We start from the raw sequence: 144,179 nt of genomic DNA, 5'->3' as shown, positions 1-144,179 counted from the left end.
CCCTCAGGTTAAGTCACCGACAATCACAACCTATGGTTATCTGGGACTATGGCAACTTAACTTACTTACAAGTCAAAATACTTAATAGCCGTAAAGTGCCTCAGGATGTCTTGAGATCACAGTAAGGTACTGTATAAACACAAGTCTTAGCACAATTGGTGGATAAACATCAACAAGAACTGGTTTGAATGGCGTCTATTGTATATCTATGCAATTACTCCTGATCATGTAATATGGAGTTTGTGGTGGGAGTGAACTATCCTGCAGAAGTGGCTTGATATCAGCTCATTTATACACAAATGAGTGGGACAGTCAGTGTGACAATGTAGGTGTACAAAAATATCACTCTGCATGCCCTGCGTTTAGCAAGATCACCAATTTACTTTCCCATGTGAAAGTTTTGTATCCGATGGTTTTGATCTTCAGCTGTCACAGGGCTCTCTGGACATCTATAAAGAGGCAACGGAGACTGACCGTAATTTACCTGAACGTTGACCAGAATGACAAGGCAGTTCCTGGTATAGTGAACGCTCCAGAGAAATGTATTTTAATCTTTCAAATGGCACCCTGCAGCATCGTAAAGCCGAAAGTAGAGGAAGCTGACAGCTGTGAGTTGTTACAGAGTTTCAGAAGTTGACGAAACAAGCTGGACTACTCCTGAGAAAAGCAAATTAGTGGAGTTTGTATGGAAGATTGATGCCGGAAGTTTCCTTCAATCTTGGGCAGTTACAAGAAGCAAAAAGCTCATTACGGCAGAGAGCCTGATGTTTGAGGCTTTGATGAGGTTTTTTTCCTGCAGGTTGCTGCTCGATATCAATGTTTGAGTGCTGTGCACTCACTGAAATGCTGCTTTAACTTAAGCAGAAGTGGATCCAGAACAATGTTGGAAATACACGCGCAGGAATTGGCTACTTCAGCCTGCCCTGCCGTTCAATAAGATCGGGTCCGAAGCTTCACATCAACTCCACTTTCTTGCCTCATCCCAATATTCTTTTTTCTATTCATCCATGGGCCATGGCCCCCTTCAGGCCCCACCTCTTCAGACCTCACCCCCACAGGCCCCACCCCCAGCACTGCTCAGTGGACGGTGCTATAATAAATCCATGGAGGCTAAAGTCCCGTCACCAAGTTACTTTATTTACACCATACATCTGTACACAGTCAGCTCTCCAGTTGCTCCCTGCTGACTGCAGGCTGGGAGTCTGACACGCCTGCTTTAAATAAGGTAAGAAGTTTAACAACACCAGGTTAAAGTCCAACAGATTTATTTGGTAGCAAAAGCCACACAAGCTTTCGGAGCTCTAAGCCCCTTCTTCAGGTGAGTGGGAATTCTGTTCACAAACAGAGCATATAAAGACACAGACTCAATTTACATGAATAATGGTTGGAATGCGAATACTTACAACTAATCAAGTCTTTAAGAAACAAAACAATGTGAGTGGAGAGAGCATCAAGACAGGAGCAGGAGGCTCCCTGATTTAACCACCGATTAAGACTAATCAGGTAGTTCATACTCTGGCAAGCCAACCTCATTAGCCTGGCTGAATTCATCACAAGTGCCAAGGTACCTGCTGGGCATTGCCCGTGGCAGGTTCCCTGTGTTGGGATTAGCGAATCATGCAAAAGTCTAGATTTCAGCGGGACCCGAAAATCCTGCCGGCTGCCAATGGCTCACCACAACTGCTGCCGGAAAACCCACCGTGGGATGTCCGGAAAATCCCGGCCTGTATTTCTGTCTATTCTCTCTTTGTCTTTTGAATGCTTTTGTCTCTTTTCCTTGCCTTTGAGTTCCTTCGTTTTGTTTCCCTGCTTTTCTCTTTCTCTTTTTTTCCCCTTCTGCCCTTACCCTCCAGTCACTCCTCCACTCAGTTCCACTGGCGGTTTTGCAGTTTTCTTCTTTCCTCTCTAACTGCGCCATTGCAAAAGGATTGGCAGGCCTGTCGCTTGGGAAAAGGTCACTGTGCAACAACAGTGAGCAATGCTGTGGCCTGACATTGCAAACATCGAAAAATGAGCCCAGAACACGTCTTACCCCACCTTTGATCTGCAAGGGCTTCAGGAGCACTGCCATCATTGTTATTATTCAGCCATTGTCTGAACCTCTGTGACTCTCTTGTACACTTCTTCAGTCATCAAGTCTGTTGGTGACCCCACTATTTCCCAAACCTCTATGAGTTTAATATGGTACTTAATTCCAGACTGACCACCTTTACACTGGATTACAGAGAATGTGCAGCACAGAAACAGGCCTTTTGACCCAACCAGTCCACTTTACATAGAACATAGAACAGTACAGCACAGAACAGGCCCTTCGGCCCACGATGTTGTGCCGAGCTTTATCTGAAACCAAGATCAAGCTATCCCACTCCCTATCATCCTGGTGTGCTCCATGTGTCTATCCAATAACCGCTTAAATGTTCCTAGAGCGTCTGACTCCACTATCACTGCAGGCAGTCCATTCCACACCCCAACCAGTCTCCGCGTAAAGAACCTACCTCTGATATCCTTCCTATATCTCCCACCATGAACCCTATAGTTATGCCCCCTTGTAATAGCTCCATCCACCGGAGGAAATAGTCTTTGAACGTTCATTCTATCTATCCCCTTCATCATTTTATAAACCTCTATTAAGTCTCCCCTCAGCCTCGTCCGCTCCAGAGAGAACAGCCCTAGCTCCCTCAACCTTTCCTCATAAGACCTACCCTCCAAACCAGGCAGCATCCTGGTAAATCTCTTCTGCACTCTTTCCAGTGCTTCCACATCCTTCTTATAGTGAGGTGACCAGAACTGCACACAATATTCCAAATGTGATCTCACCAAGGTCCTGTACAGTTGCAGCATAACCCCACGGCTCTTAAACTCCAACCCCCTGTTAATAAAAGCTAACACACTATAGGCCTTCTTCACAGCTCTATCCACTTGAGTGACAAACTTTAGAGATCTGTGGATATGGACCCCAAGATCTCTCTGTTCCTCCACAGTCTTCAGAACCCTACCTTTGACCCTGTAATCCCCGTTTATGCCCCGTTTGAACCTCCTACTATCTCCCTTCATCTAAATCTATCATTGTAACCCTCTATTCCCTTCTCCCTCATTTGCTTCCCCTTAAATGCCTTCATACTGTTCCCTTCAACTGCTCCATAAAGTTAAATTTTGTTTATTAGTGTCACAAGTAGGCTTACATTAACACTGCAATGAAGTCACTGTGAAAATCCCCGAGTCGCCACACTCCAGCGCCTGTTCGGGTACACTGGGGGAGAATTTAGCATGGCCAATGCACCTAACCAGCACATCTTTCAGATTGTGGGAGGGAACCAGAGCACCCGGAGGAAACCCACGCAGACACGGGGAGAATGTGCAAACTCCACACAGACAGTAATCCAAGAGGGAATCGAACCTGGTCCCTGGTGCTGTGAGACAACAGTGCTAACCACTGTGCCACCATGCTGCCCATGTGACAGTGAGTACTACACTCTAAGCCTTCTCTGCATAAACAGCTTTCTTTCACATTCCCTATCTCAGTCCTTGCTAACTACTTTATATCAATGTTCCCTAGTTTTGCTCTTCTACATATATGGAAACACTCTGACCAGATTTTCATTCTTGAGGTAGGTAGCAGGAGAATGTGCCGGAACAAGCGGGACCTTCATTGCCACACGGTTTGGGGGCTGGTGGTGTGGGTTGGGATGGGGGGGGGGGGGGGGGGGGGTGGTGGGGGTGGTGCAGTGACACTGTTGGGTGCGGTTTGGAGTCTGGCCAGCTGAACCGAGAAAAGGTTTGGAGGCAGACACAGGAACTGCCAGGTGCAGAGGTGGCCTGTTTAAAAGGCTCAACTCAGTGCCGAGGGAGTTTTTCTCAGTTAAAATGAAAACACAAAGGCCTCCAGCCCTCACATCCCCTCACCCCTCACCATGCTCCCCAGACCTCATGCATGCTCCGTGCATGCCTCCCTAATAGCACCCCCAGTGTGTTTCAGGAATTTGACCAAGCGTCACTGAAGGGACAGTCACATAGTTCGAAGTCAGGGTGGTGAGCTTCCAGGTGGTGGCGATCCCAGGTATCTGCTGCCCTTGTCCTTCTAGACGGTACTGGTCGTGGGTTGGAAGATGCTGTCAGAGGCGCCTTGGTGAGTTGCTGCAGTGCATCTTGTAAATGGTACACACTGCTGCTACTGTGCATTGATGGTGGAGAGAGTGGATGTAAATGTGGACAGGATTTGGGGAATCAAGAGATGAGTTACTCAGCGAAGAATTCCCAGCCTCTGACCTGCTCGTGTAACCATGATACTTATATGGTTAGCTCAGTTTAGTTTCTGGTCGATGGTAACTTCCAAAATGTGGATAATGGGAGAGTCAGCATTGGTAATGTTATTGAATGTCAAGAGGCGATGGTTAGATTCTCTCTTGTTGGAGAGCATCATTGCCGGGCATTTGTGTGGCATGAGGAGGCATGGTTAGTAAGTTTACAGATAACACAAAGATTAGTGGCATACTGGACAGTGAAGAAAGTTATCTAGGGTTGCAATGGGATCTTGATTGGGCCAGTGGGCTGATGAATGGCAGATGGAGTTTAATTTAGATGAGGTGATACATTTTGGTAGATCAAACCAGGACAGGACTTACTCAGTTAATGGTAGGACATTGGGGAGAGTTATAGAACAAAGAGATCTAGGGGTACAGGTTCATAGCTCCTTGAACGTTGAGTCACGGGTGGACCAGGTGGTAAAGAAGGCATTCAGCATGCTTGGTTTCATTGGTCAGAACATTGAATACAGGAGTTGGACATCTTGTTGAAGTTGTACAAGACATTGGTAAGACCACATTTGGAATACTGTGTACACTTCTGGTCGTCCTATTATAGAAATTATATTACTAAACTAGAAAGAGTGCAGAACAGATTTACTAGGACGCTACTGGGACTTAATGGTATGAGTTATAAGGAGAGGCTGGATAGACTGGGACTTTTCTCCCTGGAGCGTAGGAGGCTGAGGGGTGATCTTATAGAGGTCTATGAAATAATGAGGAGCATAGATAAGGTAGATAGTCAACATATTCTCCCAAAGGTAGGGGAGTCTAAAACTAGAGGCCAGAGGTTTACGGTGACAGGGGAAAGATACAAGATGGTCCAGAGGGCAGTTTATTCACACAGAGGGTGGTGAGTGTCTGGAATGAGCTGCCAGAGGTAGTAGTAGAGCTGGGTACAATTTTGTCTTTTAATAAGCATTTAGACAGTTACATGAGTAGGATGGGTATAGAGGGATATGGGCCAAACATGGGCAGTTGAGACTAGCTTAATGACAAAAACTGGCCGACATGGACAAGTTGGGCCGAAGGGCCTGTTTCCATGCTGTAAACCTCTAAGACTCTATGACTCTCTGAATATAACTTGCCACTTAGCAGCCCAAGCCTGAATATTATCCAGATCTAGCTGCATTTGGATACAGACTGCTTCAGTGCATGAAGAGTTGCAAATGGTGCTGAACATTTTGCAATCATCAGAGAACATCCCCACTTCTGACTTTATGATGGAGAGAAGGTGATTGATGAAGCAGCTGAAGATGGTTGGGCCTGGGGCACAATGTTGAGGAATCCCTGCAGTGATGTCCTGGAGCTGAGATGACCGACCTCCAACCATCACAACCGTCTTCCTCTGTGCCGGGTATGACTCCAACCAGTGAAGAGTTTTCACCCTGATTCCCACTGACCCATTTCCCAATATGGGTGGCACGGTGGTGCAGTGGTTAGCACTGCTGCCTCCCAGCGCCAGGGACCTGGGTTCAATTCCAGCCTTGGCTCACTGTCTGTATGGCACTTGCACGTTCTCTCTGTGTCTGTGTGGGTTTCCTCTGGGTGCTCTGGTTTCCTCCCGCACTCCAAAGATGCGCGGGTTAGGTGGATTGGCCATGCTAAATTGCCCCTTAGTGTCAGGGGGAATAACAGAGTAAATACATGGGTTGAAGGGGATAGGGCTTGGGTGGGATTGTTGTCAGTGCAGCCTTGATGGGCTGAATGGCCTCCTTCTGCACTATAGGGATTCTATGATTCTATGACTCCAGTTTGGCTAGGGCTCCTTGATGCCATACTCCATCAAATGCTACCTTGCTGTTAAGGGCAGTCACTCACACCTCATCTCTTGGGTTCAACTCTTTTGTCCACCTTTATCCAATTTTCCCTCTCTAAATGCGATGCCCTGCAATGTTTGATTCTCAGTTCTGACTTACCTGTGACCATGTGTGAGTAATCACTACTATCTCCCGTTTCTTGACATCTATTCTTTTCTCCATATCACCTGTTTTAATGTGGACACTGTGTGTAGTTGCTGGAAGGGCAGTTAGCTCATTTTTAATAACATTTCCTCTCCAATTTATAAGCATCTCTTTACATTTCTGTTCTTGAACTCTCTTTATTTCCCAGCAGTTTATCTTCTCCCTCAGTTTAGTCTGCCTAAGTTCTCCTTTCTTCATTTATATTTAAACTTGTCTTGTTTCTCATTGATTATTACCTCGAGGGTAATAATCTCGGATTTATTGCCTGAGCCAAGTGCAGATTGGCATAGGAGCAACCTGATCATGAGAATTAACTTGCGGTTAAAGATCTGGTTAAAGGGTGGCACGGTAGCACAGTGGTTAGCACTGCTGCTTCACAGCTCCAGGGACCTGGGTTCGATTCCCGGCTTGGGTCACTGTCTGTGTGGAGTTTGCACATTCTCCTCGTGTCTGCGTGGGTTTCCTCCGGGTGCTCTGGTTTCCTCCCACAGTCCAAAGATGTGCGGGTTAGGTTGATTGGCCATGCTAAAATTGCCCTTAGTGTCCTGGGATGCGTAGGTTAGAGGGATTAGTGGGTAAATATGTAGGGATATGGGGGTAGGGCCTGGGTGGGATTGTGGTCGGTGCAGACTCGATGGGCCGAATGGCCTCTTTCTGTACTGTAGGGTTTCTATGGTGTGGGAAAGGCCTCCTTCTGCATTGTAGGGATTCTTTCTTGGATAAAGCCTTTGTCACCTCCCTATTTAGCCATTCCATTAGGACGTTAATCTCATCCAGGTTCAGGTGGAACCTGGTCCATTGGTACAGCTCCTTCTTGTCCAAGGTGCTGGGCAGGATTTTCTGGCCGCACTCACCCCAAAACCGGAAAATTCCGCCCAAGGTCAATGGACTATTGCACGGTCTGCCCCTGCCTGCTACGATAGCCAGGCAGGCTGAGTGGGAAAATTCCCCCCTGGTGTCAGTGTTACACAAAAGAGAACTCCCCTTTCCCACTCCAGATCTTTAACCACAAGTTAACTCTCATGATCAGGTTGCTCCTATGCCAATCTGCACTTGGCTCAGGCAATAAATCCTGAGATTATTACCCTCGAGGTCCTGATTTTTAATTTACTTCCCAACTCCTGACATTCCCTCAGGTTCAAGATAAAGTGGAATAAATTATAGAATCCCTACAGTACAGAAGGAGGCCATTTGGCCCATCTAGTCTGTACCAATCACAATCCCACCCAGGCCCTATTCCCGTAACCCCATGCATTTATCCTGCTAATCCCCGACACTAGGGTCAATTTACCATGGCCAATCAACCTAACCAACACGTCTTTGGACTGTGGGAGGAAACGGGAACGCACCACACAGACAGTGGGGACAGTGTGCAAACTCCACACGGATAGTGACCCAAGGCCGGAATTGAACCTGGGACCCTGGCGCTGTGAGGCAGCAGTGCTAACCACTGTGCCACTGTGCCACCGTGCCGTCCTAAGTGCTGGTAATATTTTTTACTTAAGAAACATTTTTACTGAGTCATAGGGTCTAAAATGATGAATACATAGGAAATCAATGTAATAGTCGATTTAGAAATTAGATGGATGTTCTTAGAGCTTCTGTGTCTCAAAATTTCCCAATTCACCACTGATCAGAGTTGACATTTCACCCTTTGAATCTATGCTGCCACTTTGTTACCATGACAACTTGTTTAGTCCAAGACCACATCCATTCTCTATTATCTTTGGCACCTTCCCCAAAATCAGCCTCCATATGAAACATCTTGAACAATTGTTTATTTATTACCCTTTGGGGAAGTGCTGGCCACATTCCCAACACCCTTAATCTTCCTGAAGAATTTTCCTTTCTCCCCACATTGGAGCATTAAGAGTGAACAGAGAACAAAATAGTCATTGTGGAAAGGGGTTGCAGGACTGTAGACTCCATCATCACATCAATTGGAGAATTAATTGACTTCAATGTAGAGGAAAATTGGGGTTGAATGTATAAAGGGAGAGTGATCTGCAACTTACCTGTTTTACACTTAACGCTCAAAATCAACACTAACCCCAGGGTACTTAAATAGGGTGAGATACTGACTGGGAGAGTAAGGGGCAATGGGAGTGAAAGAGTTTGAAAAATATATATTCATTCACAGACCGGAACATGTAGGAGCAGAATTAAGCCATTTGGCCCATCAAATCTGCTTTGCCATTCAGTGAGATCATGACTGATCTGACTCAATAATCCTCAACTCCACTTTCCCACCTTATCCCCATAACCTCGATTCCTTTACTGATTAAAAATGTCTATCTCAGCCTTGACATACTTAACGACCCAATCTCTACAGCCCTCTGTGGTAAAGAATTCCACAGATTCACTACCCTCTGAGAGAAAAAAGTCCTCCTCATCTCTGTCTTCAATGGGCAACCCCTTACTCTGAGATTATGCCCTCTGGTCCTAGACTCTCTCACAAGGGGAAACAACCTTTCAGCATCTGTCCTGTCAAGCCCTCTGGGAATCCCATAATTCAATAAGGGCGGCACACTAGCACAGTGGTTAGCACTGCTGCCTCACAGTGCCAGGGACACGGGTTTGATTCCTGGCTTGGGTCACTGTCTGTGTGGAGTTTGCACTTTCTCCCCGTGTCTGCATGGGTTTCCTCCGGGTGCTCCAATTTCCTCCCACAAAGATGTGCGGGTTAGGTTGATTGGCCATAGTAAATTGACCCTAGTGTCAGGGGGATTAGCAGGGTAAATGTGTGGGGTTACGGAAATCGGGCCTGGGTGGGTTTGTTGTTGGTACAGACTCAATGGGCCAAATGGCCTCCTGTACTGTTGGGATTCTTTGATTCTAAGGTCAGCTCTCATTCTTCTCAACTCCAATGAGTACAGCCCCAATCTACTCAGCCTCTCCTCATAAGAAAATCCCTCCATACCCAGGATCAACCGAGTGAACCTTCTCTGGACTGCACCACCGGCAAGGCCAACATGTATGACCCATCTCTTAATTGATTCTGAGGAGGGGGTGGTGAACCACCTTCCTGAACCACTGCAGCCCATTTGGTCTCGGTGCACCCACTGTTGGGGAGGGTGTTTGAGGATATTGTCCCAGCGATGATGAAGGAAGGACAATATAGTTCCGTCTCTGGGGAAAACTGAGCCAGGAGAAGGATTTTGGAGCTGAGAAGTGGATTGAGAAGTGGATTGATTGTGACATATGCATGAATATTGAAGTGTGGAGCTGGAAATACAATAAAATGCCCCAGTTCTGGTTCAGCTTTAACCAGCTCCATGTATTATAAACTCTTGTTACTTTCATTAATTTAGGCTCCAGCACCTTTCACTTATGATGAACACGATTTGCTTCAATAATTTTTAATGCTTTCCACATCCTGATTGGTCTGTCTTTGAAATTGGAGTGTAATGAATATAATTCAATCACGGCATTTCCACAAAAATACCCGGAAATATCCAGCTTCTCCAGCTGTGTCACTCTGACTGTACATTGTTACCCATAGTTACATAGCCCAGCAACCTGAGTCTAAGCTCCTCACACCTCAGTTTTAACCCCATCTCCCACACCACAATGGTGACACCTTACAGCAACATGAAAGGGATCATTGTCACACTTTGCATCCTCAGTGCAGATCCTTATTAATCAAGGCACATTCGAGCAGAAGGATCTCATAGCCAATAGGCTTTCACCCCCATTCATTTAAATTAACAAAAATAACTTGCCTTTTCTTGGCCTCCAGGACGTCCCAAAGCCAAGGAGATACATTCTGAGGTGGAGATAAAGCATTCACCTCTTACTGACTGCCCCTTCCCACTCTCATCACAACCCGACCCTTGTACCTTTCTCCTCTACAAGAACTGCAACTTTGCCAGGTGAAGTCGCGGGACAGGGTGTGAAAAGTGGGGAGAAGAGACTGATGGTGAAAAGCCACTGCCCTCGCTGTCAAACTTACAGCTACCAGCTCAGCTACTGACACCGCACAGACTTTAGAGGGTAACTTGGACACCGGGCACGAGTGATCTGCAGCCTGGGCAGAGAACGATATTGGTGCCGATATCGGCTCGCCAGAGGGCAAGGACAATCAAGTCAGAAAAGCACTTTGATGGAACGGCATACAGAAGGAGGCTGGTGGGTATGCACAGAAACTCTTGGTGCACTGATAAATCTATCAGAAATCTTGTAAACTCTGGTGTTAAGACACATGGATGAGCCTGGCACCAAATTTCCACACAGTTTTACACAGAGCATGAAGCCTGACCTTGATGGTGTAGGAATGGCGACCAACCTTATTCCCACATGTGTAGACCTTAATGTCGTGTCTGATGGCCCATGATGCATTGTCTGATGTCCCATGATGCAGTGTCTGATGTCCCATGATGCATTGTCTGATGTCCCATAATGCAATGAGCCATGTCTCAGCTTTCATTGCAACACAAGTAGAATCCAGGCAATGATTGAGTGAGACAGCGAAAGCTCAGACTGAAGTTGTACAAGCTCCGATTGTTGCCTAGCCCAGGCTGCTGTCTCATGGCTGTGGAAACCTGCGTCAAAGGGTTCTGCAGACCATTTCAGCAGTTCCACAATCCATCTTCTAACTCGTTATTAGAGTCACTGAGGCCCTGCACCAGGGGAGAGGCTGTGGTTCTGTGAAGCGGCTTTTCTCTCTCAGGACGACAGCATTTGTCCTCCTAGCTACCTCACCCCACCAGTACACTTGCTGTTGCCTGTTTTCCCAGCAGCCCAGGCTGCTGCCTCTGCTGTCGAGCAGCTGCAGTCTGAAACTGGGCCCTCAAATCCCGGAGCTGGCCCTGCACGACCATCTACAGTCTCCCTAGTCAAAGTCATCAGTGAGGCTACAGTCAGTGAGCAGCACGGTGGCACAGTGGTTAGCACTGCTGCCTCACAGCTCCAGGGACCCGAGTTCAATTCCGGCCTCGGGTGACTGTCTGTGTGGAGTTTGCACGTTCTCCCCGTGTCTGCGTGGGTTTCCTCCGGGTGCACCGGTTTCCTCCCACACTCCAAAGACGTGCGGGTTAGGTTCATTGGCCATGCTAAAATTGACCCTAGCATCAGGGGGATTGGTAGGGAAAATTTGTGGGGTTAGGGGAATAGGCCAGGGTGGGATGTGGTCGGTACAGACTCAATGGGCCAAATGGCCTCCTTCTGTACTGCAGGGATTCTATGAGTGGGGAATGAGGGTAGGAGCATGAGGACAGTCAAAAGTACCTGAAAGAAAGGCAAAAAAGAATACTGAAAGGTAATGACTTGAATTTTGTATGGTTTGATTGATTAATTTGATTTGACTTATTCTGGCATTGTGGCCAAGAGGACAGTGTGTTAATCAGTGCCAGAGGGAAGGTGCAGTGTGGAGCTACTGGTGACTGGGAACTCGCCTTGTGTCCACCAGTACCACATTTGGATGAACCAATCACAAACAGCCCCGGTAAAGAGGGCTCTGTTGGTTGCCGCCTCTTCCAGCTGTTCACTATACGCCTGGTTGAAAGGGCTGTTCTCTGACTGATGGTGAGTTTGTGAAGGATAAAACAGGCAAGCAATGAGACGTGCTCTGAGAGTATTACTGGGCTCCCCGAGAGCAGTTTCGCCAGCGGACATGTTGCTGAAGCATCCCAGCGGTCTGTCCGATGACTTTTGTGTGGCGCCGGGATTGTCACTATATTCATGTTGCTCCCATGTTGGGTGGGTTGCGCACCTGAGTCATAATCCAAGTGGAGCATGGATAGCTCTTGTCACCCAGTAACCACCCCCAGTTGGACATGATGGCTCAACGGCTCAGGGTAGGGCAGACAGCACCGAATGAATGAGGCATTGATCTGCACAATGCATAGGGTACAGTTATTTACCAACAAGACATTGAGGGAGTGAAACCCCTTTCGGTTGGGGTACATTACAGAATTTAGATGTGGCACCTGCAAAATGCGGAGACCTGCAACCCTTGCTGTATCTATTTCCCACTGTCAAACCCCCTGTTAAAAATCAATCAGCATTAAACTGAAAGTATTTGCTGATCTCCTTAAATAAAGCTGGCTGAGGGGGAGTGAGGGTGGTGGGGTGGTGGTGGTGGTGGGGGGGGGGGGGGGTAGTCTCCTCTCTGCTGCTGAACGTGTGTGGTTGAAGATGGCACGCCATAATCAAATTAGTGTTACATGATTTCCTGACTTATGTGACAATACTGTTCCTTTAAGAAATGTATTTTAATCTTGTTTCTCTGCAGGATGTTTCTAGCAGTCCCTCAGATTTTATCAGAGCCATTTTGTCTATAACTGGTGTCCTCTATTGTTACTGAAGCAGTATAATGGATGCAATGTTTGTTTTAATCTGGACTAATGCAGTGTTCTGTTGTTTTAGTGTTCCCCTGGGAATGCAGAATAGAGCTTGATTGGGATGATTGGCAGGTCAGGTCAGGTGACTGGGGACAGAGAGCTTTCACAGAGAATTCCAGCTTAGTTGCTGTTTTCAGATGTTGTTTGGAGTCGAGAGAGAGCAGTGTCTCTGGAGTTGGAGATTCTGCTGTCTGAGTGTTCCTGTTTTGGAACCTGCAGAGAATGTGAGGTGTTACAAAGCTGGAAATCTAGTATCACGTGGGCATACTTGTTTTGGTGCTAACTAATTCTGAAGAAGGGTGTATGTTTATGGGGTATTGCTTTAAAATTGGAACAACAGAGATAGCTAGCTGTTAAGAATTACGCTGTGTCATGTATAAGTATTCTAATTAGAACATAGAACATAGAACAGTACAGCACAGAACAGGCCCTTCGGCCCACGATGTTGTGCCGAGCTTTATCTGAAACCAAGATCAAGCTATCCCACTCCCTATCATCCTGGTGTGCTCCATGTGCCTATCCAATAACTGCTTAAATGTTACTAAAGTGTCTGACTCCACTATCACTGCAGGCGGTCCATTCCACACCCCAACCACTCTGCATAAAGAACCTACCTCTGATATCCTTCCTGTATCTCCCACTACGAACCCTATAGTTATGCCCCCTTGTAATAGCTCCATCCACCCGAGGAAATAGTCTTTGAACGTTCACTCTATCTATCCCCTTCATCATTTTATAAACCTCTATTAAGTCTCCCCTCAGCCTCCTCCGCTCCAGAGAGAACAGCCCTAGCTCCCTCAACCTTTCCTCATAAGACCTATCCTCCAAACCAGGCAGCATCCTGGTAAATCCCCTCTGCACTCTTTCCAGCGCTTCCACATCCTTCTTATAGTAAAGTAGGTAAATTGGTAAATGTTATGCTAATTCTTTTAGTTATATTCTAACTGTGTTCTTCAACGAACTTTGTTTGATAAAAGCTTCCTAGTGGGTCACTTGAATCCTGGAGTGAAACACCTTATGCTCACCAATGCCAAAATCAAATGTAAAGCTTAGGGTCTAGGCTAACTTCACAAAACACCTTGGAGTTTCTGGCCTGAGTCTTAACACTCACACTCCCAGTATACACGTTAATGACTGACAAAACATGGCGTCTGACCTGAGCCACACCAGGAGAGCGTGTGCATGGTGTGATCACCATATTGGACCCAAAGTCGCACTCATAGCTCCATAAATATGGGCGCAATGAAACCAGTGTAACACCAAAATAGTAACAACTGGACTTCAAACTCAGAGTTTGAAAATCTCTTCAGTAAAATTGATTGATTGATTCACACATGGTTATAGGATAGGGAGAAGGCATGTTGATCCTTTTAGCCTTTGATCTAACCCGCTTCACTACGATGTCTTCCAGCCTTGTTTTCCTTGATCAAATCTCAGGAAAAGTTGAGTCATGCAGATTGGGCAAATCTTGGAATGTTGCCTGGGTAGGAAATTGGATTTTGGGATGGTCTGTTGGAGTGAGATGGCATCAGTCTCCTGTTTTGGATAGATGTGCCAAATTGTCTCCTTTATCTGTATCTACTTTGTGATCTTGCGATGATTGCAGGAGAAAAGATTGGAAGAGTGTGGCAGTGCCTGGGTTAATTAACTGCAGTGTTCGTTGGTTGATTAAATCACTGGGTTGATTAGAGAGACATCGGCGGGAATTTTACCACCCCACCAGCCACGGGAATCGGAGCGGGCAAAGGGCGGATAATGGGAAGGTCCGTTAACCTCGGGCAGGATTTTATGGTTTCAAGACGAACGAGGCAGTAAAATCCTGCCCTTTCTGTCTGAAGCTGGTCAGAGAGCTTGGTGTAAAGGGTTAACATCAGGCGTACATGATGCTAATGTCACGTCACATGAGTGAGTAATAGAGGTCTGGAGGGAGGAGATGTTCTGACCTTGTAAAGAGCTTCCAATATTTATTCAGTAGATGTAAATAAAAGAGTAATGGTTTCCACAAACTACAGTCATGGGCAGCTTACTTTGGGATGGCAGACAAGCCCCAAAGAAACCCAACTGGACCCCAAAGACAGGACTTGGGGTTGACAATTCGGTGGCATTGAGAGGTTCTTGATTCTCCAATGTTAAATGTTCTGCTGCTATGAGGAGGGGTTCTGTATCATCGCTTTGAATGATTTGATTGATCTGGCTGCTTAAGTGGTTGGTCCCGCTTCCCCTCACGGACTCACAGCCGGAATTCTCCGACCTCACCCGCAACTGAGATTCTCCAGTCCTGCTGCACTGAATGGAATTTTGGTTGAGTGCCAAATTCTCCATTCTCACTGGCAGTGGTGACGGGGCATCTGATATCGGAGAATCCCGGCCCATATGTATTTCCCCCCACCACCGCGACACCCCTCCCCACCCCCTGAATCTCCGCACTGAGGGATAGAAGACGGATTGCCTAATTGAAGACCAGTCTACGGGATGGAGCTACTCCCCTCGACATCAAACCTCCAGCACCGTCTGAGGGACAGTGTCGGGAAATCAAGCTCTCAGACTTCAGACACATGCCAGCGAGGCGGTGCATGCAGCAGTCTGCCACTCTTTAACAAAACATCCATCATTCGGCTGAGCAGAAAAAAATTAATCACGTCTTAACAGCAAGACAGCTGCCGGGGTAGCACAGTTTGAAATTAAAAATGACTCAGACTCCATTTGATTCAATGTCCTCTTGTCGACACGAGATTTAATTCAGCATTTTGGAAGTAATGTTTTGTTCAGCAATTAGTGTTTTAATCACTATTCACTTGAGGGAACTGAACTGTGCGTAATTACCATGTGAAAGTCTGGTCCATTAATATGATGGGACTGATTCCAGCTGCAGGTGAATATGATTCTGATAGGAAGAGGTAAGTCTCCCCAGTCACTATCAGAACCCCTTTAAAATATAATGAAGGGAGTCATTTTGACTTTGCAATGAGCGATGCCGAACCATGTTACATCTCTCCCTGTTGACTTCAAATGCAATAAATAGGGGAGATTAAAACAGGTTATTGACTCATGAACGATTAATAGCCAGTCTTTGCACAAAGTCAAAATCACCTCCACGACAAAAAAAAAGGCTTGTGTATCTCAACAGACTGCCTCTCATACTTTATCTGTTTTGAAATAACCTTGTTGGAGCCAATGGCCCTTTACAAGGAACAATGTTCGCCTGGTGATGCTGCAGGCCCGCTCAGCCCCGTGGTGACGGGCAGGTTGTGTTCCTGGATGGCTGTGTGTGAACGGCCAGCCGCATTGAAGAAGGTCAAAATCAATTCATGGTGCATCGCGTGGGCCTGGATGAAGTGTTGGACCCTTTAAATTGAGGGCGTGGGTGGGCGGCATGGTGGCACATGGTGGCACATGGTGGCACTGCTGCCTCACAGCACCAGGGACCCGGGTTCGATTCCAGCCACACTGTCTGTGTGGAGTTTGCACGTTTTCCCCGTGCCTGCATGGGTTTGCTCCGGGTGCTCCGGTTTCCTCCCACAGTCTAAAAATGTACAGGTTAGGTTGATTGGCCATGTTAGATTGCCCCTTAGTGCCAGGGGGACTCGCAGGATAAATACGAGGATAGGGCCTGGGTGGGATTGTTGTCAGTGCAGGCTCGATGGGCTGAATGGCCTCCTTCTGCACTGTAGGGATTCTATGGTTCTATTCTATGAAATATTCAAATACATTTCTGCATTTATCAGGAATTTTGAGTTCACTGCGGATGCATTTTTTCTGTAGTTATCCAGCCCTTCAGGTTTATTTTTCTCTTAATGAAGTTAAGATGATCAGTGGCTGTTATGAAATTAGCTCTGAGCAATATGCACAAAGCCAGAGGAATTATCATCTCATTACCCTCTGCAATAAATCGTCTGTGCGTGTGAGGATAGTTTAAAAGATAAAGGGTGAGACTTCTCTCGAGTTGATGTGCGTTAAGAGCACCTGAAACGATGAGGTTTTTTAACATATCACTTCTTCTTCAGTTGCCTGCCCTGAAGGCAGGTTGAACCCACAGTGCTGTGGCTTTCCCTACAGGCACAGCAAGGAGATAAGTCCCAAATCCACCCTCATGGCACCAATCTGATCCTCACCGGCCGTCCAGCCAACTGGCAATGGAGTCTGAAATGTTGAGGCAGCATACATGTTGTAGCTTGGAGCTATGGATGGTCATGGCAGAGGTTCCAATTTCTTTCCATTATGTGACTGACCCAGAATCTCTCCCACTCTTACTGGCTGCCTACTCTATGTTGGGAAGATTTTACAGGTTGATACCGGTTTGGTTACATTACGAACACACCTTCCGTTATATATTTGGAGAGACGTTGGCCAGAATCTTATCACCGTTCACGCCAGCGGGATTTTCCCATCCCGCTGCAGGGAACATAGATCTGGCTGGCCTCCAAATTCTCCGACCTCGCTGTAGCAGGAGCGTGGGTGGCACGGTGGCACAGTGGTTAGCACTGCTGTCTCACAGCGCCAGGGACCCGGGTTCGATTCCCAGCTTGGGTCACTGTCTGTGCGGATTCTGCATGTTCTCCCCGTGTCTGTGTGGGTTTCCTCCGGGTACTCTGGTTTCCTCCCACAGTCTGAAAGACGTGTTGGTTAGGTGCATTGGCCATGCTAATTTCTCCCTCAGTGTACCCGAACAGGCGCAGGAGTGTGGCGACTAGGGGATTTTCACAGTAACTTCATTGCAGTGTTAATGTAAGCCTACTTGTGACACTAATAAATAAATTAAATAATGGCGTGAACGGCCAGTAAGATCGTGCCCGTTGTGTTGGTGTGCTGTCACTTTAAGAATCTAGTCATGTGTTTAGATTGTGACATCATCAGCTGCTTCACAGGCTTTTAGTCAGTCTAGTCGTAGCCTTTGTTCGGTGACACCATTCCAGACAAAGCAGCCGCTTGATTGGCACCACATCCACAAACATCCACTCCCTCCACCACCGACTCTCAGTAGCAGCAGTGTGTACTATCTACAAGATGCACTGCAGCAATTCACCAAAGATCCTTAGACAGCACCTTCTAAACCCACAGCCACTTCCATCTAGAAGGACAAGGGCAGCAGATACATGGGAACACCACCACCTGCAAGTTCCTCTCCAAGCCACTCACCATCCTGACTTGGAAATATATCACTGTTCCTTTGCAGTCACTGGGGCAAAATCCCAGAATTCCCTCCCTAACGGCATTGTGGGTCAACCCACAGCACATGGACTGCAGCGATTCCAGAAGGCAGCTCACCACCACCTTCTCAAGGGCAACTGGGAATGGGCAATAAATGCTGGCCAACCAGCGACACCCATGTCCCACGAATGAATAAAAAAAGCAACTTCTCAATAAAGCTGCCTTGTTGACTGCAACAAATCCATGAGCTGTGACTCCATTTTCTTTTATCCTCACAAGTGCAACATATACAACACTTTCCTTGGCCATTAAATCCTGGAGAGGGGTTTGAACTTCGACCTCCTGGCTCTGAGGCAGGGACAGGGCCACAAGGCCTCCTTTACTGATCTTTCTTTCATAAGAACATAAGAACATAAGAAATAGGAGCAGGAGTAGGCCATCTAGCCCCTCGAGCCTGCCCCGCCATTCAATAAGATCATGGCTGATCTGACGTGGATCAGTACCACTTACCCGCCTGATCCCCATAACCCTTAATTCCCTTACCACTCAGGAATCCATCCATCCGCGCTTTAAACATATTCAGTGAGGTAGCCTCCACCACCTCAGTGGGCAGAGAATTCCAGAGATTCACCACCCTCTGGGAGAAGAAGTTCCTCCTCAACTCTGTCTTAAACCGACCCCCCTTTATTTTGAGGCTGTGTCCTCTAGTTTTAACTTCCTTACTAAGTGGAAAGAATCTCTCCGCCTCCACCCTATCCAGCCCCCGCATTATCTTATAAGTCTCCATAAGATCCCCCCTCATCCTTCTAAACTCCAACGAGTACAAACCCAATCTCCTCAGCCTCTCCTCATAATCCAAACCCCTCATCTCCGGTATCAACCTGGTGAACCTTCTCTGCACTCCCTCCAATGCCAATATATCCTTCCTCATATAAGGGGACCAATACTGCACACAGTATTCCAGCTGCGGCCTCACCAATGCCCTGTACAGGTGCATCAAGACATCCCTGCTTTTATATTCTATCCCCTTCGCAATATAGGCCAACATCCCATTTGCCTTCATGATCACCTGTTGTACCTGCAGACTGGGCTTTTGCGTCTCATGCACAAGGACCCCCAGGTCCCTTTGCACGGTAGCATGTTTTAATTTGTTTCCATTGAGATAGTAATCCCATTTGTTATTATTTCCTCCAAAGTGTATAACCTCGCATTTCTCAACGTTATACTCCATTTGCCATATCCTCGCCCACTCACTCAGCCTGTCCAAATCTCTCTGCAGATCTTCTCCGTCCTCTCACCTCCAGTGAGATAGTCAACCTGTTCCTTTGAAAAACCATTATGGCAATGCAAGAGATAGCAACCCAAACCAAATCAAACACAGAGAGTGGAATCTTCCCATCCCGCCTGCCACAGGAATCGTAGTGGGCGGTGGGGGTGGGGGGGGGGGGGGGGGGGGGGGATATGCAAATGTCCGTTGACCTTGGACAGGATTTTCCAGTTTTGGGGTGAGCGTGGCCGGAAAATCCCACCCAGAGAGTCAGGTCTCCCTCTCGCTATCCAGCAAAACTTCAAGGGAACAGGACTTGTGCTCATCCCCGACTTGTGTCCACAAACCAGGCTGATCTCCTGGGATCAGTAACAGAGTAAGAAGTCTCACAACACCAGGTTAAAGTCCAACAGGTTTATTTGGTAGCAAATACCATAAGCTTTCGGAGCGCTGCTCCTTCGTCAGATGGAGTGGAAATGTGCTCTCAAACAGGGCACAGACACAAAATCAAGTTACAGAATACTGATTAGAATGCGAATCCCTAAAGCCAGCCAGGTCTTAAAGGTACAGACAATGTGGGTGGAGGGAGCATTAAACACAGGTTAAAGAGATGTGTATTGTCTCCAGACAGAACAGCTAGGGAGATTCTGCAAGCCCAGGAGGCAAGCTGTGGGGGTTACTGATAATGTGACATAAATCCAACATCCCGATTTACCTTTAAGATCTGGCTGGCTTTAGGGATTCACATTCTAATCAGTATTCTGTAACTTGATTTTGTGTCTCTGTGCCCTGTTTGAGAGCACATTTCCACTCCATCTGACGAAGGAGCAGCGCTCCGAAAGCTAATGGTATTTGCTACCAAATAAACCTGTTGGACTTTAACCTGGTGTTGTGAGACTTCTTACTGTGTTTACCCCAGTCCAACACCGGCATCTCCACATCATCAGTAACAGAACCAGAACCTTTGCATGTTTCTGATGTAATTTGCCAAGAAGAAACAAGGAAACAGCTGCTGAAATTTAAAAAAGGCAGAGGTGAGGCCTACCGAGTTAAAGGAGGTCCAGGAAAGACCAATGGAATTCGAAACAAAGAGAATGGCCCTGAAATTGGGTTTGTAGATGCGTTTTCCTCAGAATTAAATAGGGACAAGGGAAGTCCCAAAAGCAGGAATTCGGACAGCTGGAGAGTCACTTACGAGGGCCAAAGACATGCCAACAGAAATGAAAGAGATCCATGAAAGGCTTGTTAAGGTTAAAATGGAAAAGAATCCTAGAATCTCTATAGTGCAGAAAGAGGCCATTTGGCCCATCAAGCCTGCACTGACAACAATCCCACACAGGCTCTACCCCGTAACCCCATGTATTTACCCTGCTAATCCCCCTGACACTAGGGAGCAATTTAGCATGGCCAATCAACTTAACCTGCACATCTTTGGACTGTGGGAGGAAGCTAGAGCACCCGGAGGAAACCCACGCAGACACGGGGAGAACGTGCAAACTCCACACGAACAGTGACCCGAGGCTACAATTGAACCAGGGTCCCTGGCACTGTGAGGCAGCACTACTAACCACTGTGCCACCCAAAGAGAAATAGGCCAGTAAAGAGTGAATGGACATCTTGATGGCAGATTTAAACAGGGGCAAGAGGAATTTCCAAACAGAAACACAGATAACGAGGGAGCCACCTCACAGAGTTGAAGAGCCACAAGGGAGTAAGGCTGGAGCTGAATATCCACTAGGGAGCAGTATTGTTTCCAGGGGACCATGGAACAGCTTAAGAGGACACCTGCTCCCAAGACAAAGGAGGGAGCCAATGGGCCATTTACCCAATAGCTTCATGGCAGATTTAAATGGGGAGCAGGGATGTCCCCAAATAGACCAAGAGGGAGGGTGATGCCCTTCTAGTTGAAAAGCAACAAGGGAGTAAAGTCCCCCATTGTAACTACTTTATAATGTTTGCATCTCTCTAACTTCCCTGCAGATTTGTTCTTCTACTTCCTTCTCACCGCTTGGCAGCCTATAGGTTACACCGAACAATGCAATTGCACCCTTTTTGTTCCTTAGCTCTGGTCAAATTGGTTCTGTCCTTGAACCCTCTGGGACACTCTCTTTCTCCAGCACTGCAATGCTCTCCATAACCAATACAACCCCTCCCTCCTTCTTTGCTTCCTTTCCTATCCTTCCTGAATACCTTGTACCCAGGAACATTTAACACCTAATCCTGCCCTTCCATGAGTCAGGTCTCTGTTGTCACATTGCAATCTGTGCCTGCAACTCCCCAATCTTATTTACTATAGTTGTGTATTCACATACATGCACAGTAACCCTGATTTAGACATTGTTACTTTCTCCTTCACTCTGACTTCACCTATTAACTTACTATTGTCTATACTGGAGCTATCTCTCCCAGTATTTTGTGCATCCTGGTTATTCCTCTCCAATACTCTCTCTTGGTTCTTACACCCCTGCTGAGTTAAAGCCCTTCCCACCACACTAGCAAAACACAGTCCCAGCTCTGTTCAGGTGCAACCCGTCCGGCCTGTACAGGTGCCATCACCCCTAGAGCCAGACTCAGTCTCCCAGGAATCTAAAGCCCTCCTTCCTGCAACATCTTTCCAGCCGTGCGTTCATCTGCCTTAGCCTCTTATTTCTGTACTCACCTGAACAGGGCACTGGGAACAATCCGGAGATGACTACATTAAGGTGCTGTTTATTAATTTTCTACCTAGCTCCCTAAATTCTGATTGGAGAACCAAAACCACTTTTTCTAAATTTTATTTATTTGTCACAAGTAGACTTACACTAACACTGCAATGCAGTTACTGTGAAAACCCGCTAGTCGCCATACTCCAGCGCCTGTTCGAGTACACTGAGAGAGAATTTAGCATGGACAACACACCTAACCAGCACATTTTTCAGATTGTGGGGGGAAACCGAACGCAGACACGGGGAGAACATACAGACTCTGCAGGGAGAGTGGCCCAAGCGGGGAATCGAACCCAGGTCCCTGGTGCTGTGAGGCAGCAGTGCTAACCACTGTGCCACCCCACTTATATCATGGGTACAATGTTGACTTTGACCTCTGACTGTTCACCTTCCCCAGGAGAAAGTCCTGCAGCCACCTTGTGACATCCTTCGTTCTGGAATTAGGGAGGTAACACATCCTGGAGTCACGTCTACGATGCATGTTTTAAAAAAAAATTATTTACAGGAGTGGGCATCGCTGGCCAGACCGGCATTTATTGTCCATCCCTAGCTGCCCTTGAGAAGGTGATGGTGAGCTGCCTTCTTGACTTGTTGCAGTCCACGTGGTGTAGGGACACCCACAGTGCTGTTAGGAAGGAAGTTCCAGGATTTTGACCCTCTGACGGTGAAGAAACAGCAATATATTTCCCAATCAGTGAGTGACTTGGAAGGGAACTTCCAGGTGGTAGTGTTCTCATGTGTCTGCTGTCCTTGTCCTTGCAAATGGTAATAGTCCTGGGTTTGGAAGGTGCTGTCCAAGGAACCTTGGTGAGTTTGAGCAGCGTATCTTTTAGATGGTACACACTGCTGCCACAGTTCGTTGGTAGCGGAAGGAGTGAATCTTTGTGGAAGGGGTTCTTTGTCCTGGATGGTGTCGAGCTTCTTGAGTGTTGTTGGAGTTGCACTCATCCAGGCAAGTGGAGAGCATTCCATCCCACTCCTGACTTGTGCCTTGTGGATGGTGGACAGGCTTTGGGAAGTCAGGAGGTGAGTTTCTTGCCACAGGATCACTAGTCTCTGACCTGCTCTTGTATCCAAAGAGCAGCATAGTCCAGTTAGTCCAGTTCAGTTTCTGGCTAAGGGTGACCCCCAGGATGTTGCTAGTGGAGGATTCAGTGATGGCAATGCCATTGAATGTTAAGGGTGATAGTTAGATTCTTTCTTGTTGGAGATAGTTGTTGCCTGGCACTTGTGTGGCACAAATGTTAATTGCCACTTGTCAGCCCAAGCCTGGACATTGTGCAGGTCATTCTGCATTTGGACATGGATTGCCTCGGTATCTGAGGAGTCACTAATGGTGCAGAATATTGTGTAATGGTCAGTGAATTTCCTCACTCCTGCTGGAAGGAAGGTCATTGGTGAAGCAGCTGAAGATGGTTGGGCTTTGGTTACTATCCTGAGGGACTCCTGCCGAGATGTCCTGGATCTGAGATGACTAACATCGAACAACCACAACCATATTCCTTTCTGGCAGAAATGACTCCAACCCACAGAGAGTTTTCCCCCAGTTTTGCTAGGAACTCAGTCAAATGCTACCTTGATGCCAGGGACTGTCACTCTCACCTCACCCCTGGAATTCAGCTCTTTTGTCCATGTTTGAACCCATGTTGTGATGAGATCTGGAGCCCAAACTGTGTGACCATGACCAGGTTATTGTTGAGTAAGTGCCACTTGATAGCGCTGTTGATGACCCCTTCCATCACTTTACTGATGATTGAGAGTAGACTGATGGGGTGGTAAATGGCCAGGTTGGATTTGGCCTGATTTTTATGTACAGGACACAACGGGGACAATTTTCAAATTGCCGGTAGATGGAACAGTTTGTCTAGAGAAGCGGCAAGTTCCGGAGCACAGGTCTTCAGTGCTATTGCCAAAATATTGTCAGGGCCAATTCCGTTACAGTGGTGGGTTTCCTCTGGGTGCTCCGGTTTCCTCCTATAGTCCAAATATGCGCAGGTTAGGTGGATTGGCCATGCTAAATTGCCCTTTAGTGTCATGGGGACTAGCTAGGGTAAATGCATGGGGTTATGGGGATATGGCATGGGTGGGATTGTGGTCGATGCAGACTCGACGGGTCGAATGGCCTCCATCTGCACTGTAGGATTCTATGATTTTATGATTCTATGATCCAGTATCTTCAGTCATTTCTTTACATCATGCGGAGTGAATCGAATTAGCTGAAGATTGGCATCTGTGATGCTTGGGACCTTCAGAGGAGGCCAAGATGGATCATCCACTCGGCCCTTCTGGCTGAAGATTGTTGCCAATCAGCCTTATCTTTTGCACGATGTGCTGGGCTCCTCCATCATTGAGGATGGGGATATTGGTGAAGCCTCCTCCTCCAATTAGCATTCATGGCTGGCTGTGGCAGGACTACAGAGTTTAGATCTGATCAGTTGGTTGTGGGATCACTTAGCTCTATTACCTGCTGCTTGTGCTGTTTGGCACACAAGTGGTCCTGTGTCTTAGCTTCACCAGGTTGACACCTCATTTTTAGGTATGCCTGGTGTTGTACATGGCTTGCCCTCCTGCACTCTCCATTGAGCCATCATTGATCTCCTGGCTTGGTGGTAATGGTAGAGTGGGGGATATGCCGGGCCATGGGGTTACAGATCGTGCTGGAGTACAATTCTGCTGCTGCTAATGGCCCGTAATGCCTCATGGATGTCCAGTTTTGAGTTGCTAGATATGTTCAAAATCTATCCCTTTTAGCAGTGTGGTAGTGCCACACAACAAGATGAAGGGTATCCTCAGTGTGAAGATGGAACTTTGCCTCCACAAGAACAGTGTGGTGGTCACTCCTACTGATACTGTCCTGGACAGATGCATCTGTGGCAGGCAGGTTGGTGAGGATGAGGTCAAGTATGTTTTTCCTTCTTGTTGGTTCCCTCACCACCTGCCGGAGTCCCAGTGTAGCAGTTATGTCCTTTAGGACTCGGCCAACTTAGTCTGTGGTGGTACTACCGGGCCACTCTTGGTGATGGACAGTGGAGTCCCCAGCCAGAGTATATTCACCACCCTTGCCACCCTCAGTGCTCTCTCCAAATGGTGTTCAACATGGAGGAGTACTGATTCATCAACTGAGAGGGGACGGTATAAGGTAATCATTAGAACATTTCCTTACCTACATTTGACCTGATGCCATGAGACTTCATGGGCTCCAGAGTCAATGTTGAGGGCTCCCAGGGAAACTACCTCCCAACTGCATACCACTGTGCCACCACTTTTTGTGGGTCTGTCCTTCTGGTGGGATAGGACATACCCAGAGATGGTGATGGTTGTGTCCAGGACATTATCTATAAGGTACAGTTCCGTGAGTAAGACTATGTCAGGCTGTGTGTGGGACAGCTCTCCCAATTTTGGCACAAACCTCCAGATGTTAGTGAGGAGAACTCAGCAGGGTCAACAGGCTGGCTCTGCTGTGACCGGATACAAAAGGTTTGTCAATTTAAGATTCAGCGTACCTTTGCTGGACAGATCCCTATGATGAGTCACTGCGCAAAAACACATTTACACGACAACTACTATTGACATTTGAAGGTGTGAAAAGACTTTGCACTCACCTTTCAGCTCGTTTCCAAACCCTCAGCAGGATTGCCACTTTCCCTGAACTGTCAAACCAGGCGTGCTTTTCATGACCTTTCACAGCTCCACACAAGGGAGGAGATGGCCCAGTGGTGTTATCGCTAGACTATTAATCCAGAAACTCAGCTAATGTTCTGGGGACCCGGGTTCGAATCCCGCCACAGCAGATGGGGGAATTTGAATTCAATTAAAAATATATGGAATTAGGAATCTACTGATGACCATGAAACCATTGACGATTGTCGGAAAAACACATCTGGTTCAATAATGTCCTTTAGGGAAGGAAATCTGCCATCCTTGCCTGGTCTGGCTTACATGTGACTCCAGAGCCACAGCAATGTGGTTGACTCTCAACTGCCCTCGGAACGAGGGCAACTGGGGATGGGCAATAAATGCTGGCCAGCCGGCGATACCCATATCCCATGAATGAATATGGAAAACACCAGATGAAAATGGAAGGATGTCTGATTTTCAGATACTGTCCCACAAACAACCATCACCATCCCTGGGTATGTCCTATCCCACCAGAAGGACAGACCCACAAGAAGTGGCAGCACAGTGGCATGCAGTTGGGAGGTAGTTTCCCTGGGAGTTCTCAACATTGACTCTGGACCCCATGAAGTCTGCTGGCATCAGGTCAAATGTGGGCAAGGAAATGTTCTAATGGTTACCATGTACCATCCCCCCTCGGCTGATTTAATTTAAAATGGGGAATGTGACCTCAGCAGGGACGGGCGTTCATTTTGTACATTAGGCATTCCTGATTCACAAAAAGGCTGGGGGAAAATGGCGTGGGGTCAGGAATTCAGAGGAGAATCGGATCTCCTCCAAAATAAAAATTGAAGTGTGGCAATTGTGCATTGAAACAAGCCTCCTAACCCAAATGAGAACTGCCCCCATTCTCGGCCCCACTCCAGTATCTGTCATTATTTGCTTCGTGTTGGCAATTGTTTGTTTTCTCTTCCCATCGCAGGAAAGTTTTTCGATTCATTAATGAAATGCAATACTCCTAAAACTTATCTACTGGAACATTCCAGGAGAAACAAACACTGCAGGAATGATGAGCTACAACGTGACAACCCATTTCTGAATGTCTGTGATTTATGCAGAATGTAGTCTTTGAATATGAGACAATGCGCAAACCTAATTACCTTTATGAAAAGAACACGGAATCATTTCTCTTCTATATTTTTCGATTTATCTGCTTATTATTCAATTGCTGTGCTTTCTCCAGACTTCTCCAACACCTTAACAATTGCCTTTTTGCATTCTGTAACAGTTCCCTGATATATTCCAGATTTTAACATTCCCCAGTCTGATTTCTTGCTGTTTGTTGCTTTTCGATTATAACGACCTTTTAGGCAAAACGTCCATATTTCCATTTAATGTTCAGCCAGGTTACTTGGTGGGTCGCTCTCTTGATTCTGCCTCAGCAGGTTGTGAGTTCAAAACCCAGTTCGGAGACTCGTACATAATCTAGGCTGATACTCCAGTGCAGTACTGGGGGGAGTGCTGCATGGTTGGTGGCATTGCCTTTTGATTGAGATGTCAAATCGAGGCCCTGTCTGCCCACTCAGGTGGGCATTCAAGGTCTCTATTCTGAAGAAGAGGAGATCGTCATTTAGCAGTGTAGAACTTGTGTATTGCTAAAAGGAGGCATGTCGAAGTTTTTCCTCCTGCCTTCATCAGGACAGATCGCACAATTGTTCCAATTGTAACGGGGGAACAACAATTTATACTGCATGAGAACAGAGTGCTGACTGGCTGGCAAGTGGAGTCTGGTTGGTGGAGGTGCTGCCATGGAGAATGCAGCATGGAACAGTTAACTGCCAAGCTTTGTTCAAATTCAAGTCAGGTCAACTCTGATTGGTCAAGACATTTCCATGGGGAATGAATCAGGGAATGGTCATCCCCCAAACTTTTGTTTAGTTGAAAAAAAGGTGGAATTCATTGACTTAGTCCTTCTGTCTGCAAAGGACAGGGCCCCGTGTGCGAATATATGCAGTTTCTGGCATGTGAAATTGAGCCACACTGCAAGAACAACTGGCAGTCTTAATTGGAAAATTTTTGTGGGCTAACCTGATGAGTGCAAGATGAAAAGCTTTGGTAGCATCTTTCTGTTTGCATTAACACCCAAGAGAAGGAGAGATCGCCCTGATGTATAGGCTAATATTTAACCACATTACTAAATACAGATTATCAGGTCATTGCCACACCATTGTTTATTGCCTCACCATTGATCTTTCTATGTACAACCTGGCTAGTGTAGTTCCTATGTTACATCAAAGCCTATAATTTAAAAGTACTTAACGATTTGGGAAGAGATTTTGGAGCTTCTGAGGTTGTGAACATCGCTATATAAATGCACATCCTTCTTCTCAGGATGTGAAGTTAAGCAGAATATTGGCTCAAGACATTTCGGACTAACTTTGTTTGTTTTCTTTCTGCACCAATCCAGGCCCCAATGCTCCGGAAGACATTGGGTGGGATTTTCCGGCCGAGCTCGCCCCAAGGCTGGAAAGTCCCACCTGAGGTCAACAGACCTTTGCGTGATCTGTGTCCCGTTTTCTGCAATCCCCGTGGAGGGTGGGACGGGAAAACTCCACCCATTGACTCTTTGCTGAAGGAGGGTTGCATTGTGATAGCCCCCTATCGATACTCATCACCCAAGTGGGTGTTCTTCATGTGTGAATATCATACTGTGCTTTGGAAGAAGGCACCACAGCCAGGCTTCATCCCCTTCTGAGCTGGGGCGTTGCAAGGAGGGGTTGCTGGATCACGATCAGTCGTGGGAACCCTGGATGATTTTGCCTGTGGAAATGGTTTTACCCAATGCTAAAGAACACACTTCAGGACATTAGAGGTAAATACAGTGAAATCATTCGATTCCATAAATTAGGACCAGTGAAAACCTGGAAATGGGATTCTTGGGATTGTGGGAATAGGGATGAGATTGACAGAGTGAACCTCTGATCTCCGTACACACCATCACCTCGACTAAGATCAACTAACCAAGTGCGGACATCTGCTGGCACGTGGCCTCCACCTGCATCCTCCACCAGCATCGAGTCATTCACCTCAGTGGGTGCACAGTCTAGATTAGTTTCAGGGTCACTATCTGGTGAGCACAAACATGGGTCCACAGCTGATGGAGAAAGTGGCAGCTGAGTTCTCTGACACTCAGGGGGGCTAGCTGCTGGAGACTAGGCCCCTGTTCAGTCCCAGGCAGATGACAAGCCTCTGGGCTTGGCCATCAGAAACATGTTAGAGATATAGAGACAGGCAGGGGAACATCTGGCAGAGATGCCAGATGCCACATGCAGGCTAGACTGAAGGCTGCAGGCTGTCTACTATCATGGCTCTGGCATGTGAGCACTGGGCTGCTTCCATGGAACAGGTGGCAGCTATCTAGGGAGATCCGAGTCCAGCAGAACACGCAGTGCCTGCCGGATGTACACTCAGACTTGTACTCTGTCACTCCAACTATGAGTGAAGTGCAGCAATGGCGGAGTGAGAGGGGGAAACCTCCAGGTTTTTGTTTCTATTCGTTCATGGGATTGGGCATCGTTGGCTGGGCCAGCATTTATTGCACATTCCTCATTGAACTAAGTGGTTTCCTAGGACATTTTAGAGTCAACCACATTGCTGTGGTTCTGGGGTCACATGTAGGCCAGACCAGGTAAGGACGGCAGATTTCCTTCCCTAAAGGAACCAGTGAACTAGATGGATTTTTCTGACAATTGACAATGGCTTCATGGTCATCGTTAGACTTTTAATTTCAGATTTTATTGAATTTAAATCTGCCATGGTGGGATTTGAACCCAGTTCCCCAGAGAATTACCCAGGGTCTCTGGATTGCTTCCCCTCAGTTGTCAATGTCAGGATTGCAGCCAGGCACACTGATAGGAAAAGAAAGATAATGATAGTTTGAAGGCACGCAGGTGGCTCAGGTATCCAAACATTGTGTCGGCTTTTGGCAACTGTAAATATATCTTGTTCACTTGTTCTGTTTGGAAGTGTCCTGGATTCTCATCTTGCTGCTTGTTCCTTCAATGGTCATGGGCAGGTAGGGCATGGAACTTGGTCCCCCATCAGGGTCTGATAATGTCCTCCCATCGAGTCAATTTGCCCACATTATCAACAATGCGATCACTGAATATTGCAACATGCTTAAGCACTGGCCATTTTCGGTTTTGCAATCTGGCCACGCATCATGCAACCCACGTTCAGAGCTCACCAGGTTTGGAGCTCTGAAAATGATGTCTACACAGAATGTACAGCAAAGTCATTGCATCTCCTGCTGCTATTAGCCTGCTGTGAGATGTGGGTGAATGCAAAGAATCCCCAAGGGGAGGTTAACAGGCTTTGTGAGCGGCAAGGAACACTATAGATGCAGTTTGGGGGTTAAAAGCATGAAGCTCTCCAATGTGGGCTTAACAATAGAAAACTAGAGGCTTCCCTAGGTATTAGGAGAATGGTGGGATGAGCACATCCAATCATTCCTGTGTGTCTTTGTTGAGTTGTCACATTGAGCTAATGGGTGAAGGTTGCAATGAGGAGGCAGTGGGCAAGTTGGCCTTGACTGCAAGATGTACGAAGTGTAGGATTAAAGCAGTGTGCGTGAAGCTGAATGAGGCCTTTGTGAGAGCTCAGGTGGTGAATTATTTGACCTGCTCGCCTCCTTATCCAGGGTACGAATAGACATTGAATAGAGCGATCGCACCTCATTGAAGGACCAGGTGTGTCATCCCATCAGGGGAGAATGAACAGAGTGAGCCTTTGTGCTGGACTGTGCGTAGAACTGTGAGACTATCAATGCTATCTATGTGAAGCAACAAGAGCCCTTTCAGAGCACTGCAGGGTCCATGCAGCAGAGATGTTTAACTTGGCTTGCTGTCCAGAAAGACACAACAGTCTGGCAATGATACTTAGGCCACCCAGGACTGAGATTTGTGGGACTCTCTGTGATTGGAGGATTGTGGGTGGTTGGTCCTCCACATCCCATCGTTCAGTCGAGGCACTGAGTGGGCGGGCTCCAAACATCCTTCAAAACTTTTTGTGATGATAACGATGGCAAAGATGCGCAGGTTAGGTGGATTCACCATGCTAAATTGCCCCTTTGTGTTCAAAGATGTGTAGTTTAGGGGGATTAGCTATGGCAAACTGTCCCTAAGTGTGTCCAAAGATGTACAAGTTAGGTTGATTAGCCATGGTAAATGGGCTATGGACATAGGGCGGAGAGGTGGGCCTGGTTCAGATGCTTTTCCGGATCCTACCCGATGCAGACCCGATGGGCTGAATGGCCTCCCTCTGCACTTTGGGGATTCTATGATTCTATGTCAAGAGTTAAGGAGTGACTGTGGGCGAGTGGTGATTGGGGACCAGTAACAACAACTTCCCTGATCAAGCAGCAATCTTGAGGGGCCGAATGGTCTACTCGTGCTGTGCTTCCCTGTGCACCTTTGTTTCTGGTTCCATCTGAAAGATCTCTCGGCCAGGTTTACCCTTCCATTTGGGAGCAGGTGTGCAGGTGATATGAGTGAATCCCTGCTGGTGTAAGATTTCATGTTGCGTTCGATGTGCCATGCACACAGACTCTGCGAGCGCAAAGGAAACATCTCATTTCTATTTACAGATGCCTGATGTGGTGGAGGGCTGTGCAAGTTCTCTGTGTGCATTTGGTGCAAGGGCTCTGAATATCAACACTGGTTGGTGCATGCAAAGGATCACACCACGAGCGGCTCTGAGGTTAAGGAGTTCAATTTAATTCAGCTATCATAAATCAAGGTTATGAGGGCAAATCATAGAATCCCTACAGTGCAGAAGGAGGCCATTCAATCCATCGGGTTTGCACCGACCACAATCCCACCTAGACCCTATCTCCATAATCCCACGTATTTACCCAAGCTAGTGCCCCTGACACGAAGGAGCAGTTAGGCATGGCCAATCCACCTAACCCGCACATCTTTGGACTGTGGGAGGAAACCCACGCAGACACGGGGAGAACGTGCAAACTCCGCACAGACAGTGACCCAAGCCGGGATTCGAACCCGGGTCCCTGGCGCTGTGAGGCAGCAGTGCTAACCACTGTGCCGCCAAAGTATGATGTGGGTTACAAGAAAGGAGATACAGCTTTCCAGTCAGCAGAGAGGAACAAAATGATAAAGGAAAAGTTAATAAAAGAGAAGTATCAACAGCAGCTTACTCTGCCTGGAATCTGTCTGACATTAGATTGTTACAGCCCCGCCTCCCATATCCGAGCCTTCATAAAAGCCTCTGAATATGCTCTGCAACACCCCTGACAATCATCATCACCCCCCCCCCTTCCTCAACCTCATCGTTGGAGGAAACATCTCAGTCCTCTATGTTTCCCTCTGTCCAAAGATGTGCAGGTTACGTGGATTGGCCATGTTAAATTGGCCCTTAGTTTAAGTTTATTAAGTTTATTTTCATGAGTGTCATAAATAGGCTTACATTAACACTGCAATGAAGCTCCTGTGAAAATCCCCTAGTCGCCTAACTCGGCGCCTGTTCGGGTACACTGAGGGAGAATTTAGCATGACCAATGCACCTAAACAGCACATCTTTCAGACTGTGCGAGGAAACTGGGGCACCCGGAGCCAACTCATGCAAACACGGGGAGACCGTGCAAACTCCACACAGACGGTGACCTGAGCCGGGAATTGAACCCAGGTCCCTAGCACTGTGAGGCAGCAGTGCTAACCACTGTGCCACCTTGTCCCAAGACGTGTAGGTTAGGGGGATTAGCGGGGTGAATATGTGGAGTTACGGGGATAGGGCCTGGGTGGGATGCTCTGTCAGAGGGTAGGTGCAGGCTCGATTGGCCGAATGGTGTCCTTCTGCACTGTCAGGATTCTGTAAAATGTACCTCACTTCCCCTTTGTTGCATGAGTTTGTATAGGACCCAGCAGATAATGTTAATATGGAACACTCTCTGTGTGAAATATTGGAGTGCCCCAAGATCCAAAAGATCCGAACCCCATCTTTAGGCCTATCGCCTGCTCAGTGGTGGTCCTAGTGGTGGCATGTGTGGCATCATACCTCTACTTGGCAACACTCTGTGGATACCGACCATGCATCATCAGTCCTGGGATGGCAGGTCTGTCACATGAGGAGAGACTAAGTCGGATAATATTCACTAGAGTTTAGAAGAGTGAAAGGGGATCTCATAGAAACTTATAAAATTCGAACAGGGTTAGACAGGGTAGATTCAAACAGAATGTTCCTAATGGTGGGGGAGTCCAGAACTAGGGGTCATAGTTTGAGGATAAAGGGTAAACCTTTTAGAACTGAGGTGAGGAGAAATTTCTTCACCCAGAGAGAAGTGAATGTGTGGAATTCATTACCACAGAAAGTAGTTGAGGCCACAATGTTTTGTGATTTTAAGAAGAAATTAGATATAGTTCTTGGGGCTAAAGGGATATGGGAGGAAAGGGGGATCAGGATATTGAATTTGATGATCAGCCATGATCAAAATGAATGGCGGAGCAGGCTCGAAGGGCTGAATGGACTACTCCTGCTTCTAGTTTCTATATTTCTATGTATCAATCAGGTCTTCTAGGGGCATCCCTTGTCCTGGAGGAGCCAACTCTCCTCCTGGCCCTGGGCTAACCTGTACATAGGAACATAGGAATTAGGAGCAGAAGTAGGCAAATTCAACCCTTCGAACCCGCTCCGCCATTCAATCAGATCATGGTTGATCTCATCCTGGTCTCAAAACCACCTTCCCACCTGTTCCCCATATCCGTTCAACCCATTTTAAAATCAGAAATGTATCTATCTCCTTCTTGAAACCATTTAATGATTCAGGCTCCACCGCGCTATGGGGCAGTGAGTTCCACAAATTCACCACCCTCTATGAGAAGTGGTTCCTCCTCATCTCAGTTCCTCCTCATCTGAATGAGATGATGTAGAAAGGCAGCATTGCCTGGAGCCTGCACCACTTAGGCCCCAGTGGATCTGTGAATGAATTGCAGTGAGCCATCTAGTGAGTGTATTCTTTATAGATTGTCCTCCATCATTGAGCCTCGAAGCTCTGAGCTTTGACAAGACATAGCATCTCCACCCGACTCCCAGGTGAGAGACATCCTAGAGGACTACAGCTGAGTGTTCCTCCTGTTCAGATATGACAGCTTGGAGACATTGTGTATTGACCAGGGTGATGACAGCCGTGTGCGATAACTCTCCATCAGACGCTCTTCAGCTTGCTCACATTACCCTCGAGACTCAGCATGGGTAGCACGGTGGCACAATGGTTAGCGCTGCTGCCTCACAGCACCAGGGATCTGGGTTCGATTCCGGCCTTGGGTCACTGTCTGTGTGGAGTCTCCCCGTGTCTGCGTGGGTTTCCTCCAGGTGTCCCGGTTTCCTCCCACAGTCCAAAGGTGTGAGGGTTAGGTTGATTGGCCATGCTAGATTGACCCTAGTATCAGGAGGATTAACAAGGTAAATATGTGGGGTCATGAGGATTGGGCCAGATTGTTGCCAGTTCAGGCTCAATGGGCCGAATGGACACCATCAGCACTGTAGGGGTTTTATGATTCTGTGGAGAGACTGTTGCCTTGGCATCATAGAAAGATTTACCGCAGAAGCAAGCCCTTGTCAACCATGACCATTTAACTGGGAGGATGGAGATTTGGAGTTGGGATCTTGCTGCCATTTCCCACCCTTGCCACTCAGGGGTATGCACCTCCCTCCCCCGCCCCCCCTCCCTCCCTCCCTCCCTCCCTCCCTCCCTCCCTCCCTCCCTCCCTCCATCCCTCCCTCCCTCCCTCCCTCCCTCCATCCCTCCCTCCCTCGGCTACACAATTGAAGTCAGTCAGTACATATTGTACAGCTGCTCTCGACCTTGGGTCTATACAGTGCATCGTGGGCCAAAGGGCATAGAAATGTCATAGTTTTGCTCTGGCCATGGGGCTGGGTGGAAGGGCAGAGCTTGTCATTGGGGGTATGAGGCCATGGAGGTGTGAGTGGGGGGCATAGTTTGACACAGGGGGCTTGAATGGCCAGAGGGTTTGAGTGGAAAGGCAGGACATGGCAGAGCAGGAAATGAAAAGGCGTAGGGGTGGATGGGAGTTTGTGGTGGCATTGGGCGTGGGGAGTGCGTGGGGGGCGGGTGGCAGGAGGGGGGGTGAGGTGGGAGGATCTTGTGTCACAATGTGATTTGGGACAAAGTCCCACAGCACCGAGGCTCTAAAGAGTCCCCTTCCGTACCTTGTGTCTGCCTGCAAATTTAATCTCGAGTCGGTTGGCCCTCAGTCCACTCTTCCCTATCCCCCCCTTCCCCTCCCTCAATGAAGGTGCCGCCTTTGCCAGCGCTTTCTCCTGAGGCAAGCAAGCTGAGACGGGAATTATCCCGACTCCTGCTCCCTGCCCAGAGGATGAACAGTCAGGTCAATGTTTTGAGCAGAGGAGATCAGGGCTAGGATCTGACAAGACCTGAAGATCCGGCTGGAGAGAGAGGCTGGAAAATCCCACCTGAGAACCTTCAAGCAGAGAGGTTCAAACTGGGTTGCCATTAAGATAGAGGCTGGAGATGAAGATTTGAACAAATTAGAATTGTAATGAGAGAATTGATGGCACGCACTAATGCCTGGGGCATTGACTGATTATTAAACGAACATGACAAACTGTATTTTAACAGCTCCCTGAATGCTTCCTTCATCTCATGTATCTCTGCCACATGTTTTACATAATGCATTAAGTAGCCGGCAAACACATTTTAAAAACCCATTTTGAGTTGCTGTGATTTTTATCACAGTGCCATCCTTGGGGATTTTCACTGATGTGAAGCAAAAATAAAGCAAATGTTCCATTGTTAATGCCTCAGTAATCATATGCTTAACTTCTACTCCAGAATCAGCATCATTCATAGAATCCTACAGTACAGAAGGAGGTCTTTCGGCCCATCGAGCCTGCACCGGCAACAAGCCCACCCTACCCCTGTAACCCCATGTATTTACCCTGCTAGTCCCCCTGACACTAAGGGGCAATTTAGCATGGCCAATCAACCAAACCCACACATCTTTGGGCTGTGGGAGGAAACCGGAGCACCCGGAGGAAACCCACGCAGACACGGGGAGAATGTGCAAACTCTGCACGGACAGTCCCCCGAGGCTATAATTGAACCCGGGTCCTGGCCTGTGAGGCAGCGGTGCTAACAACTGTGCCACCCCAAAGAGCAAAGAACAAAAACAGCGCAGGAACAGGCCCTTTGGCCCACCAAGCCTGCACTGATTCCCAATCCTTACTTGGACCGACTACTCTTTGCCTATATGTGGTTACTATCCCTATGTTCGCCTCCCGTTCGTGTGTATATCAAGATACGCTTTGCATGTTGCTAACGTGCGTGCTTCCACTATCTCCACTGGCAGTGAGTTTCAGGCATCCACCACCCTCTGTGTGAAAAACTTTTCCCGCACATCTCCCCTAATCCTATCACCTCTCACCTTAAACCTGTGCCCTCTTGTCGTTAGCCCTTCCACCCTGAAAAAAAGCCTCTGACTATCCACCCTATCTATGCCTCTCATAATTTTGTAGCTCTTTATTAGGTCACCCCCTCAGCCTCTATCTTTCCAGTGAAAACAATCTGAGTTTATCCAACCTCTCCTGTCACAGAATCAGAGAGTCCTACAGTGCAGAAGAGGCCCTTTGGCCCATCGAGTCTGCACCCAATCATGAAAGGCCCTGACCTGCCCACCTAATCCCACTTGCCAGCACTTGGGCCATAGACTTGGACGTTATGGCGTGTCATCCAGGTACTATTTAAAGGATTAGGGTTAGGGTTAGGCATCCCGCTTCCGCCACTCTCCCTCCCTCCAAACCAGTTAACATCCTGGTAAATCTTCTTTGCACTGTTGCTAAAGTATCCACGTCCTTCTGGTTATGTGGTGGCCAGAACTGCACACAATATTCCAAATGTGGCCACACAAAAGTTTTATACCGCTATAATATAACTTGCCAACTTTTATACTTGATGCCCTGGCTGATGATGGCAATTATGCGTTATCCATCTCTGTTGCCACTTTCAGGAATCTGTGGATCTGTACACCTCTGTATGTCAATGCTTCTAAGGGTTCTGCCATTTACTGTATAATTCACACCTGAATTTGATCTTCCAAAATGCATCACCTCACATTTGTCTGGATTAAACTCCATCTGCTATTTCCCAGCCCAAGTTTCCAATCTATCTATATCCTGCTGTATCCTTTGACAATCCTCGTCACTATCTGTAATGCAGCCAATTTTTGTGTCAGCCGCAAACTTACTAATCAGATCACTTACATTTTCCTCCAGATCATTTATATATACAAACAACAGAGGTCTCAGTACTGATCCCTGTTGAACACCACTAGTTACTGATCTCCATTCTGAAAAACACCCTTCCACTGCAACTCTGTTTTCCATAACCAAGCCAGTTCTCTATCAACCTAGCCAGTACAACCTGGATCCCATGAGATTTTACTTTTTGTACCAGCCTGCCATGAGGAACCTTGTCAAACTTAGTAAATTCCATTTAGACAACATCCACTGCCTTTCCCTCCATCATTCATTCTTGTCACTGCCTCAAAAAACTCAATCAAGTTGGTGAGACATGACCTTCCCATACAAAACCATGCTGCCTGGATTTGCTCAGATTTGGAAGCGAATGCACTTGTAAATACAAGTGCATTCGCTTCCAAATCTGAGCAAATCCAGTCTCCCAGAATCTTCTCCAAAAGCTTCCCCATCACTGAAGTCAGGCTCACTGGCCTATAATTTCCTGGATTATCCCTGCTTTCTTTCTTAAACAAGGGAACAACATTGGCCATTCTCCAGTCCTCTGGAACCTCACCTGTAGCCAAAATAGGATGTGAAGTTATCTGTTAAAGCCTCAGCTAACTTCTCCTTTGCCTCCCACAGTATCCTGGGATAAATTCCATCTGGCCCTGGGGACTTGTCTACCTTCATGCATTCTAAGACACCCAAAACTTCCTCCTTCGTTATACTGGGCTGCAGGGAAAAGCCTGGGAACTACAGGCCAGTGAGCCTCACATCTGTGGTGGGTAAGTTGTTGGAAGGTATTTTGAGAGACAGAATCTACAGGCATTTAGAGACGCAAGGACTGATTAGGGACAGTCAGCATGGCTTTGTGAGTGGAAAATCATGTCTCACAAATTTGATTGAGTTTTTTGAAGGTGTAACCAAGAAGGTAGAAGAGGGCTGCGCAGTTGATGTTGTCTACATGGACTTTAGCAAGGCCTTTGACAAGGTACCGCATAGTAGGTTGTTGCATCAGGTTAAATCTCACGGGATCCAAGGTGAGGTATCTAAATGGATACAAAATTGGCTTCTTGACAGAAGCCAGAGGGTGATTGTAGAGAGTTGTTTTTCAAACTGGAAGCCTGTGACCAGCGGTGTGCCTCAGGGATCAGTGCTGTGTCCACTGTTATTTGTCATTTATATTAATGATTTAGATGAGAATATAGGGGGCATGGTTAGTAAGTTTGCAGATGACACCAAGATTGATGGCATAGTGGACAGTGAAGAAGGTTATTTCAGGTTGCAACGGGATCTTGATCAATTGGCCCAGTGGGCTGACGAATGGCAGATGGAGTTTAATTTAGACAAATGCGAGGTGATGCATTTTGGTAGATTGAACCAGGGCAGGACTTACTCAGTTAATGGTAGGGCGCTGGGGAGAGTTACAGAACAAAGAGATCTGGGAGTACATGTTCATAGCTCCTTGAAAGTGGAGTCACAGGTGGACAGAGTGGTGAAGAAGGCATTCGGCATGCTTGGTTTCATCGGTCAGAACATTGAATACAGGAATTGGAACATCTTGTTGAAGTTGTACAAGGCATTGGTAAGGCCACACTTGGAATACTGTGTGCAATTCTGGTCACCCTATTATCGAAAGGATATTATTAAACTAGAAAGAGTGCAGAAAAGATTTACTAGGATGCTACCGGGACTTGATGGTTACATGGGTATAATGGGTATAGAAGGATATGGGCCAAATGTGGGCAATTGGGATTAGCTTAGGGGTTTAAAAAAAAAGGGGCGGCATGGAGCAGTTGGGCCAAAGGGCCTGTTTCCATGCTGTAAACCTCTATGACTCTACTGACCTGCCTGAGAGTATTCACACACCTTTCCCTAACTTCAACATTCCCCATGTCCCTCTCTTTGGTGAATACGATACAAAGTACACAGTAAGGATCTCACCCACTTCCTCTGGCTCCACGCATAACCTCCCTCCTTTATCCTTGAGTGGACCTACTTTTTCCTTAGCTACCCACTTACTCCTAACATATGCATAAAATCCCTTGGGATTCTCCTTAACCCTGTGGCCAAGGGCATTTCATGGCCCCTTTTAGCCCTCCCAATTCCCTGGTTGAACGCTTTCCGACTCTCTCGATATTCTTCAAGAGCTTTGTTTGTTTTTAGTTGCCTAGACCTTGCATATGTTCCTTTTTTGACTAAGGTGACAATTTCCCATGTCATCCAGGGTTCCCGAATCTTACCATTTCTGTTCTTCATTTTCACAGGAACATACTCTAATCAACTGCTCTTTAAAATTCTCCCATATGTCGGATGTGGATTTACCTTTAAACAGCCGCTCCCAATCTCCAATTCTTGCCCAATTTGGTTGTAGTTGACCTTCCCCCAATTTTACACCTTCACCCGAGGACTATTCTTGTCTTCATCCATAAGTATCCGAAAGCTTATTAACAGAATTATAGTCACTATTCTCAAAATGCTCCCCCACTGAAACTTTGATCACCTGGCCAGGGTCATTCCCCAATGCCAAGTCCAGTATGGCCCCCTCTCTTGTTGGACTATCTACATACTATTTCAAAAAACCCTCCTGGACATACCTAACAAATTGTTCCCCATCCAAACTCCCGACACTAAGGGAGTCCCAGTAAATAGGGGGAAGTTAAAATCACCCACCACAACAACCGTGTTATTTTCACATCTTTCCAGAATCTGACACATATCTGTTTCTCTATTTCCTGCTGGCAGCTGAGAGGTCAGTTGCACAATCCCAGCATTGTGATTGTCCCCTTCCTGTTCCTGAGCTCTACCCATAATGCCTCGCTGCAAGATCCCTCCAAGGTGTCCTCCTTCAACATAGCTAACCAGCAATGCAACTCCCCCACCTCTTTAGCTTCCTCCTCTGTCTCTTCCAAAACATAAATACCCCAGAACGTTAAGCAAGGGGGTGAAAGGTTATTGGGGATAGGTGGAATGCAGATTTCAGGTGACTATCAGATCAGCCATGATCGTATGAAACTGAGGAGCAGGCTCGAAGGGCTGAATGGCCTACTCCTGGTCCTTGTTTGAATGCGAGATACTGGGCAGGATTTTCCAACCTCGCTCGTGCTAAAACCGTAAAATCCCGCCTGAGGTCAACAGACCTTTCCGTGGTCCGTCCCTCGCCCGCTCCGATTCCCGTGGTGGGCGGGATGGTAAAACTCTAGCTATAGACCCAGCTGATGCACCATCAATTCACGAGGACCCCAGTGAGTGAGTGAAATACAACAGACTTTTAATCACAAAGAACTGGAACACACCCTTGTAGTCAGCCTGGCCCAGACTGAGGCAGAGGGGAGGAACCGTCACCTTTATACCTCGATCAGGTGGAAAGGGAGGAGTCTCGGGCCAGGCGCAGCAGGGGTGTGTCCAGGCATATAATACGTAGTTACAGTGGGTCACCACACCAGCTGGGATCTTGTCCTGCATATCTTCCAGTTCAACTCTGCTTTGTATACTTTCCTGGAGAACTGCTTCATTTATCTTTGCGTATTTCATTGCACTGCTGAGGCAGGCAATCGTCTTGCAGTTTATGTGGATATTGCCTCCCTCTGTCTGGGCTCTTTTGTTGCCCTTTCTCGATTGGCACCTTCAGGTTCACCCGCCCAAGCTGCAGATTCGCTCCAGCTGTTGTTCTCATCGACATCTGGAACTCGAGATCTTCCTTCTTGCCAATGCATCATTTGTTAATTAGACTGTTGATGGGATTGGAATATTTACTGCAGCTATCTTCCCTGCATTTACCCGCAGCCTCTGCCTGCCTTTCCTTTGTCCTATTTTTCTCTGTAGCCAGTAATTTCGCTTGCAGCCTGACTTTGCTTTACTTCAGCAGCTCTTTTGATTTGTACTTCTCCGAGTGCCTTCCTGAGCTGCCCCACTTGCAGCATTAGTTTGTTTTCCTTTGTTAGAATCATAGAATCCGTACAGTGCAGAAGGAGACCATTCGGCCCCTTGAACCTGCACTGACAACAATCCCACTCTATCCCTGTAACCCCACATATTTACCCTGCTAATCCCCCTGACACTAAGAGGCAATTTAGTGTGGCCAATCCATCAAACCCGCACATCTTTGGACTGTGGGTGGAAACTGGAGCACCCGGAGGAAACCCACACAGACACGGGGAGAACGTGCAAATTCCACACAGGCAGTGACCCAAGGTCCGAATTGAACCTGGGTCGCTGGCGCTGTGAGGCGACAGTGCTAACCACTGTACCACCGTGCCACCCATTCGTTCCAGCAGATTTGTTTTTGCAGATTTGATGTTCCTGGATTCTCAGTGACCATTCAAAGTTCAGGCACGTGTCTGACCTGGAAGCACATGGACTTGCATGAGAGGTCATCAGGCGTGTATTCTGTCCGTTGTCACACACCCACGCAATATTTTGGTGGGTGGGCACATGCAAAAGTTGAAACGATGCCCGCAGACAATCAAGAAGCCATTTAAAATGATTTAATTGCCAATTGATCGGAATTCTACCATGCCCATCTGTCATTACGGTCGACGGGCTGATTGGACAGGCAGCATTTATGTTTAAACTGCAACCTTGGTGGGGTGAAAGGTCAGGGCTCAAATAAAATGAACAAACATGTCTGGGGCTGAGGTCTGTGTATTATTATGCTGTGATGTGGCGATGCCGGCGTTGGACTGGGGTAAACACAGTAAGAAGCCTCACAACACCAGGTTAAAGTCCAACAGGTTTATTTGGTAGCAAAAGCCACTAGTTTTTGGAGCGCTGCTCCTTCGTCAAGTGAGTGGGAGTTCTGTTCACAAACAGGGCATATAAAGACACAAACTCAATTTACAAAATAATGGTTGGAATGCGAGTCTTTACAGGTAATCAAGTCTTAAAGGTACAGACAATGTGAGTGGAGAGAGGGTTAAACACAGGTTAAAGAGATGTGTATTGTCTCCGGCCAGGACAGTTAGTGAGATTTTGCAAGACCAGCAACTCGGCCAACATTGTCTACCTGACACGCTGCAGGAAAGGATGTCCCGAGGCATGGTACATTGGGGAGACCATGCAGACGCTACGACAACGGATGAATGAATACCGCTCGACAATCACGCTCGACAAGCGTGTTCTCTTCCTGTTGGGGAACACTTCAGCGGTCACGGGCATTCGGCCTCTGATCTTCGGGTAAGCGTTCTCCAAGGTGGCCTTCATGACACACGACAACGCAGAGTCGCTGGGCAGAGACTGATAGCCAAGTTCCGCACACATGAGGACGGCCTCAACCCGGATCTTGGGTTCATGTCACACTATCTGTAATCCCCACGACTTGCCTGGGCTTGCAAAATCTCACTAACTGTCCTGTCTGGAGACAAATAAACCTGTTGGACTTTAACCTGGTGTTGTGAGACTTCTTTCGTATTATTATGCTGGCCAGACACTTGTGGCATTTTTTCTCTGTTGATATTTATTTTTCATAGGTCAGAGGCTCCCTGAGACAGCTCCACAGTGGCTGTGTCCCTGAGGGGGCACATTGGAAGAGTTGGCCTGCACCCTCAGTGCTCTCAGTGCCCACTCTCATCCCACCCTCCCGGGCAGTGTTCAGCCTTCCACAGCTCACGTTCATCAGTGGCTGGCCAGAAACTGACCAGCCAGTCCAGTGTGGAATTGTGCCCTGGGGTCACTGCATATGGGAGCACATTTCACGCCCACTTCTGGACCTGCCAGGTGTGCATGCCCAGTGGGCAAATAATTCAAGGCAGAGTCTTCTCTGCTCCTTTTGCAGGATTTACAAATCTATTTTTATCTACGCCTATGCATCCTGCTTCATGTATAAAGACAGCAATCTTTACCAGTGTGTTCTCAGTGAGAGGGCTGATGCGCGATTAAATCACTCGGGAGGCTGGATCGTACCCGGGGAAATAAAGGCTTTTATTAGTAACAAGAATGGAGCATACTATATAACAATACAATCCCAGACTAAAGGGTCACCCGGCAGTGCAGTGACCTTTATACTCCTACTAGTAGGCGGAGCCTACCGGAGTGTACCACAGAACAATACCAACAGGTAGAACACCCCAACCCTAACCCCAACAGTGACAACAGTAACATATGTACAAGTACCCATAGTGCTAACCATCTATGGTTCAGTACCCATAGTGGTAACTATCTATGGTCCACCACAAGGGCTTTAGTGACTTGCTCTCAAGGTGTCTGCCTCCAGAAGCAGCCTCACGGCATAGCCACCTGACTAGGGAAAGCCAGAGGTGTTAATAAGGCTGATTGCATTTCAAAACTCAAACAAACCCTGGGCAGAACTTTCCCGTCCCGCCCACCACGGGAATTGTAACGGGGCGAGTCACGGACCTCTGTTGACCTCAGGTGGGATTTTCCAGTCTTGGGGCGAGCGGCTGGCCGGAAAATTCCGACCTTGTGTTTATGCAGCAATTGAATAGAATGGAGCCCACATTATGCTCCATAACCTTTTAAACTTATGTGAGGAAACCTGACACAGGTCCTCCTCATATGTCTGACTTCTCGTTGCCTGCGGTATTGGAGGCAGTCCGACAGCTTTTTAATTTCTTCAGCCAGGTTTTGTATTTCTCATTTTCCCTCCCACTATTATCCAACTAAAATAGGTAGCCACTGTGAGGATCGCAATGGCATTTCTTTAATTGCTTTAAAATCAATGTCTCCAACTCGTTTACCGAGCTAATGTCAATTTCTTTGGCACTGAATTCCCTCCGGGCCCTGAACCGTCTCAGTAATGAGAAGGTTTCTCACCACTGCTAATTTAAGCTGCGCTCTGGGATTTCAACTCCCTTGCTGTTCTCCGAGATCAGACCAGTCAACATTGAAGATTCCCCCTGTCAGTAATGGTGCGACCGTGTCTCCACAGGATTCAAACCTGTTATTTTTAGCAACAGTGGAGGGAGCTGAGTCCAAGGTACAGTTTTGTGATGGATAATTATCGCTATTTGCAGCCACTGGATCCGTCAGATACCCAGATTCTTCCCAGAATTTTAACCCATGTTTCGAAAGGTTGCAGTCTACAATTCTGGCTTGCTTTTGCTTCTCACTAATGAAGATAATTTTTTCTGATGGCTGAAGATATTTATAGGCACATTTTTTTGGAATATCAATAAGTTAAACAAATATAATTATGTGGATAAATTCACTAATGTTCTTACCATAGGAATTCCAGGATTGTGCCAGTATATTACGGATTACATACTGTTATTCCACTTTTTCATAAAATCCAAAGCCTTGCTGTCGCCATCAAGAGGGTGCAATTATCAAGCAGCCATACAATTGCCACAGTGCAAAAAGAGGCCATTCAGCCCATCGAGTCTGCACTGACTCTCCAAAAGACGCTCCTACTCAGGCCCTCCCTTTTGCCCTATCTTCATAACCCCACATATTTATCATGGCCTACCCACCTAACCTACACATCTTGGGGCACTAAGGGGCAATTTAGCATGGCCAATCCACCAAACCTGCACATCTTTGGACTGTGGGAGGAAACTGGAGCACCCGGAGGAAACCCACGCAGACACGGGGAGAACATGCAGACTCCGCATAAACAATCACCCAAGGCCGGAATTGAACCTGGCGCTGTGAGGCAGCAGTGCTAACCACTGTGCCACCGTGCCACCTAGCTTTAAAGGTGAAAAGCATCACAAATATTTTGGGAATGTGTTGGGAAAAATAAATACTGATCCAAAGGAGGGGAGGTTTAAGAAAACTAAACAGAGCCCTGCTGAAGGAGGTGAACTTGGAGAGTGGGGAGTTAGGAAGAGGTAGAAAGAGTTTGGAGAGGGAGTTCCAGAGGGTGGGTTGTCGGTAGCTGAAGGTATGGCCACCAATGGTAGGACGAAAGAAGAGGATGGGATGCGGGGAGCAGGAGCTGGAGACCAGAGCGGTCAGGGAATGGCAAGTTCAGGGGTGGAGAAATTACCTGACAGTGGGTATTGAGGTAGGAGCATTTGGAGTGTTTTAAAGACTAGATCAAGATTTTTAAAAATTGAAGCATTTGCCAAACAGGATCAGCAGAAGTTGGTTCAAAGAGGCAGTTGGGAATTTTAAAAAAATGTTCATGTTGGGTAGAAATCACAGAATCATTATGGTGCAGGAGGAGGCCATTCAACCCATTCATTGGGCGGGATTTTACGGGACTGTTAATTTTGTCCCGGATTGAGGTGAATTTTCTGAGGCGTAGCAGTCACTGTCAGATTGTCACTCCCCTCCTGTTCACTTACCTTGAAGCAGAGCTCTACATTTCTCACCTGGACCTCCGAGCAGGACTTCCTGGGAAATCTGCAGTGTAGAGTCCTCCTTTGTAATGCAGGAGCATTGGGGGAAACCAAGACATGTCCCCTTTTTATGGCACTAGATGCATAAACTGGTAAAATTAAATGACCCAGCCACTTTGACAAGGTACAAAGAGAAGGTAAGTGTGACAGATGAGGGGTTAGAGTGGGTCAAAAGGTGTTCACGGGTGGAGGGGTAATCAAGACTTGGAGGCATAGTCAGGGGGTTGGGGAGTCCTGGCACAACCTCAGACTAAAGGGACGATCCTTTAAAACAGAGATGAGGAGGAGTTTCTTCAGCCAGAGAGTGGTGAATCTGTGGAACTCTTTGCCGCAGAAGGCTGTGGAGGCCAGGTCATTGAGTGTTTTTAAGACAGAGATAGATAGGTTCTTGATTGATAAGGGGGTCAGGGGTTATGGGGAAAAAGCAGGAGAATGGGGGTGAGAAAAAAAATCAGCCATGATTGAATGGCGGAGCAGACTCGATGGGCCGAGTGGTCTAATTCTGCTCTTTTATCTTATGGTCTTATGGGATAGTCGGCGGGTTGGGGAAGGTCCGGGGTCAGGTGAGGTAGTTGGGGCGAAGTTAGGTGGTTGAGAGTTTGATCAGGAGGGTGGGGGAGGGGTGGTCATTGGGTGGTCCGGTGGGGTGTTGGGAAGGTTAGTTGTATAGTTACTGGGAAGTTAGAACTGATTTTAATCCTTTTTTTCCTGAGTAACTATTCTGGTGAAATGCAATCATCCAAAGTCTCCAACAGCTTTGGAAGGTTCCAGAGACAATTCCTGTGGACCAACTCCTGCTGAGCCCCCACATTGAGATTTCCAAGTGGTCACCCAGGGGTTTGACTATTCAGCAACAGAAAGACCTGGGTCATTGTTTCTAGAATTTTCCCCTGGAGCCAAGTTAAACAGATCGGCCTGTAATTTCTGGGCTTACTTCACAGCTCTTTTTTGAACGAGGGTGTAATATTTGCAGTTCTCCATTCCTCTGGCACCACACCTGAGTCTAACTAAGGACTGAAAAATCATGGCCAGTGTCTCTGCAACATCCACTCTCATTTCCCTCACTTTTTCTCTCACTTCCCTGCTGCTGTCAGACTTTTGAATGGATTTACTTTGCATTAAGTTGAACTTTCTCTACACCCTAGCTATGACTGTAACACTACATTCTGCAGTCTCTCGTTTCCTTCTCTATGAACGGTATGTTCTGTCTATATAGCGCGCAAGAAACAATACTTTTCACTGTATGTTAATATATGTGACAATAATAAATCAAATCAAATCAAATCAATCTCCTTGGATGCAGCTCATCTGGTCCTGGTACATTACCAACAGACGGCCTATCTAATAACCTCTCCTTATCAATTTTAAATGCTTCAAGTGTCTGAATTACCTCATCATTCATGGGTAGCAACTTCTTCCGCAGTAAAGACAGGTGATAAGTATTAGTTTAATACCTCAGTTATACTCCATGTGTAAATTCCCAGTCCCTAATCCTCCTTTTACCACCCTTTCACTACTTGTTCGTCCATTAAAGACTTTGGTATTTACTTTTATAGAAACATAGAATCCCTATAGTGCAGAAAGAGGCCATTTGGCCCATCAAATTTGCATTAACAACAATCCCACTCAGGCCCTACCTCGTAACACCACATATGTACCCTGCTAATCTTCCTGACACAAGGGGTCAATTTAGCATGGCCAATCCACCTAACCTGCACATCTTTGGACTGTGGGAGGAAACCGGAGCATCCAGAGGAAACCCACGCAGACACTGGGATAATGTGCAGATTCCACACAAACAGTGACCTGAGGCTGGAATTGAACCTGGGTCCCTGGCGCTCTGAGGCAGCAGTGCTAACTACTGTGCCACCGTGCTATTCCAATGTTAGCTGGCCGTCACTTTTCATCCTCCCTCCTTGCTTGTCTTCCCTTTTACCTCCCCTCTGAACATTCTATATTCAGCCCATTTCGCAACTGTATTTGCTACCTCTCTTTCTCTTCTCTACCTTATTTCTATCTCTTTTGCCATCCCATGAGCTCTGGATTTGCTTGCCTTTATTTCCATTATGAGGGAATATACCTTGACTGTTCCCAAACTATTTGTTCTTTGAAGGTAACCCATTGTTCAGCTCCCATTTCCCATTTGACTCCAATTGATTCGGCCCATTTCCATTCTTATCCCATCAAAGTTAGCTTTTCCCCAGTTAATTATTCTTTCTTTGCTCTTTTCCATAGTCAGCCTAAACTTTATGATACAATGATTGCTGTCTGCTAAATGTTCTCCTTCTGATACTTGATCCAATTTGCCCACATTTTTCCCAAAATCCAGGTCTAGCAATGCCTCCGTTCTCAATGAACTGTTCCACTGCTGTGGAACATTTCCGTGAACATACTCTCGGAACTCTTGGCCCTCTCTTGCCATTAACTACTGCTATTCCAGTCCATATTTGGACAATTAAAGACCTCTGTTATAACCAATTTATCACTTTTGCACCTCTCTATAATTTCCTTGCATGTTTGTTCTTTTACATTCTTCCCACTAGTTGGTGACCTATTCACTACACTGAATAATGCTCCTTTTCTGTTCCTTAGTTCTAAATTGATTCTGTCCTTGACTCCTCTGGGACATCCTCTTTCAGTAAGAAGTTTAACAACACCAGGTTAAAGTCCAACAGGACTCCTTAATCAATACCTCCCCCATTCTTCCTTTTCAATCTGTTCTGAACACCTTGTATTCAGGAATATTTACCACCCGGTCCTGCCTTTCTTTGAGCCAGATCTCTGTTATAGCCACAATATCATATTTCCTCATGACAATCTGCGCCTGTAACTCACCAATCTTATTAACCACACTCTGTGTATCCACATACATGAATAGTACCTAGATTTAGGCGTTATCACTTGTCCCTTACTCTGATGCCAACTGTTAACTTACTATTCACTGTTTGGTGTCATCTCTCCCAGTATAGTGTTCACCTTGGTATTCTTCTCTGATATTATCTCCTGGTTCCCACACTCCTGCCAAGTTGATTTAAACCCTCCGCATTAGGACGAGTTAAACTCCCGACTAGGAACAGACCCAGCATTATATCGATGCAACCTGTCCACCTTCTGACCTGTATAGGTCTCAGCTCCCCACAGAGCCATACCCAATGCACTAAGAATCTAAAGCCCTCCTTTCTGTACCATCTTTTCAGCCACACATTCAACGACTTTGTCCTACTATTTTTGATTTGATTGGATTTAGTATTGTCACATGTATTGGGATACGGTGAAAAGTATTGTTTCCTGCGCTACACAGACAAAGAATACTGTTCATAGGGTCCAAAGGAGAGAAGGAAATGCAGAATATAGTGTTACAGTAATAGCTAGGGTGTAGAGAAAGATCAACTTGTAGGACCATTCAAAAGTCTGATGGCAGCAGGGAAGAAGCTGATCTTGAGTCGGTTGGTACGTGACCTCAGACTTTTGTATCTTATTCCCGACGGAAGAAGGTGGAAGAGAGAATGTTCGGGGTGCGTGGGGTCCTTGATCAAGCTGCTTTGCATAGGCAGCGGGAAGTGTAGACAGTGTCAATGGATCAGAGGTTGGTTTGCGAGATGGATTGGGCTACATTCATGACCCTTTGTAGTTTCTTGCGGTTTTGGACAGAGCAGGAGCCATACCAAGCAGAAAGGATGCTTTCTAAGGTGCATCTGTAAAAGTTGGTGTGAGTCATAGTGGATATGCTGTATTTCTTTAGCTTCTTGAGAAAGTAAAGGCGTTGATGGGCTTTCTTAACGATAGCGTTGGAATGGAGGGACCAGGACAGGTTTTAGGTGATCTGGACACCTAGAAACCTGAAGCTCATTTACACTCAATTACACATTGTACAAAGAGTTCTTCAGAAATTGCATATTTTGAGGTTCTGCTTGCTAACTTCCACTATAGCTCTCTAAATCCTGCCTGCAGGCCACATCCCCCTTCCTGCCTGGAATAGAACTTCCTTAAAAATGGAAGATAAAACTCACTAGCTACTCACTTGTTATTAATATTTATAATGTTTGTTAAACTCTTGGTTGTTTAGATTCAGTCCCTAAGCAGCAATATCCAGTGGCCATTATTTTCTTTGTTTCAAACTCGGGGACTCTGACATAGAAACATAGAAAACAGCAGCAGGAAGAGGCCACTCGGCCCTGTGGAAATGTTATCAAACTTCACTGGACACCAAACGACTTTGGCAGATGCTCAGACAAGTGAGCGGAGACTTGGTCAAAGAGGCAGGTCTTCAAGGAGGAAGGAGTGATAAAGAGTCTGGGAGCTTGAGCGTGGGTATTCCAGAGCTCAGGGCCCAGGCAGCTGAAAGCATGGTCACCAATGCAGGGATGATGGAAATCTGGGATGTGGAAAAGGCCAGAATTAGAGGGATACAGATACAGATTTTGGAGGATTGTAAAGGATGGACAAGATTACAGAGATAGGGAGGGGTGAGGTTATGGAGAGACCTGGAAGCAGGGAAGAGAATTTCAAAATTGACATGTGGGCAAGTTCTTCCTCTGTCTGTATGGGTTTCCTCCGGGTGTTCCGGTTTCCTCCCACAATCCAAATGTATAGGTTAGGTGGATTGGCCATGCTAACTTGCCCTTTAGTGTCCAAAGATACATAGGTTAGGTGGATTAGCCATGGTAAAAAGTACAGGGTTACAGGGATAGTGTGAGGGAGTAGGGTTGGGCCTAGGTAAGATGGTCTTTCGGAGAGTTGGTGCAGACTCAATGTCAGGCCAAATGGCTTCCTTCTGCACTGTAGGGATTCTATGATTCACAATGTTATCCTACTAGGAACCAATGTAATTCAGCAAGAACATGATACATGTACTGACAGGGAATGCAATGTTGCAGCTCCACTCCTTTGAACATGTTTTTCCAGTGGGAGTTTAGCATTGTAGAATTAAAGAACAAAGAAAAGTACAGCACAGGAACAGGCTCTTCGGCTCAACTTGTCCATGCCACCCAGTTTTTACCACTAAGCTAGTCCCAATTGCTCGCATTTGGCCCATATCCCTCTATACCCATCTTACCCACGTAACTATCTAAATGCTTTTCAAAAGACAAAATTGTTCCCGCCTCTACTACTGCCTCCGGCAGCTCATTCCAGAAACTCACCACCCTCTGAGTGAAAATAATTGCCCCTCTGGACACTTTTGTATCTCTCCCTCCTCACCTTAAACCTATGCCCTCTAGTTTTAGACTCCCTGACCTTTGGGAAAAAGTCTATCTACCTTATCTATGCCCCTCATTATTTTATAGACCTCTATAAGATCATCTCTAAGACACCTAAGCTCCAGGGAAAAAAGTCCCAGTCTATCCAGCCTCTCCTTATAACTCAAACCATCAAGTCCCGGCAGCTTTCTAGTAAATCTTTTCTGCACTCTTTCCAGTTTGATAATATCCTTTCTATAATAGGATGCCCAGAACTGTGCACAATATTCCAAGTATGGCTTTACTAATGTCTTGTACAACTTCAACAAGACGTCCCAACTCCTGTATTCAATATCCTGTTGTATCCTCTAACAATCAGCAACTCCACCAATCTTCGTGTCATCTGCAAACTTACCAATCAGACCCCTCACATTTTCTTCTAGATCGTTTATATATATCACAAACACAGAGGTCCCAGCATTGATCCCTGTGGAACACCACTATCTACAGATCTCCATTCTGAAAAACACCCTTCCATTGCTACTCTCTGTTTTCCATGACCAGGCCAGTTCTGTATTCATCGAGCCAGCCCACCCCTAATCTAGCCAGCCCACCCCGAATCCAGCCAGCCCACCCCGAATCTAGCCAGCCCACCCCGAATCCAGCCAGCCCACCCCGAATCCAGCCAGCCCACCCCGAATCTAGCCAGCCACCCTGAAACTTTCACTTTAAATTTCACTCTAAGTCTTGAAGTGAATCAGGAAGTGAAATGTATGTTATTATGTAAATGTATCTTCATTACAAAATTATTTCCAGTGATCGTCTAAAATACACACTTCTCTAAACTATCTCAAGTATTCAATAAACTGCATCGAAACATAGAACAAAATGTACTTGAGATTAATTGAATGAATTAGTTTGTCATAAATGGGATCTGGTTACAATAGGAACCAGACAAACTAATCTCCATCATTTGTATATCATTATACTTACTTGTGCATTGAATGTTGATGAGTTCTCTTGAAATTATCTGGGGCTAGATTTTTAGTTTAATTCTTTCTTCATTGCTGGCTCAGATACTCTTTATCCTAACACTGTACTCACAGGCTTGAATCCCAGGTCTTCTGAACTTTCCAGATGAGGTTGAGAGGTGTTCAGTCAGTCTTCAGGAATCTTTTGTGAAGTCTCAGCGAAAGTTGCTATTGGCCGAAAGTACATCGTCAGTACCATTGGGGGGTTAATGAATGGCACCAGCTACAATGTCAAATCAAGTTCGACCCTTCCATTGTCTGCAATCGGTAACTGCACTTCATAAGAAGCACTTTGGAGTGAGGAGATATTACCATTGGCCTAGATGCCCATGGGAACATAGGAACGCTCCCACAGTCTGAAAGACGTGCTGGTTAGGTGCATTGGCCATGCTAGATTCTCCCTCAGTGTACCCAAACAGGCACTGGAGTGTGACAACTAGGAGATCTTCACAATAATGTCATTGCAATGTTAATGTGAACCTACTTGTGACACTAATAAATAAACTTTAAACTAGGAATTAGGAGCAGGAGTAGGCAATTCAGCCCTTCGAGCCCGCTCTGCCATTTAATACGATCATAGAACATAGAAACATAGAAAAAAATACAGCACAACCAGGCCCTTCGGCCCACAAGTCATGTCCCTACCTCCCTAGGCTTATATATAGGCCTACCTATAACCCTCAATCCTATTAAGTTCCATGTACTCATCCAGAAGTCTCTTAAAAGACCCTATCGAGTTTGCCTCCACCACCACTGACGGCAGCCGATTCCACTCACCCACCACCCTCTGAGTGAAAAACTTACCCCTGACATCTCCTCTGTACCTACTCCCCAGCACCTTAAACCTGTGTCCTCTCGTAGCAGCCATTTCAGCCCTGGGAAAAAGACTCCGAGATTCCACCCGATCTATACCTCTCAACATCTTGTACACCTCTATCAGGTCACCTCTCAACCTTCGTCTCTCCAAGGAGAAAAGACCGAGCTCCCTCAACCTATCCTCATAAGGCATGCCAACCAATCCAGGCAACATCCTTGTAAATCTTCTCTGCACCCTTTCAATCATTTCCACATCCTTCCTGTAATGAGGCGACCAGAACTGAGCACAGATCATGGCTGATCTTATCCTGGTCTCAACTCCACTTTGCTGCCTGCTCCCTATAATCCTCTATCCCATTTTTCAGCAGAAACATATCTATCTCTTTCTCGAAACTGGTGATTGATTCTGTGTCCACTGCACTCTGGGACAGCGAGTGCCACAGATTCACAACCCTCCGAGAGAAATCGTTTCCCCTCACTTCAGTTTTGAACTCCCTCCTCTCACTCTGTGGCCGGAATTTTACCGGCACGCCCGCCCCAGAATCGGGGCAGGCGAGGCTCGCAGAACGGAATTCTCCGTTGGCCTCGGGCGGGATGTTACAAGCCTCGCCTGAACGAGGTCATAAAACACCAACCTATATCTATGACCTCTTGCTCTAGATGGTCCCACAAGGGGGAACATCTGTTCAACATCCACCTCACCAATCGCATTTTATACACCTCTATCAGATCCCCCCCTCATTCTTCTGAACTCCAGCGAGTTCAAGCCCGAGCTACTCAATATATGGGCCAGGGGAGGGAAAATAACCAAATTTCCTGCACTTGCCAACTATAGGTCATTTGATGTGTCATCACTTTTGAAGTCACAGAACCAATTAGCACGCAGCAAGGCCCCACAAATCAGCGTCATTATTATGACCAGACCATTTGTACTTAATGATGTTGGTTAAGGGGTAACCATTAGTTTAGCCACCAAGGAGAACTCTGCAGCTCTTTTTCAAAATGGAATATTATACATCCACCTGAATCATAGAATCCCTACAGTGCAAAAGGAGGCTATTCTGCCCATCAAGCCTGCACCGACTCTCTGACAGAGTATATTACCCAAGGCCTCTCCCCCATCCTAACCCAACACCATTTCCATGGCTAATCCATCGAACTTACAAACCTTTGGACTGCGTGGGGGAAACCGGAGCACCTGGAGGAAACCCACGCAGGCACGGAGAGAACATGCAAACTCCACACAGACAGTCACCGGAGGCCAGAATTGAACCTGGGACTGTGGTGCTGTGAGGCAGCAGTGCTAACCACCTGAAGAAGGGGCTTAGAGCTCCGAAAGCTTGTGTGGCTTTTGCTACCAAATAAACCTGTTGGACTTTAACCTGGTGTTGTTAAACTTCTTACCGAGAGAGCAGACAGGGCCTTATATCAAAATCTATAACGCTAATCCTCTATTTCTGTCCTCCCAGTCAGAATTGCTCCAACACTGGTGGTTGTACCTTCAGTTGCCTTGGCCTTAAGTTCTGGAATTCCCTTGCTAGACCTCTCCACCTTTCTACATCAAATTCCTCCACTTTTTAAAACCTACCTTTTTAACCAACTTTTTGATCGAATTGGCCAAATATCTCTTTATGTGGCTTGATGTCATGCTTTGCTTTGTAAGGCTTCCGTGAAGTGCCTTGGGAAGGTTTCATTATAAGGTGCTCTATAAATCGAAGTTGTTGCTGCCATATCATCCCAAGAATGAAAAGCTTGACGTATGAAGAGCGTTTGAGGACCCTGGGTTTGTACTCGATGGAATTTAGAAGGATGAGGGAGGATCTCATTGAAACTTACAGAATACTGAGAGGCCTGGATAGAGTGGACGTGGGGAAGATGTTTCCATCAGTCGGAGAGACTCGGATCCGAGGGCACAGCCTCAGAGTAAAGGGAAGAACCGAGATGAGGAGGAATTTCTTCAGCCAGAGGGTGGTGAATCTGTGGAATTGATTGCCGCAGAAATGCTGTGGAGGTCAAGTCATTAAGTGTATTTAAGACAGAGATAGATAGGTTCTTGATTGGTCAGGAGATCAAAGTTATGGGGAAAAGGCAGGAGAATGGGGTTGAGAAACTTATCAGCCATGATTGAATGGCAGAGCAGATTCAATGGGCTGAATGGCCCAATTCTGCTCCTATATCTTATGGTCTTATGATCACCCAAAGGACAATGTCGGGCTCCCTCGGCACAGCAATGCAGTGTCGATATAGATAATGTGCTCCAAGTGTCTGGGGTGGAACTTGTACTCACAACCCTCTGATTCACAAGGGTGCAACACCTCTGGAATTGAATCCTGGGGAGCGTTACTGCCTCCAGGGGAGGGGAGCACAGAATGACACAAAAGAAAATGCTCCATCAACACCAGGGAACACCATCTGGACGGGAAGATTGCATTGACTAGTCTTGTTCCAACTGCAACATCAACCGAATCTCATAACATCGCTGCCGTTTTGTTAGCAAATAGAAGTCATTAAATTATTAAATGCTGCAACTTCATTGCTAGTCCAAGAAAATTAGGCGAAAAGATTAATTAGTGACAGAGGAGTTGCTCCTGAGACCCAATGTGATTGCAATTAATGTGACATGTTTGGAAGGAATGAGGAGCGACAAGGAAGCTTAAGGAGATTAAGGAGAAGACTTTGCTCTGTGACTGCAAAGATCTTGATGAGGGACAGTGAGATGAAAGACCAACTCTCAATCATTTTTACAACGTGTAAAGCTGAAGGGAAAAAGGCAGGCTGGCCTGAAAGATTCAAAGTAGTCTCAAAAGTATGTTTAATATGCTAATTGATGTTAAACATTGAAGCTTCAATCGATTCAATTCAAAATCGTAGAATAATCCAGTGAACATAATACAAGAAATAGAAGCAGGAGGAGACCACTCGGCCCATCAAGCCCGTTCCGCCATTTGTTATAATCATGACTGATCATAGAATCCCTCCAGAAGAGACCATTCAGCCCATGGAGTTTGCACCAAGTATCTTACCTAGAGTATCTGGAGAAGATGACAGAGTATCTTACCCAGACACTCTCCCCACCCTATCCCTAATCCTGGGCTTCAACTCCATTTTCCTGCCTGTTCCCCATTTCCCTTAATTCCCCAAGAGAACAAAATCTGTTTGTTCCAGCTTTAAATGTATTCAGGATGGAGAATTCACAACCAAAAGACAAAATACTGGAAAATCTCAGCAGGTCTGGCAGCATCTGTAAGGAGAGAAGAGAGCTGATGTTTTGAGTCCAGATGACCCTGTGTCATAGCTGATTCCAGCATCCACAATAATTTGCTTTTATTATGATGGAGAATCCACAACCCTCTGGGGAGGAGAATTCCAAAGATTCCCAACCCTTTGTGTGAAGGAATTCCTCCTGGTCCTAATCCTAAATGATTGGCCCCTTTTCCTCACACTGTGCACTGTGCCCATCCTCGTGTTTTAGATTTCCCGGAGCAATGGAAACAATCTCTCAGGGTCTGAGAATACCGCAGAAGCTGGAAATCTGAAACACAAGCAGGAAGTGTTGGAGATACTCAGCTAGTCTGGTAGCAACTGTGGAGAGGGAAACAGAGGGAGTGATCTGTAGCCCACTCTTGCCAACTGCCGGAATGGTGGCGGGGCCTCAAGGTTCGGCCAAACCCCAGACATTGCGGATCTTGCCGGCGAGATCAGAGGTGAGCTGGCAAGGTGGGTGCAAAACTGGCTCGGTCAAAGAAGACAGAGGGTAACAGGGAAGGGTACGTTTCTGAGTGGACACCTGTGACAAGTGGCGTTCCTCAGGGATCAGTGCTGGGACCTTTGCTGTTTGTAATATATATAAATGATTTGGAGGAAAATGTAACTGGTTTGATTTGTAAGTCTGCGGATGACACAAAGGTTGACGGATTTGCAGATAGCAATGAGGACCATCAGAGGATACAGCAGGATATAGATCAGTTGGAGACTTGGGTGGAGAGGTGGCAGATGGAATTTAATCCGGACAAATGTGAGGTAATGCATTTTAGAAGGTCTAATACAAATAGAAAATATACAGTAAATGGCAGAACCCTTAAGAGTATTGATAGGCAAAGAGACCTGGGTGTACAGGTACACAGGTCACTGAAAGTGGCAATGCAGGTGGAGAAGGTAGTCAAGAAGGCATACTTGCCTTCATCGGCCAGGGCATTGAGTTTAAAAATTGGCAAGTTATGTTGCAGCTTTATAGATCCTTAGTTAGGCCACATTTGGAATATAGTGTTCAATTCTGGTCGCCACACTACCAGAAGGATGTGGAGGCTTTGGAGAGGGTACAGAAAAGATTTACCAGGATGTTGCCTGGTATGGAGGGCGTTAGCTATGAGGAGAGGTTGGAGAAACTTGGTTTGTTCTCACTGGAACGACGGAGGTTGAGGGGAGACCTGATAGAAGTCTACAAGATTATGAGGGGTATGAACAGAGTGGATAGTCAGAAGCTTTTTCCCAGGGTGGAAGAGTCAATTACCAGGGGGCACAGGTTTAAGGTGCGACGGGCAAGGTTTAAAGGAGATGTACGAGGCAGATTCTTTACACAGAGGGTGGTGGAACTTGTTGCCGGGGGAGGTAGTGGAAGCAGATACGATAATTACTTTTAAGGGACATCTTGACAAGTATATGAATAGGATGGAAATAGAGGGATATGGTCCCCGGAAGGGTAAGGGGTTTTAGTTAAGTCGGGCAGCATGGTCGGTGCAGGCTTGGAGGGCCAAAGGGCCTGTTCCTGTGCTGTAATTTTCTTTGTTCTTTGTTCCGATTTTCACTGCCCCTCGCTGGTGACGTGGACAGGTTCATGCCCACAGCGGGTATGAACCTGATTTAAATCTATTTCAATGCATTTGCATGTCACTAATCCTCCACCCCACCCCCATCACCGTATATTGACCACACTGTTGTATATTCAAACTGTGCTGACGTGACATCACATCAGCGCGATTGACAACAGGTTCACCCAGGCATGAACTTGTCTTGGGGATCACACCACCCCCCCGGGGTGTAAAGGTGAGCATAGCCCCCTGGGGGTGAGGGACATGGCGAGGCAATGGCCTGACAATGCCCCTGGCACTGCCCCTTGGCACAGGTTGGCACTGCCATGTTGACACCCATGCCAGGGGCAGTGCAGTGGGGCAGAGCCTCATGAGTGAGTGGGGGGAAATCATTCATTGGTGGAGGTGACCAGGAGCGGATGTGGGAGCGGGGAATGCTGGCGATGGCCGTTTGAGGTGTTGGGGGTGGGGGGGGGGGGGGGGGGGGGGGAGGGGAGGGTGAGGTGGGTGCGGGCATTAACTATTGGTTTGGGGTTTGGGGGGGAAAGTGTCTGGTTTTCGGAGGGAGGTGGGTGCCAGCTCCGATTGGGGTGGGGTGGGGGGGGGGGGGGGGGCGGTTGGGGGGGGGGGGGGGTGAATGCAGGCTCCAATTGCGGAGGAGGGGACATGAATACTGGCTCCGATCAGGGAGTGGGGTGGAGGTGGGGGAGCCCTGAGACCTCTGTTGTGGGATGGGGAGAGGTCATTGTGTGGTCTGAACACACAGTGAGCTCCCCCTATCACCCCCGTCCCTCCCCCCATCCCCCGCCGAATTTGAAGATGTGAACCGCGCCCACCTGTTTTTGTCTGGCAGAGCGTGGTAAGATCTGGCGAGAAATATGTCATTTTTCTCACCGGAACCAACACGCTGCCAATTTGTGGTAAGCTTGTGCCCACAGTTAACCTTCGAGTGAACATTCCACAGCTGTGTGTGCGGAGTATTTCCAGTTTCTGAGTTTGTGTGTGTGTTGTGCAGGACCCACGATGCAAGTAAATCTGAAGGCAGTTTGTGAGGTCAGTGGGCAGACTATGGAAATGTTGACTGGTGAGGGAAGGTATTGAATCAACTGCAACAATCTTGCTCCAGTTGGATGAAAATTGGTACAAAAGAGATGGTTAAAGACAAATAGGTTTCATTCCCAGAAAGATTCTAAACGATCAGAGTTCCTATTTATTTATAATTGTTGAAGGCATCGTCATGCAGAGGGGGGGGGGGGCAGCTCGACATGTTGGCAAAGCCCGGCTGCACTGGAATTGGGGTGCCGCGCTTAAAGGGCATCCCAATCACAGCAAAATAACCTATTCCCCCACCCCACCATGGAGGACCCAGAGGCTCCCCCCAGCCCCTGCCCCCTGATCACAGCCAGCATTCCTCCCCGATCAAAGCCTGCATTCAACCCCCATCCACAGCAGTCAGTGCCAGTAATCCCCCCACCCCCTCGCCATCTCCCCCCAAACATCCATCCCTTCCACTGCACAGGTTGGCATTGCCCGGCTGACAGTGCCAAGGAGCAAGCGGCATTGTCAGGCCATTGTCTGGCCACATCCCTCACCCCCGGAGGCTATACTCACCTTTACACCCCTGGGGGTGTTTTCCCACGACAGGTTCACATCTGGGCGAAGCTGTTGTGAACGATGCCGCCGTGACGTCACGTTGGTGCACTTTAAATACATGGCCAGGGGCGGGGGGGTGGGGGCGGGGGCGGGGGGGTGGGGGGAGGGGGGAGAGGGGTGGGGGGGGTGGGGGGTGGGGGGAGGGTTAAGATCTGTAAATGCATTGCAATGTATACAAATCAGGTTCATGCTTGTGTTCCTGATTATGTCACCTGCGAGGTGCGGTGAAAATCGGAATTTGCGATACCGCCGGCGAGATCCATGACTTCTGGGGTTTCGATGAATCTTGGGCCCTCAGTGCCATTCCTGTGGACAGCGAGAGTGGGCTCAAGATCATCCCCACACACTTCTACAGCACAGAGAGAGGCCCTTCAGCCCATCATGTTTGTGCTGGCCATTAAACACCAATCTACTCTAATCCCATTTTCCAGCACTTGGTCTGTAACCGTGTATGCTACGGTGTTTTAAGAGCTCATCTCAATGCTTTTTAAATGTGACAGTTCCTGCCTCTACCAGTCCCAGGCAGCGAGTCCCAGATTCTCACCACCCTCTGGGTGAAAGAGATTTTCTTCAAATCCCCTCTAAATTTCTGCTCCTTATTTTAAATCTATGACCTCTGGTTATTTATCCATCTATTAAAGGGAAAAGTTTATTTCCTAAATATGTCCCTCATAATTTTGTACACCTCAATCGGGTGCCCCCCGCAGCCTTCTCTGCTCTAAGGAAAACACCCCCAGCCTAACCAGCCTCTCCTCATAGCTGAAATGCTCCAGCCCAGGCAACATCCTGGTGAATCTCCTCTGCCCCCTCTCCAGTGCAATCATATCCTTCCTTATGAGACGACCAGAACTGCACACAGTACTCTAGCTTTGGCCAAACGAGTGTTTTATACAGCTCCATTATGACCTCCCTGCTCTTATATTCTGTGTCTCAGCTAATAAAGGCAAGTATCCCATATGCCTTCTTAACCACCTTACCTAACTATCCTGTTGCCTTCAGTGATCTTTGGACATGTACCCCATGGTCTCTCTGTACTTCCCTGCATCCTACCATTCATTATTTATTCCCTTGTCTTGTTATTCCTCCTAAAATGTCAATTTTTCATGGTTAAGTTCCATTTGCCACTGTTCTGTCCCTCTGACCAGCCCATCTATATCATCCTGTAATCTAAGGCTTGGCTCCTCACTATTTACCACACCATCAATTTTGGGAACATCTGTGAACTTACTGATCATACCCCCCACATTCACATCCAGATCATTAATGTGCACTACAAACAACAAGGGATCCAGCACCGATCCCTGTGCACCACTGAACACAGCCTTCCAGTCACAAAAACAACCTTCAACCATCACCCTCAGCCTCCTGCCATCAAGCCAATTTTGGATCCAGTTTGCCAAATTGCCATCAGTCTCTCATGTGGGAACTTATCAAAAGCCTTACTGAAGTCCAGGTAAACCACATCAACTGCACTACCCTCATCTACACACATCCTCAAAAAATTCAATCAAACTTAATGGAAAATGTTTGTATCCTTAACCAGTTGTGTAAAGCTGTGTTGTCTAAATGAGTGCAAGCTTGCCTCATGAAGAGTTACAATCTAAACCCTCTAATGCAACCCAGAAAAATTGTTGGAAAACAGGTCCAATCAGTCAAACTTGCAATGATACTGGAAATGTTTGAGGGCAAATGTGTGTCGCATTCTTGAGATTGTTTTCTTGTTAATAACAAACAAAGGATCATTGAACCAGCATTACAGATGGCTTGAGTTTGCAAGCATTTCTTTTGGTGCCTTGCACCGCTTTGAGCTATCCAAAGTGTGGTTTAGTTATAGGTCAAGTGGTGAAACATGGAACTCTTGATTAGAAGGTTGTGAATTTGAGTCCTGCACCAGCGATTGAGTATACAGTCGAGGTTGATACTGTCTTGGACTATACTGTGACGATGCTGTGTCTTTAGGAAAAGTACTTGAGCCCTGTTCCTGTGCGGGATCTATTGTAGCACTGCCATGCACTTGGAGCTGTAGTGTCTACTGGCATCCTGTATTGTTGCTGCAATGATGTGGAGATGCCGGCGTTGGACTGGGGTAAACACAGTAAGAAGTTTAACAACACCAGGTTAAAGTCCTACAGGTTTATTTGGTAGCAAAAGCCATTGTTGCTGCAACAGCATGGTTGCTTCTAATGGCTAGAATGTTGGTTTTAATCTGAACTAATGCTGTTCTGTTGTTTTCCTTTGGGATTTTGCAGAGTGGGGCTTGATTGGGATGATTGGCAGGTATGGTCACGTGATGGGGAAGCTGGGCTTAGATAGGCTATTCAAGTTTCGATGCTGCTTTTGAGTTGAGAGGGAGCCGTGTCTCTTTTTTCCCCTCTCTGAAATTGGAGAGTGGAATCTGCTACAACATAATTCTCTTCTTTGGAGGTTCTGCTGAAGGGGAGTGGGTCTTTCTCTGAAAATTGCTATCTGGAACTCTGTCCAGAAGTGTTAAAAATCTAGCATCACATGAACGTACTTGTTTTTTGCTAACTAATCCTGAAGAAGGTTGTATGTCTATGGGGCATTGCTTTAAACTGGAACAACAGAGATAGCTAGCTGTTAAGGATTATACTTTGCCATGTCTAACTCTTTTAATTGATAAATGCTATGCTAATTCTTTTTCTTGTTTTCTAACTGTGTCCTTAAATAATGTTTGTTTTGATAAAAGTTTCCTAGTGGGTCACTTGAATCATACCTGCAGTGAAACGTCTTATGCTCGCTGTCATGCCAAAATCAAATGTAAAACAACTCAAATATAAAACAGAATCTAGGCTAACTTCACAGAACACTTTGGAGTCTCTGGCCTGGGTCTTAACAATAACATCATCCACATTCTTGCCTTTAAGCTCCCTGAAGACCTTATTCAGTTTCTCATCACCAGCTTCAACACCAACACTGTCAAGAATCTTCCTTTGAAGATGCAATTTCATTGCCACCCAACAGGGTGAGGTGGTAAACTGCGGCGTAATGCATTTTGTGAAGTTTGACTCTGCTGTTTCCTTACACACTCACTGATTAAACACTGCCCTTCATTCTTGCATCCTTAATCTCAATAATACAATGAACAATTAACAGATTCCCCGCTTTTCTGCAAGTTCAAACTCTAAAACACACTCAAAATTTCAAAACAAAGAAAAAAAAAATCCACATCTTGTATGACACGTCATAATACAAGACAACCTTCTTCCAGGACCGCCAATCATTTCTGTGAGAAAATATTCCTTTTCATAAAGTGGTCCAATAATTGGTGACTTCTGATGATCCATTTTATCAAAGATCTCTTTTCTTTCTAATATTTCTTTATACCAGCAAAATCAATCCTTAATCTTTTCCCTGTGTCATGCTGTTTGCTGAATGTACATGGTCCCAGTGGGAATTGTTATCTACCCAGTGTTGATTGGGAAAACTCTTCCCCTTGTATCACCTTTCCCTTCAAATGTTTGCTAAGTAAAATCCCATATCTATTGCTTTTACGAGAGACAGTTTTTCCACAGCTAAGGTATTTTTAAATACTCTTTTTAATTTCTTGACTTCTCAGGCTGAGGGACAAATCTTTTCATATTCACCCATTAAGATACCCAAACAGGAATTGGCATGGGAAGCATCACTGAAAAGGATGAATTTCATGTCCTTAGGCTAATCCAAGGCTGGAAATCTGACTGTGTCTCTGTCTGCATTTCATTTCTTTCATATTTTATTTGCCCTCAAAACCTCCTCCATTGTGCTGTGTTCTATCAGAGGATTTCGATCTAACTTCTTTTGGGTCAAAATAAATAACCAAGTAAACTAAATCAAATCAACTGAGGGACAAATTAAAGGGACAGCCTCTTAAAGGGGTAAAACATGAATTATGGGACTCCTCCCTCACTCGAAAGCATTTGGAAATGTTTCTGCCCAATATGTTGGAACTGGGGTCAGGTCTTGTGTAAGACCATAGCCAATTTAACCATCCAATTGAGCTTTTTAACCACTCTGTATCTTACTTTGGATGTGGTGGACCTATTGGGTGGGATTCTATGGCCTCGCTCGGGCGAGACCAGAAATTCCTGCCCGAGATCAACAGAGATTTCTGTTGTCGGACCCTCGCCTGCTCCAATTCCGTGGCGGGCAAGGTGATAGAGTTCTGACACTGTATCCAGTTACTTGAGGAAGGATGTGATGGCACTGGAGGCGGTTAAGAAGAGGTTTACCAGATTGATTCCAGCGATAAAAGGATTGTCGTATGAGGATAGCTTCGGCTTGTACTTGCTGGAGTTCAGAAGAATGAGGGGGATCTGATCGAGGTATATAAAATGTTGAAGGGAATTGATAAGGTAGGTATTGAATAGATGTTCCCCCTTGTAGGACAGCCTAGAACAAGAGGTAATAGGTTTGCGTTGTTATTCTACTGCCCCGCCCACCACGGAATCGGAGCGAGCGAGGGGCGGACAATGGAAATGTCCATTGACCTCGGGCGGAAATTTCTGGTCTCGCTCGAGCAAGGCCGTAAAATCCTGCCTATAGAGTGAGAGGAGGTAGGTTCAAAACTGAGATGAGAGGCAACTCTCTCTCCGAGCATTGTGAATCTGTGGAACTCACTGCTCCACAGTGCAGGGAAGGCAGATTCAAGAAAGAGATCGATACGTTTCTGATTAAAAGTGTGTTAAAGGGCTATGGGCAGACGATGTTCAACAGAACTGGTCAACAGAAATAAAAAAGAGAAGACTATACACCAGGGTTTTTGAAATTAGGAATTGTCGGTGCTTTGCCTTGTTGTGTAACTATTGTCGTTGTGAAGTATTAATTTTGAATTTCTATGTGATTGCCATGGGCTGGATTTATGTGTTCCCTTTATTGTTCATGTGCATTTTTTTACACTCAGAGTGAGTGCCCCAAATAATAATTCCAGCAGCAAGCTTCTTGCGAGTTTTAAAATGAAGAAGGTTATTTAACAAACTTGTCCCAAATTTTAAAACGCTCAATGGTTCACACACTTCACTCACTCACACTCTGACTCACACAAACCATTTAACCCAGAGAAGGTAACATCGTGTTACAGCCGATATTTATCACAGTCTCTTTCATAAAAGGCCTGTTGTTTCTTCGATCCAGTCAATGTGTTAAACCTGAAGTGAATGTGCAGGATTATTATGAGGTTATCATATTCAGTGTTCCCTCTCTCTGCAATTTCTCAAATAGGATATCATGATCAATTAAAACCAAATCTTCAGTTTTGATTAAGAAAGAGGCTCTTGTCTGGCCATCGGCTTGTTTGGATGAGCTAGCTGAGAGGAGGAAACCTCTGCAAGTGTTTATAGGTGGTCCACAGGTAGCCCCAGTAGGAATGGGGTGTCCTCATATAGCCCCAGTAGGTGTCTTATCTTCAGGTAGCAAGAGGAAATAAATGAGAAACAGATGAAGTCATTTAAAGTTCAGAAGATTGAAACTAAAATAAAATCTTAGAGGCAGGAGGAAAGATTCAGAAATCGGTAGGAGAAAAGGCCAACAGGTAGAGAACCAGAGCGATGAAACTTTCCAAGGACAGGTGACCAACACTGGGTTAACAAAACATTAGAATCAGTTTCAAAGTGGGGGAAAGCAGTTGGCAGAAACCTCTTTTCAAGGTTAAAATGTGTGGGGCGGGGGGAGGGGGGGGGGGCAGGGGGGGGATGCCAATGGGCAGGGAAATGGGAAATTTTCCCTCCTGTTCTTTGGGCATACATAATTCCATGAATCTCCAGCACTCTGTGCTCCAGAGGGGGATTCATGCCGGTAAGTGGGGCCTCATCCTCTCGAGAAGCCGGAATCAGCGCACTGGGCGGACCACTGCGCATGCCCCGATCTGTCAGGGGGGGAGATCGCCACATGTGCATTGGCCCCCCCACCCCCACCACCCCCCTACACACACACCCCCACCCCCCCACGCACACACCCCCCACCCCCCCACCCACACCACCCCACCCCCCCACCCACACCCCCCACCCCTCCACCCACCCCCCCACCCCCCCACCCCCCCACGCACACACCCCCCACCCCCCCATCCACACCACCCCACCCCCCCACCCACACCCCCCACCCCTCCACCCACCCCCCCACCCCCCCACCCACCCCCCCACCCCCCCACCCCCCCTACCCCCCCACCTATCTCCCCCACTCCCCCACCACCCCCACTCCCTCAACACCCCCCCCCCCCCACCCCATCACCAGCCTCCTCAATCACCTGAGGCCGGAATTGAACCCGGGTCCCTGACGCTTTGAGATAACAGTGCTAACCACTGTGCCACTCATAGGCTTGAGGCAACATGGCTGCATTGTTGATTATAATCAATGTTGGGTTTGGGAGGTAGCGAATTCATCGCAATATCAAACACTCACGCTGCGTAAAATTAAAGGGATAGGTAGTATTCTACTCTATAAGGTGCCGAGGTCACAGTTAAATAACACTCCAGCCCAAAAGAGACTTCAATGTACCAAGGTGGGGCAAGATCAGTTGTGTTTCGCCTACTTGCCAAACAAGGGTATATGGTGTGAGCACCCAGGCTAAATCACTAAAGCATGATGGGACTGACTGTCTCAAAGAATGTGAGTCTATAGTTTTTCGGTAAGCATTGGTCAAGAACCCTGAGTGAGATGGGTTGGGGTATCCTAACATCGATTGTCATGTTTTGGGGGGGTCTCCCTTTGTCTCTATGATGTCTATGCTGGAGAACCACTGTCTTCCCATGACACATATCACCTGACCCGGATCTTTCCACTCATTCACATCCTCTCTATTCTAAAATTCCTGGATTGCAGTTCACCCCCAGATAATTTAATATGATGCCATAATGCTCTCTGAATTGCCTCTATAACCTCTGCCTTGATCGATGCACAGGGAAATATGGAACTAATTGTGGACTGAGCTGGAGTCGGGGAATTATCACACAGCACAAAGGGTATTTTGGGATTCCTTCCATAGAAGAATCAATATGGACCTAACGGTTTGAAATAAATTATTTGCATGGAGAGTCTAAGAAAGGGCAGATGTTAACTCACAGGCTAACTGATTGACTCAGATCTTATGGATTATCTCATCGATCACCACATGATTTATTTTACAGAGTGCTTTGCTGACAGGACTTCCAATTGAACTGTTCAGAACCATAATGTTCATATTTTCGCATGTGTCTCTGTCACAGTCTGTGTGGAGTTTGCACATTCTCCCCGTGTCTGCGTGGGTTTCCTCTGGGTGCTCCGGTTTCCTCCCACAGTCCAAAGATGTGCGGATTAGGTTGATTGGCCATGCTAAATTGCCCTAGTGTCGGGGTATTGGCAGGGTAAATGTGTGGGGTTATGGGGATAGGGCCTGGGTGGGATTGTGGTCGGTGCAGGCTCGATGGGCTGAATGGCCTCCTTCTGCACTGTAGGATTCTGTGAACTTCTATGAACTCAATATTGGAAAATTGCCTCCCATTGCCAGCCACGTGAGGCAGTGGTGCAGTGGTATTGTCTCCAGACTAATAATCCAGAGCCCAGTCTGGGGATCAAATCCTGTCACAGCAGATGTTGAAATTTGAATTTGGTAAAAATCTGGAATTAAATTTTGACCGTGAAACCATTGCCGATTGTTGTAGAAACCCATCTGGTTCACTAATGTCCTTTAGGGAAGGAAATCTGCCATCTTCACTTGGCCTGGCTTACATGTGACTCCAGAACCACAGCAATGTGGTTGACTCTGAAATAATCTATCTAGCCACTCAGTTCAAGGGTAATAAATGCTGGCTGAGCCCGCGATGTTAAAATCCCATTAAATAAAGGACTTCATAAAGTTCCCAGTCTGGTCACTACCCATTTTACCATTACAATTATCCTCCTGTCCTTACCATGTATTACTGTAGAAAGACTGAATCATGTTAATAAAATGCAAAATGAGAATGTTTCTGCCCTTGTCCCACGTGTGTAAATATATTGCCATGACTGTATATTATTAATCTCATGCCAATAGGAGACTTGCAATGATAATGTCCATGGATACAGTTTGCATATATCACATTTTTCACTAAGCTCTTTGATGAGCCTTGTGGACTCATCGTCAATTACCTCTGCATCCTTTAGTATGACTTTTAATCTGTGATCAGGAGGATGGGCAACAATTGGATTCTGTTCACTCAAATTCCTCTCACCTGATGTCATTATCACTTTGTTAACATTGGAATTGTCAGGTTTCCTTAAGGGCTTACAATAATGTCATGTAACAACTGGGTAAATTGCAGATCTACTGACTTTCCAAAGAGAATTGCTTTTTCGTGTTCCATTTCATTTGTGCCTTTTTATGGAACATTTGTTCAACAGCGAGAGTATCTCACTAGTTATTACATCCGTACTAATAAAGTGGCTTACCCCTGAGGGTGGCACGATGGCACAGTGGTTAGCACTGCTGTCTCACAGCGCCAGGGACCCGGGTTCAATTCTGGCCTCGGGTTACAGTCTGTGTGGAGTTTGCACGTTCTCTCCATGTCAGTGTTGGTTTCCTCTGGGTGCTCTGGTTTCCTCCCACAGTCCAAAGACGTGCAGGTTACGTTGATTTGCCATGCTAAATTGCCGCTTACTGTCAGAGGGATTAGAAGGGTAAATGTGTGGGGTTACAGGAATAGGGCTTGGGTTGGACTGTGGTCGGTGCAGACTCGATGGATCGAATGGCCTTCTTCTGCCCTGTAGGATTCTATGATTCTATTCTGCATAGAATCTCCATTCTGTTAGAACCAACACTCTTCAAGTGTTATCAAATCCAAAAGTGAAACAAGTAGAACTTACAGGGATAGGACATCGGCGTGGGCTTGGGTAAGATGCTCTTTCAGAGAGTCATTGCAGACTTGATGGGCCGAATGGCCCCTTCTGCGCAGTAGGGATTTTATGGTTCTATGTCTGGACTGAAGCTTTTTGTGACCCTCGGGCTGATCATTATCAACTTCAACCTTCAAATTTCCTGTGTCTAGCTTCACTTCGAAAGCCCTGCTCATCTGCTTTGGGCAGTTTCACACAATGATATTGTGGCCTTGATTCTCCTAGCCCGCTGCGCTAATTCTTTAACACAGCGGTCCAGGAGATTCGCGCGTTGGCCGATTCATGGAGTTCCCGCGAGCGTTAGTTCCGTGCTTGTATTTCCCAGTGCCAGATTTTCGGCACGGTCTGCTCTGCACCGGAAATCGGCGTGGCGATGGGGTTGCATTTAAATAGTATTTAGCATACTCTTTAAATACTATTAGTGGGCCTGGGACTGAATTCTCCAGGCCTGCTAGCATCTTCCACCCAGCCAGAGTGTTTCACTCCAGTGGGGATTACACTAGCCCCCCCCACTAACGGGGAGTTAGTGGCCTGACCCCACTGGAACGAAGCGGGGGGCAATCGGGGTCCCCAAGAGGTCATGCAGTGGGGGGCTGGTGCCCCCTGGGCATGGACAGCCTGGCTCCTGGCACTGCCCAAGGGGCACCTTGATACTGCCTATTGGGCATGGGGCAGTATCAAAGAAGAAGGCCATATGGGGGCGGGGCCTAGCGGGCAATCGATGAGGGCAGGAGGGAAGCCAGCAATCATGGCAGGTTGGTGGGGAGGGATCTGCCGGGAGGGAGGGTTGCTCTGGCTATTGAGGGGGGGTCCGCCTACGTGGGGTGTCTGCACTGGAGATCAGGGCAGTCTGGGACGGATGGGGGGGGGGGGGGTCAAGGCTGGCCCGGGAATAGTCGGGGAGGCCGCAATTGGGCCATGGGGGAGGTTGGGGGGGGGCTGTACTGTGGGGGTCACGGAGCTGGTCAGCGATCGAGCTGGCCAGTAATCGGATGCTGACAGTTTGGGGTCACTGCACATGCGCAGTAGCCCGCTGGTTCAGGCTCCGGGCGGAATAGGCCCTGATCCTAAAATCCAATGATATTCATGCTGGTGGCCTTTGCAGTGCACAGAGTGTGGGAGATTCTAGTGTGAACCCCCAGTGGAAAAAACCGACGTGAATTACTCCTGTTTTCCCATGAATTCATGCCCTGGTGGGGCCACTGCAACAAAAGATCTAAATTGCACGGGAAACTAACAAAAGCAAATTAAAATTTCTTTCCGGGGGGTGATGATGCACCCAATACCCGCGGTGCCCACTGGTGGCAGGAGTCTCGATTTAGGAACTTAATTCAACAATGCCCTTCACCTGTGCACTGTTAGCCTTGATAATTTAATTAACACACATTAATGCAATGATCTACTCTCACATATTTCATCGAGCAGCATGGATTTTGTGATAGTCATATTGCCCATGTGAGTGCAGCTTATCCCCTGGAGTCAGGCATCCTGTTATCAAAGATAGTCCTTGTCAATGGTTTGTGGTTATGACCCAAATGCAGATGGCAAAGCAGACAGTCTCAGGATACCAGGTATTGACCTGGCTGTCTTGCTGAATGTGGCCATTTGAGGTGTGGAATCCCTCCCAGTTGTTTTACACCTCAGGGTTGATATGTAGCATTTACAAAGTGGAGTGCTTGCAGTCGCTGGCACTCTGCACCCTGGGGGAAGGCTGCACTCCTGCTGAAGCCTCCTGATTCCCTAAACCTGCTTTGCTCTAACAAGAAATCAACTAGCACCTCATCAGAAAGCACTCGGCAATCCCACTAAATATAGTGCTGGGGGGTTTATCTTGTTACTAAATATTTGTTCAGCTGTGTGATATTAAGAGAGGATGCTGGCTGAAACATCAAGCTCTTCAATGGCTGAACTGGCATCAAATCAATGTCATCTGCCTACGCTGCATGGTACCAGCAGAAGCTCCCTGCATCTACACTAAAGCCCTGACTAAAATGGCACCCAGTGGGTTAATGCCAGAAGTGAGTGCATGCATCGCAGCTCCCATTTTGGAGGCAAAGTGGCACACAGAGCGGTGAAAAACTGGGCGCTACTGAAGCTTATGTATCTTAATGAAGGGGTTGAAAAATGTAGTGGTGATTGATAACTCAGATATTAGAGGGATGTTTTTTACACAGAGAGTGGTGGGGGCCTGGAATGCGCTGCCAAGTAGGGTGGTGGAGGCAGACACGCTGACATCGTTTAAGACTTACCTGGATAGTCACATGAGCAGCCTGGGAATGGAGAAATACAAACGATTGGTCTAGTCGGACCAAGGAGCGGCACAGGCTTGGAGGGCCGAAGGGCCTGTTTCCTGTGCTGTACTGTTCTTTGTTCTTTGTATAACACTGATACAAAGCATCCTTTCTGGTTGTATCACAGCTTGGGTATGGCTCCTGCTCTGCCCAAGACCGCAAGGAACTGCAAAGTGTTGTGAACGAAGCGCAGTCCATTACGCAAACCATCCTCTCATTCATTGACTCTGTCTACACTTCCCGTTGCCTCGGCAAAGCAGCCAGCATGATCAAGGACCCCACGCACCCCGGACATTCTCTCTTCCACCTTCTTCCGTCTGAGGGCACGTACCAACCGATTCAAGAACAGCTTGTTCCCTGCTGCCATCAGGCTTTTGAATGGACTTACCATATATTAAGTTGATCTTTCTCTATGACTGTAACACTACATTTTGCACCTTCTCCTTTCCCTGTCTATGAATGGTATGCTTTGTCTGTATAGCGTGCAAGAAACAATATTTTTCACTGTATACTAATACATGTCACAATAATAAATCAAATCAAGTTTTAAAACACGAACCTGGGAAATGGTTTCCTGAAGGAAATGATTAATGGAGTAAATAATTATTTGAGTAAATAGTCATTGGAGTAAATGGTTATTGGAGTAAATAATTACTAGGATAAAAGGTTACTGCAGTAAATGGTGTGATCAGGTAACCCCAGGATTGTTACAGAAATATTGATACTTTTCATGAGCATGAATAAAAACTTGAAATGTGGAAGTTGAGTTTAAATCTGGCCAGACTCTGCAAACTGCAGAGCTGGACCAGCCATTTTCATTCAGCCAGGCCTTGGACAATCAACTCTCCGTCCAAACCAGGCAGGCCTGGAACTGCCTGGTCAGGTGCTAACGGCCACATTGTTTCAGAATGAACTGCTGTTACTCCTGCAGACAACCTGCTTTGTTAGACGAATTCTACGCAGACTTGGCGCCACCCAGCTCAGGAGGAGGCCAAATGCATCGCCTGACAAGGACAGCACTTGACAGTTGAAGGTTCAAAACCATGCTCTGCGACCTTCAAATATGGAAAGTAGGCACCTCATTGGATCTTCCTGCCCCCCTGCCTGGAGATAGTATTGAACACAGGCCACAGAATCTTTGAGAAGGGCCTGAAGAGGGGGTTAAAAGGGGCAACCTGGAGACCCAGCTCTCTCTGCTATTGCACCTTCTTGAATGGCGTCTCCAGAGAGCACCTTCAACTGGCAGCTGAGCAGCATGGCATCTCCAGCTCCTTGTACCTCACGGCGAGCATCATCAGACCGACCAGACACTGAAAACCACCCCGGTGAGGTGACCTGAAGACCAGAACGAGCCCAAGGCAAGAGGGGATACCCAAATTGACATCTGCAGATCCTGAAACATCAGCCAACCCTCAAAGACTAAGGAACAGCCTGTCCCAGCCTTAACGAACGGGTGTTACCAGTCTTTTCAGATGCAGCGATAGGGACCTGTGGATAGGGTGTAGCGAATCCTCCGTAGTAGATAGCTCTTGTAGATTTGAGACTGTTTGCTGGAGAGTCCTGTGAAGAGACTGAATAATGTTTTCCCTTGATAAAGTGTTTAATAAAGTTGTGTTGGACCTTCACACGGCTCTTGTCCCTTTGTCTATCTCACTGTGTAACCTGCCTGAGTTTGAAAGGATTACTGCAAACTGGTCAAGGTTCATCACGGTACATTTACCAACCTTTCACTTCACAACAATGGCTACTGGAGGAAATGGTTACTGTGGGAAATGGTCCAATTCTTGGAGGACACAACTTGACAGCAAGAAGGGAAAATGTCCAGATACCAAGGAGCAGCACTAGGGGCAGCATTAGAGCAAGTACTCTATGTCAGCAGTTCCCAAACATGATTCCAGAGGGTACCTGGTATATTCATGTCAACTAGAAGGCTAAGTAATCAAGAGTAACCATGAGGTGGAGATGCTGGCGTTGGACTGGGGTGAGTGCAGTAAGAAGTCTCACAACACCAAGTTAAAGTCCAACAGGTTTATTTAGAATCACGAGCTTTTGGAGCGCTGCTCCTTCACTCACTCACTCACTCACCTGATGAAGGGGCAAAGCTCTGAAAGCTCGTGATTCCAAATAAACCTGTTGGACTTTAAACTGATGTTGTGAGACTTCTTACTGTAATCAAGCGCACATCGGGGAGGAGATGACCTAGTGGTATTATCGCTTGACTTTTAATCCTGAAACTCAGCTAATGTTTTGGGGACCCGGGTTCGAATCCCGCCACAGCAGATGGTGGAATTTGAATTCAACAAAAAATATCTGGAATTAAGAATCTACTGATGACCATGAAACCATTGTTGATTATCGGGAAAACCCATCTGGTTCACTAACATCCTTTAGGGATGAAAATCTGCCCTCCTTACCTGGTCTGGCCTACATGTGACTCCAGATCCACAGCAATGGTAATAATAACCACAGACTCTCAACTGCCCTCGGGCAACTAGGGATGGGCAATAAATGCTGGCCAGCCAGTGATGCCCATGTAGCATGAATGAATAAAAAATAAATTGCCAGCCTGACATCTGGGGTAGGTGCCAGATGAGGTGAAAATCCTCCCCCCCCTTCTTGAGTTTGAGTTGACAAGAAGTGGGGCTGGTGTGTCTCACTTGGGCAGTACTTACCTGTCTGTCATCTCTCTGGTCAGGCAGGGCAGTGGGGATATATGTGTTCTGATAGAATAGATGTCCTCCCACTGACCTCCACATACTAAACGCTGACAGGGACCAATCAACAACAGCAGCTTGCATTTATATAGTGCCTCTTACGTCCTGAGACATTTAGCCATCAGGTTTGTGACTGGAAGAATTCCAAAGAGAATATAGACTTCGTTCGGCTGCAGAGAGTTACCCTGAGATGTTTTCTGGGATGGAACAGGATGAGTCAGTGGGTTGAGCTGAAATATATCATCAAAAGAGCGACTTTGGCCTTTTCATGCGAATACATTTCTTATTATCACGCATATTATTCCTATATATTAATATTACCCTTTCCCATTGTACCGTAAGCATTTCTTTGAACAGCATCTCATCTATGGGCTTATCTGCATGCAAAAGTGGATTCTAAAAATAGCCCCTTTGTGGATGTTATCTGTGTGATTCATGGCAAACCGTGCCGCCTATTAATTACAATGCTGTGAAGTCTTTGCGAGTGTAACCTCATCCGAGGCCTATTAGCAGAAGATAATGATTCACCTGGGAGATAAACAACAGCGCTAATGAAGAGGGTTTAATACTCCATCTGCCACTGATGCTGCAAGGGAGTTCAAACCTCAATCCCCATTCAGCCTCGGGCCGTTCTTAATGAGTTCGGTACCAGAGACCCTGCACACTCGACAAGTCCCCAAACCGAGTTTTCCAACACCACAGAGCAAACTGTTCACACCTGTTCCTCGGTGATTTACTTGACATGAAATAAAGACACAAAAATGCTGGAAATACTCAACAGCAGTGGAGAGACAGAGAGAGATACAGGATGAATGTTTCAGGTCGAAGACCTCTTGTTAGAAACCATCAGGATAATAGAAATGTTTGGAGAATGGCAGGGGATGGGGGGATGCGAATTTAAAGTTTATTTAGTAGTGTCACAAGTAAGGCTTATATTAACACTGCAATGCAGTGTCTGTGAAATTCCTCTAGTCGCCACACTCTGGCGCCTGTTCGGGTACACTGAGGGAGAATTTAGCATGGTCAATGCACCTAACCAGCACGTCTTTCTGACTATGGGAGGAAACTGGAGCACCCGGAGGAAACCCACGCAGACATGGGGAGAACGTGCAGAGTCCACACAGACAGTCACCCAAACTGGGAATCAAGCCCGGGTCCCTGGTGCTGTGAGGCAGCGAACCACTGTGCCACCGTGAAGCTTGCAAGGGCAGGGCACATGTTGTGCGGGCTGACTTAATTAGCGTAGAAGTGAACCTGATGGCTGTTTGAGAGGCAGAGATAAAGTCGGCAGTGTTTTTGCAGTGTGCTGTGCCTCACAAAGGCTTGTGGCGAGTTCACACTTGCTTAAACATTTGCATGCCATGAATTCTCATCAGTGCAAGACATTTTTTTAATTAGGCCCCACCTTCAAGATAAAGTCAGTGAGAGAGTATCATAGTGCCTGGTTCATGCTTTTCACAAGTAGCTTGGTTCAGTTAGCTTTGTTCAGTTGTGTGGCAGGTCAGTGGTTCTCCTTGCTTGGCTCTGCAGTGGAATGGAGTAGGGCAGGAAAGTGGCAGATTGTACAGAGACTCGGGAACAGCAAGAGTGAGTCAGTGGTGAGGGTTTAGGGTGAGGGAAGGGGGATCCAAGGGAGGACAAAGAGTGGGGTTGAGAGCAAGGAGGAATGAAGTGGGAAGTGTCGGCACGGTGGCACAGTGGTTAGCACTGCTGCCTCACAGCGCCAGGGACCAGGGTTTGATTCCCAGCTTAGGTCACTGACTGTGTGGAGTTTGCGCGTTCTCCCCGGGTCTGCGTGGGTTTCCTCCAGGTGCTCCGGTTTCCTCCAACAGTCCAAAGATGTGTGGATTAGGTGGATTGGCCATGCTAAATTGCCCCTTAGTGTCAGGGGGACTAGCTAGGGTAAATGCATGGGGTTATGGGGCTAGGGCCTCGGGCGGGATTGTGGTCGGTGCAGGCTTGATGGGCCGAATGGCCTCCTTCTGCAATTTAGGATTCTATGGTCTGGTGTCCAGGGTAAGGTGGGGGGAGGAGTGGTAACTACAACCAGTCAAGTTAAGAAAGTTAGGGGCCTAAAAGCGGTATCAGTGCTGTCCATTGGTGTGTCTATTTCAGGGTGTTAGCTGGCGGAGTCTTTACAAGGCTTTGAATTCGCCTACAATCTATCAATTCTCCCCCCTGCTGACAGTGATTTTAGACAATCTCCTTTACGATGCATAGAAGGGAGAGCCAGCTGAGCCTGCAAGTTAGGCAATGTCCCACTGAGTGTTGTGTATAACACTGGACACTGACAAAAACAAAACATTGTTTCTTCCACAATAACAGAAATGTCCCTAACTCCCCTGTAACCATCAACGTGGACCAGCCATGAAGCTTGCCAGTATATTCAGCTTTCGAACGAAGGAAGTCTCAATAAATAACAATGATGCCAGCATGAATCCAGTGAAACTAACCTAACGTGAATTATTTACAAGTGAAATTTAATTTTGAAAAGTGCCTACCTTTGTGCTCACAGCAATGCCTCAGTTAAGAGTGAATGGTCAGAAGCTTTTTCCCAGGGTGGAAGAGTCAATTACTAGGGGGCATAGGTTTAAGGTGCGTGGGGCAAGGTTTAAAGGAGATGTATGAGGCAGATTTTTTACACAGAGAGTGGTGGGTGCCTGGAACTCGTTGTCGGGGGAGGTAGTGGAAGCGGATACGGTAGTGACTTTTAAGGGGAATCTTGACAAGTACATGAATAGGATGGGTTTAGAGGGATATGGTCCCTGGAAGGGTAGGGGGTTTTAGTTCAGTTGGGCAGCTTGGTCGGTGCAGGCTTGGAGGGCCGAAAGGCCTGTTGCTGTGCTGTAATTTTCTTTGTTCTTTGTAAAGGCAATGCAGTTGGGCAGGAAGGTTTAAATCAGGATGCAGAGCCTCCCAGGTGGAGTAGGAGATGTTAATAGCTCAGCTGTAGCTGCTGCATTGTGTGCTGACGGGCAGTTTCACCACTGAGGGGATTCTCCCTGCCGCACAAACACACATCTCTCCTGTGCATGCCGCCAGCGCTTCATATTTAATTGCAAAATTTTAATTTTAATTCTCTGAGAAGCAGCAACAGAGTGGATGTGGCGGACACACTTACACTTGATGCACTATCAATTATGACACGAAGACTCCTGTGAGTGAGGGAAACTAATAGGCTTTTATTCACAAAGAACAGGAGCACACCCTTGTAGCTGACCTGGTCGAGACTGAGGCGAGGAGGAGGGACCATCACCTTTATACCCCACTCTGGGTGGAAAGGGAGGAGTCTCAGGTGGAAAGGGAGGAGTCTCGGGCCAGGTGCAGTGTGGGTGTGTCCAGGCACATACATGTAGTAACAGTGGTTCACCACATTCACCCCTCCTTTAAAAAGAGTCGGGCGGGGTGGGTGGAACCATCTGTACAGGGGTATATATACATAGAAATGTCACAAGCTGGGGTGAGGCGTCGTCCCTTCACAGGTTCAGCTGTTGGGAAAGCAAACATCCGCTCATGGGGGGTGGCATTGGTGGCCGTACACAGGAGGGACCGAATTGAATGTAGTGCATCGGGGAGGACTTCTTGCCAGTGGGAGGCTGGAAGGCCTTTAGACCGTAGCGCTAGTAAAACGGCCTTCCAGTCGGGCGGCTTGACTAGTCGTTGTGACCGCCGCAGTACCGGTTGGGGTGTTGCTCCCGATGGCAGGGTGGAGCCGCTCGAATCCGCCGTCGTCCCTTCTTGTCTGGTCCTGCGTGGTGACTCCGGGGGCTCAGGCGAGCTGCGTACAATGGGCAAAGATGTAAGCGGACCTGGTGCTACCTGAACAGAGGTGTTTAGGGGTGTGGGGTGGGGGGTCATCGTGGGCTCCGGGGCACCCGCAGGCGCCAGGTCCCGGATAGAGACCGTGTCCTCCCGCCCATCGGGGTATGCCACATAGGCATATTGGGGGTTGGCGTGGAGGAGCTGGACTTTTTCAACTAGGGGGTCCGACTTATGGGGTCGTACATGCCTCCGGAGCAGAACTGGGCCTGGGTACGCCAGCCACGACGGTAGTGCGATTCCCGAGGAGGACTTCCTCGGGAAAGCAAACATCCGCTCATGAGGGGTGGCGTTGGTGGCCGTACACAGCAGGGACCGAATTGAATGTAGTGCATCGGGGAGGACTTCTTGCCAGCAGGTGACTGGAAGACCTTTAGACCGTAGCGCTAGTAAAACGGCCTTCCAGACTGTCGCATTCTCCCTCTCTACCTGTCCGTTACCCCTGGAGTTGTAGCTCATAGTCCTACTCGAGGCTATGCCCTTGGAGAGCAGGTACTGACGCAGCTCATCGCCCATGAATGAGGATCCCCGGTCGCTGTGGATGTAGTTAGGGTAACCGAACAGGGTGAAGAGGCCGTGCAGGGCGTTGACGACCGTGGTTGAGGTCATGTCCGAGCAGGGGATGGCAAAGGGGAATCGGGAGTACTCATCTATCACGTTGAGGAAATAGATGTTGCGGTCAGAAGAAGGAAGGGGCCCTTTGAAATCGACGCTGAGGCGTTCAAAGGGGCGGGTGGCTTTTATGAGGTGTGCCCGGTCCAGCCGATAGAAGTGCGGCTTACATTTTGCGCAGACCGGACAGTGTCTGGTAATAGACCGGACGTCCTCAACAGAATAGGGCAGATTACGAGCCTTAATAAAATGGTAGAGCCTGGTGACCCCCGGGTGACAGAGGTCATTGTGGAGAGTCTGTAGTTGGTTCACCTGCGCGTTAGCACATGTTTCGCGAGACAGGGCGTCCGGAGGCTCATTGAGCTTCCCGGGTCGGTATAAGATATCGTAATTGTAGGTGGAGAGCTCAATCCTCCACCTTAGTATCTTATCATTCTTAATATTGCCTCTCTGCGCGTTGTTGAACATGAAAGCCACTGAACGTTGGTCCGTGAGCAAGGTGAACCGTCGGCCAGCTAGGTAGTGGCGCCAGTGTCGCACTGCTTCGACGATGGCCTGAGGCTCCTTCTCGACCGAGGAGTGTCGGATTTCCGAGCCCTGAAGGGTTCGTGAGAAGAAGGCTACGGGTCTCCCCGCCTGGTTGAGGGTGGCGGCCAGGGCGAAGTGGGTGGGGGGGCGGGGGGGTGGGGGGGGGGGGTGGGGGGTGTGGGGGGGGGTGGGGGGTGGGGGGGTGGGGGTGGGGGGGGGTGGGAGGGGTGGGGGGGCGTGGTGGGGGTGGGAGGGGGTGGTGGGGGTGGGGGTGGCGTCGGTCAGAGATGAAAGGCACAATCGCTGTGACTTTGAGAACATTCTGAATGCTTGTGCAGTTTGTACTCTGCATGGACACATCTATTCATTTGAAGAGAATAGTTACACTTAGACAAGCACACTCCACAACATTCATGACAGACGTTGAATGCAGTCTGAGGTGAATAAGCAGGATTGCTAAACTGAAAATTGAGCTGAAAAAATAAAATAACTTACTGGTTGTTGAAAGCCCATGCTGGGATTGCCCTGTTGATATTACTGTCTCGTTACAGCACACTGTCGTTCTGCTATTACTGACAGCAATGAAAAACCTGCTACATCACAGAATCACAGAAGGAGACCAATCATTGCAAGAGATGTCCGATTAATCCCGCTCTCCATGTTCTTTGCACAGAGCCCTGCATTTCTTCCTTTTTTCAAGCGTCTATCAAATTCTTTTTCCACAATTGCAGTTGAATTTGCATTCGGATCATAACAGTTCAGTTTAAAGTTTATTTATTCGTGTCACAAGGCTTACATTAACACTACAATGAAGTTACTGTGAAATTCCTCTAGTTGCCACACTCCGGCACCTGTTCGGGTACACCGAGGGAGAATTTAGCATGGCCAATGCACCTAACCAGCACGTCTTTCGGACTGTGGGAGCACCCGAAGGAAACCCACGCAGACACAGGGAGAACGTGCAGACTCCACACAGACAGTGACCCAAGTCGGGAATTGAACCCAGGTCCCTAGCGTTATGGGGCAGCAGTGCTAACCACTGTGTCACAGTGCCGCCACACTGCATAATAGAAATTCTTTTGCCAATTGTCCAGGGAACTGTGTCCTTTAGTTACTGACCCTCCTGCCACTGGAAACATAATTTACTCTGTCAAAACTATAATTATCACAAGTTCACAGGTTGCCAATCAAATAAAGCTAGATAGAAATGTAAACTGTGAGGAGGATACAAAGAAGCTGAAAGAGATGCAGACAGTTTAAGCAAGTGGGCACTGTTGTCCTATACCCTCAGGTGGGTATGCCTATAATCTATCTGCAACATGAGGGGAGTGAGGGAAGGCGATGGCCTAGTGGTATTATCACTAGATTATTAATCCAGGAACTCAGCTAATTTTCTGGGGACCCGGGTTCGAATCCCACCACGGCAGATGATGGAATTTGAATTCAATTTTTAAAAATCTGGAATTAAGAATCTGATGATCATGAAACCATTGTCGGAAAAACCCATCTGGTTCACCTCCTTCCTTCAGGGAAGGAAATCTACCGTCCTTACCTGGTCTGGACTACATGTGACTCCAGACCCACAGCAATGACTCTCAACTGTCCTCTGAAATTGCTTAGAAAGCTACTCAGTTCAAGGATGACGAGGATAATCCGTGCTGGCCAGCAAGTGACACCCATGTCCCATGAATGAATTTAAAGAGCAGACAGGGTATGATGTCATAGTCCATGTGATACTAAATTGGAATCTCTCTAGAAACATGTATATACTACTTTGATCTTCAAATAAAAGAACTCACAAAATAATTTATGAGTCCTACCTGAGGGCTTGGTGAGTTTGCATTAAAGTTTAGAACAAAACACAACATGGTGGCAGCTGGTGAGAATTTGAAGATTTTCAGCTTTTAAGATGTGTCAAGCACGTATGGATGACAGCTGGCAAGATTGAAAAGATCTGAAAGAAATGAAACTCTGCAAGCACAGCAGAATTGCAACTTCTAAGACGTCTCTTCGTTCTACGTACACAGTGAAGGTTACCTCATGTAGCACAATGGCAGTCGAGTTCAAAACTAAGAAGAGATCACCTGCAGCTCTTCGAAGTTAAGAACCTCATAAAAGAAAGGAACTTCGGGAAAGTTCCAAATTCAAGTTGGGACCACATCAAGAGCCTGTAAAAGTAGCGGACAGTGTCAGCAGAGCTGAAGTATTATCTACAGGCATTACTCAGTTGGGAAAAGTGACCAGCTGGGGATCACTACATCTGGAGTACAGGAATATAATGTAGAGAAAAACAGGAAAAGTTATTTCTATTGCAACAAGGGGAGCCAGTGGCATTGTAGTATTATCACTGAACTACAAGTCCAGAGACCCAAGGTAAATCACTGGGGACCTGGGTTCAAATCTCACCATAGCAGATGGTGAAATCTGAATTAATTAAAAGTCTAATGATGACCATGAAACCATTGCTGATTGCTGGGAAGGTTATCCACCATACTCACCCAGTCTGGCCTACATGTGCCTCCATTGTTGGTCTGAGGAATCAGATGATCTCCTACGGGACTGCTTCAAGTCAGTGGACTGGGCAATATTTAAGAACTCAGATATGAATTTTAAGAAATCAAAATATGATCCATGGATATCCACCAAAGATGCCAAAAGATAGTACCAGACCAAGCTAGAGTCCCAGACTATTCACACAGACTCCAATTGACTATGACAAGGTCTGCATGACTGATGCGCGATTGATTCACACGGGAGACAAGGTCGTACCCAGGAATAAAGGCTTTTATTCACAACAAGAATAGAGCACGCTACTTAACAATACTATCCCAGACTAAGGGCTACTAGGAAGTAGCAGTGACCTTTATACTCCTGTAAGAAGGTGGAGCCAAACGGAGTGTACCACAGAACAATGCTAACAGGTAGAACACCCCAACCCTAACCCCAACAGTAACAAGAGTAACATATGTACAAGTACCCATAGTGGTAACCATCTATGTTTCACCACATTCACCCCTCCTTTAAAAACAAAGGCCGGTGGGGTAAGGAGACAATACGAACTGTCCAAATGTTCACAAGTTCAGCCGTATCGGAGGTCCGCACCGTCTCTGCGACCTCCGCAGTACTGGCTCCAGTGTCGGTTCTGGTGACCGTGGTGACGACCCTCTCTCCGAGGTGGTGTCCAGTGACTTCTCCAGTTCCTCACACACCTGTGGACCTCGAGGTGGCGACAATCTCCTGGACTCAGGCAAGCTGTACACGGGAGTAAGAGGATTAAGTTGAGGTCCCGATGCTGCCCGCGTCGTGTCAGGAGGGGAGAGAATGGGCAAAGGAATCCTAACCAGGGGTGCGGGAGTGACGGGGGTTTCCAGGTCCCCTGCAGGCGCCAGATCTCTGATAGAGACCGTGTCCTCTCGCCCGTCAGGATATGCCACATAGGCATATTAAGGGTTGGCGTGGAGGTGGACCTGTTCAACCAAAGGGTCGGACTTGCGGGCCCTAACATGCCGCCGCAGGAGGACAGGCCCTGAGTACATCAACCAAGACGGCAGTGAGGTCCCAGAGGAAGACTTCCTAAGGAAGGTAAACATCCGCTCATGTGGGGCAGCGTTGGTTGCCATACACAGGAGGGATCGGATTGAATGGAGCGCATCAGAAAGTACCTCTTGCCAACGGGAGACTGGAAGACTCCTAGACCTCAACGCCAGTAAAACAGCCTTCCAGACTGTAGCGTTTTCTCTCTCGACCTGTCCGTTACCCCTGGGGTTGTAACTCGTAGTCCTACTCGAGGCAATTCCCTTAGAGAGCAGGTACTGCCTCAAGTCATCGCTCATAAACGACGAACCCCTATCACTGTGGACATAACTGGGGTATCCGAACAGGGTAAAGAGACCCCGCAGGGCTTTGATGACCGTGGCAGAGGACATATCAGAACAGGGGATGGCAAAAGGGAATCGGGAGTATTCGTCAACCACGTTGAGGAAATACACATTCCGATCTGTCGAAGGAAGGGGCCCCTTGACGTCGACACTCAGTCGTTCAAAAGGGCGAGTGGCCTTAATGAGGTGTGCCCTGTCAGGCCGGTAGAAGTGCGGCTTGCACTCTGCACAAACCTGGCAGCTTCGAGTTATCGACCTGACATCCTCTATGGAATAGGGCAGATTCCGAGCCTTTACAAAATGGAAAAACCGAGTGATCCCCGGATGGCAGAGATCATTGTGGAGGGCCTGTAACCGGTCCTCCTGCACACTGGCACATGTTCCACGCGACAGGGCATCAGAGGGCTCATTGAGCTTCCCCAGACGGTACATGATATCATAGTTGTAGGTGGAGAGTTCGATTCTCCACCTCAAGCTTTTATCATTCTTAATTTTTCCCTTTAACGTGTTGTTGAACATAAAGGCCACGGACCTCTGGTCCGTGAGCAGGGTAAACCGTTTACCAGCCAAATAATGGCGCCAATGCCGTACGGCCTCCACAATGGCCTGAGCCTCTTTTTCCACAGAGGAGTGCCGAATTTCAGGGCCTTGGAGGGTGCGGGAGAAAAAGGCGACGGGCCTGCCCGCCTGGTTAAGTGTGGCGGCCAGGGCGAAATCAGATGCATCACTCTCCACCTGAAAGGGGATGGACTCATCGACAGCGTGCATCGTGGCTTTCGCGATGTCGGCTTTTATCCCTTCAAAGGCTAAGCGAGCCTCTGTTGTCAGGGGAAAAGAGGTAGATTTTATGAGCGGACGGGCTTTGTCCGCGTAATTGGGGACCCACTGTGCATAGTACGAGAAGAAGCCTAAGCATCTTCTCAGTGCTTTGATGCTAGTGGGTAGGGGAAGTTCATACGGTCTGGATCGGGGCCGATGACCCCGTTTTCCACCACGTATCCGAGGATTGCTAGGCGGTGCTTGCTGAATACGCACTTCTCCTTGTTATAGGTCAGGTTCAGGAGAGTCGCAGTGCGTAAAAACTTCTGGAGGTTGGCGTCGTGGTCCTGCTGGTCATGGCCGCAGATAGTGACGTTGTCCAGCTACGGGAAGGTAGCCCGTAGCCCGTTTTGGTCCACCATTTGGTCCATCTCACGCTGGAAGACCGAGACCCCATTAGTGACGCCGAAAGGGACTCTTAAAAAGTGGTAGAGACGGCCATCCGCCTCAAAGGCCGTGTATTTGCGGTCCTCTGGGCGAATGGGGAGCTGGTGGTCGGCTGACTTCAAGTCGATGGTGGAGAACACCCGGTACTGCGCAATCTGGTTGACCATGTCAGATATGCGCGGGAGAGGGTACGCGTCCAGCTGCGTGTACCTATTAATGGTCTGACTATAGTCTATGACCATCCGGGGCTTGTCTCCAGACTTGACCACCACGACTTGTGCTCTCCATGGGCTAGTGCTAGGTTGAATGACCCCTTCCCTGAGGAGCCGCTGAACCTCAGATCGAATAAAGATCCGATCCTCAGTGCTGTAATGCCTGCTCTTAGTCGTGATGGGCTTGCAGCCTGGCACGAGATTTTCGAATAGGGAAGGCGAGGTAATTTTGAGTGTCAAGAGACTGCATGTGGAGCGCGCTGGACAATTTGGAGGCTGCTGTGCTCCCACTGAAAGTGGAGGGAGTGGCCCATCGTACCGCAGGGTCACACTCTTCAGGTATAAAGTCTAGCCCCAGGAGTGCCGGAGCGCAAAGGTGCGGTAACACGAGGAGCCTGAAGTTCTTGTAAACTGTGCCCCGCACCGTTAAGGTTACCACACAGCTCCCAAGAACGACTACAGATCGGGACCTCGACTCCATGGAGATTGTCTGCCTGACAGTTTGCACACGGAGAGCGCACCGTTCCACTGTATCCGGATGGATAAAGCTCTCCGTGCTCCCGCTGTCAAACAGGCAATGTGCCAGACGCCCGTTTACCTCAATGTCCATCATGGACTTGTCGAGTCTGTGAGGCTTGGCCTGGTCCAGGATGATTGACGCCACTGTTGGATCTCGAGTGTAACTGCAGGCAGCTGAGATAGCCGACGACGAGGACCCCTGCTGGTCTTCTGCGGCCGGTGTTGACCAAAATGGCTGCGCCCACGAATCGCACGTGGTCGATGATGTTGAAAATGGCGGCACCCGCAGGTCGCACGTAGCTTGCGTCGTCGTCATAGGAAATGGTGGCGCCCGTGGATCGCACGTGGCTGAAGACATCGACGAGGCCGGAGACGAGGAGATGGATCCTGGGGAGTCACACGCAGCACTGCTGGGCTTGGAAGGGGTCTTTGCTCGGCACACTTTTGCATAATGCCCTTTCTTTCCACAGGCGGAGCAAAACACCGTCCTGGCCGGACATCTCTGACGAGGGTGCTTCGCCAGTCCACAGAAATAGCACCGTGGGCCTCCAGGAGCTGCCGCAGCCATCAGGTCTGAAGTTGAGAGCATTATCGCGCAGTTCCGAGGAGCCGCTGAGTACAGTTGAGGCGGTGGCTGTGCTTGCCACGCTGTTCCCACGTGGTCGGTGGGGTAGGTTTCGAGACTTCTGGAGGCCGTTTCCATTGCATCGGCCAATTCTACCGTCTTAGCCAGGTCCAAGTTACCCTGCTCTAGCAGCCGCAGGCGAATATAGGATGAGCCAATTCCCGCCACAAACGCGTCTCGGATAAGATCGTTGGCGTATTGAGTAGCCGACACCTCCTTGCAGTTGCAGGCTCTGGCTAGCTGTTGAAGTTCGCGCAGGTACTGTCCCGTAGTTTCGCCGGGCTGCCGCTGTCGAGTGGCTAATAGGTGACGAGCATGAATTTCGTTCGGCTGTTTATGGTACAGCTTCTTGAGTAATTCGATGGCCTCTTTGTAATTTTGGGAATCACGGATTGTTGCATACACAATGTCACTCACCCTGGCGTGGAGGACCCGCAATCTGTCGGCGTCAGACTGGACTGCTGTCGAGGCGTCGATGTAATCCTCGAAACACTTCAATCAATGGTTGAAAGTATTCGACGCTCCAGCGGCACGCGGATCCAAGGTTAGCTGATCGGGTTTCAGCATCTGCTCCATTTTTCTTCGAACAAAATTTTCGGTATTTTGTTGTGAATAAAATTGATGCGCGATTGATTCACACGGGAGGCTAGGTCGTACCCGGGAATAAAGGCTTTTATTCACAACAAGAATAGAGCACACTGCTTAACAATACTATCCCAGACTAAGGGCTACTAGGAAGTAGCAGTGACCTTTATACTCCTGTAAGAAGGCGGAGCCAAACGGAGTGTACCATAGAACAATGCTAACAGGTGGAACACCCCAACCCTAACCCCAACAGCAACAAGAGTAACATATGTACAAGTACCCATAGTGGTAACCATCTATGGTTCACCACAATGACATAACAGGCTACAAGATTAAGGCATGTAGAATCACCGGCAACAATGCACCCCTCCCTGATGAGCTCAACGCATTTTGTGCTTGTTTTGAGCAAGAGGTCAGTGAGAGGACGTCTTCTGCTCTGGAAGCCTCAGAAAAACTAATGTCTGAGGTCACCATTGCAGACGTCAGATTAGCCTTCTTGAAAGTTAAACAACGGAAAGCGACTCGCCCGGATGGGGTACCTGGATGAGCACTCAGATCTTGGGCAGACCAGCTGGTGGGGGTATTCGCAGACATCTTTAACCTCTCCTTACACTGATCTGAGGTCCCTACTTGCTTCAAGAAGACAAACATTATCCCTGTACAAAAAAAGCCTTAATGTGTGCCTTAATGACTATCACCCAGTGGCTCTGCCATCCAGGGGTGTGTATACAGAACATTGGGAAATTAAGGTGCATGTGCAATGGTGCCCTCTAGCATTTAGCAGCTGGCTTTCTGGCACAAATAGACTCCGCCCACTCCCTCTACTGGCATGAATCACACTTTGCCTCTTTTTTTGCACTTAGTGGCATAACATACCATCTGAGAGCTTGCCCCAAAAGATGGGTGCAATTCTCTCCCATTTTAACACTCATTCAGCACTTAGGATTTCTTTTGGCAAGATTGCTCCCAACAGATCTTCTAGCATCTATCAGGAAATAAACTTTCTGAGTCCTTTGACTCTTCATCAGAACTGAGGGGAGGGAGTGTGTGTTAGAGCTTTAAAAAGTACAACAGTAAGTAGCAACTTTAAGTTCAATAAAAGACAGATGGCGGGTGTGAGAGGGGGAGTGGGGTTTTGATTGAGGGAAAACATAGCTGGGATATTTTAAAAATGCAGGGGGTTTAAGATGGAGGAGAAAAGTCACAATCTAAAGCTGCAGTGCCAAGGCCCACAACGTGCCCGAGCAGAAGATGAGATGCAGCTTCTCCAGCTTGTTCCGGGTCTCACTGGAGCATCGCAGCAGGCCAAGGACAGACATGTGGACATGGAAGCAAGGTGCTGAGTTAAAATGACAGTGACGGGAAGGTTAAGATCATGCTTGCGGACTGACTGAAGATGGTCCACAAAGTGGTCACTTAGTTTCCCCTAAATGGGTGGCATGGTCGCACAGTGGTTAGCACTGCTGCCTCACAGAGCCAGGGACCTTGGTTCAATTCCGGCCTCGGGTCACTGTCTGTGTGGAGTTTGCACATTCTCCCCGTGTCTGTGTAGGTTTCCTCCATGTGCTCCGGTTTCCTCCCGCAGTCCAGAGATGTGCAGGTTAGGTTAATTGGCCATGATAAATTGCCCCTTAGTGTCAGGGTGAATACATGGGGTTACAGGGATAGGACCTGGGTGGGATTGTTGTCAGTGCAGACTCGATGGGCCAAATGGCCTCCTTCTGCACTGTAGATTCTATAGGCCCTATTTTACCATTTTGATTCTAAGTGCTGGGCAGACTTGAAACTGGGAGTGTTTGAGACCCAACTTTTAGACCCGTTCTCAGATGCCCCCATACGCACTCTGCCTGAAAAAATATCAGCGATTCTGAATCGTGCTGCAGGAACCTGTGGGTGGGGCTTAACGCGTCCGAAACCTGCAGCTCCGATCGGCACCTCCAACTGCGCATGCCCAGAAAAAAAAGATAAAATGCGGCTCCCCTGCCACATCCCTCCCAGGCAGGATAATGCCTCCCCCTGGCCCCCACAGACATTGCCCCACCCCCACAACATTACTGACCCCCTTATCCCCCTACCCCCTCCACCACCCAGACTGATAGCGGGACCCTCCCCACTTCCCCCTCACCAATCACAGGCAGAGTGGCAGCGGATGTCCCCTCTGCCCTCCCACGATCTCAAGTAGAGAGCCATCAGGCGCTTGGCACTTATCTCCTCACTAACTGGAGCACCCGAAACAGACTTTTGTGGAGCATGTCTGTTTCACACTGATTCTGGATGGGTGAACGCGGTGGTAAAGGGGGAAGTGCCGGTCAGGTTGGGCGGGCAGCCCATTAAGTCAATTTAAATGCATGCAAATGCATTTAAATGGCCGTTGTGCCCATTTCGGGTGTGGTCCTGATCGCGGCCATTTTCGGGCCTTGGTAAAGGGGCAACCGGCGCGGAGGTGGACGCGGACCACGCTACTCACCTCACGCCCGATTTTTCAAAGGTTTGCGGGCCTGAAAAAGGCGCAACTTGATGCTAAAATCGGGCCCTATGATTCTATGAATGTAGAGGAGACCTCATTGGGAGCAGCGATAACAATAGACAGTTTAAAAGGTGATCCTGTCTTGCATCTAACACATGATGCAATTTCATTTGCATCTCCCCCAAGAAATGTAGCACTAATACCCAAGACCAACCAAATATCAAACTGGGCTTTGATCTCTTTTTGTTTTTTACACAGAGGGGGGTGGGTGTCTGGAACTCGCTGCTGGGGGAGGTAGTGGAAGCAGATACGATAGTGACTTTTAAAGAGCATCTTGACAAATACATGAATAGGATGGAATGGAGGGATATGGTCCCCCGAAGAGTAGGGTTTTAGTTCAGTCAGGCAGCATGGTTGGTGCAGGCTTGGAGGGCCGAAGGGCCTGTTCCTGTGCTGTAATTTTCTTTGTTCTTTGTTTTCTTTGGACAAGATGGAGTCGGACAGTATTACTTGTAAGGTTACTTCTGACTCCTTTGGATTGCTGAAGCCCTGAAAGAAACCAACATTCTATAAAGTCAACTTACTCGTTACAGAAGTTGAAGGCGGTTAACAAGTTGAGTTGATGAGTTTTTAACAGCAGTAATATCAACTATTCCAAGAAGAGACATCCAAAAGCCTAGTGCTCCAGGTAATATGGACAACCAGAATCAAATGTTGGTCTGATTCCATACAAAAAGCCCAGGAAACTGTAGGAACATTTTGGGTCTACTGAGCTAAACTAGAACAATCCTGAGGCACAATAGTCAAGGGTAGACAGGTGCCACTCCGACATTCTGACATAATTGCACCAAGCTCACATGGGCATTTGGCAAGTGAAACTGTATACTGGTCAGAGGTCAGTAGTCTTATAGAGAAAACTGTGAGGAGGCGTGAGATATGTCAGACAACCTATCCAGCAGAAGGAGGCATTGATACTTCATGAAACTCCACCATACCGTGAACTGCCCTATCTAGTGTTCTATTTTTCCAAATTTCCGATCATGCAACAAGTGCACGATACTTTCCCTTTGCCGGTATACTGAATGCTATTTTCAGTCTGTTTGGGGTGCAACAAGAGATTGTCCTCAGTGCACAGGTAAGCCATTTCAAGACAAGTGTGTGAAGTGGGGCATTGATCACGTTACATCCTCGCTGCATTACCCTCGATCAAAGGATATAGCTGGACGCATAGTTCGTACTGTTAAATCCTGAAGTATTAAGCAACAAGAAATGAAACCAGGTTTGTGAGTTGCAATACCACATCTAAAGGCAACACTGCCAAATACAATTCACCTTCACCAGCTGAACTTATATTTGGGACAAAAGTTCGAATGACCCTTCCAAGCCACCAGCTCTGCTAATCTCCAGCTGTACTAGACAAGGTGCTGGCAAAACAGGAAAGGATGAAGGATATGCATGCCCGAGGCACAGTTAAAGAATTCACAAGCTTGACCTGGGACAGAATGTTCAAGCTTTGGATCCAACAGCGAGAACCTGGTTTCCCACTGAAATATTTAAGGTTTATCGAGAGCCAAGATCGTAGAAAGTCAGTGATATCAAATGGAATAACATTGCATCAAAATCAATATCAACCCAGGACAATAATTAATTATGCCACACTCAGCAATTCGATTGCAAATAGAATGCGTTCAAAGGTGAGATCTCAACATGGCACTGTGGAAGGTCATGGTGAGGTCAGCCAACACAATATCATGGGTGCAATAAACTAACACAGCTACTCACCAAAACCACAGTGAGGACACTTCAAAATCTCCGAGAAGCTTCACGGTGACCTAATCAGAGTCATAGAGGTTTTCAGCATGGAAACTGGCCCTTTGGCCCAACTTGTCCACGCTGCCAGGTTTTTATCATTAAGCTGGTCCCAATTGCCCGCATTTGGCCCATATCCCTCTGTACCCATCTTACCCATGTAACTTTCTAAATGCTTTTCAAAAAACAAAATTGTATATGCCTCTACTACTACCTCTGGCAGCTTGTTCCAGACACTCACCACCCTCTGTGTGATAAAATTGCCCCTCTGGACCCTTTTGTATCTCTCCCCTCTCACCTTAAACCTATGCCCTCTAGTTTTAGACTCTCCTACCTTTGGGAAAAGATATTGACTATCTAGCTGATCTATGCCCCTCATTATTTTATAGACCTCTATAAGATCACCCCTAAGCCTCCTATGCTCCATGGAAAAAAATTCCAGTCTATCCAGCCTCTCCTTATAACCCAGACCAACAAGTTCCGGTAGCACCCTAGTAAATCTTTTCTGCACTCTTTCTAGTGTAATAATATCTTTTTTATAATAGGGTGACCAGAACTGTACATAAGATTCCAAGTGTGGCCTTACCAATGTCTTGTACAACTTCAACAAGACGTCCCAACTCCTGTATTCAATGTTCTGACCAATGAAACCAAGCATGCCGAATGCCTTCTTCACCACTCTGTCCATCTGTGACTCCACTTTCAAGGAGCTATGAACATGCACCCCTAGATCTCTTTGTTCTGTAACTCTTCCCAACACCCAACCATTAACTGAGTAAGTCCTCCCTGGTTCAATCTACCAAAATGCATCACGTCACATTTATCTGAATTAAACTCCATCGGCCATATGCCCACTGGCCAAATTGATCAAGATCCCGTTGTAATTCTAGGTAACCTTCTTCACTGTCCACTATGCCACCACTCTTGTGCCATCTGTAAACTTAATAACCATGCCCCATAAATTCTCATCCAAATCATTAATATAAATAACAAATAACAGTGGACCGAGCACCGATCCCGCTGGTCACAGCCCTCCAGTTTGAAAAACAACCCTCTACAACCACCTGTCTTCTGTTGTCAAGCCAATTTTGTATCCATTTAGATACCTCACCCTGGATCCCGTGAGATTTAACCTTATGCAACAACCAATCATGCGCTACATTGTCAAAGGCCTTGCTAAAGTCCATGTAGACAACGTCGACTGCACTGCCCTCATCTACCTTCTTGGTTACCCCTTCAAAAAACTCTATCAAATTGGTGAGACATGATTGTCCACTCACAAAACCATGCTGACTGTCCCTATTCAGTCCTTGCCTCTCTAAATGTCTGTAGATCCTGTCTCTCAGAATACCTTCTAACAACTTGCCTACTACAGATGGGAGGCTCACCGGCCTGTAGTTCCCAGGCTTTTCCCTGCAGCCCTTCTTGAACAAAGGCACATCATTTGCCACTCTCCAATCTTCAGGCACCTCACCTGTGGCTGTCGATGATTCAAATATCTTAGCTAGGGGACCCGTAATTTCCTCCCTAGCCTCCCACACGTCCTGGGATACACTTGATCAGGTCCCGAGAATTTATTTACCTGGATGCGCTTTCAGACTTCCAGCACCTCCTCCTCTGTAATATGTACACTCCTCAAGATATCACTATTTATTTCCCCAAGTTCCCTAACATCCATGCCTTTCTCAACAGGAAATACTGATGAAGTGTATCCTTCCAAGCCACCCAAGTATATCCAATCAGCTCGGATTATTTTCAGAGTCTTGTAAACTTGTGAAGTTGTAAATTAACACTGCTTGAAAGTCGTTTTGCAATGTTAATAGTGTTGAGGCATCCCGGTTTATTTAGTATCTGTAATTTCAACTTTGGAAAAAAGGGAGATGTTGTAGGGTAAATTTATGTGGGTATATCTACAATCTGTAACCAAAAGAGAAATGCTGGAAAATCTCTGCAAGTCTGGCAGCATCCGCAAGGAGAGAAAAGAGCTGACATTTCGAGTCCAGGTGACCTTTTGTCAAAGCGGCTTTGACAAAAGGTCATCTGCACTCAGAACATCAGCTCTTTTCTCTCCTTGCGGATGCTGCCAGACTTGCTTAGATTTTCCAGCATTTTCTCTTTTGGTTTCAGATTCCAGCATCTTCAGTAATTTGCTTTTATCCACAATCTGTATACATCATCAGGCAGGATATGATGTTGTGTCATGTGATGCTGTGTTGGTTGACCAAGCATGACATGTTTATAAGATCTCTATTATAATCTTCAAACAAAAGGACTCACAAAATTGTTTGCCAGGCCTACTTTAGGTTAGAGGAGAGAAGGAAACACAACGGGCAAGAAGGTGGCAGATGGGATCTAATGTGAAAAAATGAGAAGTTATTCACTTTGGGGCAAGAATAAAAAAGCAGAATGTGCTTAAAAGTGCCTGAAACTTGTAAATGTTCATTTTAAAATGTCTCGGGTGTATTCATACAAGGAACAGTGAAAGTTAGTATGCAGGTACAGCAAGCAATTAGGAAGGCAAGTGGCATGTTGGGCATTGTTACTGGGATGCTGGGGTCCAAGAATAACGAAATCTTGTTACAATTGCAGAGGTCTTTGGTGAGGTCACACCCGAAGTACCGTGTGTACTTCATTTATCGTTTGCATCAGAGGCAATCCAAAGAATGTTGACAAGATTGGTTCCTATAATGAGAGGCTGAGTAAATCTTTGATTTGATTTGATTTATTATTGTCACATAGAGTCATAGAGGTTTACAGCATGGAAACAGGCCCTTTGGCCCAACTTGTCCATGCCGCCCTTTCTTTTTTAAAACCCCTAAGCTAATCCCAATTGCCCGCATTTGGCCCATATCCCTCTATACCCATCGTACCCATGTAACTATTTAAATGCTTTATAAAAGATAAAATTGTACCCGCCTTGACTACTACCTCTGGCAGCTTGTTCCAGATACTCACCACTCTCTGCGTGAAAAAATTGCCCCTCTGGACACTTTTGTATCTCTCCCCTCTCACCTTAAACCTATGCCCTCTAGGTTTAGTCTCCACTACCATTGGGAAAAGATATTGACTATCTACCTTGTCTATGCCCCTCATTATTTTATAGACCTCTATAAGGTCACCCCTCAGCTTCCTACGCCCCAGAGAAAAAAGTCCCAGTCTATTCAACCTCTCCTTATAACTCAATCCATCAAGTCCCGGTAGCATCCTAGTAAATCTTGTCTGCACTCTTTCTAGTTTAATAATATCCTTTCAATAATAGGGTGACCAGAACTGTACACAGTATTCCAAGTGTGGCCTTACCATTGTCTTGTACAACTTTAACAAGACGTCTCAACTCCTGTATTCAATGTTCTGGCCGATGAAACCAAGCATGCCGAATGCCTTCTTCACCACTCTGTCCACCTGTGACTCCACTTTCAATGAGCTATGAACATGTACCCAAGATCTCTTTGTTCTGTAACTCTCCCCAACGCCCTACCATTAACTGAATAAGTCCTGCCCTGGTTCAATCTACCAAAATGCATCACCTCACATTTGTCTAAATTAAACTCCATCTGCCATTCGTCAGCCCACTGGCCCAATTGATCAAGATCCCGTTGCAATTGGAGATAACTTTCTTCACTGTCCACTATGCCACCAATCTTGGTGTCATCTGCAAACTTACTAACTATGCCCCCTATATTCTCATCCAAATCATTGACATAAATGACAAATAACAGTGGACCCAGCACTGATCCCTGAGGCACACCGCTGGTCACAGGCCTCCAGTTTGAAAAACAACTCTCTGCAACCACCCCCTGACTTCTGTCAAGAAACTAATTTTGTATCCATTTAGATACCTCACCCTGGATCCTGTGTGATTTAACTTTATGCAACAACTTAATAATCCAATCTTAGAGAAAATGCTGTTTGTACACATGGCGGGACTGACCTTCGAAGGTGCCTGCATCAACCGGGATCATTGAGGAACCGGGAGATTATAGTTGTGACTGAGAGTCTTTCTGACTTGTAGCAATTTGCAGCATTCTGTGCAATACATAAGCCGTAATGTGAATGTCGCCACTGCGGGGGGTGGGGGGGGGGGGGGGGGGGGGGGGGGGGGAAACAGAGAGTCTCAGCTCACCGGGAAGCCAGCTGCTGAGCACGAGCGGCACCAATCTCCCAGTATACCGTGTATACAGTGAAGATCTGTCACTCCCCTCCACAGACATTGCCCCCAACCCCTCCCAAGGACATCAGCCCCCACCCACCCCACGAACATCAATCCCCCCTCCCCCCCGATCAGCCCCTGCCCCTCCTCCTCCCCTACCCCTCCTCCCCCCTACCCCCACCCCGATCGCCAGCCCCACCGATCAGCCACCAATGCAATGTCATTAATATTTAAATCAGCCTCGTGTCCTTCCCGGGCGCAAGGCTGAATATGCCAGCAGAACAGGGCCGGCAATATTGTGAGAGATGAGAAATCAGGCGCTAACGCAATTTTTCACCATTCGCTCATACTTCCCGCCCCACCACACTACTCAACCAGTGCAGCGGGGCAGAGAAATCCCGTCCAATATACCTTGTGTAGTTTGTTTGCTGCCCATGGATTCCTGGAGGAAATTATGTCCAACAACAGACCTCAGTTTTGTTCAGAACAGTTTGAAACATTCATGAGAATGAACAAGGTAAAATACAAAAATAGGTAAAACAGAGTTTCACCATATTATCTTGCTTCAAATGGGACAGCAGTGTACACAATGCAAATTAAGTGTACTGTTGTTAAGAAAGTTCTCGACACAAATTGGAGGAAGTGTTAAGTGTCATTGAATCACAAATTCATAAGTTCATAAGATATTGGAGCAGAATTAGGCCATTCGGCCCATTGAGTCCACTCCGCCATTCGATCATGGCTGATATGCTCCTCATCCCCATTTTCCTGCCTTCACCCCATAACCCTTCAACCCATTACCAATTAAAAATCTGTCTAACTCCTCCTTAAATTCACTCCCAGTCCCAGCATCCACCGCACTTTGGGATAGCGAATTCCACAGATTCACAACCCTTTGGGAGAAGTAGTTTCTCCTCAACCCAAAACTGTGCACAATATCCCAGGTGCTGTCTCACCAATGCCTTGTATAGTTGCAACAATACTTCCTTACCTTTATATTCTATTCATTTAGCTATAAATGCCAACATTCCATTTGCCTTCTTTATTTTCTGCTGTACCTGCATGCTAGTTTTCTGTGACTCATGAACAAGGACACCCAGATCCCTCTGCACCGGAGCACCCCGAAGTCTCTTCCCTATTTAGATAATAAGTCACCTTCCCAGTTTTCCGATCAAAATGCATGACCTCACACTTATCCACATTAAACTCCATCTGCCACATTTTTGTCCACTCTCCTAACCTATCTATATCCATTTCCTCATTGCAACTTACTGTCCCGCCTATTTTTGTGTCTCTGCAAATTTGGCTATAGAGCCTTCTATCCCTGTACCCAAGTCATTAATATAGATTGTAAATAGCTAGGGCCCAAGGACCGAACCCTGTGGCACCCCCACTAGTTACTTCCTGCCATCCGGAAAAAAATACATTTATCCCGACTCTCAAATGTTGAATTTTTAATTTAGCGTAACACCTCACACTGCCACCAGCAGAATGCCAGCTTACTGTGGGAGGAAGCTTTTTCTCACATTGCTTTTAGTACTTTTGCTAATGATATTAAATTTGCACCTTCTCGTTCTCGATTATTTCTCGAGTGGGAAGAGTTTCTCGCCATCTATTCTGTCCAGACCCCTCCTGATTTCGAATACCTCTATCAAATCTTCTCTTGCCCTTAATTATTTTCTCTAAAGGAAAGAATTGTTAACTCCTCCGATCTCTCTTCATAACTGAAGTTCCTCATCTCTGGAACCGTCCTCATGAATCCTTCCTGCACTCTCTGTCCAATGGCGGAGGGAAGAGGTGTTGGGACGGTGGTATTAGTGGCAACAGTCAGTCAGGGGAAGGAAATGAGGGGCCTCTGGGTCGTGTCAGTAATGTGCAAATCTGGGTCCACCCCAGGGTGTTGGCTGACTGAGTTCTTACGGAGCTTTCAATTCACTTCACAACATATCAATTACCCTGACTGAGGGTGATCACAGACAATGTCCAAGGGGAGGGCCAGATGAGCCTGCAATTCCTGCCATGTCCTGCACACTGGCGAGTATAACATTGGGCACCAATATGAAAATTCAATTTGATTTTGATTTGATTTGATTTATTATTGTCACGTTAGTATACAGTGAAAAGTATTGTTTCGTGCGCACTATACAGACAAAGCATACCATTCATAGGGAAGGAAAGGAGAGGGTGCAGAATGTAGTGTTACATAGGGTGTAGAGAAAGACTTAGTGCGAGGTAGGTCCATTCAAAATCTGACGGCAGCAGGGAAGAAGCAGTTCTTGAGTCGGTTGGTACGTGACCTCAGACTTTTATATATTTTTCCCAATGGAAGAAGGTGGAAGAGAGAATGTCCGGGGTGCGTGGGGTCCTTGGTTATACTGGTTGCTTTTCCGAGGCAGCGGGAAGTGTAGACAGAGTCAATGGATGGGAGGCTGGTTTGCGTGATGGACTGGGCTACATTCACGACCCTTTGCAGATTCTTGCGGTCTTGGTCGGAGTAGGAGCCATACCAAGCTGTGATACAGCCAGAAAGAACATTCAAAAAAGAGTGAACAATAAAACACAACATTGCTTCTTCCACATTAAAGAAATGGCTCTAACTCCCCCGTAACCAGCAAAGTGTGCCAACCATGAGGCATGCCAGTACATTTAGTTCTCCAGCTAAGTAAGTCTCGACAAATAACAATGATTCATGCATGAATTGAGTGAAATCAATGTAATGTGAATCATATTGAGAAGTGAAAATGAATTTTGCAAAGCATCCTTTATGTTCCTAGTAGGTCTTATGTGAGAGGCAATGGAGTTGAGCAGGGAGATCGTGGCCATGATGTAGGGCCTCCCTGTTTGTCCAGGCAACTCTTCTATAGCCCACCCGTAGCCGCTGCAACATTGCTAACTGATGGTGGGTCATTAAAAACCATCGTCTGACATGGGATCACATGTCATTGCCATGCATGCCGGGCTGCACAGTGGCACAGTGGTTGGCACCGCGGCCTCACAGCGCCAGGGACCTGGGTTCAGTTCCCGTCTCGGGTGACTGTCTGTGTGGAGTTTGCACATTCTCCCCATGTCTGGGTGGGTTTCCTCCGGGTGCTCCGGTTTCCTCCCACAGTCCAAAGATGTGTGGGTTAGGTGGATTGGCCGTGCTAAATTGCCCCTTAGTGTCAGGGAGATTAGCAAGGTAAATACGTGGGGTTACGGGGATTGGGCCTGGGTGGAATTGTTGTCAGTGCAGGCTCGAGGGGCTGAATGGCCTCCCTCTGTACAGTATGGATTCTATGATTCTACGATGCCATCCACACATTTAATTTTAATTGTAATTGCATGGGAAACGGAGTAAAGGAAGAAAGCGAAAGCAATGAGTTGCCATTGAGAAAGTCCCGGGCTTTGTGCATGTTCCAGTGTTTTGCAGATTTAAGCCCAAAACAGCTAACCTGAAACGCCATCTGCTCACCGTGACCTCACCGTGACCTCTATTCCTTAGCACCTTCGCTCCAGGGAAGCACACGCAAGTGCCTCGAAGCTCTTCATTCCTGTTCAATCCCTAACTCCCTAACAGCACTGTGGGTGTACCTACACCACGTGGACTGCAGTGGTTCAAGAAGGTTTCCTGCTCTTTCCATTCTCCCCTATATACTCAATGAATGGTATGCTTTGTCTGCGTGCAAGAAACAATACTTTTCACAGTATACCAACAGATGTGACAATAATAAATCAGATCAAACATCAAATCAAATCACCTCCACCTTCTCAAGGGCAATTAGTGACGGACACTTGAAGCAATAAAAAATATTGAATACCTTTTGGATTTAATCACCTGCCATCCCTTCCTATTTTATTTTAATTTATATTCTTGCTGCTTTCAGGTGTTTTTAGGTACACCAGGGCTCAGTGGAAAAGTACACTGCCTATCCTGTCTATCTCAGTGCAATAGCTCAGTGCCATTAAGATGGTGCAGTAAAGTACCAGGCAGCTAGGGTTCCTGCTTCTCACTGCCAACCAGTGACTCTTGCTGAAATGTGCACTGTCCATGGCTGTGAAGCTCCCACAGCAGAATAGCATCCCAACCTTCATTGTTCAGCCTGTGTGTGGTTTGCTTCATTTCTGCAAAGACCTCATTTTCAGATCTTTCTGTTAATGCAATTACATTTAAATGCTAAGCTTAAAAAAATTAACTATTTAACTTGACTACATTTTAAAACTCAGAAGGCATGCTGGGTTAGTTAGAAAATTGAATGCATGTTTGAAAAGTACAATGCCAGCAAAAATAGGCTTTTTACAGCCAAACAAAGATTTTCATAAACAACATCTGCAAGGCCAGGCCTGTTTCTCCAAGTCAGAGACAACATGTGCCAAACAATTTCGATAACAAGATAAGGAATCACATACATTGCAGTCTTAACCAAATGTTTTGACTTTAGTTCAGTCTGTTTTGGAGTTCTGTTTTGATCAGCACAGGAAGAAGCCAGTCTCTATCTCTCTCTAGCTTTTCTCTTTCTGTTTGCTTTTGTAATGACTTAATTTTAAGTTCTGTTCAATAAAAGAAATTCATTTCAATACCGTGTCGTCTGCGTCTATTCTAAAGAATGAATGGACCCTACAGCGAGTAAGGGGCCTCGATGACTGAAACATATAAAATCCTGAGGGGGCTTTGATTTGATTTGATTCATTATTGTCACATGTATTAGTATACAGTGAAAAGCATTGTTTCTTGCGCACAATACAGACAAAGCATACCGTTCATAGAGAAGAAAAGTAGAGGGGACAGAGTATAGCACGAGAATAAAGATAGAATTAGAGGGCATCGTGGGCACTGCTCGCTAGAAGGCACCATGCTCCAGCCATCTTGAATCAGGGTGGGTCCAAAAACGGTGTGTTCTCTTGGCGACATGGTGGCACAGTGACTAGCACTGCTGCCTCACAGCGCCAGGGACCCAGGTTCAATTCCTGGCTTCGGCCACTGTCTGCGTGGAGTTTGCACATTCTCCCCGTATCTGCGTGGGTTTCCTCCAGGTGCTCCGGTTTCCTCCCACAGTCCGAAAGATGTGCTGGTTAGGCTGATTGGCCATGCCAAATTCTCCCTTAGTGTACCCGAACAGGTGCCGGAATGTGGCGAATAGGGGATTTTCACAGTAACTTCATTGAGGTGTTAATGTAAGCCTACTTGTGACACTAATAAGTAAAGAATAAATAATTAAAAGAATCCGGAATTAGGGGTGGCTGTTTAATAAAAGGTCACCTATTTAACATGGAGATGAGAGGAAATATTTTCTCTCTCAGAGGATTGTGAGACTTTGGCACTCTCTTCCTCAAAAGGTGGTGGAAGCAGAATCTTTGAACATCTTTGCAGGTAGAAGTAGATAGCTTCTTGATAAGGAACTGGGAGAAAGGTTATCGGGTTAGGCTCGAATGTGGATTTGTGGTTAAAATTAGATCAGCCACGATCTTATTGAATGACAGAGACAAGTTCTGTGCCTAATTCATATGTTCGCATGTCAAGCTGGATGAGGTACCAGAGAACAGTGACTTCTCCAAGCATTTATCGGAACAACAGCAAGAAGTGAGGGAATGCAGGAGAGAGGCCGCATTTGGACTTAATTAAAAATGAGTGTGAGGGGATGAAGGCTGAAGAATCGGCCAGGGAATAAGGATTAAGGAATAGGCGGGGTTGGGAAGGCTGAGGGAAAGGTTACTCAGTCTGCTTGCTTTATTTTTGCTAAAAATATATCGCCATGGTTACAGTAGTTTTCGAAAGCTGCGAAAGTGAAAGTGTCTTGCAATAAGTCATCTCAAAATAAGTGACATTTCGTTCCGAGATATGAAAATATCTTATACTTCATCGATTTTATCTGACTCTGATTTGAGACCAGGGCATGTCTGAGGATTGTTAGTGCATTGTGATTAGCAGACAGCTTTCTCAATAGGTAAAGGTTCACTTGCTCGTTTCTGTATTGTTTTGTGTTAACATCTGAGGAGATGATTGGTGACTCAGTGATATATCCCAATACCAGAGCTATTTTCAGGGTCATCTGGGTTCACAGAATAGATACACATAAGGTTGTCTTTCTTTATTTTGTGAACCTAATGGTCGTTTGGATGTATTGCTGGCCTTCCTCCAACTGCACTGCCTCCACACTTGCACCGTTAGCTGTAGAATGTCCATTCCCATGTTTCATCACATGGGCCCACCTTGAAAGGCAAATTCCGGCCTCGGGTCAGTGTCTGTGTGGAGTTTGCACGTTCTCCCCGTGTCTGCGTGGGTTCCCTCCGGGTGCTCCGGTTTTTGAAAGCTGGAGGGAACAGAGTTTTTCAATATTTCTCAGGCTAAGATTATGGTTTCTTCGAAGCAGGGGGTGGGTAGCGGGGTGGGGGGGGGGGGGGGGAGCGCGGGGGGGGGGGGGGGCGGGGGTGGGGGGGTGGTGGCAGTTTATTGGGTTAGGCAGGATGCAGATTTGAGCTTAGTATCAGATAACTGTGTTCCAGATCCTATTGGCTCACTGTGTTCCAGATCCTATCCACTCACTGTGTTCCAGATCCTATCGACAAGCTGTGTTCCAGATCCTATCCATTCTCTGTGTTCCAGATCCTATCCACTCACTGTGTTCCAGATCCTATCGACACGCTGTGTTCCAGATCCTATCCATTCTCTGTGTTCCAGATCCTATCCACTCACTGTGTTCCAGGTCTTATCCACTCACTGTGTTCCAGGTCCTATCCACTTACTGTGTTCCAGATCCTATCCACTCGCTGTGTTCCAGATCCTATCCACTCACTGTGTTCCAGATCCTATCCACTCACTGTGTTCCAGGTCCTATCCATTCACTGTGTTCCAGGTCCTATCCACTCACTGTGTTCCAGATCCTATCAATTCTCTGTGTTCCAGATCCTATCCACTCGCTGTGTTCCAGATCCTATCCACTCACTGTGTTCCAGATCCTCTCCACTCACTATGTCCCAGATCCTCTCCACTCACTATGTCCCAGATCCTATCCACTCACTGTGTTCCAGATCCTATCCACTCACGGTGTTCCAGGTCCTATCCACTCACTGTGTTCCAGATCCTATCAATTCTCTGTGTTCCAGATCCTCTCCACTCACTATGTCCCAGATCCTATCCACTCACTGTGTTCCAGATCCTCTCCACTCACTGTGTTCCAGATCCTATCCACTCACTATGTCCCAGATCCTATCCACTCACTGTGTCCCAGATCCTATCCACTCGCTGTGTTCCAGGTCCTATCCATTCACTGTGTTCCAGATCCTATCCACTCACAGTGTTCCAGATCCTCTCCACTCACTATGTCCCAGATCCTATCCACTCACTGTGTCCCAGATCCTATCCACTCACTATGTCCCAGATCCTATCCACTCACTGTGTTCCAGATCCTCTCCACTCACTGTGTTCCAGATCCTATCCACTCACTATGTCCCAGATCCTATCCACTCACTGTGTCCCAGATCCTATCCACTCACTATGTCCCAGATCCTATCCACTCACTATGTCCCAGATCCTATCCACTCGCTGTGTTCCAGATCCTATCCACTCACTGTGTTCCAGATCCTATCCACTCACTGTGTTCCAGGTCCTATCCACTCACTGTGTACCAGGTCCTATCCATTCACTGTGTACCAGGTCCTATCCACTCATTGTGTTCCAGATCCTATCAATTCTCTGTGTTCCAGATCCTATCCACTCGCTGTGTTCCAGATCCTATCCACTCACTGTGTTCCAGATCCTCTCCACTCACTATGTCCCAGATCCTATCCACTCACTGTGTTCCAGATCCTCTCCACTCACTGTGTTCCAGATCCTATCCACTCACTATGTCCCAGATCCTATCCACTCACTGTGTCCCAGATCCTATCCACTCGCTGTGATCCAGGTCCTATCCATTCACTGTGTTCCAGATCCTATCCACTCACAGTGTTCCAGATCCTCTCCACTCACTATGTCCCAGATCCTATCCACTCACTGTGTCCCAGATCCTATCCAATCACTATGTCCCAGATCCTATCCACTCACTGTGTTCCAGATCCTCTCCACTCACTGTGTTCCAGATCCTATCCACTCACTATGTCCCAGATCCTATCCACTCACTGTGTCCCAGATCCTATCCACTCACTATGTCCCAGATCCTATCCACTCACTGTGTTCCAGATCCTATCCACTCACTGTATTCCAGATCCTATCCGTTCTCTTTGTTCCAGATCCTATCCATTCACTGTGTTCCAGGTCCTATCCATTCACTGTGTACCAGGTCCTATCCACTCACTGTGTTCCAGGTCCTATCCATTCACTGTGTTCTAGGTCCTATCCACTCATTGTGTTCCAGATCCTATCAATTCTCTGTGTTCCAGATCCTATCCACTCGCTGTGTTCCAGATCCTATCCACTCACTGTGTTCCAGATCCTCTCCACTCACTATGTCCCAGATCCTCTCCACTGATTATGTCCCAGATCCTATCCGCTCACTGTGTTCCAGATCCTATCCACTCACTGTGTTCCAGGTCCTATCCACTCACTGTGTTCCAGATCCTATCAATTCTCTGTGTTCCAGATCCTATCCACTCGCTCTGTTCCAGATCCTATCCACTCACTGTGTTCCAGATCCTCTCCACTCACTATGTCCCAGATCCTATCCACTCACTGTGTTCCAGATCATCTACACTCACTGTGTTCCAGATCCTATCCACTCACTATGTCCCAGATCCTATCCACTCACTGTGTCCCAGATCCTATCCACTCGCTGTGTTCCAGGTCCTATCCATTCACTGTGTTCCAGATCCTATCCACTCACAGTGTTCCAGATCCTCTCCACGCACTATGTCCCAGATCCTATCCACTCACTGTGTCCCAGATCCTATCCAATCACTATGTCCCAGATCCTATCCACTCACTGTGTTCCAGATCCTCTCCACTCACTGTGTTCCAGATCCTATCCACTCACTATGTCCCAGATCCTATCCACTCACTGTGTCCCAGATCCAATCCACTCACTATGTCCCAGATTCTATCCACTCACTGTGTTCCAGATCCTATCCACTCACTGTATTCCAGATCCTATCCATTCTCTGTGTTCCAGATCCTATCCATTCACTGTGTTCCAGGTCCTATCCATTCACTGTGTACCAGGTCCTATCCACTCACTGTGTTCCAGGTCCTATCCATTCACTGTGTTCTAGGTCCTACCCACTCACTGTGTTCCAGATCCTATCAATTCTCTGTGTTCCAGATCCTATCCATTCGCTGTGTTCCAGATCCTATGCACTCACTGTGTTCCAGATCCTCTCCACTCACTATGTCCCAGATCCTCTCCACTCACTATATCCCAGATCCTATCCACTCACTGTGTTCCAGATCCTATCCACTCACTGTGTTCCAGGTCCTATCCACTCACTGTGTTCCAGATCCTATCAATTCTCTGTGTTCCAGATCCTATCCACTCGCTGTGTTCCAGATCCTATCCACTCACTGTGTTCCAGATCCTCTCCACTCACTATGTCCCAGATCCTATCCACTCACTGTGTTCCAGATCCTCTCCACTCACTGTGTTCCAGGTCCTATCCACTCACTATGTCCCAGATCCTATCCACTCACTGTGTCCCAGATCCTGTCCACTCGCTGTGTTCCAGGTCCTATCCATTCACTGTGTTCCAGATCCTATCCACTCACAGTGTTCCAGATCCTCTCTCTCACTATGTCCCAGATCCTATCCACTCACTGTGTCCCAGATCCTATCCACTCACTATGTCCCAGATCCTATCCACTCACTGTGTTCCAGATCCTCTCCACTCACTGTGTTCCAGATCCTATCCACTCACTGTGTTCCAGATCCTATCCACTCACTATGTCCCAGATCCTATCCACTCACTGTGTCCCAGATCCTATCCACTCACTATGTCCCAGATCCTATCCACTCACTATGTCCCAGATTCTATCCACTCACTGTGTTCCAGATCCTATCCACTCACTGTGTTCCAGATCCTGTCCATTCTCTGTGTTCCAGATCCTATCCATTCACTGTGTTCTAGGACCTATTCATTCACTGTGTACCAGGTCCTATCCACTCACTGTGTTCCAGATTCTATCCATTCTCTGTGTACCAGGTCCTATCGACTCACTGTGTTCCAGGTCCTATCCACTCACTGTGTTCCAGGTCCTATCCACTCACTGTGTTCCAGGTCCTATCCACTCACTGGGTTCCAGGTCCTATCCACTCACTGTGTTCTAGGTCCTATCCATTCACTGTGTACCAGGTCCTATCCACTCACTGTGTACCAGGTCCTATCCATTCACTGTGTACCAGGTCCTATCCACTCATTGTGTTCCAGATCCTATCAATTCTCTGTGTTCCAGATCCTATCCACTCGCTGTGTTCCAGATCCTATCCACTCACTGTGTTCCAGATCCTCTCCACTCACTATGTCCCAGATCCTATCCACTCACTGTGTTCCAGATCCTCTCCACTCATTGTGTTCCAGATCCTATCCACTCACTATGTCCCAGATCCTATCCACTCACTGTGTCCCAGATCCTATCCACTCGCTGTGATCCAGGTCCTATCCATTCACTGTGTTCCAGATCCTATCCACTCACAGTGTTCCAGATCCTCTCCACTCACTATGTCCCAGATCCTATCCACTCACTGTGTCCCAGATCCTATCCAATCACTATGTCCCAGATCCTATCCACTCACTGTGTTCCAGATCCTCTCCACTCACTGTGTTCCAGATCCTATCCACTCACTATGTCCCAGATCCTATCCACTCACTGTGTCCCAGATCCTATCCACTCACTATGTCCCAGATCCTATCCACTCACTGTGTTCCAGATCCTATCCACTCACTGTATTGCAGATCCTATCCATTCTCTTTGTTCCAGATCCTATCCATTCACTGTGTTCCAGGTCCTATCCATTCACTGTGTACCAGGTCCTATCCACTCACTGTGTTCCAGGTCCTATCCATTCACTGTGTTCTAGGTCCTATCCACTCATTGTGTTCCAGATCCTATCAATTCTCTGTGTTCCAGATCCTATCCATTCGCTGTGTTCCAGATCCTATCCACTCACTGTGTTCCAGATCCTCTCCACTCACTATGTCCCAGATCCTCTCCACTGATTATGTCCCAGATCCTATCCGCTCACTGTGTTCCAGATCCTATCCACTCACTGTGTTCCAGGTCCTATCCACTCACTGTGTTCCAGATCCTATCAATTCTCTGTGTTCCAGATCCTATCCACTCGCTCTGTTCCAGATCCTATCCACTCACTGTGTTCCAGATCCTCTCCACTCACTATGTCCCAGATCCTATCCACTCACTGTGTTCCAGATCATCTACACTCACTGTGTTCCAGATCCTATCCACTCACTATGTCCCAGATCCTATCCACTCACTGTGTCCCAGATCCTATCCACTCGCTGTGTTCCAGGTCCTATCCATTCACTGTGTTCCAGATCCTATCCACTCACAGTGTTCCAGATCCTCTCCACTCACTATGTCCCAGATCCTATCCACTCACTGTGTCCCAGATCCTATCCAATCACTATGTCCCAGATCCTATCCACTCACTGTGTTCCAGATCCTCTCCACTCACTGTGTTCCAGATCCTATCCACTCACTATGTCCCAGATCCTATCCACTCACTGTGTCCCAGATCCTATCCACTCACTATGTCCCAGATTCTATCCACTCACTGTGTTCCAGATCCTATCCACTCACTGTATTCCAGATCCTATCCATTCTCTGTGTTCCAGATCCTATCCATTCACTGTGTTCCAGGTCCTATCCATTCACTGTGTACCAGGTCCTATCCACTCACTGTGTTCCAGGTCCTATCCATTCACTGTGTTCTAGGTCCTACCCACTCACTGTGTTCCAGATCCTATCAATTCTCTGTGTTCCAGATCCTATCCATTCGCTGTGTTCCAGATCCTATGCACTCACTGTGTTCCAGATCCTCTCCACTCACTATGTCCCAGATCCTCTCCACTCACTATATCCCAGATCCTCTCCACTCACTATATCCCAGATCCTATCCACTCACTGTGTTCCAGATCCTATCCACTCACTGTGTTCCAGGTCCTATCCACTCACTGTGTTCCAGATCCTATCAATTCTCTGTGTTCCAGATCCTATCCACTCGCTGTGTTCCAGATCCTATCCACTCACTGTGTTCCAGATCCTCTCCACTCACTATGTCCCAGATCCTATCCACTCACTGTGTTCCAGATCCTCTCCACTCACTGTGTTCCAGGTCCTATCCACTCACTATGTCCCAGATCCTATCCACTCACTGTGTCCCAGATCCTGTCCACTCGCTGTGTTCCAGGTCCTATCCATTCACTGTGTTCCAGATCCTATCCACTCACAGTGTTCCAGATCCTCTCTCTCACTATGTCCCAGATCCTATCCACTCACTGTGTCCCAGATCCTATCCACTCACTATGTCCCAGATCCTATCCACTCACTGTGTTCCAGATCCTCTCCACTCACTGTGTTCCAGATCCTATCCACTCACTGTGTTCCAGATCCTATCCACTCACTATGTCCCAGATCCTATCCACTCACTGTGTCCCAGATCCTATCCACTCACTATGTCCCAGATCCTATCCACTCACTATGTCCCAGATTCTATCCACTCACTGTGTTCCAGATCCTATCCACTCACTGTGTTCCAGATCCTGTCCATTCTCTGTGTTCCAGATCCTATCCATTCACTGTGTTCTAGGACCTATTCATTCACTGTGTACCAGGTCCTATCCACTCACTGTGTTCCAGATTCTATCCATTCTCTGTGTACCAGGTCCTATCGACTCACTGTGTTCCAGGTCATTCACTCACTGTGTTCCAGGTCCTATCCACTCACTGTGTTCCAGGTCCTATCCACTCACTGGGTTCCAGGTCCTATCCACTCACTGTGTTCTAGGTCCTATCCATTCACTGTGTACCAGGTCCTATCCACTCACTGTGTTCTAGGTCCTATCCATTCACTCTGTACCAGGTCCTATCCACTCACTGTGTTCCAGGTCCTGTCCACTCACTGTGTTCCAGGTCCTATCCACTCACTGTGTTCCAGGTCCTATCCACTCACTGTGTTCCAGGTCCTATCCATTCACTGTGTTCCAGGTCCTATCCACTCACTGTGTTCCAGATCCTATCCACTCACTGTGTTCCAGGTCCTATCCACTCACTGTGTTCCAGGTCCTATCCACTCACAGTGTTCCAGGTGCTATCCATTCACTGTGTTGCAGGTCCTTTCCACTCACTATGTCCCAGATCCTATCCACTCACTGTGTTCCAGATCCTATCCACTCACTGTGTTCCAGATCCTGTCCATTCTCTGTGTTCCAGATCCTATCCATTCACTGTGTTCTAGGTCCTATTCATTCACTGAGTACCAGGTCCTATCCACTCACTGTGTTCCAGGTTCTATCCATTCTCTGTGTACCAGGTCCAATCCACTCACTGTGTTCCAGGTCATTCACTCACTGTGTTCCAGGTCCTATCCACTCACTGTGTTCCAGGTCCTATCCACTCACTGTGTTCCAGGTCGTATCCACTCACTGTGTTCTAGGTCCTATCCATTCACTGTGTACCAGGTCCTATCCACTCACTGTGTTCTAGGTCCTATCCAATCACTCTGTACCAGGTCCTATCCACTCACTGTGTTCCAGGTCCTGTCCACTCACTGTGTTCCAGGTCCTATCCACTCACTGTGTTCCAGGTCCTATCCACTCACTGTGTTCCAGGTCCTATCCATTCTCTGTGTTCCAGATCCTATCCATTCACTGTGTTCCAGATCCTATCCACTCAATGTGTTCCAGATCCTCTCCACTCACTATGTCCCAGATCCTCTCCACTCACTATATCCCAGATCCTATCCACTCACTGTGTTCCAGATCCTATCCACTCACTGTGTTCCAGGTCCTATCCACTCACTGTGTTCCAGATCCTATCAATTCTCTGTGTTCCAGATCCTATCCACTCGCTGTGTTCCAGATCCTAACCACTCACTGTGTTCCAGATCCTCTCCACTCACTATGTCCCTGATCCTATCCACTCACTGTGTTCCAGATCCTCTCCACTCACTGTGTTCCAGATCCTATCCACTCACTATGTCCCAGATCCTATCCAATCACTGTGTCCCAGATATTGTCCACTCGCTGTGTTCCAGGTCCTATCCATTCACTGTGTTCCAGATCCTATCCACTCACAGTGTTCCAGATCCCCTCTCTCACTATGTCCCAGATCCTATCCACTCACTATGTCCCAGATCCTATCCACTCACTGTGTTCCAGATCCTCTCCACTCACTGTGTTCCAGATCCTATCCACTCACTGTGTCCCAGATCCTATCCACTCACTATGTCCCAGATCCTTTCCACTCACTATGTCCCAGATCCTATCCACTCACTGTGTTCCAGATCCGATCCACTCACTGTGTTCCAGATCCTGTCCATTCTCTGTGTTCCAGATCCTATCCATTCACTGTGTTCCAGGTCCTATTCATTCACTCTATACCAGGTCCTATCCACTCACTGTGTTCCAGGTTCTATCCATTCTCTGTGTACCAGGTCCTATCCACTCACTGTGTTCCAGGTCATTCACTCACTGTGTTCCAGGTCCTACCCCCTCACTGTGTTCCAGGTCCTATCCACTCACTGTGTTCCAGGTCCTATCCACTCACTGTGTTCTAGGTCCTATCCAGTCACTCTGTACCAGGTCCTATCCACTCACTGTGTTCTAGGTCCTATCCATTCACTCTGTACCAGGTCCTATCCACTCACTGTGTTCCAGGTCCTGTCCACTCACTGAGTTCCAGGTCCTATCCACTCACTGTGTTCCAGGTCCTATCCACTCACTGTGTTCCAGGTCCTATCCATTCACTGTGTTCCAGGTCCTATCCACTCACTTTGCTCCAGATCCTATCCACTCACTGTGTTCCAGCTCCTATCCACTCACTGTGTTCCAGGTCCTATCCACTCACTGTGTTCCAGGTGCTATCCATTCACTGTGTTACAGGTCCTATCCACTCACTATGTCCCAGATCCTATCCACTCACTGTGTTCCAGATCCTATCCACTCACTGTGTTCCAGATCCTGTCCATTCTCTGTGTTCCAGATCCTATCCATTCACTGTGTTCTAGGTCCTATTCATTCACTGTGTACCAGGTCCTCTCCACTCACTGTGTTCCAGGTTCTATCCATTCTCTGTGTACCAGGTCCTATCCACTCACTGTGTTCCAGGTCATTCACTCACTGTGTTCCAGGTCCTATCCACTCACTGTGTTCCAGGTCCTATCCACTCACTGTGTTCCAGGTCCTATCCACTCACTGTGTTCTAGGTCCTATCCATTCACTGTGTACCAGGTCCTATCCACTCACTGTGTTCTAGGTGCTATCCATTCACTCTGTACCAGGTCCTATCCACTCACTGTGTTCCAGGTCCTGTCCACTCACTGTGTTCCAGGTCCTATCCACTCACTGTGTTCCAGGTCCTATCCACTCACTGTGTTCCAGGTCCGATCCATTCACTGTGTTCCAGGTCCTATCCACTCACTTTGTTCCAGATCCTATCCACTCACTGTGTTCCAGGTCCTATCCACTCACTGTGTTCCAGGTCCTATCCACTCACTGTGTTCCAGGTGCTATCCATTCACTGTGTTCCAGGTCCTATCCAGTCACTATGTCCCAGATCCTATCCACTCACTGTGTTCCAGATCCTATCCACTCACTGTGTTCCAGATCCTGTCCATTCTCTGTGTTCCAGATCCTATCCATTCACTGTGTTCTAGGTCCTATTCATTCACTGTGTACCAGGTCCTATCCACTCACTGTGTTCCAGGTTCTATCCATTCTCTGTGTACCAGGACCTATCCACTCACTGTGTTCCAGGTCATTCACTCACTGTGTTCCAGGTCCTATCCACTCACTGTGTTCCAGGTCCTATCCACTCACTGTGTTCCTGGTCCTATCCACTCCCTGTGTTCTAGGTCCTATCCATTCACTCTGTACCAGGTCCTATCCACTCACTGTGTTCCAGGTCCTGTCCACTCACTGTGTTCCAGGTCCTATCCATTCTCTGTGTTCCAGGTCCTATCCACTCACTGTGTTCTAGGTCCTATCCACTCACTGTGTTCCTGATCCTATCCACTCACTGTGTTCCAGGTCCTATCCACTCACTGTGTTCCAGATCCTATCCATTCACTGTGTTCCAGGTCCTATCCACTCACTGTGTTCTAGGTACTATCCATTCACTCTGTACCAGGTCCTATCCACTCACTGTGTTCCAGGTCCTGTCCACTCACTGAGTTCCAGGTCCTATCCACTCACTGTGTTCCAGGTCCTATCCACTCACTGTGTTCCAGGTCCTATCCATTCACTGTGTTCCAGGTCCTATCCACTCACTGTGTTCCAGATCCTATCCACTCACTGTGTTCCAGGTCCTATCCACTCACTGTGTTCCAGGTCCTATCCACTCACTGTGTTCCAGGTGCTATCCATTCACTGTGTTCCAGGTCCTATCCACTCACTATGTCCCAGATCCTATCCACTCACTGTGTTCCAGATCCTATCCACTCACTGTGTTCCAGATCCTGTCCATTCTCTGTGTTCCAGATCCTATCCATTCACTGTGTTCTAGGTCCTATTCATTCACTGTGTACCAGGTCCTATCCACTCACTGTGCTCCAGGTTCTATCCATTCTCTGTGTACCAGGTCCTATCCACTCACTGTGTTCCAGGTCATTCACTCACTGTGTTCCAGGTCCTATCCACTCACTGTGTTCCAGGTCCTATCCACTCACTGTGTTCCAGGTCCTGTCCACTCACTGTGTTCCAGGTCCTATCCATTCTCTGTGTTCCAGGTCCTATCCACTCACTGTGTTCTAGGTCCTATCCACTCACTGTGTTCCTGATCCTATCCACTCACTGTGTTCCAGGTCCTATCCACTCACTGTGTTCCAGATCCTATCCATTCACTGTGTTCCAGGTCCTATCCACTCACTGTGTTCTAGGTACTATCCATTCACTCTGTACCAGGTCCTATCCACTCACTGTGTTCCAGGTCCTGTCCACTCACTGAGTTCCAGGTCCTATCCACTCACTGTGTTCCAGGTCCTATCCACTCACTGTGTTCCAGGTCCTATCCATTCACTGTGTTCCAGGTCCTATCCACTCACTGTGTTCCAGATCCTATCCACTCACTGTGTTCCAGGTCCTATCCACTCACTGTGTTCCAGGTCCTATCCACTCACTGTGTTCCAGGTGCTATCCATTCACTGTGTTCCAGGTCCTATCCACTCACTATGTCCCAGATCCTATCCACTCACTGTGTTCCAGATCCTATCCACTCACTGTGTTCCAGATCCTGTCCATTCTCTGTGTTCCAGATCCTATCCATTCACTGTGTTCTAGGTCCTATTCATTCACTGTGTACCAGGTCCTATCCACTCACTGTGCTCCAGGTTCTATCCATTCTCTGTGTACCAGGTCCTATCCACTCACTGTGTTCCAGGTCATTCACTCACTGTGTTCCAGGTCCTATCCACTCACTGTGTTCCAGGTCCTATCCACTCACTGTGTTCCTGGTCCTATCCACTCACTGTGTTCTACGTCCTATCCATTCACTGTGTACCAGGTCCTATCCACTCACTGTGTTCTAGGTCCTATCCATTCACTCTGTACCAGGTCCTATCCACTCACTGTGTTCCAGGTCCTGTCCACTCACTGGGTTCCAGGTCCTATCCATTCTCTGTGTTCCAGGTCCTATCCACTCACTGTGTTCTAGGCCCTATCCACTCACTGTGTTCCAGATCCTATCCACTCACTGTGTTCCAGGTCCTCTCCACTCACTGTGTTCCAGATCCTATCCACTCACTATGTCCCAGATCCTATCCACTCACTGTGTCCCAGATCCTATCCACTCGCTGTGTTCCAGGTCCTATCCATTCACTGTGTTCCAGATCCTATCCACTCACAGTGTTCCAGATCCTCTCCACTCACTATGTCCCAGATCCTCTCCACTCACTATATCCCAGATCCTATCCACTCACTATGTTCCAGGTCCTGTCCACTCACTGAGTTCCAGGTCCTATCCACTCACTGTATTCCAGGTCCTATCCACTCACTGTGTTCCAGGTCCTATCCATTCACTGTGTTCCAGGTCCTATCCACTCACTTTTTTCCAGATCCTATCCACTCACTGTGTTCCAGGTCCTATCCACTCACTGTGTTCCAGGTCCTATCCACTCACTGTGTTCCAGGTGCTATCCATTCACTGTGTTCCAGGTCCTATCCACTCACTATGTCCCAGATCCTATCCACTCACTGTGTTCCAGATCCTATCCACTCACTGTGTTCCAGATCCTGTCCATTCTCTGTGTTCCAGATCCTATCCATTCACTGTGTTCTAGGTCCTATTCATTCACTGTGTACCAGGTCCTATCCACTCACTGTGTTCCAGGTTCTATCCATTCTCTGTGTACCAGGTCCTATCCACTCACTGTGTTCCAGGTCATTCACTCACTATGTTCCAGGTCCTATCCACTCACTGTGTTCCAGGTCCTATCCACTCACTGTGTTCCAGGTCCTATCCACTCACTGTGTTCTAGGTCCTATCCATTCACTGTGTACCAGGTCCTATCCACTCACTGTGTTCTAGGTCCTATCCATTCACTCTGTACCAGGTCCTATCCACTCACTGTGTTCCAGGTCCTGTCCACTCACTGTGTTCCAGGTCCTATCCACTCACTGTGTTCCAGGTCCTATCCACTCACTGTGTTCCAGGTCCTATCCACTCACTGTGTTCCAGGTGCTATCCATTCACTGTGTTCCAGGTCCTATCCACTCACTGTGTTCCAGATCCTATCCACTCGCTGTGTTCCAGATCCTATCCACTCACTGTGTCCCAGATCCTATCCACTCACTGTGTTCCAGATCCTATCCACTCACAGTGTTCCAGATCCTGTCCATTCTCTGTGTTCCAGATCCTATCCATTCACTGTGTTCTAGGTCCTATTCATTCACTGTGTACCAGGTCCTATCCACTCACTGTGTTCCAGGTTCTATCCATTCTCTGTGTACCAGGACCTATCCACTCACTGTGTTCCAGGTCATTCACTCACTGTGTTCCAGGTCCTATCCACTCACTGTGTTCCAGGTCCTATCCACTCACTGTGTTCCTGGTCCTATCCACTCCCTGTGTTCTAGGTCCTATCCATTCACTCTGTACCAGGTCCTATCCACTCACTGTGTTCCAGGTCCTGTCCACTCACTGTGTTCCAGGTCCTGTCCATTCTCTGTGCTCCAGGTCCTATCCACTCACTGTGTTCTAGGTCCTATCCACTCACTGTGTTCCAGATCCTATCCACTCACTGTGTTCCAGGTCCTATCCACTCACTGTGTTCCAGATCCTATCCATTCACTGTGTTCCAGGTCCTATCCACTCACTGTGTTCTAGGTACTATCCATTCACTCTGTACCAGGTCCTATCCACTCACTGTGTTCCAGGTCCTGTCCACTCACTGTGTTCCAGGTCCTATCCACTCACTGTGTTCCAGGTCCTATCCACTCACTGTGTTCCAGGTCCTATCCATTCACTGTGTTCCAGGTCCTATCCACTCACTGTGTTCCAGCTCCTATCCACTCACTGTGTTCCAGGTCCTATCCACTCACTGTGTTCCAGGTCCTATCCACTCACTGTGTTCCAGGTGCTATCCATTCACTGTGTTCCAGGTCCTATCCACTCACTATGTCCCAGATCCTATCCACTCACTGTGTTCCAGATCCTATCCACTCACTGTTTTCCAGATCCTGTCCATTCTCTGTGTTCCAGATCCTATCCATTCACTGTGTTCTAGGTCCTATTCATTCACTGTGTACCAGGTCCTATCCACTCACTGTGCTCCAGGTTCTATCCATTCTCTGTGTACCAGGTCCTATCCACTCACTGTGTTCCAGGTCATTCACTCACTGTGTTCCAGGTCCTATCCACTCACTGTGTTCCAGGTCCTATCCACTCACTGTGTTCCTGGTCCTATCCACTCACTGTGTTCTAGGTCCTATCCATTCACTGTGTACCAGGTCCTATCCACTCACTGTGTTCTAGGTCCTATCCATTCACTCTGTACCAGGTCCTATCCACTCACTGTGTTCCAGGTCCTGTCCACTCACTGGGTTCCAGGTCCTATCCATTCTCTGTGTTCCAGGTCCTATCCACTCACTGTGTTCTAGGTCCTATCCACTCACTGTGTTCCAGATCCTATCCACTCACTGTGTTCCAGGTCCTCTCCACTCACTGTGTTCCAGATCCTATCCACTCACTATGTCCCAGATCCTATCCACTCACTGTGTCCCAGATCCTATCCACTCGCTGTGTTCCAGGTCCTATCCATTCACTGTGTTCCAGATCCTATCCACTCACAGTGTTCCAGATCCTCTCCACTCACTATGTCCCAGATCCTCTCCACTCACTATATCCCAGATCCTATCCACTCTCTGTGTTCCAGGTTCTGTCCACTCACTGAGTTCCAGGTCCTATCCACTCACTGTGTTCCAGGTCCTATCCACTCACTGTGTTCCAGGTCCTATCCATTCACTGTGTTCCAGGTCCTATCCACTCACTTTGTTCCAGATCGTATCCACTCACTGTGTTCAAGGTCCTATCCACTCACTGTGTTCCAGGTCCTATCCACTCACTGTGTTCCAGGTCCTATCCACTCACTGTGTTCCAGGTGCTATCCATTCACTGTGTTCCAGGTCCTATCCACTCACTGTGTTCCAGATCCTATCCACTCGCTGTGTTCCAGATCCTATCCACTCACTGTGTCCCAGATCCTATCCACTCACTGTGTTCCAGATCCTATCCACTCACAGTGTTCCAGATCCTGTCCATTCTCTGTGTTCCAGATCCTATCCATTCACTGTGTTCTAGGTCCTATTCATTCACTGTGTACCAGGTCCTATCCACTCACTGTGTTCCAGGTTCTATCCATTCTCTGTGTACCAGGACCTATCCACTCACTGTGTTCCAGGTCATTCACTCACTGTGTTCCAGGTCCTATCCACTCACTGTGTTCCAGGTCCTATCCACTCACTGTGTTCCTGGTCCTATCCACTCCCTGTGTTCTAGGTCCTATCCATTCACTCTGTACCAGGTCCTATCCACTCACTGTGTTCCAGGTCCTGTCCACTCACTGTGTTCCAGGTCCTGTCCATTCTCTGTGTTCCAGGTCCTATCCACTCACTGTGTTCTAGGTCCTATCCACTCACTGTGTTCCAGATCCTATCCACTCACTGTGTTCCAGGTCCTATCCACTCACTGTGTTCCAGATCCTATCCATTCACTGTGTTCCAGGTCCTATCCACTCACTGTGTTCTAGGTACTATCCATTCACTCTGTACCAGGTCCTATCCACTCACTGTGTTCCAGGTCCTGTCCACTCACTGTGTTCCAGGTCCTATCCATTCACTGTGTTCCAGGTCCTATCCACTCACTGTGTTCCAGGTCCTGTCCACTCACTGGGTTCCAGGTCCTATCCATTCTCTGTGTTCCAGGTCCTATCCACTCACTGTGTTCTAGGCCCTATCCACTCACTGTGTTCCAGATCCTATCCACTCACTGTGTTCCAGGTCCTCTCCACTCACTGTGTTCCAGATCCTATCCACTCACTATGTCCCAGATCCTATCCACTCACTGTGTCCCAGATCCTATCCACTCGCTGTGTTCCAGGTCCTATCCATTCACTGTGTTCCAGATCCTATCCACTCACAGTGTTCCAGATCCTCTCCACTCACTATGTCCCAGATCCTCTCCACTCACTATATCCCAGATCCTATCCACTCACTATGTTCCAGGTCCTGTCCACTCACTGAGTTCCAGGTCCTATCCACTCACTGTGTTCCAGGTCCTATCCACTCACTGTGTTCCAGGTCCTATCCATTCACTGTGTTCCAGGTCCTATCCACTCACTTTGTTCCAGATCCTATCCACTCACTGTGTTCCAGGTCCTATCCACTCACTGTGTTCCAGGTCCTATCCACTCACTGTGTTCCAGGTGCTATCCATTCACTGTGTTCCAGGTCCTATCCACTCACTATGTCCCAGATCCTATCCACTCACTGTGTTCCAGATCCTATCCACTCACTGTGTTCCAGATCCTGTCCATTCTCTGTGTTCCAGATCCTATCCATTCACTGTGTTCTAGGTCCTATTCATTCACTGTGTACCAGGTCCTATCCACTCACTGTGTTCCAGGTTCTATCCATTCTCTGTGTACCAGGTCCTATCCACTCACTGTGTTCCAGGTCATTCACTCACTATGTTCCAGGTCCTATCCACTCACTGTGTTCCAGGTCCTATCCACTCACTGTGTTCCAGGTCCTATCCACTCACTGTGTTCTATGTCCTATCCATTCACTGTGTACCAGGTCCTATCCACTCACTGTGTTCTAGGTCCTATCCATTCACTCTGTACCAGGTCCTATCCACTCACTGTGTTCCAGGTCCTGTCCACTCACTGTGTTCCAGGTCCTATCCACTCACTGTGTTCCAGGTCCTATCCACTCACTGTGTTCCAGGTCCTATCCACTCACTGTGTTCCAGGTGCTATCCATTCACTGTGTTCCAGGTCCTATCCACTCACTGTGTTCCAGATCCTATCCACTCGCTGTGTTCCAGATCCTATCCACTCACTGTGTCCCAGATCCTATCCACTCACTGTGTTCCAGATCCTATCCACTCACAGTGTTCCAGATCCTGTCCATTCTCTGTGTTCCAGATCCTATCCATTCACTGTGTTCTAGGTCCTATTCATTCACTGTGTACCAGGTCCTATCCACTCACTGTGTTCCAGGTTCTATCCATTCTCTGTGTACCAGGACCTATCCACTCACTGTGTTCCAGGTCATTCACTCACTGTGTTCCAGGTCCTATCCACTCACTGTGTTCCAGGTCCTATCCACTCACTGTGTTCCTGGTCCTATCCACTCCCTGTGTTCTAGGTCCTATCCATTCACTCTGTACCAGGTCCTATCCACTCACTGTGTTCCAGGTCCTGTCCACTCACTGTGTTCCAGGTCCTGTCCATTCTCTGTGTTCCAGGTCCTATCCACTCACTGTGTTCTAGGTCCTATCCACTCACTGTGTTCCAGATCCTATCCACTCACTGTGTTCCAGGTCCTATCCACTCACTGTGTTCCAGATCCTATCCATTCACTGTGTTCCAGGTCCTATCCACTCACTGTGTTCTAGGTACTATCCATTCACTCTGTACCAGGTCCTATCCACTCACTGTGTTCCAGGTCCTGTCCACTCACTGTGTTCCAGGTCCTATCCACTCACTGTGTTCCAGGTCCTATCCACTCACTGTGTTCCAGGTCCTATCCATTCACTGTGTTCCAGGTCCTATCCACTCACTGTGTTCCAGCTCCTATCCACTCACTGTGTTCCAGGTCCTATCCACTCACTGTGTTCCAGGTCCTATCCACTCACTGTGTTCCAGGTGCTATCCATTCACTGTGTTCCAGGTCCTATCCACTCACTATGTCCCAGATCCTATCCACTCACTGTGTTCCAAATCCTATCCACTCACTGTGTTCCAGATCCTGTCCATTCTCTGTTTTCCAGATCCTATCCATTCACTGTGTTCTAGGTCCTATTCATTCACTGTGTACCAGGTCCTATCCACTCACTGTGCTCCAGGTTCTATCCATTCTCTGTGTACCAGGTCCTATCCACTCACTGTGTTCCAGGTCATTCACTCACTGTGTTCCAGGTCCTATCCACTCACTGTGTTCCAGGTCCTATCCACTCACTGTGTTCCTGGTCCTATCCACTCACTGTGTTCTAGGTCCTATCCATTCACTGTGTACCAGGTCCTATCCACTCACTGTGTTCTAGGTCCTATCCATTCACTCTGTACCAGGTCCTATCCACTCACTGTGTTCCAGGTCCTGTCCACTCACTGGGTTCCAGGTCCTATCCATTCTCTGTGTTCCAGGTCCTATCCACTCACTGTGTTCTAGGTCCTATCCACTCACTGTGTTCCAGATCCTATCCACTCACTGTGTTCCAGGTCCTCTCCACTCACTGTGTTCCAGATCCTATCCACTCACTATGTCCCAGATCCTTTCCACTCACTGTGTCCCAGATCCTATCCACTCGCTGTGTTCCAGGTCCTATCCATTCACTGTGTTCCAGATCCTATCCACTCACAGTGTTCCAGATCCTCTCCACTCACTATGTCCCAGATCCTCTCCACTCACTATATCCCAGATCCTATCCACTCTCTGTGTTCCAGGTCCTGTCCACTCACTGAGTTCCAGGTCCTATCCACTCACTGTGTTCCAGGTCCAATCCACTCACTGTGTTCCAGGTCCTATCCATTCACTGTGTTCCAGGTCCTATCCACTCACTTTGTTCCAGATCCTCTCCACTCACTATGTCCCAGATCCTCTCCACTCACTATATCCCAGATCCTATCCACTCACTGTGTTCCAGGTCCTGTCCACTCACTGAGTTCCAGGTCCTATCCACTCACTGTGTTCCAGGTCCTATCCACTCACTGTGTTCCAGGTCCTATCCATTCACTGTGTTCCAGGTCCTATCCACTCACTTTGTTCCAGATCCTATCCACTCACTGTGTTCCAGGTCCTATCCACTCACTGTGTTCCAGGTCCTATCCACTCACTGTGTTCCAGGTGCTATCCATTCACTGTGTTCCAGGTCCTATCCACTCACTATGTCCCAGATTCTATCCACTCACTGTGTTCCAGATCCTATCCACTCACTGTGTTCCAGATCCTGTCCATTCTCTGTGTTCCAGATCCTATCCATTCACTGTGTTCTAGGTCCTATTCATTCACTGTGTACCAGGTCCTATCCACTCACTGTGTTCCAGGTTCTATCCATTCTCTGTGTACCAGGTCCTATCCACTCACTGTGTTCCAGGTCATTCACTCACTATGTTCCAGGTCCTATCCACTCACTGTGTTCCAGGTCCTATCCACTCACTGTGTTCCAGGTCCTATCCACTCACTGTGTTCTAGGTCCTATCCATTCACTGTGTACCAGGTCCTATCCACTCACTGTGTTCTAGGTCCTATCCATTCACTCTGTACCAGGTCCTATCCACTCACTGTGTTCCAGGTCCTGTCCACTCACTGTGTTCCAGGTCCTATCCACTCACTGTGTTCCAGGTCCTATCCACTCACTGTGTTCCAGGTCCGATCCATTCACTGTGTTCCAGGTCCTATCCACTCACTTTGTTCCAGATCCTATCCACTCACTGTGTTCCAGGTCCTATCCACTCACTGTGTTCCAGGTCCTATCCACTCACTGTGTTCCAGGTGCTATCCATTCACTGTGTTCCAGGTCCTATCCACTCACTATGTCCCAGATCCTATCCACTCACTGTGTTCCAGATCCTATCCACTCACTGTCTTCCAGATCCTGTCCATTCTCTGTGTTCCAGATCCTATCCATTCACTGTGTTCTAGGTCCTATTCATTCACTGTGTACCAGGTCCTATCCACTCACTGTGTTCCAGGTTCTATCCATTCTCTGTGTACCAGGACCTATCCACTCACTGTGTTCCAGGTCATTCACTCACTGTGTTCCAGGTCCTATCCACTCACTGTGTTCCAGGTCCTATCCACTCACTGTGTTCCTGGTCCTATCCACTCCCTGTGTTCTAGGTCCTATCCATTCACTGTGTACCAGGTCCTATCCACTCCCTGTGTTCTAGGTCCTATCCATTCACTCTGTACCAGGTCCTATCCACTCACTGTGTTCCAGGTCCTGTCCACTCACTGTGTTCCAGGTCCTATCCATTCTCTGTGTTCCAGGTCCTATCCACTCACTGTGGTCTAGGTCCTATCCACTCACTGTGTTCCAGATCCTAACCACTCACTGTGTTCCAGGTCCTATCCACTCACTGTGTTCCAGATCCTATCCATTCACTGTGTTCCAGGTCCTATCCACTCACTGTGTTCTAGGTATTATCCATTCACTCTGTACCAGGTCCTATCCACTCACTGTGTTCCAGGTCCTGTCCACTCACTGTGTTCCAGGTCCTATCCACTCACTGTGTTCCAGGTCCTATCCACTCACTGTGTTCCAGGTGCTATCCATTCACTGTGTTCCAGGTCCTATCCACTCACTGTGTTCCAGATCCTATCCACTCACTGTGTTCCAGGGCCTATCCACTCACTGTGTTCCAGGTCCTATCCACTCACTGTGTTCCAGGTGCTATCCATTCACTGTGTTCCAGGTCCTATCCACTCACTATGTCCCAGATCCTATCCACTCACTGTGTTCCAGATCCTATCCACTCACTGTGTTCCAGATCCTGTCCATTCTCTGTGTTCCAGATCCTATCCATTCACTGTGTTCTAGGTCCTATTCATTCACTGTGTACCAGGTCCTATCCACTCACTGTGCTCCAGGTTCTATCCATTCTCTGTGTACCAGGTCCTATCCACTCACTGTGTTCCAGGTCATTCACTCACTGTGTTCCAGGTCCTATCCACTCACTGTGTTCCAGGTCCTATCCACTCACTGTGTTCCTGGTCCTATCCACTCACTGTGTTCTAGGTCCTATCCATTCACTGTGTACCAGGTCCTATCCACTCACTGTGTTCTAGGTCCTATCCATTCACTCTGTACCAGGTCCTATCCACTCACTGTGTTCCAGGTCCTGTCCACTCACTGGGTTCCAGGTCCTATCCATTCTCTGTGTTCCAGGTCCTATCCACTCACTGTGTTCTAGGTCCTATCAACTCACTGTGTTCCAGATCCTATCCACACACTGTGTTCCAGATCCTCTCCACTCGCTGTGTTCCTGATCCTATCCACTCACTGTTTTCCAGATCCTCTCCACTCACTATGTCCCAGATCCTCTCCACTGACTATGTCCCAGATCCTATCCGCTCACTGTGTTCCAGATCCTATCCACTCACTGTGTTCCAGGTCCTATCCACTCACTGTGTTCCAGATCCTATCAATTCTCTGTGTTCCAGATCCTATCCACTCGCTGTGTTCCAGATCCTATCCACTCACTGTGTTCCAGATCCTCTCCACTCACTATGTCCCAGATCCTATCCACTCACTGTGTTCCAGATCCTCTCCACTCACTGTGTTCCAGATCCTATCCACTCACTATGTCCCAGATCCTATCCACTCACTGTGTCCCAGATCCAATCCACTCGCTGTGTTCCAGCTCCTATCCATTCACTGTGTTCCAGATTCTATCCACTCACAGTGTTCCAGATCCTCTCCACTCACTATGTCCCAGATCCTATCCACTCACTGTGTCCCAGATGCTATCCACTCACTATGTCCCAGATCCTATCCACTCACTGTGTTCCAGATCCTCTCCACTCACTGTGTTCCAGATCCTATCCACTCACTATGTCCCAGATCCTATCCACTCACTGTGTCCCAGATCCTATCCACTCACTATGTCCCAGATCCTATCCACTCACTGTGTTCCAGATCCTACCCACTCACTGTGTTCCAGATCCTATCCATTCTCTGTGTTCCAGATCCTATCCATTCACTGTGTTCCAGGTCCTATCCATTCACTGTGTACCAGGTCCTATCCACTCACTGTGTTCCAGGTCCTATCCATTCACTGTGTTCCAGGTCCTACCCACTCACTGTGTTCCAGATCCTATCAATTCTCTGTGTTCCAGATCCTATCCATTCGCTGTGTTCCAGATCCTATGCACTCACTGTGTTCCAGATCCTCTCCACTCACTATGTCCCAGATCCTCTCCACTCACTATATCCCAGATCCTATCCACTCACTGTGTTCCAGATCCTATCCACTCACTGTGTTCCAGGTCCTATCCACTCACTGTGTTCCAGATCCTATCAATTCTCTGTGTTCCAGATCCTATCCACTCGCTGTGTTCCAGATCCTATCCACTCACTGTGTTCCAGATCCTCTCCACTCACTATGTCCCAGATCCTATCCACTCACTGTGTTCCAGATCCTCTCCGCTCACTGTGTTCCAGATCCTATCCTCTCACTATGTCCCAGATCCTATCCACTCACTGTGTCCCAGATCCTGTCCACTCGCTGTGTTCCAGGTCCTATCCATTCACTGTATTCCAGATCCTATCCACTCACAGTGTTCCAGATCCTCTCTCTCACTATGTCCCAGATCCTATCCACTCACTGTGTCCCAGATCCTATCCACTCACTATGTCCCAGATCCTATCCACTCACTGTGTTCCAGATCCTCTCCACTCACTGTGTTCCAGATCCTATCCACTCACTGTGTTCCAGATCTTATCCACTCACGATGTCCCAGATCCTATCCACTCACTGTGTCCCAGATCCTATCCACTCACTATGTCCCAGATCCTATCCACTCACTATGTCCCAGATCCTATCCACTCACTGTGTTCCAGATCCTATCCACTCACTGTGTTCTAGGTCCTATTCATTCACTGTGTACCAGGTCCTATCCACTCACTGTGTTCCAGATTCTATCCATTCTCTGTGTACCAGGTCCTATCCACTCACTGTGTTCCAGGTCATTCACTCACTGTGTTCCAGGTCCTATCCACTCACTGTGTTCCAGGTCCTATCCACTCACTGTGTTCTAGGTCCTATCCATTCACTGTGTACCAGGTCCTATCCACTCACTGTGTTCTAGGTCCTATCCATTCACTCAGTACCAGGTCCTATCCACTCACTGTGTTCCAGGTCCTGTCCACTCACTGTGTTCCAGGTCCTATCCACTCACGGTGTTCCAGGTCCTATCCACTCACTGTGTTCCAGGTCCTATCCATTCACTGTGTTCCAGGTCCTATCCACTCACTGTGTTCCAGATCCTATCCACTCACTGTGTTCCAGGTCCTATCCACTCACTGTGTTCCAGGTCCTATCCACTCACTGTGTTCCAGGTGCTATCCATTCACTGTGTTCCAGGTCCTATCCACTCACTATGTCCCAGATCCTATCCACTCACTGTGTTCCAGATCCTATCCACTCACTGTGTTCCAGATCCTGTCCATTCTCTGTGTTCCAGATCCTATCCATTCACTGTGTTCTAGGTCCTATTCATTCACTGTGTACCAGGTCCTATCCACTCACTGTGTTCCAGGTTCTATCCATTCTCTGTGTACCAGGTCCTATCCACTCACTGTGTTCCAGGTCATTCACTCACTGTGTTCCAGGTCCTATCCACTCACTGTGTTCCAGGTTCTATCCACTCACTGTGTTCCAGGTCCAATCCACTCACTGTGTTCTAGGTCCTATCCATTCACTGTGTACCAGGTCCTATCCACTCACTGTGTTCTAGGTCCTATCCATTCACTCTGTACCAGGTCCTATCCACTCACTGTGTTCCAGGTCCTGTCCACTCACTGTGTTCCAGGTCCTATCCACTCACTGTGTTCCAGGTCCTATCCACTCACTGTGTTCCAGGTCCTATCCATTCTCTGTGTTCCAGATCCTATCCATTCACTGTGTTCCAGATCCTATCCACTCACTGTGTTCCAGATCCTCTCCACTCACTATGTCCCAGATCCTCTCCACTCACTATATCCCAGATCCTATCCACTCACTGTGTTCCAGATCCTATCCACTCACTGTGTTCCAGGTCCTATCCACTCACTGTGTTCCAGATCCTATCAATTCTCTGTGTTCCAGATCCTATCCACTCGCTGTGTTCCAGATCCTATCCACTCACTGTGTTCCAGATCCTCTCCACTCACTATGTCCCAGATCCTATCCACTCACTGTGTTCCAGATCCTCTCCACTCACTGTGTTCCAGATCCTATCCACTCACTATGTCCCAGATCCTATCCACTCACTGTGTCCCAGATCCTGTCTACTCGCTGTGTTCCAGGTCCTATCCATTCACTGTGTTCCAGATCCTATCCACTCACAGTGTTCCAGATCCTCTCTCTCACTATGTCCCAGATCCTATCCACTCACTATGTCCCAGATCCTATCCACTCACTGTGTCCCAGATCCTATCCACTCACTATGTCCCAGATCCTATCCACTCACTATGTCCCAGATCCTATCCACTCACTGTGTCCCAGATCCTATCCACTCACTATGTCCCAGATCCTATCCACTCAATATGTCCCAGATCCTATCCACTCACTGTGTCCCAGATCCTATCCACTCACTATGTCCCAGATCCTATCCACTCACTATGTCCCAGATCCTATCCATTCACTGTGTTCTAGGTCCTATTCATTCACTGTGTACCAGGTCCTATCCACTCACTGTGTTCCAGGTTCTAACCATTCTCTGTGTACCAGGTCCTATCCACTCACTGTGTTCCAGGTCATTCACTCACTGTGTTCCAGGTCCTATCCACTCACTGTGTTCCAGGTCCTATCCACTCACTGTGTTCCAGGTCCTATCCACTCACTGTGTTCTAGGTCCTATCCATTCACTGTGTACCAGGTCCTATCCACTCACTGTGTTCCAGGTCCTATCCATTCACTCTGTACCAGGTCCTATCCACTCACTGTGTTCCAGGTTCTATCCACTCACTGTGTTCCAGGTCCAATCCACTCACTGTGTTCTAGGTCCTATCCATTCACTGTGTAACAGGTCCTATCCACTCACTGTGTTCTAGGTCCTATCCATTCACTCTGTACCCGGTCCTATCCACTCACTGTGTTCCAGGTCCTGTCCACTCACTGTGTTCCAGGTCCTATCCACTCACTGTGTTCCAGGTCCTATCCACTCACTGTGTTCCAGGTCCTATCCATTCACTGTGTTCCAGGTCCTATCCACTCACTGTGTTCCAGATCCTATCCACTCACTGTGTTCCAGGTCCTATCCACTCACTGTGTTCCAGGTCCTATCCACTCACTGTGTTCCAGGTGCTATCCATTCACTGTGTTCCAGGTCCTATCCACTCACTATGTCCCAGATCCTATCCACTCACTGTGTTCCAGATCCTATCCACTCACTGTTTTCCAGATCCTGTCCATTCTCTGTGTTCCAGATCCTATCCGTTCACTGTGTTCTAGGTCCTATTCATTCACTGTGTACCAGGTCCTATCCACTCACTGTGTTCCAGGTTCTATCCATTCTCTGTGTACCAGGTCCTATCCACTCACTGTGGTCCAGGTCATTCACTCACTGTGTTCCAGGTCCTATCCACTCACTGTGTTCCAGGTCCTATCCACTCACTGTGTTCCAGGTCCTATCCACTCACTGTGTTCTAGGCCCTATCCATTCACTGTGTACCAGGTCCTATCCACTCACTGTGTTCTAGGTCCTATGCATTCACTCTGTACCAGGTCCTATCCACTCACTGTGTTCCAGGTCCTGTCCACTCACTGTGTTCCAGGTCCTATCCATTCTCTGTGTTCTAGGTCCTATCCACTCACTGTGTTCCAGATCCTATCCACTCACTGTGTTCCAGGTCCTATCCACTCACTGTGTTCCAGATCCTATCCATTCACTGTGTTCCAGGTCCTATCCACTCACTGTGTTCTAGGTCCTATCCACTCACTGTGTTCCAGATCCTATCCACTCACTGTGGTCCAGGTCCTATCCACTCACTGTGTTCCAGATCCTATCCACTCACTGTGTTCCAGATCCTATCCACTCACTGTGCTCCAGATCCTATCCACTCACTGTGTTCCAGATCCTATCCATTCACTGTGTTCCAGGTCCTATCCACTCACTGTGTTTTAGGTCCTATCCACTCACTGTTTTCCAGATCCTATCCACTCACTGTGTTCCAGGTCCTATCCCCTCACTGTGTTCTAGGTCCTATCCATTCACTGTGTACCAGGTCCTATCCACTCACTGTGTTCTAGGTCCTATCCATTCACTCAGTACCAGGTCCTATCCACTCACTGTGTTCCAGGTCCTGTCCACTCACTGTGTTCCAGGTCCTATCCACTCACGGTGTTCCAGGTCCTATCCACTCACTGTGTTCCAGGTCCTATCCATTCACTGTGTTCCAGGTCCTATCCACTCACTGTGTTCCAGATCCTATCCACTCACTGTGTTCCAGGTCCTATCCACTCACTGTGTTCCAGGTCCTATCCACTCACTGTGTTCCAGGTGCTATCCATTCACTGTGTTCCAGGTCCTATCCACTCACTATGTCCCAGATCCTATCCACTCACTGTGTTCCAGATCCTATCCACTCACTGTGTTCCAGATCCTGTCCATTCTCTGTGTTCCAGATCCTATCCATTCACTGTGTTCTAGGTCCTATTCATTCACTGTGTACCAGGTCCTATCCACTCACTGTGTTCCAGGTTCTATCCATTCTCTGTGTACCAGGTCCTATCCACTCACTGTGTTCCAGGTCATTCACTCACTGTGTTCCAGGTCCTATCCACTCACTGTGTTCCAGGTTCTATCCACTCACTGTGTTCCAGGTCCAATCCACTCACTGTGTTCTAGGTCCTATCCATTCACTGTGTACCAGGTCCTATCCACTCACTGTGTTCTAGGTCCTATCCATTCACTCTGTACCAGGTCCTATCCACTCACTGTGTTCCAGGTCCTGTCCACTCACTGTGTTCCAGGTCCTATCCACTCACTGTGTTCCAGGTCCTATCCACTCACTGTGTTCCAGGTCCTATCCATTCTCTGTGTTCCAGATCCTATCCATTCACTGTGTTCCAGATCCTATCCACTCACTGTGTTCCAGATCCTCTCCACTCACTATGTCCCAGATCCTCTCCACTCACTATATCCCAGATCCTATCCACTCACTGTGTTCCAGATCCTATCCACTCACTGTGTTCCAGGTCCTATCCACTCACTGTGTTCCAGATCCTATCAATTCTCTGTGTTCCAGATCCTATCCACTCGCTGTGTTCCAGATCCTATCCACTCACTGTGTTCCAGATCCTCTCCACTCACTATGTCCCAGATCCTATCCACTCACTGTGTTCCAGATCCTCTCCACTCACTGTGTTCCAGATCCTATCCACTCACTATGTCCCAGATCCTATCCACTCACTGTGTCCCAGATCCTGTCTACTCGCTGTGTTCCAGGTCCTATCCATTCACTGTGTTCCAGATCCTATCCACTCACAGTGTTCCAGATCCTCTCTCTCACTATGTCCCAGATCCTATCCACTCACTATGTCCCAGATCCTATCCACTCACTGTGTCCCAGATCCTATCCACTCACTATGTCCCAGATCCTATCCACTCACTATGTCCCAGATCCTATCCACTCACTGTGTCCCAGATCCTATCCACTCACTATGTCCCAGATCCTATCCACTCAATATGTCCCAGATCCTATCCACTCACTGTGTCCCAGATCCTATCCACTCACTATGTCCCAGATCCTATCCACTCACTATGTCCCAGATCCTATCCATTCACTGTGTTCTAGGTCCTATTCATTCACTGTGTACCAGGTCCTATCCACTCACTGTGTTCCAGGTTCTAACCATTCTCTGTGTACCAGGTCCTATCCACTCACTGTGTTCCAGGTCATTCACTCACTGTGTTCCAGGTCCTATCCACTCACTGTGTTCCAGGTCCTATCCACTCACTGTGTTCCAGGTCCTATCCACTCACTGTGTTCTAGGTCCTATCCATTCACTGTGTACCAGGTCCTATCCACTCACTGTGTTCCAGGTCCTATCCATTCACTCTGTACCAGGTCCTATCCACTCACTGTGTTCCAGGTTCTATCCACTCACTGTGTTCCAGGTCCAATCCACTCACTGTGTTCTAGGTCCTATCCATTCACTGTGTAACAGGTCCTATCCACTCACTGTGTTCTAGGTCCTATCCATTCACTCTGTACCCGGTCCTATCCACTCACTGTGTTCCAGGTCCTGTCCACTCACTGTGTTCCAGGTCCTATCCACTCACTGTGTTCCAGGTCCTATCCACTCACTGTGTTCCAGGTCCTATCCATTCACTGTGTTCCAGGTCCTATCCACTCACTGTGTTCCAGATCCTATCCACTCACTGTGTTCCAGGTCCTATCCACTCACTGTGTTCCAGGTCCTATCCACTCACTGTGTTCCAGGTGCTATCCATTCACTGTGTTCCAGGTCCTATCCACTCACTATGTCCCAGATCCTATCCACTCACTGTGTTCCAGATCCTATCCACTCACTGTTTTCCAGATCCTGTCCATTCTCTGTGTTCCAGATCCTATCCGTTCACTGTGTTCTAGGTCCTATTCATTCACTGTGTACCAGGTCCTATCCACTCACTGTGTTCCAGGTTCTATCCATTCTCTGTGTACCAGGTCCTATCCACTCACTGTGGTCCAGGTCATTCACTCACTGTGTTCCAGGTCCTATCCACTCACTGTGTTCCAGGTCCTATCCACTCACTGTGTTCCAGGTCCTATCCACTCACTGTGTTCTAGGCCCTATCCATTCACTGTGTACCAGGTCCTATCCACTCACTGTGTTCTAGGTCCTATGCATTCACTCTGTACCAGGTCCTATCCACTCACTGTGTTCCAGGTCCTGTCCACTCACTGTGTTCCAGGTCCTATCCATTCTCTGTGTTCTAGGTCCTATCCACTCACTGTGTTCCAGATCCTATCCACTCACTGTGTTCCAGGTCCTATCCACTCACTGTGTTCCAGATCCTATCCATTCACTGTGTTCCAGGTCCTATCCACTCACTGTGTTCTAGGTCCTATCCACTCACTGTGTTCCAGATCCTATCCACTCACTGTGGTCCAGGTCCTATCCACTCACTGTGTTCCAGATCCTATCCACTCACTGTGTTCCAGATCCTATCCACTCACTGTGCTCCAGATCCTATCCACTCACTGTGTTCCAGATCCTATCCATTCACTGTGTTCCAGGTCCTATCCACTCACTGTGTTTTAGGTCCTATCCACTCACTGTTTTCCAGATCCTATCCACTCACTGTGTTCCAGGTCCTATCCCCTCACTGTGTTCTAGGTCCTATTCATTCACTGTGTACCAGGTCCTATCCACTCACTGTGTTCTAGGTCCTATCCATTCACTCTGTACCAGGTCCTAACCACTCACTGTGTTCCAGGTCCTGTCCACTCACTGTGTTCCAGGTCCTATCCACTCACTGTGTTCCAGGTCCTATCCACTCACTGTGTTCCAGGTCCTATCCATTCTCTGTGTTCCAGATCCTATCCATTCACTGTGTTCCAGATCCTATCCACTCACTGTGTTCCAGATCCTCTCCACTCACTATGTCCCAGATCCTCTCCACTCACTGTGTTCCAGATCCTATCCACTCACTGTGTTCCAGATCCTATCCACTCACTGTGTTCCAGGTCCTATCCACTCACTGTGTTCCAGATCCTATCAATTCTCTGTGTTCCAGATCCTATCCACTCGCTGTGTTCCAGATCCTATCCACTCACTGTGTTCCAGATCCTCTCCACTCACTATGTCCCAGATCCTATCCACTCACTGTGTTCCAGATCCTATCCACTCACTATGTCCCAGATCCTATCCACTCACTGTGTCCCAGATCCTGTCCACTCGCTGTGTTCCAGGTCCTATCCATTCACTGTGTTCCAGATCCTATCCACTCACAGTGTTCCAGATCCTCTCTCTCACTATGTCCTAGATCCTATCCACTCACTGTGTCCCAGATCCTATCCACTCACTATGTCCCAGATCCTATCCACTCACTGTGTTCCAGATCCTCTCCACTCACTGTGTTCCAGATCCTATCCACTCACTATGTCCCAGATCCTATCCACTCACTGTGTCCCAGATCCTATCCACTCACTATGTCCCAGATCCTATCCACTCACTGTGTCCCAGATCCTATCCACTCACTGTGTTCCAGGTCCTATCCACTCACTGTGTTCCAGATCCTATCAATTCTCTGTGTTCCAGATCCTATCCACTCGCTGTGTTCCAGATCCTATCCACTCACTGTGTTCCAGATCCTCTCCACTCACTATGTCCCAGATCCTATCCACTCACTGTGTTCCAGATCCTCTCCACTCACTGTGTTCCAGATCCTATCCACTCACTATGTCCCAGATCCTATCCACTCACTGTGTCCCAGATCCTGTCCACTCGCTGTGTTCCAGGTCCTATCCATTCACTGTGTTCCAGATCCTATCCACTCACAGTGTTCCAGATCCTCTCTCTCACTATGTCCCAGATCCTATCCACTCACTGTGTCCCAGATCCTATCCACTCACTATGTCCCAGATCCTATCCACTCACTGTGTTCCAGATCCTCTCCACTCACTGTGTTCCAGATCCTATCCACTCACTATGTCCCAGATCCTATCCACTCACTGTGTCCCAGATCCTATCCACTCACTATGTCCCAGATCCTATCCACTCACTATGTCCCAGATCCTATCCACTCACTGTGTTCCAGATCCTATCCACTCACTGTGTTCCAGATCCTGTCCATTCTCTGTGTTCCAGATCCTATCCATTCACTGTGTTCTAGGTCCTATTCATTCACTGTGTACCAGGTCCTACCAACTCACTGTGTTCCAGGTTCTATCCATTCTCTGCGTACCAGGTCCTATCCACTCACTGTGTTCCAGGTCATTCACTCACTGTGTTCCAGGTCCTATCCACTCACTGTGTTCCAGGTCCTATCCACTCACTCTGTTCCAGGTCCTATCCACTCACTGTGTTCTAGGTCTTATCCATTCACTTTGTACCAGGTCCTATGCACTCACTGTGTTCTAGGTCCTATCCATTCACTCTGTACCAGGTCCTATCCACTCACTGTGTTCCAGGTCCTGTCCACTCACTGTGTTCCAGGTCCTATCCACTCACTGTGTTCCAGGTCCTATCCACTCACTGTGTTCCAGGTCCTATCCATTCACGGTGTTCCAAGTCCTATCCACTCACTGTGTTCCAGATCCTATCCACTCACTGTGTTCCAGGTCCTATCCACTCACTGTGTTCCAGGTCCTATCCACTCACTGCATTCCAGGTGCTATCCATTCACTGTGTTCCAGGTCCTATCCACTCACTATGTCCCAGATCCTATCCACTCACTGTGTTCCAGATCCTATCCACTCACTGTGTTCCAGATCCTGTCCATTCTCTGTGTTCCAGATCCTATCCATTCACTGTGTTCTAGGTCCTATTCATTCACTGTGTACCAGGTCCTATCCACTCACTGTGTTCCAGGTTCTATCCATTCTCTGTGTACCAGGTCCTATCCACTCACTGTGTTCCAGGTCATTCACTCACTGTGTTCCAGGTCCTATCCACTCACTGTGTTCCAGGTCCTATCCACTCACTGTGTTCCTGGTCCTATCCACTCACTGTGTTCTAGGTCCTATCCATTCACTGTGTACCAGGTCCTATCCACTCCCTGTGTTCTAGGTCCTATCCATTCACTCTGTACCAGGTCCTATCCACTCACTGTGTTCCAGGTCCTGTCCACTCACTGTGTTCCAGGTCCTATCCATTCTCTGTGTTCCAGGTCCTATCCACTCACTGTGTTCTAGGTCCTATCCACTCACTGTGTTCCAGATCCTATCCACTCACTGTGTTCCAGGTCCTATCCACTCACTGTGTTCCAGATCCTATCCATTCACTGTGTTCCAGGTCCTATCCACTCACTGTGTTCTAGGTCCGATCCACTCACTGTGTTCCCGATCCTATCCACTCACTGTGTTCCAGGTCCTATCCACTCACTGTGTTCCAGATCCTATCCACTCACTGTGTTCCAGATCCTATCCACTCACTGTGTTCCAGATCCTATCCACTCACTGTGTTCCAGATCCTATCCATTCACTGTGTTCCAGGTCCTATCCACTCACTGTGTTTTAGGTCCTATCCACTCACTGTGTTCCAGATCCTATCCACTCACTGTGTTCCAGGTCCTATCCACTCACTGTGTTCCAGATCCTATCCATTCTCTGTGTTCCAGGTCCTATCCACTCACTGTGTTCCAGGTTCTATCCATTCTCTGTGTTCCAGGTCCTATCCATTCACTGTGTTCCAGTTCCTCTCCACTCACTATGTCCCAGATCCTATCCACTCACTGTGTTCAAGATCCTATCCACTCACTGTGTTCCAGGTCCTATCCACTCACTGTGTTCCAGGTCCTATCCACTCACTGTGTTCCAGGTCCTATCCACTCACTGTGTTCCAGGTCCTATCCACTCACTATGTCCCAGATCCTATCCACTCACTGTGTTCCAGATCCTATCCACTCACTGTGTTCCAGATCCTATCCACTCACTGTGTTCCAGATCCTATCCATTCACTTTGTTCCAGATCCTATCCACTCACTGTGCTCCAGATTCTATCCACTCACTGTGTTCCAGACCCTAACCACTCACTGTGTTCCAGATCCTATCCACTCACTATGTTCCAGGTCCTATCCACTCTCTTTGTTCCAGATCCTTTCCACTCACTGTGTCACAGATCCTATCCACTCTCTTTGTTCCAAAACCCAGCCACTCACTGTGTTCCAGATCCTATCCACTCACTGTGTTCCAGATCCAATCCACTCACTGTGTTCCAGATCCAATCCACTCACTGTGTTCCAGATCCTATCCACTCACTCTGTTCCAGATCCTATCCACTCACTGTGTTCCAGATCCTATCCACTCATTGTGTTCCAGATCCTATCTACTCACTGTGTTTCAGATCCTTTCCACTCATTGTGTTCCAGATCCTATCCACTCACTGTGTTCCAGATCCTATCCACTCACTGTGTTCCAGATCCTATCCACTCACTGTGTTCCAGATCCTATCCACTCACGTGAAGAAGTTTTTCCTCACATCACTATTGCTTCTTTTGTTAATTACCCTAAATCTATGTTTTTGTTTCTTGATCCATCATCAATGGGAACAGCTTCTCCCATTCTACTCTGTCCAGACCCTTCGTGATTTTGTGTGCCTCTATCAAATCTCATCTCAACCTTCTCTCCTCCAACGAAAATAGTCCCAACTTCTCCAATCTATCTTCATAACTGAAGATCCTCATCACTGGAATCGTTCTCAGGAACCTTTCCTTCACTCTCTCCAAAAGCTTTACATCCTTCATAAAATGCAGTGCCCAGAATCTCTAATATTCCTCATCAGCCTTACACTCTGGCTGTGTTGCTATGGTAACAGATTCAAGATTATTATAATAAAGTATTCTGTGGTCGAGAGGCTTATCTCTGGTGTTTAAAACAGACCCTAAGTTTCCTGTTACACAAATCTTCCTCAGTGCTGACCAATTGCATGATCATCAAAAGTTAAATTAATAATCGATACACATTCTAAAACATAAGAGGCAGAGCAGATCAGTGTGAGATATAGTTTCATCATCAACCCATCTCTGTCTCACACACACACACACACACACAGAGACTCACACACACACTCACACACACACAGAGCTCACACACACACAGACACTCACACACACACTCACACACAGAGCTCACACACACACTCACACACACAGACACTCACACAGACACAAAGGCACACAGAGACTCGCACAGACACACACAGACCCGCACAGACACACTCACACCGAAACACAGACACGCACACAAACTCGCACAGACACACACACAGAGACTCACACAGACACACACACACACACACTCACACACACACACTCGCACAGACACACACACACACACAGACTCACACAGACACACACACAGACTCACACAGACACACACACACCCAGACTCACACAGACACACACTCACACACAGAGACTCACACAGACACAAACACACACACACACTCACACAGACTCGCACAGACACACAAACACACAGAGACTCGCACAGACACACACACACAGACTCACACACACACAGACTCGCACAGACACACACACAGAGACTCACACAGACACACACAGACTCACACACACACAGACTCGCACAGACACACACACAGAGACTCGCACAGACACACACACACAGACTCACACAGACACACTCACACACACAGAGACTCACACAGACACACTCACACACACAGAGACTCACACAGACACACTCACACACACAGAGACTCACACAGACACACTCACACACACAGACTCCCACAGACACAAACACAAACACACAGACTCGCATATACACACTCACACACAGAGACTCACACAGACACACTCACACACACAGAGACTCACACACACACAAACACACACACAGACTCCCACAGACACACTCACACAGAGACTCACACAGACACACACACACACAGAGACTCACACAGACACACACACACACACAGACTCGCACAGACACACACACACACACAGACTCACACAGACACAAACACACACACACAGACTCGCACAGACACACTCACACACAGAGACTCGCACAGACACACTCACACACACACAGACTCACACAGACACACACACCCAGAGACTCCCACAGACACCCACACACACAGAGACTCGCACAGACACACTCACACACACACACAGACTCACACAGACACACTCACACACACACAGACTCACACAGACACACACACACAGAGACTCACACAGACACAAACACACACACAGAGACTCCCACAGACACACACACACACAGAGACTCACACAGACACACACACACACAGACTCGCACAGACACACACACACACAGACTCACACAGACACAAACACACACACACAGACTCGCACAGACACACTCACACACAGAGACTCACACAGACACACACACACACTCACACACAGACACACACACAGACTCACACAGACACACACACACAGAGACTCCCACAGACACAAACACACACACAGAGACTCACACAGACACACACACACAGAGACTCCCACAGACACAAACACACACACAGAGACTCACACAGACACACTCACACACACACAGAGACTCACAGACACACACACACACACACAGACTCGCACAGACACACTCACACACAGAGACTCCCACAGACACACTCACACACAGAGACTCACACAGACACACACACACACAGACTCACACAGACACACACACAGAGACTCACACAGACACACACACACACAGAGACTCACACAGACACACACACACACACAGACTCACACAGACACACACACACCCAGACTCACACAGACACACACTCACACACAGAGACTCACACAGACACAAACACACACACACACTCACACAGACTCGCACAGACACACAAACACACAGAGACTCGCACAGACACACACACACAGACTCACACACACACAGACTCGCACAGACACACACACAGAGACTCACACAGACACACACAGACTCACACACACACAGACTCGCACAGACACACACACAGAGACTCGCACGGACACACACACACAGACTCACACAGACACACTCACACACACAGAGACTCACACAGACACACTCACACACACAGAGACTCACACAGACACACTCACACACACAGAGACGCACACAGACACACTCACACACACAGACTCCCACAGACACAAACACAAACACACAGACTCGCATATACACACTCACACACAGAGACTCACACAGACACACTCACACACACAGAGACTCACACACACACAAACACACACACAGACTCCCACAGACACACTCACACAGAGACTCACACAGACACACACACACACAGAGACTCACACAGACACACACACACACAGACTCGCACAGACACACACACACACAGACTCACACAGACACACTCACACACACAGAGACTCACACAGACACACTCACACACACAGACTCCCACAGACACAAACACACAGACTCGCATATACACACTCACACACAGAGACTCACACAGACACACTCACACACACAGAGACTCACACACACACAAACACACACACAGACTCCCACAGACACACTCACACAGAGACTCACACAGACACACACACACACAGAGACTCACACAGACACACACACACACACAGACTCGCACAGACACACACACACACACAGACTCACACAGACACAAACACACACACACAGACTCGCACAGACACACTCACACACAGAGACTCGCACAGACACACTCACACACACACAGACTCACACAGACACACACACACAGAGACTCCCACAGACACCCACACACACAGAGACTCGCACAGACACACTCACACACACACAGACTCGCACAGACACACTCACACACACACAGACTCACACAGACACACACACACAGAGACTCACACAGACACAAACACACACACAGAGACTCCCACAGACACACACACACACAGAGACTCACACAGACACACACACACACAGACTCACACAGACACAAACACACACACACAGACTCGCACAGACACACTCACACACAGAGACTCACACAGACACACACACACTCACACACAGACACACACACACACAGAGACTCACACAGACACACACACACAGAGACTCGCACAGACACACACACACACAGACTCGCACAGACACACACACACACAGACTCACACAGACACAAACACACACACAGAGACTCGCACAGACACACTCACACACACAGAGACTCACACAGACACACACACACTCACACACAGAGACTTCCACAGACACACACACACAGAGACCTGCACAGACACACACACACACAGAGACTCACACAGACACAAACACACATACACACACTCTCTCATACACACTGACACAGGCTCTCTCACACACACACACACAGTTGCACACAGATACAGAGTTGCACACACACAAACACACACTATGACACACACTCACACACAGACACTCACTCACACTCATACTCACAGACACACTCACGCACACACACACACTCACACACTCGCACACGCATACACTCGCACACACACACTCACACACACACACACTCACACACACACACACACTCACAGTCACACACACACACACTCACACAAACACTCACACAGTCACACACACTGACACAAACACACACGCACACACATGCATACTCACACGCACACACTCATTCACACAGACACACGCACACACTCACACACACGCGCACTCACACGCACACATTCACTCACACAGACGCATGCACATGCTCACAAACACACAAGAACACTAATGCAAAAACACAGGCACACTCAAACAAAAATACCTACAAGCACACATATGCACAAACACAAATGTAGACATGTATACAAAAACATGCACAAAGACAATGGCAGGATGTAAATCTCTCGTCCTCCCCCAGATGCAAAGTGAATGAGTTTGGACAAATTCAGCATGGTTCCAGTAAGTATGAGCCCTACAAACAAAACTAATAAATCAACCGTCATTTCAACAATAACCTTGATCATACGGCACATTTATCAGAGTAAAACATCACAATGTTCTTCACTGGTTAATTATCAAGCAATATAACAAGATATTAGGACAGTTGAGATGGGTTTTAATGAGTGTCTTAAAGCGAGGTGGAGAGGTGGAGACGGTAGGGAGGGGGGTCTAGGACTGAGGCAGCTGGAGACACAGACACCAGCGACGGAGCAATTAAAATCAGTGATTCCTAAGACTTCAGCATTGGCGAGCTGACATGAATGAAGCAGGTGGAAGCACTTGTGTTAGAATGAGTAACTGCATTCCTGTTGATGATGGAATCTGATCTAGCTTTCTAACCATGGAGGACAGAGTTACACCCAGCAGAATTTCACACTTCAGCGGTAAATTCCACATTTAGCAGACTGACTTACTGGATCTAACTGGTTCCTTAATAAGAAGGAACAACTTGGATTTATATAGCACCTTTCACGTTCTCAGACATCCCAAAGTGCAGCCAATGTACTTTGAAAGTGTCGGCAGCATTATGGAATGTAGCATCAACAACGGTGAGTTTGTATACAGCCAGTTCCCAAACGGGGCAATGAGATAAATAGTAGATCGCCTGTTTTTGGGGGGTTATTGAAGCTGCAATTGGCTAGGACATGAGGGAGAGTTCTCAATGGTGTCATGGGATCTTTTACACCCACCACAGAGAGGCGATGGGGCCTCAATTAACACTCCATCTAAACAACAGCAATGGCGGGATCTTCTGGGCCTGCCAAATGTCACCCCCCCCCCCCCCCCGCCACCCTTCCCCAGCCCCCCGTCATGGGCTCCCCAGCGAGGGTGTGAATAGTGGGAGACCCTGTTGACAGCAGCAGGACTGGGTGATCCTGCTGCCAGCCAATGGTGGGCCACCTTCGCCATCACAAAACACGTTGTTGGGGGGGGGGCGGTTGGAAAACTCCCTTCCCCCCGCCATGTCTGACAGTGTAACACGCCCTAACACCACAAGGCAAGTGCTGCTCTAGATTTTGTGTTCAAATCTTTGGTGTGGGATTTGAGTCCACAGCCTTTTGATTTTGCTACAGGAGCGCTGCTCAATAAGTCATTGCGGGCACCTCAAAATTAGTTGCAGTCGAAATTTCCAAACTCCGATATACCACGCAGCAAATTCTTCTTCTTGCATTGAAACAAACTCTCCTACGCTCGACCTGAAATGCTCGTCCCCAAGTGAATAATAAGGTGCAAATTCTCCCTCCGCCACACAGTATTGAGAAATAAAACCGCACTCGCAAGAATGACAGCGATGAGAGTGACAAGGGGAATGTCAAAACTGCCCCTTCTGAATGATCCTCCCTGTTCGGCAGCAGATATCACTGTGTGAGGGGAATAACTGAGACTTAGCTAGATAACCACTGAAATCGGGCACTGCAACTCTCCTGCATCCAATCAAAGCGATGCAGCCAACATGTAATCTTCATGCTGCATGTTAGTTATAATGATTGTGGTGTACAATCCCCAAGGTTCCTGGATCCAGCGTTGGTGCAGGAGGTACAGAGGAAAGCAGAAGCCCCTGCCATCCAATACAAGAAGGTACGGGGAGCAGATTACCTTCACGGTCAATGCCAGCCCCAATCCAACACATAGGACCTGTGCAAGAAAAGACTTAATGACCTTACACGATTAGTTAGGGTCAGGATTAAAGTTCCTTTCCAAGCCACTCACCATCCTGACTTGAAAATATATCACCGTTCCTTCGGAGTCATCAGTTAAAATCCTGGGACTCCCTCCCTAATGGCATTGTGGGTCAACCCACTGCACATGGACTGCAGTGATTCAAGAAGGCAGCACCTTCTCAATGGCAACTGGGGATGGGCAATAAATGCTGGCCAGCCAGCGACACCATGTCCCACGAATTGATTTTAAAAATGTATCTTCACATGCCAAATCCTACCACTGGCCTCACCCACTCCTCCATTCACTACACCGACCAACAATCTCAAACAACTAAAACTCTGATTCATAGCTTCACCACATCCACACACAAAGCACGGTCTCATATCCATACCTCACAGTTTGCACAGTCAGCCACCCTGCTATCGCAGGCACATCACTCAAACACATTGCACCACATTCATTGATACACTTCCCTCTCCCTCTCCATCTCTTGAGGTGTCTGCAGTAGGAGCTAGCCAGCAGGGGACAGGGACTGGTGTATATGTCAGCCCCATAGTGCATATGATATATATGGAGGAGACGGTGCTGGGGATAAATGGAGTGGCCATCACAGAGGGAGTGACCAGCAGCAGGATTGAAGTTCCTGTATAATCCACTCTCTCATATCCCACTTGGCCCACATCCTGCAACCTGTTTTGATGCACATGTTGCGGGAGCATCTCTTGCTTTCTCACACCCTATCCCTAAACATGTGACCTGGTGTTTATAGATACCCTGCAGCCTGGGCCAGTAGGCCCAGTAGGCCAAAAGCCTAGAGAACAGATTGATGAGAAAGAAACATTGGGCTGGATTTACAGCTCACCCCCTCGGCCAAGTGTGCTTGGGGTGGATGTTGGGGCGAGGGCAGTAAAATAAAAGGGATGGCAAGCCCACCATCTTTCCGCCCAACCCTGAGCTGCCCTCCGTAATGTGGTGGACGGAGGGGCATCGAAGTAGGCAGCCCGTCCACCCATCATATTGAATAAATAATTAAGGATCAGTTGAGCTTATTAACAAGCCAATTGAATCATTTAATAAGCTGACCATGCCATAGAATGGCTGGCATGGGAGGGCGGGCAGATGGAAGTGGGCAGGTCTATTTTTGAAAAACTGCTCTGTAAGGGTGGCCATATCAATGGGGGGAGGGGTCACCCTCCCCACCCCCATCACCCCCCACCTCTCCAAGAGATCTTACCCTCGTCCAATAGACCCTGACATACCTGTATCCAGATACTACTGCTTCCTTCTCCTTCTGAACTCCGGTGCTGCTGGGACTGCAAGAGCCAATCATATTGGCTGGCAGCTCTTGAGGGCTGGATTTCCTCCCACTAATGGGCCGAGGTCTCAGTCTCGGCCTGTTTAGTTCACCAGCAGCACAGTATGGTTGTGGAACAGGCTTTTGTTTGGTGCATTGGCAACACCTTCACAGAGGTGTCCAAAGGTTCAGGCCTTCTATGTCCCTTAGGCCTTTTGATGAGATGCAGAATTTAAACCATACTTACGTTTCAACACAAACAATGTTCGATCTTTGGAAAGACATTTGAGTTTCTCTCAGCTTATCCACACTCTATTGAAGGTCACCCTCCATTAAATAAGTTTAATAATAATATCATGTTTGAAGGAATGGAACTCCACACTTGCTAAAGTAAACTTCCTGTGACAGAGGCGTTGTGAATGGTACAACCCACTCCAGCACCAGGTGCCCCATTGATGGAGAAAAGCTGTAGATGACATTTAACAAGCTGGCATTGCCAATTAACAATAGTTACTGGGATGTTGGTTCAATGGCACTGCTCTGGGACTAGAGGAATGAGGAGCGAGAGCAGGCACTTCTGCCCTTTGAGCCTGCTCCGCCATTCTACATGATCATGGGTGATCTCCATCCCATCCTAACTCCACTTCCTTGCCCTTTCCCCATAGCCCGTTATCCCGCTTTTGATCAAATAGTTATCTATCTCTTTCTTGAATCCATTGATTGATTCTGCATCCATTGCACTCTGTGGTAGTGAGTTCCAGATTCACAATACTCCGTGAGAAGTAGCTGCTCCTAATCTCTGTCTTCAACCTTCACCCCCCCTCCCCCCCACCTTGCTCTACAACTTTCCCATAAGGACTAGCACACTATCTATGTGGGTGGCAGTCCTTACTCAAGATGGAGGCGCCTCAGTGCATCCTCTATATCCACTCTCAAGTCATGTGATTGGGGTGAGCAAAGACAGTCGCTGGGATGTCACCATCCATCAGGAGGAATCAGCCGCTGCCACACTCCCTGGCCACCAACATCCCATGTACATAGTAGTCAGGTTTCTACATGTAGGGGGCGATCTTACTGGCTTGTCCCGCTGGTCAATCAGCGTGGTGAGCCGATAAGATTGCGAGGGAGGTGAAAAATCGGCTTCATGACTGATTTCTCACCTCTTGCAGTACCACTGGCACAGTGAAGCTGATGTGATTAGCTTTGAGCCCAGAGAGGGCATGAGGCTGATTTTAAAAATACATCAAAGGCCAGCAATGGGCTGGGGAATCCAGTGATCGGGGAGGGGACGATGTCCAGTGGGGGGGGAGGGGGGGGGGGGGTGGTTGGGGTGGGTTGTTGGGTAAGCGATGTCCAGAGAGAGGATGACAGATCTCTCAGTGTTTCATGTACATTTGTGCACAGAATACTGAGAGATCGGCGCATGCGCAATGGCGCACTCTAGCTGTCAGCAGCCGGCTTTACAGTGAGAATCGACACTGTCCACTCCCCCTACTGGTGTGAATCACATGTTGCCTCTTTTTTTGCACTAAGTGGCATAAGATCGTGTCTGAGAGCTCGCCAAAAAAGGGCATGATTCTCTCCAGTTTTCACTCTCATTTGGCATTTAATTTTTTTGGTAAGATCGCCCCTGTAAGCTCCAAAGAGAGGAGTGATATGGACAATTTGCTCTGGCAGGACATTGTCCTGTTGGCTGTAGACAGGATTAGGCTGGGGCAGTGACCCCCTGACTGCTGACTTCCTCTCCAATCTTTGTCCCGGTTTGCTTGGTCAGATACAAGGGATTCTCTTTACATTCCTGGGGGCGGAGAACGTCCCGCTATTCCCTTGGAGGAGAACCTGCAGGAAGGTAACGCTGAACCATACGGTCACTTAGAGTCTCCTCTCCGGCCTGTTTGCTGCTGGACCCAACTCCTTCAATCCTCAGTTAAGCTTTTAGTGTTCATAAATGTTCGAGGAATGTGCTTGACCTGATTTCTTGTGACAAGAAACTACAGCCAGACCTGGGCATTTACTTCAAACAAGTTTGTTTACACAGCGTACAAAGTGGATTACTGAGAAGACACATCTCCTCCAAGAGTTGCCAATCTGTTTGCGGAGTCTCTATAACACTGGCTTACTGATGTGAGGGATGTATAATCATCTTCACCATACAGCTGCAGACCTATTCTACTAACCATTTTGTTATGTAAGCCCCTATGGGCTAACGGTGCATAAAGAATCACAGGATGGTCTTGGTAACTTGAACACGAGGAGCTCTTTAATAGAGATGCGTACGTTTCCACACTCAGAGTCAGACTGCCCCACAGGGTCCCACACTGGAAGGAGCTAGGTCCCCAGGGGTCACCTGACCCACACTATTAAAGGGGCAGTCCACAACCCAAAACCCCAATATATATGTGTGATATATGTATACATGCAATATATACATATATCACACCTTTATAAAGTTTATATGACAGTAATGATTGTAGAGTTCAGGTGCTGGGGATGGAGGGATGCATGCTGGAGGCAAAGGCTTCATCAGGAATGCTATGGTGTTGAGCGGAATCAAGACAGGCCCCAGCAGGCCCTTAAACATAGTGTGTCTGACCCCTGTCAGGTGGTGATATTGATGCCTTGTGGTTCCCCCTGCCCCCCACTCAACTGTTAGGTAACGGCCAAATTGCAGGCTGTTACATAGAAATCATATTCCAGGCTGTTAATTAGCAGCCACACTCCGGGCTGTTAGTTAGCGCCCATACTCCAGGCTGTTAGTTAGACGGCCCCCGCCAGGCTGTTAGTTAGCAGCCATACTCCAGGCTGTTAGTTAGCGGCCATACTCCAGGCTGTTAGTTAGTGGCCATACTCCAGGCTGTTAGTTAGTGGCCATACTCCAGGCTGTTAGTTAGCGCCCATACTCCAGGTTGTTAGTTAGTGGCCATACTCCAGGCTGTTACATAGAAATCATACTCCAGGCTGTGAGTTAGTGGCCATACTCCAGGTTGTTAGTTAGTGGCCATACTCCAGGTTGTTAGTTAGTGGCCATACTCCAGGCTGTTAGTTAGTGGCCATACTCCAGGCTGTTAGTTAGCGCCCATACTCCAGGCTGTTAGTTAGTGGCCATACTCCAGGCTGTTAGTTAGCGCCCATACTCCAGGCTGTGAGTTAGTGGCCATACTCCAGGCTGTTAGTTAGTGGCCATACTCCAGGCTGTTAGTTAGCGCCCATACTCCAGGCTGTTAGTTAGTGGCCATACTCCATGCTGTTAGTTAGCGCCCATACTCCAGGCTGTGAGTTAGTGGCCATACTCCAGGCTGTTAGTTGGTGGCCATACTCCAGGTTGTTAGTTAGTGGCCATACTCCAGGTTGTTAGTTAGTGGCCATACTCCAGGTTGTTAGTTAGTGGCCATACTCCAGGCTGTTAGTTAGTGGCCATACTCCAGGTTGTTAGTTAGTGGCTATACTCCAGGCTGTTAGTTAGCGCCCATACTCCAGGCTGTGAGTTAGTGGCCATACTCCAGGTTGTTAGTTAGTGGCCATACTCCAGGTTGTTAGTTAGCGCCCATACTCCTGGCTGTTTGTTAGCGGCCATACTCCAGGCTGTTAGTTAGTGGCCATACTCCTGGCTGTTAGTTAGTGGCCATACTCCAGGCTGTTAGTTAGCGGCCATACACAAGGTTGTTCGTTAGTGGCCATACTCCAGGCTGTTAGTTAGCGCCCATACTCCAGGTTGTTAGTTAGCGACCATACTCCAGATTGTGAGTTAGTGACCACCATGTGATCACTGCCAGCCTGCTGTGTTTCTCTCCTGCAGCAACAGCACCTGTTTCTGGAGACTCATGCACAAAATGCAGCCCCAGGCACCATCTACATGATGCACTGCAGCAACTCACCAAGGCTCCTTAGGTAGCACCTTCCAAACCCACAATCACTACCATCTGGAAGGACAGGCAACCGACGCATGGGGACACCACAATCTGGAAACTGCCCTCCAAGTCACTCATCATTCTGACTTGGAGAAATACCGTCGTTTCTTCACTGCCACTGGACCAAAATCCTGGAACTTCCTTCCTGACAGCACTGTGGGTGTACCTACACCATAGGGACTGCAGCGATTCAAGAAGCTAGTTTACCTTTTGCAGTGGTGGGATTTGAACCCATGTCTCCAGAACTTTAGCCGATGCACTCGTTGCATTGCAATAGTAACTCTATTGTTACTATATAATGACATCACCACTATGCCATCACCTCCCCCAACCAGCTCTTGCAGAAAGCCAGTACAAATGGGCCTCCCTCTGTGTTGTAACAATTCTGTGATATTGGGTTTGTTTTGATTATATGATTATATTTGATTATATAATGCACCCCCTCCACCGCCCCCACAAAGTAGGGCACAACTAGAAAATGTGGAATATTGTGACTTTATCTCCAAGACTCATCTGAAGGTTTAGGATCCCCGTTTGAGCCGGATGCAGTTGTAACTTCTCTTGCTGTCCTTTATTTGTTACAGGTGGACAGTGTACGCTGGGGTCGGGTAGAAACTGAACTCCTGTCGGAGAGGGCTTGCTCAGAGACAGCCTCCCAGGCTGTGCTTGTACTGTCTAAATACATTTAAATGAATGACTGAGCTTGGCTGCACCTTAATAGGATAAGAGAAACATTTCTGAGATGGGGGGTGTTGAACTGAAATGGAACAAACAGAAAAGGAGTGTGGATTTGGAAGTGTTTGTAGGTGATTGGCTGAACAAGGGAGTTCATAGAATCACAGCGTCCCTACAGTGCAGAAGGAGGCCATTCAGCCCATCAGGTCCGCACTGGTTCTTACCCAGGCTTACCCCATGTATTTACCCCACTAATCCCCCTAACCTTTCTATCTTTGGACACTAAGGGTCAATTTAGCATGGTCAATCCACCTAACCTATACATCTTTCAACACTCAGGGTCAATTTACCATGGCTAATCTACCTAACGTATACATCTTTGGATACTCACAGACAATTTAGCATGGCCAATACCCCAACAGACACATCTTTCAACTGTGGGAAGAAACCGGAGCATCTGGTGGAAACACCTACAGACACGGGGAGAACGTGCAAACTCCACACAAGGCCAGAATTGAACCCGGGTCCCTGACACTGTGAAACAGCAGTGCTAACCACTGTGCCACCCTAACTTAAAAGATTTGTTGTCCGTACTGTACCATCAATGACTTGCAAGAGACTTTGAAGACCCGCAGAATGTCAGAATTTGGCCCAGGCTGTGAGTGGAACATTCGAATTGAGTCTTGTGGAAAACACTGATCCCAGGGAAGTAAATGCTTAACTAACCCAACCAACTGGCATCAGTAGGTTCACAGTAAAAATGTCATTGTTGAAAAATTG

This window comes from Mustelus asterias, chromosome 11 (assembly GCF_964213995.1).
Source record: "Mustelus asterias chromosome 11, sMusAst1.hap1.1, whole genome shotgun sequence".
Classification (NCBI taxonomy): domain Eukaryota; kingdom Metazoa; phylum Chordata; class Chondrichthyes; order Carcharhiniformes; family Triakidae; genus Mustelus; species Mustelus asterias.
This window is presented reverse-complemented; position numbering follows the sequence as displayed.